The sequence below is a fragment of the Tursiops truncatus genome, chromosome 2 (genome assembly GCF_011762595.2).
Source record: "Tursiops truncatus isolate mTurTru1 chromosome 2, mTurTru1.mat.Y, whole genome shotgun sequence".
In the NCBI taxonomy this organism is placed as follows: domain Eukaryota; kingdom Metazoa; phylum Chordata; class Mammalia; order Artiodactyla; family Delphinidae; genus Tursiops; species Tursiops truncatus.
This window is the reverse complement of record NC_047035.1, coordinates 26374351-26516688: the sequence shown is the minus strand read 5'-3', so window position 1 is coordinate 26516688 and position 142338 is coordinate 26374351. Positions and strand designations below refer to the sequence as shown.

General features: G+C 50.3%; 1 protein-coding gene across 4 annotated transcripts; it reads left to right on the top strand.

Moving 5' to 3' along the window:
- The first annotated feature begins 35461 nt into the window (after positions 1 to 35461).
- ESRRB (estrogen related receptor beta) lies at positions 35462 to 141174 on the top strand. 4 transcript variants are annotated; one of them, XM_033852564.1, is made up of 7 exons: positions 35462 to 35511; positions 89495 to 89904; positions 109112 to 109228; positions 125772 to 125882; positions 126709 to 126870; positions 135039 to 135308; positions 140889 to 141174. In XM_033852564.1, exons 1-7 carry the CDS (start codon positions 35462 to 35464, stop codon positions 141131 to 141133), a joined length of 1365 nt encoding a protein of 454 aa, XP_033708455.1. In that variant the 3' UTR covers positions 141134 to 141174. The 4 variants fall into 4 exon arrangements, with proteins under 4 accessions (XP_033708455.1, XP_033708458.1, XP_033708457.1 ...); XM_033852567.1 differs by lacking the exon at positions 35462 to 35511 and having other exon boundaries at positions 89499 to 89904; positions 126679 to 126870; XM_073799919.1 differs by lacking the exon at positions 35462 to 35511 and having other exon boundaries at positions 89742 to 89904; positions 125772 to 125841; positions 126647 to 126870.
- Positions 141175 to 142338: the final 1164 nt, after the last annotated feature.

Here is a 142338-nt window from a genome sequence, read left to right as displayed (position 1 = left end):
AGGAGCATTTCCTGGGGTCCTTTATATCTCTCTCCCTCGCCACCATGATGAAGAGGCTGAGTGCACAGAGGAGGGGAGAGGCCGGCACACATCCATCCGGGTGGGCTTTCTTCATCTTATCAATCAGGACTTTAATTAGACACGTCCGAGAGGGCAGTTCCGTCTTGGGGCAGGCGGCAATCTTTATCAAGCATGCCACATCTCTAATTACCGTGTACTGACAGATAACAAGTCGGGGGTAGGGTGGGGAGCCCAGGAGGCAGGGAAAGGACAGCAGGGCCTGGTGAGCAGCCGTTCACCCAAGGAGAGCGTCCTTTCCAAGCAACCTGGAGGGAGTCGCTCTGGCCCTGATACCCAGGGGCAGGGGATGTGGCCTCAGATAACAGCCCTCAGAGTGATTGCAGGGATGGGGCCTGGGGAATGGCCAGGCCAGGAGATGGACGGGTGTAAGGATCCCCATCTCCAGCCCCTGAACTCCGGATACTGGCTCCTTTCTTTTCTATAGCTCTGAATTCCACGTTGGCTCCGTGTTTTCAATGACGTAGAAAGGGCAAGGAAATTCTAAGTTTGAATCCTAGGGCTGGGCTACTTGGCTCCATGTCAGTCTGTTTCTGTGACCTCAGACAAGTAGCTTATCCTCTCTGGGCTCACTGCGAACCGGGGATGGTCGCACCACTCGTGGGATTGCTGTGGCCGTGAACTGAAATATGTCCAGGGATGTGTGTGTTTCCCTCCTCGCCTGCCTTTCCGTCCTTCCCGTCCATGTGGTGGGAGTGGGGACAGCTGACATCATCAAAGGCTAAAGACAAAGCCTCCTGCCATTCCGGGGTGAGTCTGTTGCTCAGCAGTGTTGAAAATCATCAGGGATGGTGGAGCTGGGGCTGGAAAATGAGGTACAGAGCAGCAGGCTGGTGAGCTCCGCCTCGGGTGAGGTCCGCTGCCTCCGAGGTGACAGGAACACACGTGGGGTCAGGGACCTGAACTGGGATGCTTGCGCTCTTATGAGTGTGTTCAATTGTTTATTATCTCTAAGCCTCAGTTTCCTCACGAGAACGGTGTAATCACCCCTCCCTCCAGGGCTGGGAGGTTGGCCCATGAAGTACGCAGACTCGGCCCAGCCCTGCACCCAGGTAGCGGCTTGGTGGGTTCATTGAGATTGAGGTTGCCCGACCCCGCTCTAATCCACACATGCCTGGTGCTTTCTGAGACCTGCCGTTTCTCAGAAGAGCGGGCTGCATGGTGCTCACTTGTCTAGACATCATCCCAGCTCCTTGTTCACTGGTTCTCAGGCTGGGGGCCTCCTGTCCTGATGGCCCCTACCCTCATACCACATTCGGGCCTCTTTCGCAGATACCTCAAAGGCACACCCTTGGCCAGGCCTCCAGTAACCAGCTCCTGTGGTCGCTCCCTGTGGCCTCCTGTCCCACAAGGCCTCCCAGCTCTCCTGACACCATGGAAGCCTTGTCCCCAGACCCCAGCGGCCAGCGCTTCTCTCAAGAGACTTGGCTTTAAAGCTTTCACACGCTTCCGGCCTCTGGGGTCTCAGGCCAAGTCCCAGGAAGGTACCCTGGGGTTCCCAGGGTAGAGTGGGGAACAGAGGCTCAACGCTAGCTCTTTACGAAGTATTTAATTGATCAAAACAGCCTTTCTAGACCGAGATCTTAATCCCTGCTCGGATAGGTGAATAAACTCACCCACTGTCTCTCAGAGCCAGAATTTGAACCTAGTTCTGGAGGTCAAGTTGATCTTCTTCAAACTACTCAGACAGGCAAGTGAGAACGTTCAAAACTGGATGAGACCGGGCACCACAGGCTCGGGGATACTCTGAGAATGTCCCTAGGTGATAATTCTTGTGAGATGCTTTTAACAAGCCAAGACTCACCTTTCCCTAAACGGACAGCCCCAGGTCTGTTGGAGAATGGCATAGAAGGTGGCGCACTCAGAGGCAGGGTTTATGGCCCCTGAGAGCGCCCCGTGAGGCCATCGGCCTGGTTGACGCTGGGCATGGGCTGACGGGGACCCCACGGTGGAGTTCCAGAATGCCAGGCTGGTTGGGACATGAGAGGACAGGTGGTGGAGGTGGCCATGAGGGTGAACAGAAGGGCAAAGCTCAGCCTCGTCTTAGAGACATCAGGACGTATGTGTGGGGGAGGAGCTAACACACGGACCCCCCAGGGAACAGCAGAGGGCTCACTGGACGGCAGAATGGGCATTCACAGGAAGGAGCGGGCCCCTCTGCTTCTGCAGATCACACATCTTTCAGAAGAGGTGGCATCCTAGCAGGGAAGAATGAACATGGTGAGCAAAGGTGGGGGATCGGGGAAAACTTGGCAAGAGCCCTAAGCAGGCCTGCAAGCAAAGCCCACCGAGCTCCAGGCCTTTCCAAGACCAGGAAAGCACTGCCGATCACAGAAATGGCATCCCTCCCCCCGACACATAACACGTTACACGTACCTCCACCTGCATTCTTCCCCAGTCACCGGCTACCCTGGGAGGTAGGTGATAGGATCATCCCCATTAATCCAGATGAGGAAACAGGTGCTTAGGAGCATGGTCTATGGTTTGAATTCGGTCCACCTGAGCTTTGATTTTCTCATCTGTAAAATGGGAAGAGTAACATTCATGCCACAGAGTTGTTAGACAGCTGTTACTTAGCATATTTTCCGGCTCAGAGTAAGAACTCTGTAAATAGTAACTGCCTGGATTCTTCATTCATTCGTTCATTCATTCGTCCATCAAGAAAATACTTGTCAAGTTCCTACTCCATGCCAGGCACGGTACCAGGTCCTGGGATCACAGCAGCAAACTTGACAGCCAAGTTTCTACTCTTTTTTTTCTTTTATAAATTTATTTATTTATTATTATTTTAATTTTTGGCTGCGTTGGGTCTTCGTTGCTGCATGTGGGCTTTCTCTAGCGTGGTGAGCAGGGGCTACTCTTTGTTGCAGTGCACGGGCTCTAGGCGCATCGGCTTCAGTAGTTGTGGCACGCGGGCTCAGTAGTTGTGGCATGTGGGCTTCGCTGCTCCGTGGCATGTGGGATATTCCCGGACCAGGGCTTGAACCCATGTCTCCTGCATTGGCAGGCAGATTCTTAACCACTGTGCCACAGGGGAAGTCCCCCAAATTTCTGCTCTTGAGGGACTTGTGTTCTAGTGGGGAGGTGGGAAGTGACCAAGTAAACATAGAGTGAGATCCCTGCGAAGTGGAATAATCGGTGAGGAAGGAATTAAACAGGGTGGTGGGGAGATAGTGGCTGGAGAGACGGAGAGATCGTCTAGATCCCAGGGTATGCAAAGAAGGCAGCTCAGGACTTCTTGACATTAGCGGGAAGTGTGAGAATGACCCAGTCATGCCAAGAGCAGCCCAGGTAGAGGGAACAGCACGTGCCAAGACCTGGGGTCCTGAGAACAGAAATGTGTGGAGCACAGTGAGGCAGAGGGTGGTCCAAGAAGAAGTTGGACAGATGGACCCACAGGGCCTCGTAGGTCATGGTTAGGAGATGGTGGTTTATTCTAAGCACAGTGTGAACTCCTGGAGTGGTTTTAAGGACGGGAGAGGTGGTGTGATGCAGTGCTCGAGAGCATGGAATCTGAAGCCAGGCTATCTGGATCCGAGTCCTGTGTAACCAACCCCTCCCAAAACTTATTGTTTTAAATCAATAAAAATCATTAATTTTGCTCACAAACCTGAAACGTGGGCAAGGCATGGGGAGAATGGTTTGTGGCTGACCTGTGTACATCAAACTGGGCTGGAGCTAGAGGAGATGGCTCACCCACGTATCTAGCAAGTGGTGCCGGCTACTGGCTAGACTGTCAGCTGGGGGCCTCAAGCCCTCCCCACGTGAGCCTCTGCTGCTTGGGCTTCCTCACAGCATGGCGCTTGGGTTCCAAGAGCAAATATTCCAAGCTGACTGGCTGCTTCTGATCTGGCTTTAGGAATCATGCGTCATCACTTTTGCCCCATTTTATTGACTAAGCTAGCCACTGGGGCCAGCCCAAACTCAAGGGGACAGGAATCAGACTCCATTTCAAAATAGGAATTTAACCTTGTACCAGAGAGTACCATGTACCAGGGAGTTTGGAGAGGTAGGTTAGGGCAGAGATAGATCAGGCAAAACCTTGTCAGTCATGGTAAGGAGTTTTTATCTTATTCTAGGTGTGATGTGAAGTCATTGGGTGATTTTAAATGGGCTGACTGCAAATGTGGTGGGTGATAGCATGCATTCTTGGAATTAGGCTGCCTGGATTTCAGTGCCTGTACTAATTAGCTGTGTTACTTTGAATATGTTTCGTAACTTCTCTGGGCTCAGTTTCCTCACCTATGAAATGGGATTAGTAACGGTACCTACCTCAGAGGGTTGTTGTGAGGATGAAATCAATGTAACTGTTGCTTGTAAAGGACTAGAACAGTGCGTGGCACATATGATGTGCTCAAAACCTCCTCTGTTACCATTAGAGATATGCTTTTGAACACTTGCTCTGGCTGCCATGCAGGGAAGGCATTGCAGTGTGACTTGAGTAGGATCAGGGAGGCTCAGTTACGTGGTGGAGCCAATATTTGAATTTAGACCTTTCAGGTGCTCTGCACACATGCGTCTCCTTAGGTATTTACTGTGTGCAGGTTACTGTCTGTGTTTGTTTCCTAGGGCTGCTGTAACAAAGTACCACAAACTGGGTGGAACAGCAGACATTTATTCTCTCACAATTCTGGAGGCTGGAAGTCCAAAATCAAGGTGTCTGGCAGGGCCACGCTCCCTCCACAGGCTCTAAGGAAGGATCTGTTCCATGTGTCTCTCCTAGCTTCTGGTGGTTGCCAGAATCCTTGGAGTTCTTGGCTTCTAGATGCGTTACTCCCATCTCTGCCTCTGTCCGACATGGTCTTCTCTGTGTGTCTGTGTTCCCGTGTCCAAATTTCCCTCTTCTTATGAGGACTTTAGGGCCCACTCTAATCCAGCATGACCTCCCCTTAAGTTGATGACATCTGCAGGGACCCTGTTTCTAAATAAGGTCACATTCACAGGTGGACATGCATTTTAGTGGTACAGCAGTCATTACACTGTCAGGGCTGTTTTCGGGGCTAAAATGATAGAATAGCTGCAGATCCTGCTTGAAAGATGAAGGAAACCTGCTACATGGATAACTGTCACACCTGGTAGGGAACTGCTATATGGCCTAAGGGGGAAGTTAACAGCCCCGCTGAGACCCTAGAACCTGGCGTTTCTCAGTACCTCCAAGGCCAGACCCTGAAATGACTCCACCAGCCAGGACAAAACACTGGGTCTCCTGGGTTCTAAACCAGGAGGCGGAGAGGATAGGAGCTTTGTGTCTGCCGGAGGGACTCCTCTGGGGCCAGGCCAGGGCGCTAGGTGCTCGGTGAGCTGGCAGGGAAAGCCGGCCACCAGGCCAGCCCTTCCCATGTCCCAGCAGCCGGCTCTGCTGCCTCTGGGGCCTGGGGTCCACCTGGCCAGGCCCTGGGGGCGTCTTCCCGGCCCCTCCTACAGGCTGTCCCCGACCAGGCTGAGCCAGGCCCTGCACAGTCTGAGGAATGTGCCCGGGATCAACCGGGATTCAGTAATTGGACCGTTGTTCTTTCATTTTGCCACGTCGTAGCATGCGGATTACAGACACCACACGCTATAGATTTCCTGTCAGACCTCATGAATCAGGCCCCACTGTCTTATTTACCACTGGCCAGCGGCTATGAATATCATCGCCCTCAACACTCGCTCACAGGCCCGTGCTAGTGCACCACTGCCCACAGAGACGGCCTGTTCTGGGTCTCCAGCCACCTCGACTGGGGAGGTAGCAGGAGGGAGCCTTTCCCCTTCTGCCTCCCTGCCCCTGCCCCGTTCCCCTTGGAACAAGCTAGAGGCCTGGTCGCCCAGGCAGCAGCCTTGCTCTGGAAGGAGATGGTTTCGTTCAGACTTTATTTTTTCTCATCCAACTTGGGCTTATTGTCTGTGGACTTAGGGACGGGTCCAGCCTCTAGACTAGCCTGCAGTCAGTCTATGCCCGTCCATGCAGGCAGTGAGAGAAGATGAATATTGTGCCCAGGCCCTGGGGCCAGAGAGATGGGGCTTAAATCCCAGTGAGGTCCCTCACCACTTATGCAACCCTGCCCTGGTTACATGTTCCCTGAGTCCTAGTTTCCTCATCTGTAAAATGAAGTAATAATAGCACTCATTCATGAATGTGTGTGTGTGTGTGTGTGTGTGTGTGTGTGTGTGTGTGTGTGAGAGAGAGAGAGAGAGAGAGAGAGAGAGAGAGGGAGAGAGAGAGAGGAAGAAGGAGAGGAGAGTAGGGTGGGGTAGGGCGAGGGGTAACTAAGAATTCGTGTGAAGCACGTAGCACAGTAGCAGGATAGATGCTATTAGCTATTATTATGGATGCTTAATGCTACTGCAGGCATGTCATAGATCCCGAGCCAGCTCACTAATCTGCCCAGCGGCTCTTCTAGGTGGGCATGGCTCCATTTTGCATATAAAGAACTCAAGCCTCGGAGGGGCTAAGTAATTTGTCCAAAGTTGCATGGCTAAAAAACCAAACAAACAAAAAATTAAGGGCTTCCCTGGTGGCGCAGTGGTTGAGAGTCCGCCTGCCGATGCAGGGTACACGGGTTCGTGCCCCGGTCTGGGAAGATCCCACATGCCGCGGAGCGGCTGGGACCGTGAGCCATGGCCGCTGAGCCTGCGCGTCCGGAGCCTGTGCTCCGCAACGGGAGAGGCCACAGCAGTGAGAGGCCCGCGTACCGCAAAAAAACCAAAAACAAAGTTGCATAGCTATTAAATGATGGAGCCCGGACTCAAAGCCAGCTCCATCTGGCCCTACGTGCCAGGGTATCTCCGTTAGGCCCACTTTGAAGTCAAGGACTCCAAGAAAACAGTTCAGAAGCAGCCTCTTTGCCCCACTGAGTCACCACCCACTCAATTGCCAAAGCAGCGGCTCCTTCCCTCCCCTCTCCTGCCCATGCAGGGGCTGTTCAGATGGACGCTTCTCCTCCTGTGGAGCTTAAACCCTGATCTTGTTGCTCAAGGCTAGTGGGGGGTCAGGGGTGGAGCTTATTAGATTTTTGCTTTTTTTGTACGGAGTGTCTATACGACTTATAGCACGTGCATCAGACTGTGAGCTTCAGAGATTATGCACTACGTGTGTCTAGTTCACCGATCTCCCTACCCCTGAAAACTCGGCAGGAAGTACCTGGGTGGTCGGATGGATGGATGGATATGTCCCTACTAGCTTCATAAGAAAAGCGTCTGGGTGCTTTTTAAACTAAATATGTGCCACATTTCCCATTGGATCTTTCTTGTCCGATATCCTTAATAACAGCCACTTCAAGGTGGCACATACCTGGAAAAATCATCATTAAAATGCAAATTTCTGTGCTTCAATTTATCTTTCTTTCTTTCTGGCTGCATTTGGTCTTGGCCGCTGCGCGTGGGATTGTTCTCTAGTTGCGGCGAGCGGGGGTTACTTTTTGTTGCGGTGCGCGGGCTTCTCATTGCAGCGGCTTCTCTTGTTGCGGAGCACGGGCTCTAGAGCGCAGGCTCAGTAGTTGCGGCACACGGGCTTAGTTGCTCCGCGGCATGTGGAATCTTCCCGGAGCAGGGCTTGAACCTGTGTCCCCTGCACTGGCAGGTGAATTCTTAACCACTGTACCACCAGGGAAGTCCCCTCTGCTTCAATTTAAACAGAGATGCTGGCTCCCGGCAAAGAAAACACCAATGACCTTCTCCGACCCCTCCTCCCTGGCCCGAGTGCAGGGCTGGACTGGCCTCCGGGTAGGGTCTGGCTTGCTGGCCCCCAGAGACTTGCAGGGGGCTGGACTTGGAAGACAACAGGAGTCCTCCCAGCAGAACACTGTTCCATCACATCCCCACAGACTGATTTCTCACTTTTCTCTCCTCGTGTCTTCAACACACAAGTCAGGAAAGGGGACTAAGGCTTCCATTTTTTCTGGGCTTGTCCCCAGTCACCTGTGCTAGACCCCAGAATCATCTTTAGCTAACTTCATTTTTAAAGGCGGTGCGGTTCCTGAGAAAGCAGGTCACTTGGTCTCTCCGAGCCTTGATTTCCTGATCCATAAAATGGGACTAAAAATATCTGTCTCACGGGGACGTTACGGAGCTTGGAGTCCTGATGCTTCCCCAAGTCTAGGATAAAGGATCATATTCCATGTCTTTTGTGTCTTCCCAGGCACATAGAGTGTATTAAATAAATACGGGTGATTGATTACGGAGCTGTTAGTTGCCACCTGGAGCTTCGGGAATTCTAAGCATAGGTGCTTTGGCTGGGGCCTGGATATGACCCCGTCAATGTGTGTATTAGGCCCCTTTTGTCTGGGAAGGTAGACACATTCCTTCCTTCCCCCGAGAAGAGAAACTTCCATGGAGTGATAAGGTTGGCCTGGCAGATAATGTTTGAGTGAGATGCATCCTCACCTCAAGGCCTGTTTGGTGAGTCATCTCCAAACAGGCCCCCTCCCCGCTCCCCCACAAAAGCTTGTTCTGTGCCCAGAGGAAACGCTTCATCCTCAAATGTAATTGTGTCTGAGGAGGTGTCCTCCGCGACCAGGCAGGTCACGGAGCCCACAAGTGAGTCAGCCCATCCGGGCGGAGTTAATTAAAGCGGGGAGGGCTGGCGGGGGCCGCCAGAGGGGTCTGCTGTGGCAGGAGATGACTCCCAGCAGGCATGCGGCCCAGTGCAGCTGGGCTTTTGGCTGTGGTCTGCTGGGCTCCAAAGGGTGCAAGGGGGCCATGGTCACAATGGGGGTGATCCAAGTCTAGGCGGGGAGATGAATCCAGGGGGCGATGGAGGCCTCCTTGGCTCTCCAAACTAGCTCAACAGTTTGGCTTAATATTGGGTGTTTCCACTGTCCTTTGGATTCTGTACACAATATTCACAAATAATCAAGAATTCCCTGTGCGTTCTCTGTGCCCAGAGAGATGGACTGGTCTGGCGGGGAGTGGGTAATTCTCTTCAACTGCTATTCACCCACGGAGGTGTGGCCTCCTGACAGATGCCCAAGATGTCCAGGGCCTAGAATGGTACCCGCACATTGTAGACACTTACTTGACAGCTTTGAATGAATGAATGAGGTTTAGGCTCTCCAGTTGGGGTTTATCTTGGCTGCCAATAGCTGGGTAGGTTGTAAGAGAGGAATGAAAGAAATGAGTTGTTAAGAGGCAAAGAGAGAGATGCATCCTCTAGAATGTAAATTCCACAAAGGCAGGATGTTTTCTCTGTTTTCTCACCACTGGGTCCCTTAGCACCTAGAACAATACCTGGTTCAGAGTAGAACTCCTTAAAGGTTTGTTAAGTGATGAGTGAACAGAGAAGGAAGGAAGGGAGGGAGGGAGGAAAGAAGGGAAGGAGGGAGGGAGGGAGGGACGGAGGGAAGGAGGGAGGGAGGGGGGGGAAATCCATGCAACAGGGTAGGCCTAATGAGAAGTGGCAAGCTTGGTGAGAGCAGTACCATTCTTCCTCTATACCATCCTTCCATCCTCACCCCATTCCTCGGGCACCTGTTCATGGGGAAGACAAGTGTTCTCTTAGCAAATGATGTGGCGGTTTCTTATCTGCCTCCTTACCCTTGCTGCCACCCACCAACCTGCTCTGATTTCTGAAATATCCACCCCAGGGGAGGTTCCAGCCAAGAGCTGTCCCCAGTCCCAGGCGGGACACGTAAATGGAATCTCTGCCCCTTTCCTTCCCACGTAAGCTGGGCGGGACAATTCGGAAGGACCCTCTACTCCTCCCTCAAGCATGTCCTCCCTCAAGCCAGCTGGGGCTGCGGGCAGGGCGGGCCACGCGCCCAGCTTCCGTTGACTGAGGAAGGCATTGTTCTAGACCAGCCCCGCCCTGCGAAGTTAACTGTCTCCTGGAGCTGCATCTGAAAACCTGTCTGCCCAGAAGGGTTTCGCTGAGCTGCAGGGCTGCAGGGAGATTCAGAGCGAGCGCTGCCGGGGCCCCAGCCTCCCAGGATAGCAGAAGCCGCTAGGCCCATGTGTATCGGCAGCTTCACAGTGGGGGACTGGGTGGGGGACGGGGTCCCTCGTAGTTTTCAGATCTGGCACTTCATGTGTTTCCAAACCAGAATATTCTAAGCCAAGAGAGTCAATATTCTGCCTCCCCAAACCTGGAGCTCTCAGGTGAACCAGGCACAATGACGGCCGTCTGAAGGCACTTTGTAGGGCGGCTGCTGAGTGAGAGGGTCTGGGCCACGTGTGACTCCCCATGAGGCTCGGGCCCTCTGTCTGCCACTGTCGTGGGCCACCTGGACGCAGCTGGATGGACTGGCATGATGCCGCCTCTCCCTCTGCCCCTCCCCTCTCCAGGAGTCGACGAGCGGTACAGCAGTAACTCGGGGCTTTGGCGATGCTGAGTGAGGCTGGCAGAGCTGGGGCTGGCAGATGAGGTGCGAGCTCCCAGGCACACCTGCCTGCTATCTGCCCTGCTCTCTGCCAACTGGAGGCACCTTTGCCATCCTGGTGGGAGCCGTGGGCTAGTTCAGACAGGTAGAGGACAGCAACGCTGAGACCACAGGCTTGGGATTGATGCCATCGTGGCCAGTGAGCTCTATACCAGGAATACCCTGACCCTGATAGTTGTGAGGGTGGAGTGAGGCAAACAGTGGGTGGATAAGCCAGGTTTAACCCCATTAATGAAAAAAAAAAAAGAGTTAATACTATTATAGTAGTTCCCTAGGGCAGTAACAACGTACCACACACTGGGTGGCTTCAAACAGCAGAAGTTTATTGTCTCACAGTTCTGGAAGCTAGAAGTCTGAAATCAAGGTCTCAGCAGGGCCATGCTCTCTCTGAACCCTAGAGGGGAGAATCTTCCTTGCCTCTTCCTAGCTTCTGGCGATGGCCTGCAATCCTTGGAGTTCCCTGGTTTATAGCTGTAGCGCTTCAGCCTGTGCCCCCCCCGTCACATGGCATTGCCCCCTCATGTGTGTGAATGTGTGTGTCTGTCTCCTCTCTCCTTATAGGGACACGAGTCATATTGGATGAGGGCCCATCCTACTCCACTATGACCTCATCTTAAGTTGATTACATCTGCAAAGGCCATATTTCCAAATGAGGTCACATTCACGATACCGGGGGTTAGACTTTCATATATCATTTTTGGGGACACCATTCTACCCATAATAACCATCCATGCCCTTCCTTCCAGGTGAAGGTCAGGAATATTATCTCATATATGGCACCCTATGCAAAAAGCTTGATTTCCTTGCTGTTCAGTCCACATGGCCTCTTCTTATAAGGCATCTAGAAACAAGAACTAAGTTAATGTCACTGGGGACTCCTATAGCTGATGAGGAATGTCAGCTCCAAGAAAGAAAGACTCTATCTGTCCTGTTGACTATTGAGTCCCCAGCACTTAAACAGTGCCTGGCACAAAGTAGGTGCTCAATAAATGTTTTCTGAATGAATGAATGAATATGGTGGTGGGAAATCCAGAGGCTGTCAGGTTTTAACTGTGTGACCCCACGAAAGTCACTTACCTCCCTGAGTCACATGTAAAATGGAAATAAGAATGAGGACACACAATTCACACATTATTGGGAGTATTGTATGGAACCGATGTAAAGGCATTAATTTGGTTCCTGGCACGTAGTAAGTGTTCAATAAATGCTAATTAAAGCAGAATCTGTTGGAGGCCATGGTGTGGTCTTTGAGTTTTACAGCTGGAGTGATGCCAACCTGCTGAGTGGAAATGTAGCTACACACTTCTTTTCCACAGGGAAGGGTTGAGCTGCTTTAACCAGTGCCCTGCTAGTGAGAAAGTGATTAACCCTCAGGTGGAAGGAGGAGAATGGATTGCTAGGGAGATAATGTGATCGAGTGACCCATTAGGGCACAGGCTCTGTCTGTGGCTGCCCCTGGAGGTTCAAATCCCAGCTTTGGCCTTTGCCAGCTGTGCTGAGACTCAGTCTCTCCAACTCCAATGTGGGGAGGTAATAGCATCTATCTCCTGGGGTTCTAGTGAGGATTGAATTGCAGTGACTGTGGCACACAGTGAGAAGTATGTACAGTTAGTATTATTAGTATCACTTTTGTAAGTACTCTGCCCTGATTGCTCGCGGCTAGATCCTTGGAAAACCTGACCCTCGAGTTCCGGGCTGACTTCTGGGGACACGGGCTGTCTTTCTGCTTTTCCTCACCCAAAGCGCGCGCACGGCATGCACCTGCCCACCCGCGCCAGCGCCCACTCGCGCCTGACATCTCCGCGCACTGTGAGATCCAGTGCGCCCTCTGGTGGCGCTCGGCGGCCGCGCTGAGAGTCATCTGTGGGCACGTTCAGGGCTCTGACGCTTCCTGTTCTCTGAGATGCCCTTGACCATGGCTTTCGGCCCAGCGGGGGGTCTGTAGGAAAAGCTATGTCTCTCTGCGGCCGCTTTCGCGCACTTGCAGCTGTTCTGGAGGGTCCAGGAGCCGAACCGGCCTGGAGAGCGCGGAGGGGGCGGACAGAGGGCACCCTCCTCATCCAGAGAGCAGAGCTGAGGGGCTCTTTCACACTCCCCCATCGCACTACTTTTTTCCTTAGTATGATGTTGAAACTGACTGGACAGCTAAAAGGGCCTGATATCTATAAATTTGCCCCTTTGGGGGTTCACCCCATATATCTTGGAATATCCAGCCATCTTCAGCCCCTAAGACTAGGGGATTAGAGTTCCTGCCCTGTCTGTTATGTGGACCTATTTTGGCATCCCAGCCTCAGGATTTCATTGTCATCATCTCTAACGTTATTTGGCACTAAGCCCATGCCAGGTGGGGTTCTAAGTGCTTTATGTGCATAACTCCTTTTTTTTTTTTTTTGCGGTACGCAGGCCTCTCACTGCTGTGGCCTCTCCCGTTGCGGAGCACAGGCTCCGGACGCGCAGGCTCAGCGGCCATGGCTCACGGGCCCAGCCGCTCCGCGGCATGTGAGATCTTCCCGGACCGGGGCACGAACCCGTGTCCCCCGCATCGGCAGGCGGACTCCCAACCACTGCGCCACCAGGGAAGCCCATATGTACATAACTCCTTTTATCCTGCAAAGAGTCGGACCTAGAGGGACAGTAGCACCTAGGAGGAAACAGGCTCAGAGAGGTTAGTGATTTGTGGAAGATCAAACAGAACAAGGATTTGGATCCTGACAGTCTGGCTCCAAGCTGATGTCACCACCAACCGGTCCTACTGACCCCCTGATGAATTCTGTGTTGTGGTGCTGCACCCCTACCCTTGTATATGTACGCCCCGACCCCTCTATCTAGAATTCCCCTCCTCATCTCCAGGATGCCCACTTGGCAAACTCTCCTGTGAGTTCTTCCCTGCCTCTCTGTGGGTCCCCTGGACCCCCACTCCCAGCCCCATCTCTCCATATGCCTGTCACCTGTGTTACTTGTTTGCCTCTGCTACTGGGCTCTGGAGTTGCTGACAGCTGGGACTATTTGCCGTTTGTCTTTGCTCTGTCAGCGCCAGGCACACGGCAGGTGCTCATTAGATGAAGCGAGGCTCAACGAGCAGCTGCCTTCTTCCAGGGACACATCTCACCATTGCCTCTGAAGTGGGGAGGAAAGGTACATTAGTCCCATTTCAGAGATGGAAATGCTGAGAGGGTAAGGGACTCAGCCAACTGCACAGAGTGAAGCAAACAGGAGATGTTCTTACATAGTCCCTTGTTCTGTGCTCAACTTCTCAGGCCAGAGACGAGTGAGAGACAAGGAAAAGGTGAGGGCCTGATGGAGAGTGGAGGTGTTCGTGTGGGGAGGTCCTGGGCTTTATCTGCCTAGGCCAGGGAGGAGAGACTTTAAAATTAGCACTTGTCTTATTCTCCAGGGTCTCCCCTTGAAAGATCTTATCCTTTGGGTCCATCCTCCTCCCTGGCATGTCTCCTTTCCATGTAGACTTCTGTGCAGGCTGAAGCAGGGGCCATGTGACCAAGGCAGTGGGGACCCAAGTAGAGGCTGGAGGAGTTGAGAACCCAGGGCAGCTGGGGGCTGGGATGCTGGGCCCTGGCATGTCTCACTCACTCACTCCCTGTTTAATGACTGCAGTGCTTGCCTCACTCTCCTTTCCCCGCGTCCAAGCCTCACCATGTCTCTCTTGGCCACATTACTGTTTGTCTCCTCTGCTCCACTCCCATCGCACTCCACTGAGCCATGTCACTGAGCACTGAGCTTGTGTCCGTGTGGATCACGTCAGGGATTTCTGGGCTAGTCTTGTTTCTCCTGTGCCAGTGGATGCTTCTTAAAGAGAAGAACCAGGTCTTCTGTCCTCTTTGCCTCCCTTCAGTGGCCAGCACAATGCTGAGCACTAGTAGATGCTTAAGAGAAAGCAAGTTGCTTAACTTATCTGAGCCTCAGTTTCCTCCTCTGTAAAATGGGGATAATATATCCATATGTGTGAGACTGAGTATGTCAGTGTACCTAGTACAGGGCCCAGCACACAGGAGGCAAACATTCAATGTCAGTTTCCCATCTTCCCTGTCAAATCAGGCTGGATCAGCCCCCGGCTTCCTGCTCTGACTGGGGGTGAGTAGCACCTTCCACCTTGGGCCCTGGTGGCTGGTGTTCAGAGGTTCAAATGCCTTCTCCTTTGTAGTCTTCTTTGCAACCTTGGGGACTAGAAGGGAAGGGCTGGGGACTCCCTGGCCCCAGCAAAGTGGAGGTTGGGTCTCGGTTGTCACCCCAGCATCCAGCTGGAGCACTGCGGAGCTCAAGGTGGAAGTTGCCAGTGTGACTGTCATTGAGTTGACCTGCTTCAGAGCCCCATCCCGCCTCCACCAGAAATGGCCTAATGAATGAATGGGTGGGGGGAGACGGGGATGGGCTTGGATTTCTCGCTGGGTTCGTGAGTGATGGCGCGAAGGGCATGACAGACACGTCTTACCCTTCTCCACTGGCTGTGTCTTTAAGCCAAAGCATAGGCTCCCATGGTGTGGACAGGTTTATTGGATGTGTCTGAGTGTTTCCTCACATTAACTCATTTCATCCTCACCATAACCCTGTGAGCTGGGTACTATATTTCTCACATGTTACAGATAAGGAAACTAAGAGAATCTACCTCTGGAAACCGTGCTCTCTACCACTGTTGTACTGTCTCCGGGTTGACAGAATGAACATTTTAATTTAAACCCCGCAGCCTGATTTCTTCTAGTGCCAGCCCACCTTTTTGGCTCATGGCCTGGTACCAGGGCCTGCCAGTGTCTCATGGCCCCAGGTGAGTGCTCTCTGCTCAAACCTCCCAGCTCTAAGCTCCCTTGAGACTCATCCTACCCTCCTGGCACTGCCCAGCTCTCAAGGGGAAGAGGAGAGTCCCCAGGGGATGAGAATAGCAGCTCATGAATATGTAACACTCCTGTCCCGCCCCATCCCCCCCCCCCCCCCCCCCCCCCCCGCCGCCCCCGCACAGCCCTGCGATCGCTCTAGGTGGCTGGACACTCTCTGTGGGTTTAACTTGGCCTTATTCTTTTGTCCAACTTTATGCTGCCTCACTGTACCGCCTCCACCATGATTTCTGTCTCTCCTGAGGAGAGGAAAGGGCTTTTTTTGGACCTCTGATGGCCACTAAAAGCTTCCTGTGGGGATCCCCAGGGAAGGCTTCCGCTATCCTTGAAACCCCCCTCCTCCCCACATGCACCCCGGGGGGAGGGTTGTCCGGGCTCCTGCCTGGTGTCGCTGCCCAGCTGCAGAGCCTCTAATGGGGCCGGGGCGGGGGCGGGGGGGGGGGGCACAGCGGACGGTAATTTACTAGCACTCACCACTCCTCTCCAAGGTTACCAAAAGTATTCTTCTGAGTTCACAGGAGGATGGGAGAGAAGGATCTCTATCCAGAAATGTAAGATTCTGGGAGGAGCTCAGAAATGTGCAAAAGTATTACCCAAAATGAAATGGAGTTTGTATTTAAAAAACAGTACAAATAATAAAGAGCCCTAGTAAAACATTCAGGGCCTTTGACTCAGTAATTTCACTTCTGAGAGCTGATTCTAAGGAAATCATTCAGAGAAGAAGGAAACATGAGGCCTAAAGGGGTTCATTACAGAAGTGAAAAATTAGAAACAACCTAAATATGGGAGAATGGTGAAATAAATGGAGACTTTGATGTGATGGTATCATGTGAGATCCTTTTAAATGATGCTTATGAAGAATATGTAACAACTGGGAACATGTGTACAATACATTGTAACTACATAAAATACAAAACTACATAAAATGTATGTGCAGAAGGGAATGAGCAAACCTGTAATAATTTCGGTGTAAGTGAAGTGATTAGGGTGGTAACTTCCTTTAAAATAATTTTCCTTGCTGGAAATACTCCTACAATTAAAAAGAAAAAGAAAGAAATGAACGACGCAGGGGTAGTGATTGGAAGGGGGACATCTGGGGTGCCGACAGCGTTCGATGTCTCGATCTAGGTGCTGGGTACACAGATGTGTTCATTTTATGAACATTTTGTGAACTGTACACTTGGGATATGTGAACATTTCTGTATGTGTGTTACTTCAATGAAAAGTTGAAAATAAAAGAAAAAAATGAGATTTTAAAAACAGAAATGGTGACTACCTCATGTTTTATTGGATACACTCTGAACTGTAGCCTACACAGTTAGTAAGGGTTTTCTTTTTTCCCTAAAAGGCCCTCTTATTAAAAATTAGTAATGACTGTTTTAAAACAATTTTTTTATTTTGGAGTATAGTTGATTAACACTGTGTTAGCAAAGTGATTCATTTACACATATATCTATTCTTTTTCAAATTATTTTCCTATTTAGGTTATTACAGAGTGTTCAGCAGAGTTCCCTGTACTATATACAGTAGGTCTTTGCTGGTTACCTATTTTAAATATAGCAGTGTGTACATGTCAATCCCAGACTCCCAGTCTTGTCCTCTCCCCCATACTTCCCCCCAACCCCCGGTAACCATAAATTTGTTCTGTAAGTCTGTGAGTCTTTCTGTTTTGTAAATAAGTTCATTTGTATCATTTGTTTTAGATTCTGCATATAAGTGATATCATATGATATTTGTCTTTCTCTGTCTAACTTACTTCACTTAGTATGATAATCTCCAGGTCCATTCCATCCATGTTGCTGCAAATGGCATTATTTCCTTCTTTTTAATGGCTGAAGAATATTCCATTTTATATATATATATATATATATATATATATATATATATATATATATCACATCTTCTTTATCCATTCATCTGTTGACGGACATTTACGTTGCTTCCATGTCTTGGCTATTGTAAACAGTACTGCAATGAACATTGGGGTGGATGTATCCTTTTGAGCCATGTTTTTCTCTGGATATATGCCCAGGAGTGGGATTGCCAGATCATGTGGTAGCACTCTTTTTAGTTTATTAAGGAATGACTGTTTTTAAAAGTCCTTTTCTCTGGGATTGTTTGAAGCTGGGTAGCAAGAAGATAGGCTTAACAACCTACATGCCCATCGACAGACGAATGGATAAAGAAGATGTGGTACATATATACAATGGAATATTACTCAGCCATAAAATGGAACAAAATTGGGTCATTTGTTGAGACGTGGATGGATCTAGAGACTGTCATACAGAGTGAGGTAAGTCAGAAATAGAGAAACAAATATCGTGTATTAACGCATGTATGTGGAAACTAGAAAAATGGTACAGGTGAACCGGTTTGCAGAGCAGAAGTTGAGACACAGATGTAGAGAACAAACGTGTGGACACCAAGGGGGGAAAGTCGCGGGGGGGTGGGGGTGGTGGTGTGATGAATTGGGCGATTGAGATTGACATGTATACACTGATGTGTATAAAATTGATGACTAATAAGAACCTATGTATAAAAAAATAAATAAAATAAAATTCAAAACAACAACAAAAAAGAAGCTGGGCTTAAGAACTTATAGTGCCTAATCTCTGTGAAACCTCAGTTTCGTGGTTTCCAAACCAGAGCATGCATCGGAACCTTCTGGATGGCTTGACTGCTTGTTAAAACATAGATTGTTAGGTCCACCTAGGTCTGGGGTGGGGTCTGAGAATTTGCATTTCTAACAAGTTCCCAGGTTATGCTGCTGGTTTGTGGAACCCACTTTGAGAATCACTGCCCTAAAATAACCATCTGGAATCCCAAGCTTAGTAGTAGAGGAGGGCTAAGACATAGTCTTTTTTTTTTAATTTTATTAAATTTTATTTTTTTTATACAGCAGGTTCTTATTAGTTATCTATTTGATACATATCAGTGTATACATGTCAAACCCAATCTCCCAATTCATCCCACCACCACCACCGCCTCCACTTTCCCCCTTGGTGTCCGTACATTTGTTCTCTACATCTGTGTCTCTATTTCTGTCTTGCAAACCGGTTCATCTGTACCATTTTTCTAGATTCCACATATATGCGTTAATATACGATAGTTTTCTCTTTCTGACTTACTTCACTCTGCATAACAGTCTCTTCATCCATCCACATCTCTACAAATGACCCTACTTCATTCCTTTTCATGGCTGAATAATATTCCATTGTATATATGTACCACATCTTCTTTATCCCTTCATCTGTGGATGGGCATTTAGGTTGATTCCATGACCTGGCTATTGTAAATAGTGCTGTAGTGAACATTGGGGTGCCTGTGTCTTTTTGAATTATGGTTTTCTCTGGGTATGTGCCCAGTAGTGGGATTGCTGGGTCATCTGGTAATTCTATTTTTAGTTTCTTAAGGGACCTCCGTACTGTTCTCCATAGTGGCTGTATCAATTTACATTCCCACCAACAGTGCAAGACGGTTCGCTTTTCTCCACACCCTCTCCAGCAATTGTTGTTTGTAGATTTTCTGATGATGCCCATTCTAACCGGTGTGAGGTGATACCTCATTGTAGTTTTGACTTGGATTTCTCTAATAATTAGTGATGTTGAGCAGCTTTTCACGTGCCTCTTGGCCATCTGTATGTCTTCTTTGGAGAAATGTTTATTTAGGTCTTCTGCCCATTTTTTAATTGGGTTGTTTGTTTTTTTAATATTGAGCTACATGAGCTGTTTATATATTTTGGAGATTAATCCTTTGTCCATTGATTCGTTCGCAAATATTTTCTCCCATTCTGAGGGCTGTAAGACATAGGCTTGAATGTCAAGACATAGTCTTCCTTCTGCAAAACCAAAGCTAGTGTTAGGTCTTGATGATCATGATTCTACCACCCCGAAAGATGTCAGTGCCTCTGGTCATCGGTGCTCTGCTCTGTGTGGAAGGAATTGATTTTGATGGGCCTTACAGATGCTTTCCAAAAATTCTAGCCAAGGCTGGTATTGGTGTGAAAGGGACATAGAGTCAAAATCATTCAAGAATGGGGAACAGGGCTTCCCTGGTGGCGCAGTGGTTGAGAGTCCGCCTGCCGATGCAGGGGACACGGGTTCGTGCCCCGGTCCGGGAAGATCCCACATGCCGCGGAGCGGCTGGGCCCGTGAGCCATGGCCGCTGAGCCTGTGCGTCCGGAGCCTGTGCTCCGCAACGGGAGAGGCCGCAACAGTGAGAGGCCCGCGTACCACACACACACACAAAAAAGAATGGGGAACATACAAATTAGAATGCCTGGCATTGTATCTTTAAACTCAAATGAGTGCCTTTTTAGGAGGTGAAAAAACAGTCAACATTTTTTACTGTTATTTTTACTGTTATTTTTACTGTTACATTTTTTACTGAGCAATTACCCTAGGCCAGGCACTATGCCGAGAGCTTTATGTTCTGTGTCTCAGTGCATTCTCAGAACCACCCTCCGAGGTCAGTACAATCATTGCCCCCATGGGCAGCCCAAAACTGTGGTGTATACATAGATGTGTGGATGGAAGCCCAGGTGCAGAGCGTGTGGCCATGCGCGGGGAGAGCCGGTGGGCACCCAGTCACTCCCCCTTGGAACCACCTGCAGCGGTGGCCAGGGAGGAGGGATGCCCGGCAGCCTGCACGGGCAGATCAGGGAAAGGATGGGTTTCATAGGAAGGGGTGGTGGAAGAGGTAGGCTCTGGGGAAGGCTGGCCTGAGAAGGCGGGGAGGAGGAGGATACATTGTGCAGGGAAAGATCCAGGAAGCAAGGCACCATGGGCTGGATTTGCTGGGATTTGGGGATGAAAGAAATGCAAATCAGAGAAGCAGAAGCCCCAAAGGCTCACTTATCTGCAGATCCTGCCCTCAGGGGTGGCTGGATCCACCAGGGCTACCAGGACTCCACCTCTCCTTAATTTCTGACTTTTCTACAAGGGACATAATAGAAAAAGAAAAAAGGAGTGGCTAAGGTCAGGTGGCCAGGGATCTAGTTTTAGTGGCCTGAAGGTGCTGCTGAAGTGCTTTGAGGCATCCTGGTGGGGAGCCCTTCCAGAAGCTGCTCTTCCCCCCTCCCCTGGGTGAGCGTGGCGGGCTGAGTGTGCCCTGCTGGCACCCCTGTCGCACTGTCGTGTTGCTCTGCTCTGGATGCAACCTGGTGTGTGAGGGGGGCGAGCCCGCCCTGTGCAGCCACTCCCGATGCTTGCGTGACTCTGTAGGGCTCTTGTTGGTACCCAGATTTTCCCCCGTAGGTGCTTGTTCTTCACGCCTGCTCCCTGCTGCCTCCCCATGGACCCAAGACATCTGGGTCTCTGCAGCAGACCCTGGCCTTCTCACTTGCAGGCATAGGGAGGGGGCTGAAGGTCTCCCTTTCTCTCTCTCTCCTTTTTTAAAAAATAAATTTATTTATTTAGTTAGTTTTGCCTGCGTTGGGTCTTCGTCGCTGCATGCGAGCTTTCTCTAGTTGCGGCGAGCAGGGGCTACTCTGGGTTGTGGCGCGCGGGCTTCTCATTGCGGTGGCTTCTCTTGTTGCGGAGCATGGGCTCTAGGTGCGTGGGCTTCAGTAGTTGTGGTTCGTGGGCTCTAGAGCGCAGGCTCCATAGTTGTGGCGCACGGGCTTAGTTCTCCGCGGCATGTGATCTCCTGGGCCAGGGATCGAACCTATGTCCCCTGCATTGGCAGGCGGGTTCTTAACCACTTCACCACTGGGGAAGTCTCTCCCTTTCTCTTTAGTGTACAGCGTTCTATGAGTTGAGGCACCTCACCAAGTCTACTGCTTTGCAGACTGCTTTATCATGAAGCTCTGTCGTGTTGGCTGGCATTTTGTATAACAAGACTTAATAGATGATCAAGACTCACTATTGCTCTGTCTCCCTGGTCTCAGATCTGATAGCACCTGCCTGCCTCTCTGGGTTGTTCTATCCTGAACTGTAAGGACATGCTATTCATCTTTAATATCTGTTCATTCCACAATCCACCCACCCCCACACTGGGAAGGGACCCAGGAGTGTCACCCAGAGGGTGGATTGACTTTATTTATTTCCCCCTCACCAGATGGAAGGTACTGTTCTGCCTCTGATCATGAGCTAACGAGAGCCACGAGACAGTGTCCAGGAGGGGTTTTGAGATGGCAAGGCATCTCTCTCTCTCTCTCTCTCTCTCTTACTCTGTCTCTCTCTCTCTCTCTCTCTCTCTCTCTCTCACACACACACACACACACATAGCTTCCACCCTACTTGGAGGGGCTGCTACCTGGCCCTCCTGCAGTCTCTCTCACATTATTGGTCATGGTATCATGAAAGGACACATTTGAGAAGCTATTCCAATATTTTCATTACACTGAGACCATCCTTCATTGGAGATGGTCCCAACATATCCCAGATGACTTGGCTACCCAGGACCAGATAGGTAGGATCAGGGTCTCACACACTTCTCTGCCTGGGCTGCTATCTGAGGCCATTCAGGGTGGCTGCACTGAGAGTTACCTTGAGATGGGAGGCTGAGGTGTGAGGGGGACCTCAAAGTACTCAGCTTCTTCTCCGCCACACAGTGAGGTGAAGTGAGTCCAGCCGTGGGAGACTAAGTAATCCTTGTCTCTTCATTACCTCCAAAAGGTCCTTTAGAGAAGAAATAGCCAGTATTTGGATTTTTACATATTGATAACTCTTCCTCCAAGATTAAGAGATGGGAGTAATATATACATTTCTGAGGGTTGCCTGGGCAACACCCAATGGTATCAACGGGTATGTAGGAGGATTTCCAAGCATGGAGTAAGCCTCAGAGGCTACAGGAGTGGCAGTTCCTTTTACCCTTGTTGAAAGACTCAGATCCCAGTGGAATGTTAGGTCAGCATGAAATTCCATGTTTGAATCACAACAAAGACTCAAAGCAGACCCAAGGGCGTCTCTAATGGGTAGTCCTAACTGTGTGGCCATGACCCTGATATTGCATGAGAGTCTGCAGCTTACCATGATGGACCAGGCATTCAACACTTAGGTTACGTGGTTGGGAAGCTCATGGTGAGGTGGGCAGAGGGTGGCCAGGCTACGAAGAGCTATGCTCCCATCACAGCTGGGGGCTCTGGAGCAGCGATAGAGCAGAGAGGGAAGCTGTCAACAGGACTCTCAGCGAATAAGTTTAGCCACTGGCTAACCTTAGCTTCAGCGGTCCTCTTCTCCAGAGGGCTGAACGTAATGTGGACAGTGGATGTGTTATGCAGAAGATCACTGTGAGAGTGGAGCCAGTGTCTGTTGAACATAGATTCTGTGCCAGCTACTGTGCAAAGAGCTCTACCCACACTACCATGCAACAAACCAGTTTAAAGACTGAGGAAACACGGACAAGGAGGTTACATGCTGCCCCAGGATCATAGAGCTAATGAAGGGCAGAGGGAGGGTCTGCGCTCAGGTCTGCCAGCCTCCAAAGACAGACCCTTTACTGTGCTTCTTAACTGCTTCCCCCAGACACAGACGGCAGGAGACTTTTACCTGGAGACTGTCTCCCGACAGCATCCGAGTGTTCCTTGTAATTCACAAAGCATTAGCTGTATCTTGATTCACCCCTTTTGCTCCCACTCAAAAAAAGCACATCCATGCAAGTGAATGAAAGTGATATTATTAAATACCATTTGATAGTACTAAGTACTAAATGAGAAAGAATATTGTGCTTGCAAATTTGGGTACTTTACCAATATTAACATTCCTAGTAACTGACTTCATACCATACCCGATTTGAAATCCACCTGTACATCATGACACTGTTTGAGAATCACCCAGCTGTACTACCCATGATGATGAGTTTGGTCCTCGCTCACATATGTTGCAAGGCCAGCCACCTAAATGGGGCTGGTCTCATCCTGAGTGGCAAAGGACATCGATACAAAAAGCAAGGGTGTTTAGGCAGGTTGCTACCTTTCAACAAAGTCCTCCTCTAACATGGCCCCGGGGTCTCCAAAGGGGCTGCCGTTCTAGGCCTGGGTCTGATTTGTAGTAGTGACACTTCTTATTTTATTTATTTATTTACTGGTTGATTGATTGATTCGATGATGTTTAGAGAACACTGATGTTAGAGATACTGTTTTGATTTTCAGAGCATGCTCCAGTGGGGCTTAGAGGTTCCATAGATATGGTTCATGGACTTCTTGGAGGTGTTGGTGAAGGACCTAGACTGGGAACGACTTACCAAAGAGAACAGCTACTTTTTTGCACTTTATATGACAGAGTTCTACGTACAGTTCCACCTGAAGAAAGGCTTTTGGGGGATCTTTTTAAAAGTTCGAAAGCCACTGCTTTAAAATGATGCTTTTGCAATCCCATAGGCAATATCATTCCTGCTTATGGGCGAGTCCCTCTCCTGTGAACCCACTTACCGGCTGGCAGGGAAGAGTTGCTCAGGCACTAAATCTATGTAAAGACCCATCCTCTGGCCTATGCTTTGATAATGGGGCAAGAAGTGAGTCTCCCTTGTGGAGTGGCTGGGCTAGCTAGGATCCAAGGAACAAAAGGAAATGTGCATTGGTGGATGTTGGAAGAAACAGGAAAATAAAACCACCTATTCGGTCTCCTGGTGGCCTTTCAGACTGGAAGGGGAAGGAATATGGGGTAAGGAGCCCTCCTTGTTTTATTAGGGAATTTATTCTACCTCCAGAGGGGGCCTCCTAATTTCTCGGGTGTTTGCAGAAACCATGCGCGTGCATCCAGGCTGTTTCAGAATTGCTGCGCATTTGAACCTGCTCCAACCAAGCAAATTGACCCTAATGGGGAAATTTTCCTTGGCAGTAGATCGTCTTCCTTTTCACCACCCCCTCTGTCTTCTTCCGGCTGCCCTTCGTCTTTTCCAAGTCATAGAAAGTTAAAATTCACCCTTTGGCATCATTCCATAAAGTCAGTTGGTTTCTTCCCCAGTGTTATTCTTTCTCTCATTTTCTCCCTTCAGTGCTGAGCACACACCTCCTTCTGATTTGAAAGACCTTCTCTATTATGGATGAACGTGTCTTGCTAAATACATGTACAGTGGAAGTAGGTCTGACCCATATTGACTTCCCAGGGGCTATGTCCCTAAAGTACTTTTGTAAATTGGTTGACTGGACCTAAGCACACATTTTCCCATCCAGCCATTGGCCCTGGGTTCCCAGGCCTGCCCACAGAAGCCTCTTCTCTAGCCATGGGAGGCAGCGCTGGTGTGGACTCTCTCAAGGTGACGTGGTGGAATGGACAGAGAACCCAGGTTTGGGGATGAGCTAGAATTGGGTTCAAATCTCAGATTATCTTCTGCCTTTGAGCCACTTACCCTTAGAGCTACAATTTCCTCCTCAGTAGATAAAATGAGAGTGCTGACACCCACCTCAGATGTAAAGTAGGCTTGATTGCCTTGAGTTAGGGCTAACTAGCAGAACAGTGCTGAGTGCCCAGCACAGAGTGGGCACTGTCACCCTGTCACCCTGTCACCCTGTCACCCTGTCACCCCTCTCTACCCCCATCATGGAGTCTGAAGAGTCGTACTAGAGTTGGTATTCTTCAATGAACAATGAAAAAAGAGGAGAAAATGAAAATGCTACAATATTAGTGAGGCACCAAAACAGGGAATCGATCATATCATGAATAAGAAACAGAGTTTCTGTCTCTATTGCTGGTATTAGGTAACAGGCAGAATTATTCAACTGGAGGAAGATGGAGTAGATGGAGACAAGATGAAGACGCTGAGAGGCTGTCTGGACAGTTTCTGGGCTCAGGGATGGTTACTGCTGACCTGTTTGGAGATGAATTCCCTTAAAAATATCCTAGGGGAATGTGGTCAGTTGTCTTTCTCTGTTTCTCAGGACTGCCAGTCCAGCTGGGGGTAGGAAGAGACAGAACAGCTGGGCAAGAGGAGGGATGGTGGACAGACCCTGAATATTTGATGCCTGGACCCACCCTCCTCTATGACAAATTTCTACCTAGTAATAATCATGTAATGATTAATAGTAATCATTATTTTCCTGATTGTTGATTAATTTAAAAATAAACACTTTGAGGGCTTCCCTGGTGGCGCAGTGGTTGAGAGTGGCCTGCCGATGCAGGAAATGCGGGTTCGTGCCCCGGTCCGGGAAGATCCCACGTGCTGCGGAGCGGCTGGGCCCGTGAGCCATGGCCGCTGAGCCTGCACGTCCGGAGCCTGTGCTCCGCAACGGGAGAGGCCACAACAGTGAGAGGCCCGCATACCGCAAAAAATAAATAAATAAATAAATAAACACTTTGAAACCATGAACAAATTTCAATGTTAAAGATATTATTCAAATTCAGTAAAATTTGTCATGTAGGAAGTAATATTTGAGCTTACAAATATCCCATCTCACAGTTCTGCTCTGTTTCACTGTTTTAAATTTTAAATGCAAATAAAAATTTCACATAGAATAACAAGATTGAAGTAAGCTGAGTTCTTTCTCTGTCTCTAGGACACCGTGCTATCATTGTTTACTTTGAACCTACCGTTTGAACACAGGGATATGTTTAGTAAGTACCACAGTGACCAAGACACAAACGGGCCATAAGTGAGCTTGAACAATTCTGCATTTTAAGAATGGAATTTTTTTTTTTTTGAGAGTTATGTTTTATTCGGCAGGAATTTTTAGGACTTCAAGCCTGGGAGGCAGCACCTCAAGTAACGCTGAGAGAACTGCTCCAGGGAGGCCAGGCTGGGCGTCAGGTTATATAGAAGTTTTGCAACAAAAGGGCAGGTCGCCTGACCTTCAAAAGATTATTGTTAATTAAAAAAAAAACAACAGATATCTCAAGTTAAGAAATTTAGCGCTTTTCTATGCATGGGAAGATGCAAGAGTCTGGGCTCACTGAAATCATCCCTTTGATAGGCACCTCAGCTATCTGGGGCCAGTATCCTGTGTTTTCACATCCTGAGTTTCCTCAGGGCTACCCGTAGGGAGTAGATGGCAGGTAAAGTATGGACTCTTGAAACACCCAGGGAGCTAAGGGGAGCTAAGTTTGTGTGTGTTTGGCTGACTTCATAACCTCCAGGTGGAATGTGATTTTTATTAAAGAACAGGTAATAAGAACATGCTAATTTGAAGCTTACGTATATTATTAAAACTCAACAGCAACTACAGCAGTCGTTTAGAACTTAGACCAATGAGAGGTTTTCTTGGGGAGGGGTATTCTATCACTGACATTGTTTCGACTTTCTAGAGCAAGACGAGAAAAAAAAGTAGCCTGACTTAGAGTCAGTTTTATTATTGTTTTTACATCCCTACAGACGATGAACCTCTTCTTGTTCACATCCCATCGGTGGCCTATGGCCACGGCCCTGCCAACGGTAAGGCCCAGGTGTGGCAGGCACTGTTTAGTGCTCACCCACCAGCCATTCCTACTTCCTCCTCTAACAGGAGTCCATCTTGTTTGTCACTGAACGTTAAAAAGTGAGCCTCTCCCCCAGCTTCAGGGAGTAAACATATTTTAAACCAATCATGGCAATCCATTTCTCCTCTGACAGTGATTGCTTTGGGGTCAGTATGTTTCTGGATTCTGGCCAAGAAGATGTGAGGATAAGTCTGCTGGAGTGGGAATGGGGAACTTCTGGGAAAGATTGTCCTCCGGAATCATATCAAATCAAAACAAACAAACACTGAAAAACAAACTAGAGACATAAGAGGTGACATTTTTCCCAGCATAAACACACATATGCATACATCCCCTTCCTGGCTTTGGACACACTGGGTGAGGAAGTGGTGCTTAGGCCACAAGACGCAACCTTCATCCCTGGGGGAACAAGGCGAAGGCGACAGCCAGTATGCTAAGGACGGCCCACCAAAAAGATGAAACCACCTGCCCCTGGAGTCTTTGCCATGTGAGATCATAGACTCCTATCCCTGAAGCCACTGGACTCTCCTGGTGCTTGAAGCCAAAACCAGCACAGAGTTATCGTTGAGTGGGTGTGCGTGTGGGGAAAGACGGTCACCCAAGGAAGTGGCACAGCTCAGTATGGAGAAAAGCAGCGAGAAGGGAGAGCATAGTGTGTACTGGGCCTCCCGTGGTATGGAGAAGGAAAAGAGGGGAGTGGAGAAGAGACATGGGGCCAGGGGCTTCTGATCTTGGCTTCGGATGATACCACTGACCTGAACGTCTTGGCAACTGAACCAGAACCAAGGTGTCTGAGTGGATGAGCTGGGGGATGGATGGGGCAGCGTCCACATGGGCATTTGTGAGCCAGGGAGGCTGTTACTAGTGCAGTGACCACCCATGTAATCCATCAATCATTGCACTCACTATGCTTCTCCTTCCCAAACGAGGAAGGCATAGTAAACAATAAAATAGTGTGAGCTGAGAGAAAGTCAGTGGCCCTGAGCCATTTGCTGATTCAGTCTTTATCCTAGCCTTGGTCCCCTACAAAACAGAGCCTGAGGCCAGCTTTGAAATGCTGATACTTCACTGGAGAGGTACAAGGCCAGGGAATGGAGGGTGATGTAAAGGGGAGGTGGGGGGAAGGACAGATGCCAAGCAACAGGACATGATGTGTACTGTGCTGGCCACCGCGTCTCATCTGGCCTCAAAGAGACCTAGCAGGTTGCTTGGGGTGCATGTCTCTTCTGGAAGGTTTATAAAGAGAAATCACACCATGAAACAGGGCACAGAGGGCAGAAAAAAAAGGGAAGAACTCAGGGAGCTACCCTCCTGAACTTCTGGGGTGCATCGTCCGGCCCCTCAGTAAACCAAACCTCATGCACCAGACGTGGAGGTGAGACTCAGCCTGAGTGGGTGCTGAGCAAGAGAGAGAAAAATGGAGACAGTCGAGGGAACCTGCAATGACACCTACAGTGTGCACGTGTGGCTCGGGCTCTGGACCCAGGTAATGTCCTTCAGTGTGCAGGGGCAACCCATCCCACCTTGTCCCACAGTTGTCCCTCTCCTTGTGGGGCTCAGACACCCTTCAGGAGGCCTTGACACGTTCTCCACCACTCTTCCATTCCTTTCCTCATCACCCTTCCAGTCTGCTTTCGAAGCAAGTCCCTCAGGGCTGAGCATAAAATTCCATCAGTGCCTTTAGTAAGGGAGAGTAAAGAGGAATTATGGCTGTTCTCTGCTCGGCTGGGTTTTGTAGAATTACCCCAAAGCAGTGTTTATCATGCCATTGAGCTGGAGGAACCATGCTTAATGTGCTATCTGTCCTGACCCCAGATGTCTCTCTGCATCGCTGCTCTTCCACCAGCTCTCCTACAGTCTGGCTCATTCTAGGGTCATTGCTGACAAGTGTATTACCCATGTTTATCCATATTAAATCTTGTATCGTTGACTGCCCTTTACCCATTTCTGTAAACTCTCTTTGGTCCTCCTGCAGTTTCCCTTCCTGCCTTGCCGTGTCCTTCTTGGAAAGGCAAACCCTTCTAAGTCAGGAGTTCTAGTGAGGCTTGTTTCTAATTGTTTACGAAGGATAAAGCTGTTAGAGGTGGCCCTGCTACAAGGCTGGAGACTTCACCTGGAATTGGTACTGACCCATTCATAATTACATCATTCAGAGCAGTGGGGACTTCACCCATGGAACTGGTTTCATTACAATAATATACATTTGGGAAGCTAACGATTGGCCAGCACTTTTCTCATGTAAAAACACAGCCGAAAGCTATCGTCTTAATCATGTTTTACATAGCTAGAGCATTTGACAGTTTATAAAACACTTGTGTTTGACTTTTTCTAAAACCTAAAAGCATTTGCTATTTTTCCCTCTCCATAAAACATTTTACTAGAACAAAAATAAAATGCATTTTATTCTGAAAAATAATGAAATAAGTTTTACCTTAACTGAGCCATTAGGAAATGAAAACAGTTCAGTGTTCCCAGGGTTGACTTTTATGTCATTAATGCTAGGGACACAGGCTCAGCCAACACGTTTCTTTGTTCCCAGTAAATAACAACACCTTACATGTGTTTGGTAGTTTAGAATTAATTTGCCCAAAGTTTCATGTATTTCATGATTTCTTTAAGATAATGATCCCTGAGAAGAGAAATGAACTAGGAGGCGTAATCTGTGAGTTTGCAAAGCAAATTCTTCACTCTTTCTGTGGCTAGTGTTGACCGTGAGATTTTGGCAGTTAAAACTATCATCAAAGAAAAAGTTTGCCTTCTACCAATGATGAGGCCCTAGAAACAAATTGTCTGCTTGGTATTTGAAATCAACTATGTTTTATGCTTAAATTGATGCAAAAGTCACAAGAAATTAGATGATAAATTAATATGTGACAAATGAAAATAAGGTCAAATCTCTTTGTTATTAGTTACGAAAAAACCCACAGTCCAGGGCTTCCCTGGTGGCGCAGTGGTTGAGAGTCCGCCTGCCGATGCAGGGGACACGGGTTCGTGCCCCGGTCCGGGAAGATGTCACATGCCACGGAGCGGCTGGGCCCGTGAGCCGTGGCCGCTGGGCCTGCGCATCCGGAGCCTGTGCTCCGCAGCGGGAGAGGCCACAACAGTGAGAGGCCCGCAAACTGAAAAAACAAACAAAGAAAAACCCCCACAATCCACTGTAATGGAAAATATTTCATTAGATCATTCATTCAGTTAATCGCTGGTTGTTTAATGCCTCCTAGGTAGCAGGTGCTATCAAGGCACATTCTCCTCCCCCCTCCCCCTCCCCACATCCTTCTCCTCCTTCTCTGCCTCTCTTCCTCTCTTTGTACTCCTTCTCTGGATCATCTTTCTTTCCCCCCAAATTTGGCAGGTGACAAAGCTCTTAGAGTCATGATGTGTTCTTATTCTCCTGGTGATGAGGAAGGAAAACGATCTTTGTTTCTATGGAGACACATGTCTCACCCTCCTGACCCCACAGCTGGCCCACTCACTGCAGTCCCCATCTTGCACAGGGCAAGGAATCTTTTTGGCCAGCAGAGAACTTCAATATGCCATTCAGCTGTGTTGGTGAGAATGGGATCTTGAGGCTCAGGGAAAAAAAAAAAATGGAGCTTTGAAATATCTGGAAGTTATTCCAAGACCCCTGGTAAGGATTTCAGATGATGAAACGGCTGATGGTGGTGGGAGGGAACCCAAGCATTTATCCACTCAAGACGTCATCCCCTTCACATTTTATCTTTGGTGTCATGGCGGCAGCACTAATAGGACACGAGCCTTCTTGCCCCAATAATGGCCCATTACAGCTTCAGGAAAAGCCATCATGTTTCCGCAGCATTTATCTGTCAGCAGGAGACTATTATGGGAGCACAAACTCGCATTGTATTAGCGTTATCAGTTCATTATGATTCTTGGGACGCGTGCCAGCCAGTGGGCTGCCAGTCTGCTGACCAGCACTCGGGAATATAACTCCACACCCCAAATTCAAGCACTGAGAAGAGAGTGGGCCCACAGGGGTGTGTGGTTGGGACATTGTCTCTGGCCAGGAGTCCATGGAGCCCTGGCCTGATCAGCACGGTATCCAGAGATGTCCAGGTTAGGCTCACTCTCCTGGCTGGGCCCACCTTAGTCCTCATGGACCGTCAACGGTTGTGCTTCCCCGACTCACCTCCCCCAGCGCTTACCCTGGGGTGGAACAGAAACAGGCTTGGACTGTGATTCAGTTTCACGGAGGCATCCTCTCCTTCCTGGGCTGGTGGTAAGAATTAACTATACACCTTGTGTTTCTCAAGGCATCATTCTCACCTGGAAACTTGGTTCGGGGAACATGGATAAGGTTGAGGGACAGGGACGCTGTAACCAAACAATCAGTGTCCCGCATTCACCAGGCTTAGGGAGCACGTGGTGGAATTGCCAGAAATTCTCGTTGCTCTTGTCTTTTAGTGATGAAGCCATTAGGTCCTCCTGCTAGGTTGCCTGGCTTGAAAGCTGAGAAAAGCGTCCCCATGGTTGAGCTGGAAGCAGCCCGTCCAGGGAGGGGATTCAAGAACCCGAGAGACACCGCTTACTGCTGCCTTGCATGTGCAGAAATGAGCGGTGTCAGGGGCAGGGGGGCACCTCAAGACAGGGACATACACACCAAGGCCAGTGCAAGGTGGCGATCTTCACCACACTTGTGGCAAGGGGTGCTGCACTGGGGTCAGCCGCGTAGATCATGGCAAGACAGCTTGAGTGGCCCTCGAGATCCAGGTGCAGGCATTCGGACAGCCCATTCTAAGGACTTAGCCAGGCTGGGATGGGAAAGAGTGGGTGGCTAGCGTGGACCTGGGTTCAGCTATGCGTGAGATACCTGGTGCTTTTTGTACCCAGAGGAACATAGATTTGGGGGACAGAACACTCCGAGCTGTGTCTGGGTATGTTTTCCTACTTATCTACCTCCCGGACCCCACCCCAAGGAGACCACTTGGGGAAGGGTGTGGACACAGAAGGCTGGGTCCCCACCATCTCCCAGGTGATGTGTGTGTGGAGTGTTGTTGCCAAGGGCATGGTTCTGGTTTGTCTTCATATTCCTTAGGAAAGAGCTTGAACTTGGGCAAGCAGGGAGGAGGGAAAGTAAAGAGACTTGTATACAGAGAGTTAGGAGTTGAATAAGTAGAAACCCGTGCTTTGCCAGTTGTTCGCCATGTGACCTTGGGGAGGTCCCTTCACCACACAGGGCCATTTACGCATTTCCGTATTTATAAAGTCTGCTGATGGTTCCAAATGATTCCCTGAACCCTCCCCACCCCCACTCCCCAGCCGTAAGGTCCTGTGAATGTAATAAATATCTATTTAAAGGAATTTGTCACAAGAGAAAGTCAGCTGCTGTCCCCTTCTACCCTCCACAATTACTGTGTCTAATACATTTTGTTCCATTCCCTTTGGGCTGACTTGCCCACCTAGGCGTGCCAGTACCGGGACACGGGACAGTGAAGGGGTGGCTTAGAGTTTTTTGCTGGGGTGGATTACCAATAGCCCCTGCTCCAGGGGAGCAGTGGAAGATTGAGATGATGATTGGCTGAATGAATTTCAAGCTTGAAGGAGCACAAGAGCCTTGCCCACCCCATTCTACCCCCTTTGTTTTCTGGAGAAGAGATGACATCAGCAAGGCCACGCGGAGTGGTTAGGACCAGATCCCGGAGTCCTCTGCACGCTCCCACACTACCGCTTCTCCAGCTACAGGCGTGGAACCCACTCTAGCTTCAGGAAGGAAATCCATCCCCCCATGAGCTGGCTGAGGACAGAGAGGGAGAAAAGCTGGTACCATGAATAGTGTGTGTCCTGGCCATGTTTGCCTGGAAAAACCACAGGAGAAGCCTGGGTCTGCCAGGCTGAATCAGGTCACCAGGATGTCTCTGCTGGTGGGTCCTCTTCTCCCCTGCAGTGGAGTCCACAGGCTCACACTTGCCAGGGAGGGAAAGGAGGAAGAACTCTGCCCCAGGGCCATGTGCAAGGGGACTGGACAGGCACCGCGGAGGAAGACGGTCAGAAGAGGACCAGATCTTAGGGACCTCATTCTCGCCCTGGAGGACAATCTGCTTGTGCCCAGGGATGAGGCCCTCAGTTCCTGCATCCCTGTGCCTTGGATGCAGACAGTAGTTGTGTGGGCGTTAGCCTAGCTTTTTTTTTTTTAATTAATTTTTATTAGAGTATAGCTGAGTTACAGTGTTGTGTTAATTTCCGCTGTACAGCAAAGTGAATCAGTTATACATATACATATATCCACTCTTTTGTAGATTCTATTCCCGTACAGGTCATTACTGAGTAGAGTTGCCTGTGCTGTACGTATTCTTATTAATTATCTACTTTATATAATATATAGTAGCGTGTGTGTGTTTTGAGCCTGTTTTCCCTCATTCGCCCCCAGTGGCTTTGCACCCACTGCTCCGGGCCGTGAAGTTGTCTTTCTTTTCATGCTCCATCGACTGTGCTCTGTCTCCAGTTTAAAAAAAGGTGCACCCACCCAAAGCAAGGAGCCAACAGCTCTCATACAACCTGTCAGGGACTAAGCCCCTCGAGGGTAGCCAGCCTGTCCCCTCAGCAGGCTTTGCCCACTCCCACCCTCCAAACTGCTGTGGTCTAACATTTCATTCAACAAAGTCTTTATCAAGCAACTGCTGTGTGCTAGGCACCGGTAAGCACCGGGGATTCTCCAGTGAGCAGAGACAGACAAGGTCCCCGCCCTTATGGAGCTTACAATCTAGTGTGTGTGTGCCGGGGTAGAGGGTATTATTCATACCAATATGCGTATAATTGCAAACTAATAAATTACCTGAAGCAAGGCAAATAGCAGAAGGTTCTGGCGTGATCTGGAAGGTGGGGCGTTCTAGGTGGCAGGGGCAGAGCCTGAGGGGGACACGGCATGGGCTGAGGAGAGGTGGGGAGACAACAGGAGCCTGTCATCTGGGGCTTGCCTTGTAGACCACAGGGAAGGACTGGGGCCTTTTTCCTGATTGCAACAAATTGCAAAGGAGACTTTGGGTGTGCATCTTACAGTGCACTCCCTGGCTGCTGTGGCTTGGAGAGTGGATTTCCAGGGGCCAGAAAGGATACAGAGAAACCAGTCACTGAGGTCTTGGCAAGAGATGGTGGTTGTGTCTCTGCACCTCTCTTTCCGTCTCCAACGTAACCAAGTACCTATGTGATTAAAACAATCCGGGCTGCCAGGGGTTCTGCTGACAGAGTCGACATCTTCATCCATCTCTCTGTGAGATATCTGCCAGCGCCCCGAGCCTGGAGAATCCCATGCGTTCCTCCACTTCAGCACATAGGAAAAACCTCAGCTTTGTTTCCCAGCCTGCGCAAGCTTCCATTTATCCAAGTCAAGTATCATCTGCTGTCTTGCTGCCCATTCCCCAGCCCCTTCTGAGTGGCCAGCCCCTCTGGGGTTGCTCACAACCCTCCTGCTTTTATCCCTGAAGTGCTTGGACACTGCCTGCAGTTACACTCCATTTAGACATTATTTTGGTGATAAAATGAAATTTCCCCCCTTGGGCTCATTGTCTTTTGCAGAATATAGGAGAATAAGGTGGTGGTCTCTCCTGAGGGCTTTTCCCCCTCTTTAAATAATTCTATACCTATCCTCTCCCCACACTCATTTGAATCATCAAATTGATTATCCCTGTGGCTGTCACATCTCAAAAGATGACAAGCCCCAGAAGAAGGATTGGGGCTCGACGTAAAGCTGGTTTTGGTACAGTGGCAGCCCATAACATTCGGGTTCATGGAGGGAGCAGCAGGCAGGGATTGCAGGTGTGTTTGTAGCTGGGGATTCAGGTGTGTATGTTGAAGTGTCTACTTGTGCCTCGAAGTGGATGTGGCAGGTAAGTCGGTTGTTTTAACCACAACTCTAAGCAGACAGGAATTTATTTGCTCGTGTCTGTGTCCTGGGTACGTTTCTGAGAGTTGCCAGTGAGCATGGTTTTATGCATCTAGAGAGCGTCTTATAGAAGCGTGCCCTGCGTCTCGCCATATGAGAGCCTTTCAGAACCCACTGGCCCAGGTGATGAGAGCTGGGAAGGGAATCAGTTTCTATCCTGTTCTCTCTTGCTGGGCCTCACCTGCTGGCCTGACCCTTTGCACTTCTGTGCACCAAACACCAGGTTTGAGGCTATGAATTTCTAAGGCGCTGGCCTCTTCTCCTTGATATGAGGGAGGAGAAATGTGACTCATTTTTAATTTGTAAAACAGACCCCTTCCGAAAGGCTGAGAGGTGAGTTTGCTAAACCTGCCAGTTAAAAGATAGGATGGGGGTGAGAAGATATACAAGGGGCATCTCTTTCAACCCCCCAAACCCACCAGCCAGTTGGACAATTTTTTTTTTTTCTTTAATGGCGAGAGGACAGGCCTTGCAGCTCTACAGCACAATCCTACTCCTCAGGAGGTGGGGACCTCGCGCGAGCGTCTGATTCCATTGAAGTCTCTCTGGCTCACCCCCCTCCCCCCACCCCAGCTCGATTCTGTCACTTTAAGTCCAGCCCCTGAGAGATAGCCAATAGGAGCCAAACCATACATCAGTCTCCCAGCCTTAAAGCTACAGTAGGGTTAGTGGGCTCCAAGTCTCTGGTGCCCGAGCCTCCTCCACGGCTCCCCATCCCCTCTGCCCGCTCGGAGTGTGTGCATCAGTGGCAGCGCTGGGCTGGGCGCGCAAGGCTCTCTGCCTCCCTCTCGCCCCACCACGGTGCTTCCTTCCACTCTGCCTTCTCCCGCTCACCGTGCCCCTGCCCGGACTCGCACCTCGCCGGTGCCCTTCACTCGCTCTTCCGCGTGATTTCCCCGCCGCCTTTCTCTACCAACTGGGAATGCTAAAAGGGGACTGATGGACGTGTCAGAACTCTGCATCCCGGACCCCCTCGGCTACCACAACCAGTAGGTCCTCTGCTTCTCCGTCTGTGTCTGTCCTTCCGTCTGGGTGTCGCAGTTCTTCTTCTAGGCATTCTTGAAGTGGCAGGGACCCCGGGGGCACTTGGGGGGGTGGGGAGGTTGGAAAGGGAAAACCACCCACTTCCTGGGTTTCCTTCTGGGGATAAACCCGACTCTAACTTTTCCCTCACCCCCTTTTACAAACCCTCACTTTTAGGTAAGAGCGGAGCTTTCTCATTCACTCTTTCTCTCAGACCTTCCCCGCGGGGAGAAAATCTTTGCGTTTCTGTGGGTTGGGGAGGAGCAAGCCTAGAACAGGTGCGGGAGTGTCGCAAGGATACCGGGTCCCATCCGGGAAAGCCTCCCTGCGAGCCCTTTGACTTTAATGTTTATTTCCATACTGGGGACCAAAAACGATCCCGGCAAGGGGACGAAATCGAACATGCCGCGCAGGTTTGGAAACTGTGGGCGGCCAGCGCCGTCTCGCACCGCAGTCCCAGTGGGGCGCCCCGAGGGCACGCACGCGGCGCGGTGGACTCAAGCCACCCCAGGGGTGCGGGCGGCGCGGCCCGGGCAGACTGCGCCCCGCACGCCCTGCGAGGGGAGCCCGCATCCCGCTGGGAGCGGGGACAGTCGGCTCAGCACAGCGGCGGAGGCAAAGTTGGTTCGCGGCTTTAGGAGAGGCTGCGCCCTGCGAAGCAGACTGGCGTGATTTCCGTGCCCCGGGGCGGCTTAGCGCTCGCCTCCCTGGAACCCGGGGTTGTCTGAGCGGCGTGCGCGTGGGTGACGGCGGGGACTGCAGGAAGCGACTCGCAGTAACCGCGGGTCCCCGAGCTTGGGCAGCGTGCCGAGCGCGCAGAGTGAGGAAGCGGAGAACTGATTCCCTGAACGGTGGGAGGCTGCCCCGCGCGGCCAGCCTGGGCTCTCCGGGGTCCTGCCCCGGCCACCCGCGGTTTCCCTCCCAGGGCCCTCCGCGGTTGTCGTCCCACCTGCCCGGGTACCTGCCCTGGTCTCCCCGCGGGCTCTACGCGTGCCGCCGCGCTCCGGGCTGGTGTCCCGGCGTCGGGGTGTGGGAGCGTGCAAAGTGGTCCCTCGGAAGGCTTCAAACAATAATACAATGAAAACTCTAGGTTCTCGCGGAACTGTTTAACTTCTTCCTCTTCTTCCTCCCCCTTTTTTTTTTCCTGAAGCAAACAGAACTACCAAAGTCAGTTCTCGTACCGCCATCCTTTCATTTTTGTACCACCCCTTCCTCCCAAGAACCGCGACATCCCTACAACAATACTCTGGATAACGTGGGGTCCCAGGAAGTGTGATTACCTCCCCCTCGCTGCACAGAATACCTCCACCCCAGGTGGACCACGCGTGAGAGAGGAGGCAACTTCACAGCAGCATCTCCTGGGGGTGACCGGACTGTCCAGCCTCCACGCTGACCTTTTTGCTTGTAGTTTTGGGGGTTCCCTCGACAGAGGGTCCTTTAGATGCCGCCGGAATTTAGACAGAGTGTCAGAAGGCGGCGATTGCGTTGGGAGATGAGGGGAATCTTTAATTATAATGGATTCAGATTTCCATCAGTTTGAAAAGTGGCTTTTCATTCTCTTTAAAGGTTACACTGATCCCAGCTTGCGTGGCTGGTGGGGGTGGAGTGAGGGGTAGTTTCACACGGTGGTGCTCCTTCCGTAAGAGAGTGGGAGCCCCCAAAGGAACCTCCGGCGTGGGCGAAGCTGTGAACAATGTAGGATGTTCGTGGGGGCATTTCCTCACGTAAAACTACCAAGTACGACAAATATTGGATATTTAAATTATTTAGGTCACTCTCTCCAGAGGTGCCTTCTTTAGTTGAGCTTGAAATATCTATGTATTTGTCCCTGGCTCAAGTCACAGTCAATAAATATGAAATTTCCTATGGGGAAGTACATCTTTTGATTATGTTGACCAAGAAAGCAAGGAGAGATGGGGGACTTAGCAGTTGGGTAATTCATCGAGTTGACGGCAACCCTGGCTTGAGTTTGAGGAGAAATATGGGCAAAAAAGGAATGTCGGGGAAGCGGCAAAGGGGAGAGAGGGAGCTGAGGTCCTGGGTGTCTGGGAAAGGTTTGAAGTGGAAATCAGTTATAAAGTAAGCCTGAGAGTGGTTTGGACCCCCTAGCCTTCTTGGTTTCTTTGCAAGGAATTAGCTTCTCACTCCATGGGACAGAGGAAAAGCCAGAAACATGCCTGCTTTTTCTACGGAGGAGCTAAGCATCCCTGTGAGATGCTGTTTCTCAGAGCCCAGGACCTGCTGGGCAACCGCCGAAGCATTAGTGAGCTGGCCCCGTATACAGGTGTGTGCCTCCTGGCGAGGGTTTACCTCTGCTGTAGTCACAGGGGTCCAGAATTTCCAAGGACGAGCTTGTGGAGGTCAGAGGCTGCTTTGGGGGGAGGCATCTTTCTGACCTCAGCCCCGGTGCTTCACAAGCAGCTTTAGAGCCACTGGTAGCAAAGTAACGAGACAGAGGACTGCATTCTTTGGTCTGTTGGAAGGACCATAGAATGAATCCATCCATTACGGTGCCGATGTTTCTTGGGGAGCATATACAAGAGTGGGTTCGAGTGCTCTGTACACACAATTTCTACCTCTTTGGCTTAGTTGATATCCCTGGACTGGAAAAAACCCAAGGGTGCAGGGACCACAGTCCAGTGAGAAAGAACTTCCCATATTTCCTTCTCACCTGCTGATACACGGAGAGCATTTTTTTAATGCTTTAGTGTTATTTTCACTTTCCAGGTGAGAAATTAACACACACACACACACACACACACACACACACACACACAGAGATATACCCGGACCTTCATACCTTTCTCTCCTTCATTTTCATTTTCCTGTAGCCAATCCTGTAGGTGACTCCATTACCAGTTCTAATCAATATTTTATGTACATATATAATCAGCTAGAGTGGGAGTGAGTGTGCTGGCCTGTGTGGGCTTGTGTACAAATGCGTCGGGGACGGACCTGATGGAGACCCTCGGCATAAAATCCAGGGAGCAGGGGGCGCTGCGTCACCCAGCGTCCGATGACCACTTTGCTGATGTTAAAGAAACAGAGAACAAACTGTCCTGAAGGTAAAATATGTGGGTTCACACGTAGGAAAAATGCCACATGGTAATTCAGAATCAGTGACCCAGAGAAAAACAAAGGGGGAAATTAATTTTTAATGGTACATGTAAAAATAAATCAGAGTGAGGACATTAGTCTTGGTTTTCTGAGGGAGGGGCTCTAGGAAAGAAACTTTTACGTGCCTGCCACACTTCCGGAGGTGTGGGCTGCCGTGGAAGAGGGTGGGCTCGTTCAGGCCTGAGGGTGATAAACTAGGAGAAAACAGTGGGTCAGCGCAGAGGGCCCCAGTCCCTGGTAAGGCCCTTTCCAGCCCAGTGAGGTCTTGACATCAACTGGAAATTTCCTCTCAGAGCTTATTTCCCCAACTCCATTTTACAAACAGTCCTCGATTTTACCAATAATTGGGACATATAAAAATACGTTTCTTTAAAAAATATATATGAAGAAACAAACTGACCCACCAAACAAGAACATTTTCATTCTATTGATTTGGAGTAATCAATACCTATTCCATTTAGTCTAAGAGAGGAGGGACAGAGGGGACTTTCGGGGAAAGCTCTGTGAGGGAAGTGGTTGTGATAGAGATTTCATGTCACAACCCTGCCTTCTCAGAGTGCCCCCCCCACCCCGGCCCTAGCCCAGGGGGCCTTCGTGACCTTGTCCTGTGTGCTTGATCCGTATTCCTGATAATGGGACATTTTGCCAAATGGTTTTTATTTAAGATAATCCATGCTCATTGAAAGTTTGTCACCTTCCTCAGTGCTCTGCAAAATGCCTAGTTTCTTTTGAGCAGTTGGAACTGGGAAGCTCTGTACAAGTCTGGCAGCCCCCAAAAAGAGGGGTGGGTTGTGAGACAGACATTGTGAGCGTGTTTGCCTGGCGGGTGGGCGATGGAGCTGGCTGTGTGAGGATTCAAAAGGAAATCAAGTTCAGTTCGGAAGACAGCCGAACAGTTAGATAAGAGGCGGATGCTCTTGACGCGGTTCTGCAGCGCTGTTCCCTAGAACTTGTCTTCGCGGATGCGTTAAGTGGTTTCCTCAATATGATTAAGATTATTCGAGGTTCTAATTTAAGGGGAAGGAATAGCAGATACTTAGACCGTAATCCACTCCTTCAAAGTAAAGTCCAGCCCACACCCTGAACACCCCAGGCTGGTGCCTTTCCACACCTACCAGCCATCATCTGGCTCTGTCCCTTTTCTCTCTGCAAGCAAGGCCCTCCCAGTCTCTTCCAGCTTGACCAGGAGGTCTGCCCAGAATTAGTCAGGACTCCTCACAGCTCTTGCTGGGAGCTTCTTTCTTGGTATCGGGCGGCTTTTGGCTGAATGATCCCATGCGGGACCCCAGCATGGCTTGAGGGCTGAGCCTCTGATGTCCTCCGCAGTGGCCGTGGTTCCCAGAGGGTGCGTGGGCCCAGGAGGGGGCTGCTAGTAGGGGGTCCACAGACCGTGCCAGGAATCCTGGAAAGGCTCAACTTGGGGATGCTGGGACCAGACAAGTCTGAGCCCACCTCCTGCCCTTGAGGCCATTTGCTGATTTCTAGGGATAAATCAAAGGTCTTTTTAGCGCTGTTAAGTGCTGCTGACCCCTGACTGGGTTTCATCTCTGGTGAGCATCCCCTTTCTCAGTCCCATCAGCCTCAGACCTCCGGGGAAGGGTCACATGCATGGTCATTCCTCGGAGGAGGGGCCCATAGGCTTCTGCTGGCCCCGGTGTCCCGCATGGCTGGGGTGGCCTGCGGCAGGATCACATCCCGGTTGTCCCATCGGCTGGTATGGCCAGGTCCCTGCGCAGGGAGGTTGCGGTGTTTATAATTGCAAATGTAATTAGCAGACCAGCTCTGGGGGGACTGGGAAGCTCAACTTCTCTGCACATCACAGTGACCCCTGTGCTGGCTGGCCGGCAGATTAACCCTCCCCGGGCCAGCCTGCCCCCCGCCTCTGGTGAGGCCGCTGACCTTTCACTGATAATGGCAGGGCTGTCCCGGGGGAGGGATGGCAGGGCCAGACCCCTTCCTCGGAGAGGTTGTCAGGGCAATGCCTGGGAGAGGTCAGTCGCTGAGGGTGTAGTTTTTCCCTAGGCCACTGAGCACGTGACCCTTACCACTAGCGACAGTGTGACCCCACGTGGCAGGCTGCCCTGGGGCATTTCCTCGTGCACTTCCTGGGCCACGCTGGAAGCAGGTCACCAGAAGACTTTGGGTGCGTGCTGGTCTGTGGCTCTGGGCGCCTTGTTGGGGAAAGCAGGGCTCTGGAGGGGGCGTCCTGTGGCTTCGGAGGACTGCTCCTGGGGCTCAGCGGGCAGAGGGGAGTGAATGCCTGCTGGCTCCCAGGTTCTGCGGAGCTGCCCCCACTCCGGATGTGGCACGGGGAGGCACGCCATAGGACAGCGTGGGCTCAATTTGTCCCTAGGAGCAGAGACCGCCAAGCAACCATCCAGCAAAAGACACTGACAGGGCTTCCCTGGTGGCGCAGTGGTTGAGAGTCTGCCTGCCGATGCAGGGGACACGGGTTCGTGCCCCGGTCCGGGAAGATCCCACATGCCGCGGAGCAGCTAGGCCCGTGAGCCATGGCCGCTGAGCCTGTGCGTCCGGAGCCTGTGCTCCGCAACGGGAGAGGCCACAACAGTGAGAGGCCCACGTACTGCAAAAAAAAAAAAAAAAAAAGACACTGACAAACGAGATGAGTGGGAAACTTGGAGCCGCCTGGTCCCTAGCCCCAGCCCCTCCTGTGAGTGTACTGGTCTCTGCCCACTTAGAGGGCCTTTCTGTACCGATCAGCATTAGAACAGAAAGGATTTTTAATAGCACCTTTAGTTGTAAGCATTGGCTTAAGGGAGTGTCAAGACCTTTCTTGTTGCCGTCAACACCCTTGATATAGAGGATATCTCTGAACCCCGAAACATCAAGAGCCACATCTGTTCCTAGGAGAGTGTCTGTGTGTGTACGCGTGTGAGAGCGTGCTATGGTGGCGCTCCCCTTTCAGATGGGCGTCACGGGGGCGACGGGCTCTGCTGTTTAAACACAGCCCCGGCCACCCTGCCTTCTACCCCTTGCCTAGACTGAGGTCAGGCTGTGGCCACATTTCCATGAGGGGCTGCTGAGCCTTGGGGTTTTTCCGTGGTGTGAGAGGGAGCGCAGAGAGACTCAAGGGCTGGCTGTCCCTGCTGCCAGAGGAGTTCAGTCTTTCTTTAGAGGCTCTCTCGAGTTTTCTGGGCCTGGGTAAGGCTGGCAGACCCCAGAGAGGGTGAGCAGGCCGTACTGCCCTTCTCCAGCAGAACAGATGGCCACGCTCAGAGGAGCACTGGGATTTCTGCCCCAGGTCCCCGACTAACCCTTCTCTCCCTGGATAGGGCCACTGACAGTCTATCGCTAAAAAGGTCAAACGTGTTCTTAAGGAAAACCAGCCTGGTTTTAATCTGCCCATGGGACGTTCAGTATGGAATTGGACAAGATGGGGGAAAAATCTATTGGCAAAATATCTTAAATTCAGAGTTGTGTGTGCTTGGGTTAAAATAAGCCCCAAGCAAAAGTTTTCCTGGGGGTTACAGACATAAGTTTTTTCATCTTCATTTTGCCATGCTTTTTAACCTATACACATTGTAGTCCCAAAGAAGTTTTTTTCCCCTTCTTTTCCTCTCTCTCTCCCTTCCCCCCTCTCTCTCCCTCTCTCTCTCTTTAAATTTCTGTCCTCTGTTCCTTAGGACTTTAAAATATTCTATTCAATATTGTCATTTGGTATCCCCGGGATTGAGCCTTTTCTGGAAATGGTTTTCTGGATAATGTTATTTTGTTTCTCAATGTCATTTCATCCAGAGGTCAAAAGACAGTTAAACAAACTCCAACAAGCTTTTGTTTTTATCTTCTTGTTTCAAATGTGATCAATTTTCATTTAAAACTGTATCAGAATCCTCTCCTGCCAATTACAGCAGCAGTCAGCCTCATGCCTCATCGGTGTTTACTGAAACATTACATTAAAATTGCACAGATGTGAAGTGCCCAATTAGAGTCAAGCTTTTCTATCTAGGAAGCCATGAGTTTCAAAACCCCAAATGCTAAGTGTTACTTTAACGTGGCTCTTTATTTTTTTTAATTGCTTGAATTAACTTGAATTCATAAATTTGGGTTTTTTCCTTCTTACTGTTATAAAATTCTTAAAGTATTATATTTACTTAGATTGATGCTTTCGGTTTTTTCACCTGGCTTGTATGTTTAAAAAGATACCCGGCAAAAGGTTTTTGATCATCACTGGTCTTTTCGTGTGTTCTTGGTTTCCAAAGGGCAAAGAACAAGGAAATACAGTCGTAAGAAAATGCTCTAGGGGAGGGTGGAGGATGTGAAGGGTGGTGGTTCGGATGAAATTCTCTCATGTCTTCTACAATTTAACATTTTCCTTTGTCTTATTTTTTTCCCTCTATTTTCATCCCAACTTGCTCTAGCTTGCCTTTGTCCTTTCATCCCTCTTCGGTTTTCTATGTTTTGGAGGAAGGAGTGTAGGGTGGTGCGTCTGTGTGTGTGTCTACCTGAGCGTGTGTGCATGTGTGTGTGTCTGAGTGTGAGGGTGTGTTGGAGCCGTTTTGAGCTGCTGCGCGCGATTAGCCGAGACAAGTCCCAAAGCAGAATGGCTGTCGTGGGCCACCCTGTTCCGATACAGCCATCAAGGCCTTGACCCACTGTCAATGGCCTGCTCGCATGTGGTGGGGACACCAAAGAGGGTAAAAACCGCACGTTCCAGGTTGGTTGTCTGTTACCTGAGGAGGTGCAGGTGAGGGGTGTCAGGACGCACCGAACTTTATTCGAAGTCTATTTTTCCATCTGTCTGCTCTCTTATCTCACTTCCTAGCACGTTGAGCTCTAGTTTGGGATCCTGGTGTTGCTGAGTGAATGAGCTAGCGTATGCTTTTGTTTTTGCTTTCCTAATCGATCGGCAGAAAACATTCCCTTTTGATGGTGAGACATGTCTTCAGCACGCAATGCAGAGTGCAGTATTTATCCTTTTCCTTTTAGCCTCACTCTTTGTCATTTGTCCCTTGGGTGTGTTGACATTGTCTACCTAAGCAGTCAGGCTAACAAGCTTTGGCAGAAAGAACACCGCTTTCACAGAAATAATAGCAAGAATGGGATGGTTGTAATAATTATAACAGTAATAACAGCTTGCAGCTTTTTCTTCCCCAAAAGCGCAAAGCAATTCTCATAACCAGTTTCCTCGTAGTGACTGGGTGAGGGTTGCTGTGTCTTGCCTCTGAACATAAATGTTTTTCTGCAAACATAACTTGCACAGGCTTCAGGTTTGCATGTCTAAATTCATCCAAGAGCAAAAAATGCCTGGTGTTTGCAATTTGAACAGACTGGTGAAGGAGAATATGGTGTCAGCCACACGGTCCCCCTCAGAAATGCTAGGTGTGTTGCCTTTGAACTGGGAAGGGAGAAATGTTTCTTGTAAAGGACACTGGGTCGGGTCTGACCCTCCTGTCACAAGCATCTGAGGTCCATGCCAGGCTCTGCCTCTCCATTGCCCCCAACGTTCCTTGGTTCCTCTGGCTGCAATCTCAGGAGAAGTTTGCAGACCAAAGGCACACAGAGGACAAGAGGGGTTATGACTTGGCACATGTGAATAGCTGGGAAAAGAACTGGGTGAAGAGAGAGGCAAAGTCACCTCACCACCCTTGATCACCTTCTTGGCCATTCAGCGTCTCCCAGGGCTGCTGTCCCTGTTCCTGGGTACCTCAACCTGTTCTCTGGAGGCAGAAATTAGAGGGAGGGCACCAGGGAGCCGCCCCCTCTGGATCCCTGAGACCCCTCTTGTGACTTTTCATGCCGAGTCCCAGGCCTGGACCTGCTCACCTGCAAACTGCTCATCTGCGCATTACTTTTGAAATTGGTGCTGCCTTTGTTATTTCCTCTCTCACCACCACCCCCTATTTTTGTATGTGCGACTTGGAAATAGGAGACAGCCTAATATACCAGCCTAACATAACAGGAGACACCTAATATACCAAGGTCCCATGACTGTATTTTTTTTCTACTTCAGTATTCTTACTCGTGTTCTTACTCAATTTTTCCCCCAAAAATACCCAACAACCTAAATTTTTGGGTTATTAATTGATTATTATCTGATTTAACAAACAAAACATCCTACCCCACAAGGAATCCCAGCAAGGATCTGGCTGTGTTGCTGAGGCTGAGATCTGCTTCTTTCCCCCTCAGTCGGTGAGAAACGTTATAGCTTCAATTCCCTTGCTGGACCCTGAGTAAAAAATTAATTCATGAATAATAAAAACCAATCAGTCTTGTTGAGTTAAGAAGGATTAGGAGAAAGGGTGTTTTTTCTTACAGAGAACATTTGGAATCTGCGTGTCATTGTCACCGAGTGTTCGGGGTGGCTTGAGCGTGCCTTTATTCACAGCAAATGAGCTGTTTATTATCCCGAAGTGTAACACATCTTCCTCAGTTGTAAGGCCAACTTACTGAAGATCGTTACGGGTTTCCCACCCAGTTCTCTCCCAGGATCCCATACCGCAAGTCAGTGATCATTCATTGAAATTAAGACAGTTTCCTGTGTAAGTGGCACATAACCAAAGAGCAACAGACCCGGCATTGCATTATGAATAAGCCAGTTTGTTGATGGAATGGAGTCTGCCTCTCGATTTCCCTCCCCTTTCTTTCCCTGGGAAGTAATTGACTAGAAATTTACATGCCTTTGCAAGAAGTAGAGAAATTAGACTTGTAGATACTCTTTTTAGTTTCCAGAATACTATCTTCCTCCCAGGTTTATTGTGAAGATTAAACAGAGGTAATTCACAAGTGTCAGGCACATAGTGGGTGTACATTAAATGTTTGATGTTCTTGTTAATTTTTTGATGCTATCTTATTGGAAGTTACTTTTCATTCCTTTGATATAACCTCACAATGAAAGTCCTTCCTACTCAGCAGTGAGATTGGGGTGCTTGAACTGATTACTTTGTTTAATGCGATCAATGTGGCTTGGGTTTCCATATGTAACACAAGGGAATTACAGAGGGAATTACGATTTGGGGCCGAGGTGATGAATAGGAAATTTCCTCTGAATGAATCCCTATATCCTTGGACCATGGGTAGAGTTGCCCAGTAAAATACAGGACACTCAGTTACATTTGGATTTTAGATAAGCAACAAATAATTTTTTAGTATAAGTATGTCCCATGTGATATTTGGTAAATCTGGCAACCCTACCATGGGTGTTTTTCTTAAATTGGTCTGATTAAAAAACACATTTCCCTTATCTTTTCTACTTTCGACAAAACCCCAAAGAACAATTATGTGTAGTTTTTTCAAAGTGTTTTTTAAATGACTATCTTTAACTTTTTGCCAATATTAACTTGTTAGGTTGGCCATGTCCTTAGAAGTTAGTGCGTAGAAGTGATTTCTGTCATCCAGATATATTGATAGAGTTGCAATCAGGTAAACAGATCCTGCCGAATGAGGTCTCCTAGCGTAGCACCCGGAGCTACTGAATTTTGCCTTACGGAGAAACAGGGTAAGCAGTCTTCTCGGGAACCTGCCTCTGCGTGATGTTTCCCTGACAAGCAGGTTGAGGGGCTGGATTGTTAGAACCTGACATCCCAGCAATTGGAAGCTACCCTTGCTGCACCTGGGAGGCCAAAGCAGCGGCCTCTCCCTGCCTTCCCACACAAGGACAAGAGGCTGACCTTTTGGAGGCATCCCCTAGGGGGCTGTGAGGGAAACGGCCCAAAGTAGTGTTAGGTGGTGGAGTAGGAAGGCCAAGGGGCTGAACCTGATACAGTCAGTTGGGGGCATGGATGAACTGGGACATACGAGGGACCAGCAAACCCCAGCTTCTCTTCACTCACCTCCCAGAGCAGCATAGTTGCTCAGCCCGGTAAACACAACCCATTGTTTTAAGCGTGGTACCCTCGCAGCCCAGAATATGGGAAATGGAAGAGCTCTAGAGCCCCCTGCAGGCCATCAGTGGCACTGCACCTCGTGGGCGACTCCCACTTACAGAGCCTTATGAGGGTGGGAAGGAATGTGGAGGATCCCAGCAGGTGAGCCTGCAGCAACACAGGATCCTGGAGGAGTGGGTTAGGGTTAGGATCCCGGCTTCAGAAAGTAGCTCTGGTTTTGGAATCGCCTTTCGGAGCCATGCTCCATGCTTTTTAGCACTGCAGTTGCCTCCTTGTGTGGTATGCCAATGCCCTCCCCCCACGCACACATACACACGCAGGACTCTCTGCCTCCGTGGCTTGCCCTGACCTCCCGACAGGCTGAGCAGTGCTCAGGCCTCACTCAGCTTAAGGAATGCCCTCCAGGCGTCACCGCAGCCAGTGCTATTTTCAGAGCCCAATTGACACTTGTGTCCAGACTGTCTTCTCCAAGACGCCTAACTCCCTGGGGATCATTTAGGGTTTGCTGGAAGAAAAATTTGGGGGAAGACAAGAGAGCTGAAAATAAACTGCAGGGTCAGAGGTGGACAATTGTAATACTACTAATAATAACAGTCGTTAACATTTATCGAGCACTTACTGGGTGCCGGGCTTTGTCCTAAGAACATTTCATGTATTAACTCACTGCTTTCTCACAATAACCCTATTGGGGTTAATTAGAAAATAGGAACTAGGTCCAATTACTATCCCCATTTTACAGGTAAGGAAACTAAGGCACAGAGATGCTAGGTCACTTGCCCAAGGTCACACAGCTGACAAAGCTGGGATTTGCTCAGGAGCAATCTGGCTGTGTGCCTGCAGTCCAGCCAGTGCTATATGTGTTGTGTGTCACTCAGTGAGTCTAGAATTCTAGCTTTCTAACTCCAGCTTTTACACCACCCCTTCTTAGCTGTGTGGGTCGAACACATACGTAAAATTTGGGGTGGAGGTGGAAGGGGGAAATTGAGCCTCATGTCTTGTTCCTAGAAAAGCAGAAGGAAGAATGGCCACAGCGGGTTGGGCCCTGTTCCCCCCTTAGCCTGTGTCATGGGCAGAAGGGAAGGCTGGAGAAAGGAACTTTTAGTCTTCCTGACCTCATCCTCCAAGAGCCCATGGCCAACCTCCAAGGGCACCCGCTTCGTGCCTCCCTCTGAGACTGTCGTCAATGTATGTTGAAGCTGTAATTTTCTCCCATCTCATGCCTTCCCCTTGTTTTCTCATCACCGGCTCTCCAACAGCTCCTAAGTCTGAATCTCAGGGTTGGACTCTGGTGTCCAGCTTGGGCTCCTGGCTGGACCTCACGCCAGCACGTGCAAAAGAGAATTGCAGCATCGCCCTCCAAACTGCTTCTCCCCTTGTCTCCCTGTCTCGCCCTCCCTTGATGCAGGGGCCCCCAGCTAGGATATGGAGCGTCTATCTAAATATACACCTCAGATCTATTTCCTATTCGTGCTGTTATATACCCGCAACCCCCAGTCTGCCTGGCAAACTTCTATTTAGCCTTTATTTATTTTTTTAACTTTAATTTTGTAAGTTTTATTCAACTTTTTGAAATTTTTATTTATTTATTTATTTTATTTATTTATTTATTTTGGCCGCACCACGCAGCATGCAGGATCTTAGTTCCCTGACCAGGGATCAAACCCGAGACCCCTGCAGTGGAAGTGTAGAATCATAACCACTGGACCACCAGGGAAGTCCCCTCTATTTATCCTTTAAACCCTGCTCATGTGTCCCCCTCTGAGTGAAGCCATCCCTGACGCCTCCCAGGGGGAAGTAATCTCTCTCTTTTTGCAGCTACAGTCTGGCCCATGCCCTTGACTGGGTTGTAACCTGTTGGATTTGAATATATGCTTATCTTTTCCCACAACTTCATGAGCCCCTAGAGTACAAGCTCATCTCTGTCCCCACCGCCTAGAACAGCACCTGGTATGGAGAAGGTGCTTAATGCATGTTGGTGGGGCTCACCTAGGGAGATCAGATATGGGTAAAGGGGAATTCTGGAGGCATAAGAGGGAGGTAGAAGGCCATGGAAACAGTGGCCAGGAGGGGCCTGGCTCTGCAGGATCTATTGCCTTGTTGACCAATGAGGGCAGATCTGGCTGGCTAGGTGGCCTCCATGCCCTTCTTGGGGGCAGTATAATGTAATGGTTAGGGGGGAAAGCGCTGGCTCCAGAATGACTGAGTCTAAATCCTGGCCCCAGTGGTGTGGTGGAACCAGCTCAAACTGGCTCAGGAGAACCGACCATTACATTTTCAGGAATTTTGTAGCTGATTGTTAAACACAATCATCATTAAAAATGAAATTATATAAACTTACTAGTAAATACATTGTCTTAAAAACAAAGGTAGGGCTTCCCTTGTGGCACAGTGGTTGGGAATCCACCTGCCAGTTCAGGGGACACGGGTTTGGGCCCTGGTCCGGGAGGATCCCACATGACGCGGAGTGGCTAAGCCCTTGTGCCACAACTGCTGAGACCACGTGCCGCAGCTGCTGAACCCCGCGCACCCTAGAACCCGTGCTCCAAAACGGGAGAGGCCACCGCAGTGAGAAGCCCACGCACCGTGACGGAGAGTGGCCCCTGCTCGCCGCAACTAGAGAAAAGCCCGCATGCAGCAGCAAAGACCCAACACAGCCAAAAATAAAAACAAATAAATAAATTTTTTAAAAAAGCTAAGTAGAAAATAATTGTTCTTACAAAAACAAAACAAAAAAAACCAAAGGTAATAAATACTCAAAACTCACTACTTTAATATTTTATTACCTTTATGTTCTTGAACTAAATTTGCATCTAGTATGTCTGCATGGTAGGAATACTATGATGGATTGTTAACTGCCCATCTCTTCACAGTAACACGGCATCAGTGATGTCACATTGGTAGCTTGAAGCTGGCCACGATGGTATTTACACTATGGAAGCAGGCAAATCATTCCCCTTCTTCCATCCAGTTCTTAAACATTTACTGTCACACCACTGCCTGGCTGTGTGACATCCCAGCTCTGTGACCCCGGATAAGTTACTTAATCTCTCTGTGCCTCCGATTCCTCATTATCAGTGACGACCTTCATTTCTGTAAAGATTAAAAATTGATCAATATAAGGTACTTAAAGCAGAGACTGGTACACAGTAAGTGCTCCAGAAATTTTGACTCTTTTTAGTGTTTCTTCCTCACGGTTCCAAGCATGTCCCTATTGAAATTCTATCAAAACTAATGACTTTCCCAGATAGCAGAGTGTGAGTTTTATCCTTAGAGTGTAAGGTTATCGTTTTTCCCTGCTGAACCCTTGCCCATGGGGTTTAACTGTGGTAGCCAAGAGCAGGAAGCAGAAAGCACTAATCTTCCAGGGGGAAAGGCTCCTGTGGAGAGGCACACTCAAGCCTCCGGGCCGAGAGAGGAACTGGGACCACAGCAGCCACCAATGTGGCTGAGCAGGTGAGGTGGGCACAGGTGAAGTCAGGAGAGAAACAGAGCAGATGCAAAGAATAGCCAAGCGCCAGGGTGAAGGGAGGCTGTGCAGTGGCTGCAATGGGTCCCTTAGATCACATGAGGGGGCAGATCGTCTCCCAGGAAATGCTGGGCAGTGCAGCCATGCCTGCGGAGGCAAGGGCTCCCCTGGTTTGGGAGTTGAAGGAATATTGCAAACCATCCCCAGGTTAGCACACATGCTGTAATCAGCTTGAGCTGGAGTTGCATGGGCCGTGCTGCAGTTGCTGGGGAAGCCGCAGGAAAATCCACAGCTCCCAGCACAGCAGAGGCCCAGGAGAGGCCAGAGTGCGCTAGGCTCTCCTGGACTCTTCCTCGGCTGGATTCTCGGGCCGCAGTCAACTCTGGCCCCAGAGGAGGTCTCTGCACTGGCAGTTCCCTGGAAATTGCTTCTGGCTGAGACCTTTGGCATCAGGAGGTTCAGCTCAATGACTCAGTCACACACAGCCCCCAGGCCAGGCCAGCCCGCTTTCAGTGTTGAGTGGCCTGCAGGCCTGCAGACATGGGTAACAGCTAGATCTGCACAGCTTTCCGGGCCAGGGGTGCATCTCATCGCTGGGGGCTCACTTCGTTCTCTGAATCCCTGTTCTGTAGAGAAATGCCCTTAGAAGTGGCCTTGTCAAGGAAGAGGCAGCCTTGAGAATCAAACCCTCTTTCCCACATCTCCATGAGTGTTGCCCCATCACCCTGAGCCCCTTAAAGGCCTGGGTCCAATTTATTTGTGAATCTGCAGTGCAGGGCCAGGCATGGAGGAGCCTTCAGTAAATATGAGGTGAAAGCTTGGATACAACTTGAGAAAATTTGTGTACTGAGTTGAGCTGCTGATGGGCCACCTGTACAGTTGTACAGGTTGTTCACTGACCAAGAGTTCCTGGTTGAGGGTGTGGGTGAGGTCTGAACCTAGTTGTTCTAATTAACCCCAAGATACACATGGCAGGGAGGAGAGGCGGTGAGTATTCAAGTTCAGGGCCTAGAGGGGCTGAGGAGTCTCAGGCTCTGACACACAATGGGAACAATCCCCCTAACTAACATATGCCGTGGTTGTCTAAAAGCCGCTGTGTTTCTGTCTGCTCAGCACCACCCTTGCAGCCTGAATTTAGAGCCTGATAAGGTCTTCAGAAAGCTTTCTGTTTTGTCTAACTGCAGTTCTTAGTGGGCCCCCAGAGCTCTCCATAGGCAAGACCAGGAAGGGTCACCCAGGCCCTGTTCTGTTGCTGCCCAACACATTGGGCCCCTGTGTTCCCAGACTCAAGGGGCCGGGTGGTGTGTGGGTGTGAGCAGGCGGGGGCCCTGGCTGGCAGGGCATGTTAGAGGGAGAGTCTCACATGGTCCCTGGGCTCCAAGGGCCTCGGTGAGTAGATTTTGGGGAGCGCTGGAGCTTAGTAGCTTGAAAGGGAAGGGAACTGCTGTGTTAGCGTTTGATCGGGTGCTCGCAGGCACGATCTCTTTAAATTTACAGTAACACCTCAGTAAAGTAGGGGGTCCTATCCGCCTTTATGGGACGAGGAGCTGGAGGTCCAGAGAGATTGAGTGACTTGCCCAAGGTGACACGTGGGTCCACTTTAAAGGTCCAGGCTGCGAATCCAAGCCTGCCTGAATAGTGCAGCGGTCCAGACCAGCCCTCCTGACACTTCCCTTGTCACGATAACGTGGTCCCGAGCTGCCCCTGGGCTCAGGAACGGGGAGCAGAGCCCCTGAGGAGGGCATGTGGCTCTCGAGCTGCCCGGGACACCTGAGCAGAGGGTCAGGGCATCCGGAAGTGTGGATGTAGGTGCCTGTGGATGTCTGTGCTGGGCTGAGGGAAGTGCCTCTTCTCGCCAAAAAGGGAAGAGGAGGAATGAAGTACCCCCCCCTCCCCCCGCTGCTTCCAGGTCAGCTGCCTTGGAGCTGCTGAGAGCAGTCAGCCTGCTCGAGCTGGAACTCAGGCCTGTGGCTGCTGCCTCCAGGGGCCTCCATGCAGGTCTGTGGGGGAGGGGATGTGCCAGAGGCCAGGGTCCTGCGTGTAGCCTTTAGGGCACAGTGGAGAGGGAGCCTGCATTGGCTTGTTTGTGCTGTGGCCAGTGTTTAGCAGGCCTGGGTTTGGGTTTGAGGTTTTCTCTCTCCTGTATATCCAACCTCCCCATCGCCGCAGCTCCACCCCGACCAGCAGAGCAGTCCCAGGATTGACTTGGGGCAACAGTAGGGGACCCACCCTGCCCTCCCTGGGGACAGGCACCCCTCAGCAAAAAGGCTCTCATCGCCTTGGGAAGGGCCCCAGCTTGGCCCAACTAGACACCCGCACGTGTGCTCATGGCTGTCAGCCTTGCCCACCCCTCCTCCACCCCTGCAACCTCCTAAGTCTTTACTCTGCCAGGTACTTTCCCCCGGTAATAGTAAAAAATATAGTTACAGTGGTCCGCAATGGATCTTTTTTTATTTGGTCTGTAAATATATTTATCTAAAAACTGTTACATGTTGTGACATCTAGATATTGCATGAAATACCTTTATGGCAGAGGTTAAAGTAACCTGAGATCAGAGCAGTCCCAGAAAATAGGGACCCCTGGCAGCCAAGCCAGGCCCACAGGGAGTGCAGAGGTCAGGACGGGAGGCAGGGGTCCTGGCAGTGCCAGGTCGTCATCGTGGGTGTGGCCGGTGTGGGCCGCTGCTCATGGGTCGGTGGGTCTGCAGTGTTGCCGAGCAGGGGCCCAGCCAGCAGCCAGTGGCCATGTGCAGCGGATACCTGCAGGATCTGCATCAGAGGCCTCTCCACGGGCATGCAGGAGGACCGAGGGGTGTAGAGGTGGGGACTCGGGCGAGGGACGCCATAGCCGCAGTCTTCTCGGGGAGGTCACTGGATTCTGGTTTATTCAGTAATCACAGCTCCTGGCCATGCAGGTGAGGCCAGAGATGGTGCCCATGACCGGGAGACCCAGCCACTCCAGGCTAAACCACTTTCTCTCCACGTCTGCAGCTCTTTTCTGTTTCTCCATCATACTTGCCTCCCAGCCCTGTAGTCCTGCCTCTGTTATCCTAGGCTTGTTTCACTGTATTTTTCTCTTCTTGCTGCTCATGGCCACAGTCATCATCACTAACATCTGCTGAATGCCTACTATGAGTGAGGCACCGTGCAAAGTGCTTCCTGTGGACACTCGCATCTTTTCCGTCCTCTCTTTCCAGACCTTCTGTTCTAAAGACTCAGCCCTGGGAGCCCCTGAGCACCATACATGGGTGGCGTGTGGGACTCCCTACTTCCCAAAGGGAGAAGGCAGAATCTGGGGGCTGGGGAAGACCCAGGAGGCTCATGGGCGCCTCAGCCCTCATTTGACAGATGGGAAACTGAGGCCCTGAGCGGATGAGGGTCTTGTCTGCAGTCCTGCAGCTCATGTGCAGAATCCAGCCCAGGCCCCACCCAGCACCTGGTCGTGCACTGCCTATCTTTCTGGATGGAAATCCTCTTTGCCCTCAGCTTCAGGGAGGGCCTCCAGGACCCGAACTGTGAGCCTCAGGGCCGAGCAGTGCTCGTCACCATCTCTCTCTTCCACTGTTACCCTGTGCGCCCACCCTAGCCGGGCCGTGTCAGGCAACAGCAGGAGCCGGCGGGAGCCAGACAGAGAATCATAGGGGTGCTGGACAGATTGACATGAACAATTCCAATCATTTTAAAACATCGAAGGATTGAGAGAGTTTCAATAGTTGGAAACTGGCAGGAAGAGAGATGAGCTGGTGGTCCTGGGCAAGGAGGCCCCCCACTCCTCGTGGTTCCCCTGCCATCCGTCCCCGATGCACGCCTGTGAGCTCCTTCATGTTGCCCTCCCAGGGCATCTCTTAGACTGGGCTCTGCTCTCGGTGACCAAGGTGGAGACAGCAAGGATCTCCCCATGTGGAGGAGAAGGTGGGAGATTTGAGCCACGTGACAGTAATGACCACGTGCTCTGTCTGGCTCACGCTGGCCTTCCTGGTGCCTCACCCCATGGCTGGCACCAAAAAAGAACACATTGCCCTGCTGCCAACCCTGTGGGCACTTTCAGGCAGCATCCAAGCTGCTGCAGCCTACGTCCAAGGTCAGCACCTAACTGGCCATCCCTGATCCGAGGTCAGCGTCAGGGTCTGTAATACTCCCGGGTACATAAATGCACCCGGCTGGGCTGGCGAGGCTAGAGAAGGGCCCCTTGGAGGAAGGAGAGGGTACCCTTTCCTGACATCTGACTCACACTAGCGGCCATGCAGGAATAGACCAGCCCTGTGTGATGTGCTGGAGAGGGTGGAAACTTTGATGTCAGACTGGTCTGAATTCACCTGGTAATTCTGGCTCCCCTTGCTGTGCAGCCTGGAGAGAGTCACCTAACCTCCCTGTGCCACGCTGGCCTCATCTGAAAAATAGAAATAATAACCCTTCTGGGACTTCCCTGACAGTCTAGTGGTTAAGACTCTGCGCTTCCACTGCAGGGGGCACGGGTTCGATCCCTGGTCGGGGAACTAAGATCCCACATGCCACGCGGTGCGGCTAAAAAAAAAAAAAAGAAATAATAAGCCTTCCCTTAAGGGTTGTGAGAAGCTTTAATACAATAATGCTTGTAAAATGTTCATACAGGACCTCATAATGTCCATTATGCCCCAAGCATTCTCTGTAAACATTCTGTGGTCATTGAAAGGAAACGTGCAAATTCATTTTAAAGTATGACTGAATTGTGAATTTATTATGTATTTTTCCAACTGATGAAGAATAAAGGTACCAAGATTATGATACAGGAGAATCAGGAAATGTTTTGATATGAAAAAGCCCTCCTAGGTCCATATGGACTGATGCAGAAATATAGACAGCATAGAGTTAAGTGAAAAAGCAGAAGGCTGAGCAGAATATATAGCAAAATTACATTTGTGGCTTTTTAAGTTCCAAATGCTGGGCATATGCTTTGGGAATTTTGGGAAGGAGACACAAAAAGCTGTCATTTGAGTTACCTCTGGGGAGTCTGCTTGGGAATCCTGGAATTGGGAAAGATTTTTCTTTTGACCTTACCCTTTTGGTCATATGTGAGTATGGGTTCTATATGAAAACAATTGTAATTTAAAAGTTAAGGAAACCGACTTAAGCAAGTACATTGGCAAATGCTCCCAAGAAAAACATCAAAATAAAAAAGGGTCCTCTACAAGCTTGGAAGCCAGCGCTCTGGACAGACAGACTTCCAGAAACGGGGCTCTGTCCTTGCCGGGCTCCCTGCCCCCCTGCTCCCTCTTGGCCCCTGCAGTGCACGCCTCACCACGCAGGGGTGGGTACCTCTGCCCGCAGCAGCCGCAGAGACGAACCTGGGTGCAGGTCCGCCCGCAGGCTGGGCTCGCAGGCGTGGTGCTGACAGGGGATGAGGCAGCCGGGCTCTCCCGGGTTGGCAAGGGCTGGCCTCCTCACCACAGCCTTTCTCCGCTTCACGCCTCGCAGAGCCAGCCCGGGGGAGTCGCTGGAGGATCTTGGCTGGATGAGTGGGCGGCTGCCCCCCTGCCTCAGAAGCCATTAATCTTGTGTCTCCTCGGCCTCCCACCCCCGCTGCCCTGGCACAGACGGACTCGGGAAAGGACATGAAAGGGGCCCTGGGCTTCTCTCTGTGGTGGACCGTGACCCTGGAACACACCATCTGGCTTTTCTGTGTGTCTTCTGACACGAATTCCCCAGGTCGGGACACATCAAATAGAGCTGTGTCTGGTGACATTTCTCATTGTTATTCCTTTGGCGGGGCCTTCTGATTCAAGGTCACAGGTAGGTGCAGCCTCCAGAGGCTGCCTGCGGGGGCCGGGGGCCTCCCGTCCTGTGGATGCCTCAGGAGGGGGCTTGCACAGGGAGGCCCAGGACCGCAGAGAGGGCAAGACCCTACTCACCGCCCCAGGCAGGCCAGTCCCACGGGCCAGGCCTGGCCCCAGAACTTCCTGGTGCTACCAGCTCTGGGCTTCCTTCCCTGCAGTCTGACTCTTCCCACACAAAATAGCCAAAGTGCCAGGTACCCAGTCTGGGGTGTCAGCAAATGTGTGTAGTTTGACCTTGGCCCTGGGAATATCGGCTTTAGTCTCAGGTCCGTATTTGCTTTAGGAAGGCAGAGGTTGCTGGCTTTAGAGTAATTCCAAAACAGAGTGATTTGGGGTAAAGTAATTTTGTGCAAAGGAGAGGGTCTTTTTTTTTTTTGGCTGCGTTGGGTCTTCGTTGCTGTGCGCGGGCTCTCTCTAGTTGCGGCGAGCGGGGGCTACTCTTCGTTGTGGTGCGCGGGCTTCTCATTGCGGTGGCTTCTCTTGTTGCGGAGCACGGGCTCCAGGCGCGCGGGCTTCAGTAGCTGCATCACGTAGGCTCAGTAGTTGCCGCACTCGGGCTCTAGGGTCTGCGGGCTGTAGAGCGTAGGCTCAGTAGTTGTGGCACACGGGCTTAGTTGCTCCACGGCATGTGGGATCTTCCCGGACCAGGGGTCAAACTCGTGTCCCCTGCATTGGCAGGCAGACTCTTAACCACTGCACCACCAGGGAAGTCCCAAAGGAGAGGGTCTTTGGTTAACCTAGATGTTTGGTACTCAAAGTTGGACTATCTTCTGAGCAGTGAGTTCTCCATCACTAGGGGCATGTAAGTGGAAAGGGGACCTGTTTGGATTGAGCTTGCTGTTGTACACTTTGCTCTTTAGAAAAACCCCCTTCGTTTCATATTGGTGGGGAGGAGATGGTGCACCTGCACAGGGCCACATTGGACAGCATCTCACTTTTTTACTTCTGATCTTTCCAGCATGGGGCAGCGCCTCCTGAGCTACCTTGCACTTATTGGAAAGTTGGTTCAATAACCCTAATAGCTAACACATATCTATGTGTTTAACTATGTGCCAGGCTCAGCACTGCATGCTTTTATCTACTTTTCATCTTTGAATCTCAACAGTACTGCAAGGTAGGCACATATATTTTTCTCATTTGACAGATGAGAAGGCTGGGGCTCAGAGAGGTTGAGTAGCATCCCCAAAGTCACAGAGCTAATAAAAGGCAAAGCCAGGATTTGAACCCAGATCCACCTCTGAGTCCACTCTGCTGGACACACTTGTGGATGACAAATGGCTCCCTCTGTATTCTTTGCTCCCCGTTGGAAGTTGTTTGGTTCTCCTTTTTGTCACTGTTTACGCTATCAGAGTTTAAAGGCAGTCAAGAAACTGGGTGGTCTCTGCTTTGCTGCTTCCTGCCTTGGCAGGCCTAATGGCTGGGAGGAGGGCAGGGCTACAGGGGAGGGGGTCCGAGAAGAGGACTCTCTGGGCAGCACTCTTGCCACATGAGGGCATTCACCTGGGGTAGGGGGTGCTTAGCGTCGGGCATCTCATTCAGGGTCAGCCTTCCCAGGCCCCAGATACACACGCTCATCCAGTCGTTGCAATAACGCAGTGGAGCAGAAGCTCTCCTGTGCCTCGCTGCACGGACACTGAGACTGATGCCCAGATTGGCTGCGTGGTTGATCAGCTAGTGGACAGTGGAGTCAGATTCAGATCAGATCAGGATCTACCTGATTCCTAACTCAGTCTCTCCACCGCCATCCTGCATATTATAGAGATCAGTCTCTGCTCTCTTGTTGAGGGGATATATGGGGAAACAGAAGAGATGCAGTTCCTTAGGTGAGTGAGGGATTATTCTAATCCTCCTTTTCCAGATCAAGACCGTGAGGCCCCAGAGTGTCTTGTTGAAGTCAGAGGTTGGGGACCAAAGTTACCACCAGGCCCCTCCTTGTCCCCTGTCTCCGGTCTGTTCTCTTTGCAGAGGGGTCCAAACAGTAGATGCTGATAATTTGAAGGAAATGGTCACATGGCTGTGTGCAAGGGGAGGAAACTGGATGATGTGTTGGCTGGCTGGTTGTTTTTTGCTTGTTTTTAAATCAGTACTCACATCCTGATTTGAACAGGTGGAATGCTTTGGCCAGTCCAACAGGAAGTTCCCTGTGGTGGAGTCTGAGGCCCTGGCTCAGCCCCTTTGGTAGATCTGTCATCTTAACTAGTCAGCCTCTGAGCCTCCATTTTCGCATCTGTATAATGCCGATAATATCAGCCCAGCTCACTGGGTACATGTGAGGGTTAGGTGAAATCAAGTCTCCAACAACGGTGAGATGCGACTCCCTGGGAGGCACAGCCTAGCAGTGCCTCCATCCCCACCCCTCCTTGGTGGGCCCCACAGTCTGCATCATCTTCTCTGAATTTGCCCGCTGGTGGCGAGTCTTCTTCCTACGGGGGTGATTTCATTTTTAATGTAGCCAAGGTCATATGGAGGCAAGTGTACGGAATTAACTGGGTGACAAAGCGATTCTTGATTACAAGGAAAAGTGAAGATGTGACTCTCTCTCAGGTAATCTAGCTCTCAAGGCAGTTCCCAAGAGGAGTTTTAAAAAGGCTTTGACCAAAGACAGCCTCGCTGGGAACTGGGAAGGGATGCCCAAGGTGACCACGTGGAAGGGGACAGCACTCTCCAGGTGTATAAATATCGGTTGGTCACAATTGGTCTCCTGACTTCACAGTCACACTCCGTTGCTCCTGACGAGCTGCCCCCGTTGGCAGAGCAGACTTGGGGCGGGGCGGGGGAGGGACGGGGGGCTCATGCTGGCATCCAGGGGAACTTGGGTAATTGTGGCAGCCACGCGTCAGTCTCAGTCCCTGCTCCATGCAGAATAAGTAATGGCCCAGCAAGATGCCTATAACTTTCTCGTTTTACCAGCCAAGCCTGCAAATTACGCAGCAGAACCCATGCTGCTTCGGCCAGGAAGGCCAAATGAGCCGGAGCTTTGGAGAGTCTAGCGGGAGGCAAAAGGGAAAAAGGACACTCAGCCCCTCCCGACCCCCAGGACATCATTTGCTCTTGAGAATTAGCCTGGCAGTGGGAGCCCTAAAAATGGGCACTTCATTCCCCTTTGCTGGTACTGCCATCCCCTGGCATTTTGCTTCTGGGAAAACTTCCAGAGAAACCGTTCTGGGAGACGTAGAAATTCGGAAGTTTTGAATAAGAAGATAGCAAGCCAAGAACATAACTTGGGGAGAAAGGCAGAGTACGGGGGCAGAGAACCCTGAATAGTGGCAGGTGGACCTCAAATGCTGGTCTGAAGACCGTTAGAGATCAGAACAGAATGGGAAAGGAGCAGTACCACGAACCTCCCAAAAGCGTTCACTTCAAGGGCAAGATTGTCCTTATTGTGAGATTTTTATTTTTAAATGGCTCTTCTTTTATGAAATGATGGTCATACTAGGTTCTTTTTTTTTTTTTTCATTAACATTCTTACCTGACAAAATAGTTAACCTTGTACTGATTCCCAAATTTGGTGGTAGTGGGGTAGAGTGAGGTTCATTCTGTGAGACTGAAAGATGGGGACCCACTGGCCTAGAACACAGAACCCAGACACCAGCTGTCCTCAGGCTGGACCACGGGCTCTGCAGGGAACCTGGGGCAGCAAGTGCAGACACGGGGAACTAGTGCTCGCACCTGATGTTTTTCAAGGGGAGGCTCCTACGAGATGGGGCTCCGTCCACCCAGGAATCTTCTTCCCCCTTGAAGCTCTGCCCTTTGTGCTGTTCAAAGGGCAGCTGACTAGAAGTCACAGAGAGAGGAGAGTTCTTCTTGGCTTTGGCCAAGTGCTGCTGAGAACGCTGTCTTCACCCTCCCTGGATTCCGCCCGAAGGTCTGGCCTCCTGCGAGGCATCGGCAGCTGCGTGTCTGAGAAGAAAGGCTCCTGTTACCCTTTGTGGTAATGGCAGTTCAGGGCCAGGCCACTGTTGAGGCCAGCATAGCCCCAGATATTCACGTGGGAGGATCGAGAGGAGAAAAGCAAGCAACTCCTTGCGTCAAAGGAGAAGGGAACAATGAAGGAAAATCTGAAACAGACTGGGAATTGTCATCCATGAAAGAGCATGTCTTCTTAATCCCCACTCCAGCCTTTCCAGCCTGGAAGACTTCAGATTAAAGGGCCATGATGAATAGTGACCACAGTGACACATTACTTCAGAGAGCACCCCAGGATTTAGGTTGGGGTTGGCTCCACTTTCTGGGCAGTGGGTGGGAGCAGATCCTACAGCGCTCTTCGATTCTGACCCTCAGCTACAGCGCTCCTTGAAGCATTCGTGGAACTTAGGGACGGCAAGATGCTCTCGGGGGGAAAAAAAGGTTTCTGTGGCTGTATTAGTCAGGGTTCTCCAGAGAATCAGAACAAATAGGGAGGGTGTGTGTGTGTGTGTGTGTGTGTATCACACGTATAGATACACATACACACACACATATATATATGTATAGAGAGAGAGATTTTAAGGAATTGGCTCATGCAATTACAGACGCTGGCAAATCCCAGGACCTGCGGGTCAGTCAGCTAGTCCAAAGGCCTGAGAACCAGGAGAGCTGATGGTGTCGTTCCAGTCCAAATGCCGACAGACTGGACACCCAGGAAGAGCTGCTGTTTCAGTTTGAGTTTAAAGGCAGGCAAAAGCTGATGTCCCAGTTTGAAAGCAGTCAGGCAGGAAGAGTTCTCTCGTACTTGGGAGAGGCCCTTTTTGTTCTATGCAGACCTTCAACTGATTGGGCGAGGCCCACCCACATAAGGGAGGACAATCTGCTTTACTCAGTGTCCTAATTCAAATGTTAATCTCATCCAGAAACGCCCTCACAGAAACAGCCAGAAAAATGTTTGACCAAATATCTGAGCACCTTGTTGTCCAGTAAAGTTGACACATAAAATTAACCATCATGTGGTCAGATGAACTTGGGATACTCTGTGTACTATAGCTGTGTCTCACACCTTCCAGTGTGTGTTAGTATATTAAAGGTTCTGAGAAGTTCTGCAGTTAAAAAAACCTATTTGACTTGTTCACCCAAGTGTTTTGCTTATCTATTTGACAATGATTTTTTTCTTTCTTTTATTTTTGTGGAGGTGGTGTGGGGAACAGACAAGATACCTGTTAAAATCTCAGGTAACTAGATTCTGTGGACCAGGCAGTGGGAAACACTGCCCTGGAGACATTAGCTGAGACATCACTGGTCCTCAGAACTTCCTCTGCCATAAGTGCCTCCCTGCAAGTATTTGATTTGGCTTCTTGGGCTTCTCTTCCCTGCTCTCCCCCGTGCTGAGCTGGCACAAAGGTGGCCTGTCCATGATTGGGGCTATTGTGCATGTAGAAGACTTCATGCACTATCATGGTCAAACTGCAACCAAAAGTAAAACGACTTAGGAGAGAACTTTCTGAGAGTTCTTATTTAGGTGGCTTTTCTTAGGTACTTAGTGCTGGCTTGGTGCTAAGTGCCTTATTTATATGCATGATCTCATTTAATTGTTCCAACCACCCTTTGAGTTAGGAACTGGTATCTCATTTTACAGATAAAGAAATAGGCACGGTGGGAATTCCCTGGCAGTCCAGTGGTTAGGGCTCCGCACTTCCACTGCAGGGGGCACGGGTTCAGTCCCTGGTTGGAGAACTAAGATCCCGTATGCCACGTGGCGCAGACAAAAAAGAGAGAGAAATAGGCACAGAGTTTCCATTACTTTCTAGCAAATGGGAAGTCAGTATTTGAACATGGGTTCTGGAGCCCATGTGCTCCAGAACCATGCCCTTTACCACCGTGCTACCCTGATTTGCAATGTGTGACTGGGAAACCTTTAGGAACAAAGGAAGCAAAGTTCTCACAGGCATGTAGTTTGAAATCGGTCTATTGATGGCAAAAGAGAAAATTGGAGCGATTAGGGAAGGGGAGGAAGATAATGCCAGTTAGGGAAGAGAGACTGTGTTTGTAAAATGTGCTCATGTTCCAGAGGGAAAGGCAGAAGAGCATCAGCTTAGGATGTCACCCTTGCTGGTGACAGACAGACCCTGCTCAGCTGTGTGTTTCACTTGGTGCAGGAACGGCCTGGTGCCCTTGGAGATGATCCCTGAGAGCGCCAGTGGGCTGAGGTGGTAACAGGCAGCAAGGTCCTGCTAACCGGGAGCACGACGTCTGGTCCAATCATAGGCCTGGCTTGGACACTCTGGGTGCTCCCAAATACCTGGCGTGCTGTCTGCCTGTCTGCTAAGTGAGCAAGGCAGCTGCATCCGATTTGGCACAAGGGTATTCCACAGAGGAGGGGCGGTGTGTGTGCGTGCGTGTGTGACCATGTCTGTCTGCAGCAGTCGGTGCCCATCAGGGAGGGGCTGGCTCCTGCCACAGAGGTGCCCACAGGAGTGTGTCTGCATACTGTGTACACACCACACATAAATGCGTTCCTGCATCACACAGTACTTTTAAGTTATTTCAATTATATTATAAGTACGTATTATATTGTATTATATCCTTGTTAATCATCTGTCCCTCCCAAGAGAATAAAAGCTGCCTGAGGTCACAGACCTTATTTTCACTGCCAGGGAGTGTCCAGAGCACTGAAGTACCCAATAAATATTATGAATGAATGAATGGATGAATGGACAGACCACTAGGTATAATCTTTTAGTAAATTGTCCTGAAATTTACACCTTCATGTGAACTGCACCCCTTCAGCAGAGCCCTTCGGAAACTTCAGTTAGCTCTTTCAGCCTTCTTCCCCTTCCCCTCTCCTCTCCCCTCCCCACCCCTCCCCTCCCCTCTCCTATCCTCCCTTCTTCCCTTCTCTCTCCCCCCCACCCTCTCCCTCCCTTCCTCCTCCTCCCCTTCCCCTCCTTCTCCCTCCCCTTCCTCCTTCCCTTCCAGTTCTCCCTTCTTCCCCTCCCTCTACCCTTCCCTCTCACCCTCCCCTTCTCCTCTCTTCTGTGCCCCCTCCCTCTCCCTCCTCCTATCCCCCACCTCCTCCTCTCCTCTCCTCCCCTGCCACTCCCCCTCCTTTCTCTGTCCCCTCCCTCCCTTCCCCCTCCTTTCCCCCTCCCCTCCCCCTCCTTCCCTCCCTTCCCCCTCCTTTTCCCCCTCCCCTCCCCCTCCTTTTCCCCCTCCCCTCCCCCTCCTTTTCCCCCTCCCCTCCCCCTCCTTTTCCCCCTCCCCTCCCCCTCCTTTTCCCCCTCCCCTCCCCTCATCTCCCCTTCCCTACCCCCACCTTTTCCCCCTCCCCTTCCCCTCCTTCCCTTCCCTCCCCCTCCTTTTCCCCCTCCCCTCCCCCTCATCTCCCCTTCCCTTCCCCCTCCTTTTCCCCCTCCCCTTCCCCTCCTTCCCTCCCTTCCCCCTCCTTTTCCCCCTCCCCTCCCCCTCATCTCCCCTTCTCTTCCCCCTCCTTTTCCCCCTCCCCTTCCCCTCCTTCCCTCCCTTCCCCCTCCTTTTCCCCCTCCCCTCCCCCTCATCTCCCCTTCCCTCCCCCTACTCCTCCTCCCCCTCCCTCGTCTCCTCTTCCCCCTCCCTCTTGCTCAGTTTCCCCTCCAGGTCCCTGGTGCTCAGAGTCATCTCTGGCTTCAGCCCAGCCTCTTGAATATCCTTAATGACGATTTTTACCTTTTTTTCTAAGAGACAAAAGTCATTTGGAACCAAGCATATGAGCTGGTTTGTTGGCCAAGTTGGTCACTAACCCAGAGATGATAAATGAGTGTAGTAGTAATCAGACTAATATTTTTTTGAATATTAATACCTTTTGGAAGACGGCCCAGCGCCCAGAGGGTGGGATGAACTGCCTTCTAAGTTTCCTTTTGAGGTGGTTTGGGAGCTTGGATGCTGAGTTTATGGGCATGATCAGAAGAGGGTAGAGTCTTCTCGGCAGTTTTTCCTAGTGAACCTGGGGGTGAGGCTCTGTGAACTTCAGCAAACAGATCCCAGAGGGGAGAGGGAAGTGGACAAAGCCCAGAATCTCCAAGGGCCTGCTTTGGTCAGGTTGGTAAACCAAGGTTAATTCAGCTCTTCTTCTCTGCCAAGCCTTCCCTCCGCCTTTGACGTGGGACCTCGGCAGCGACTCCTCCCACTCTGATTTCCTCTCTCCTGGGCTTGCATCTTATTCCACCCTGTGCTCACTACCTGCCTGGGAGAGCAGCTGCCCAGGAAGCCAGGCCCTTCTCCTGTGATGGATGGACCCCCGCAGAGGCAGAGGTTGGCCCTGCTACCCCTGGGCGTAGTTAGGGTGGGACAGAACGGCTGTGCCCTGCCTCACAGACTACCTCTTGCTGGGCAGGCCCTTCATTCTGTCTACAGCGCTGGCCCTTGGGCTGCATTGCCACTTTCTGCCCAAGCTCCGGGAGCCCTGATCCTGGGGCACTGGGCACTCAGCCTGGTTTGGAGCCATTGCCCCTGCTGCAGCTCTCACAGCTTAGCACAGAGCCTTGCACGCTCCCAGCCAAGGCTGTTTGAGATCTTCACAAATCCATATGAAAGCATCCATGTTAAATGCCTCATTAATATAATTTTTATTGTAAAAATTACTTGGAAAGGTTGAAAAACATTTGGAATTTCAGGGATGCAAATAACTCATTGAATTTACAATAGACTCTGATTTCTTGGAAATCATTAAGCCAACTCAGATATTCTTACTAAAAAAAAAACAATCTAACCTACCGATTATTTTCAGATGTGATGAAATGTTTATGAATAAATCATTAACGAGGCAAGTTGACATCATGTTATGCTTTGTGGACATTTAATTAAACATTAAAAATTTTTTGATTTTGCATTTTTTTCCTTTTCATATTTGGGGATTAATAATATTTTGCATATTTCAAACATATGAAGGTCTTTGAAAAAATTCACAGGCCAGAGGCTCTGTGTATATAGAGCTGAGTGGACAAACCGACCCTGTTCCACCCTTGGGAGTTACAGGGTAGGGAAGGGGCAGGAGTGGGAGGTGGGGAAGGGGAAGGTGATGGCTGGAGAAGCCCAGGGTCTCTGAGAGCCAACTGGGGTGGAGCTAGGGCTAAGAGTCAGGGCTGTGTTCTGGAGTCTTCTCTGATTGTTAGTTGATCTCATCTGTAAAAAGGCATTGAAGCCTTGTTCTGTTGCCTGGGGTGCTTCTCCTCCAAGCTTCCAGACAGCCATTTAACTCCCTCCCTCTCTTCAGTCAAGACCCTACTCAAATGTCATCTTAGTTAAAATGGTACCTCATCCTTCTCCAATATATGATGCAGTGTTAAGAAGCCATTAATACTATGAAGACAGATAAATCAGGACAAGGAAGTAGGGAGTGTCCACTGTCGTGCATTAGTTTATTTAATTGCGTGTGGTCTGTCTGGACCCTTTTCCTGAGTGGGACTGTGTTTTGTTCATGGCGGCGTCTCCAGCTCCTTGGACAGTGTCTGGCACCTAGTAACTCCACGTGGTAAATGCTTGTTGGCTCCATAAATGAGCGAACGAATGATCTTTGTCTGCCTGCCTCCAGTGGCTGTTAGGAGAATCAGGTAAGAAGAGATGCACTCTTCAAATGATAAACTGTGCCAGGGGCCCCAGGATTCAGAGCACATTTTCTGTTTGCAGAGGGCTTTCCAGGTGTTCACTACGTGGCTCACAGGACAGCAGTTCTCAAACTTCCATCTTGGTAACAGTCGCTTGGAGAACGTGTTGAAGTGCAGGTTGACGCCTCACACCCAAAGATTCTGATTCCATGGGTCTGGGGCAGAGCCCTGGCATCTGAATTGAACAAACTTTCTGGGTGATACTGATGCTGCTGGTCACCAGACCACACTGCGAGAAGCCCTCACCGAGCACTAGTTGTAACTTTCGCTTCATTTCGCAGATCAAGACAAGATCCCAGAGCCCCTGGGCTGTCTCAAGCTGGAATGCAGTGTGACCCCAGAGCCCATGGTTCCAAAGTTGGTGGCAGGCGGGAATGGGGCTGCCCCTCTGAAGGTCCCAGGAGCCTGCACTGAGAACCGTGACTCTGGCTTGGTACCCCTGGGTGCTGGAGTTCTGGTTTGCCTATTTCTTCTTTTTAGACCAGAGGATTTGGGAGCTGCCAACCACACAGGCAGCTCAGGGCGCACACCAGGTCCTGCGGGGCCAGCCAGGCCACTGAACATTGATAGGGGCTGAACTGTCTTGGAGGAGCAGGTCTGGGTGCCCCCAGGAGGTCAGAGGTAACCGGTTACTGCCTGAAGCCCTTGGCACGAGGCACAGAATTGCTGGCATTGGAAGCTGAACGGCCCACAGCTAATGAGCCCAGTGTGGATGGAGACAGCTGATTGGCTGCTTCTCTGAAGCAGGACAGATCCTCCCAGCCTGATCTGCCTGTGCAAAGCGCCCGTGAATTCCTCTGGTGCAGCCCCTGGCTGGGTGACTATTGCCACTGGACTGGGGGTCCTGGCTGCCCAGCCCTCTGACAGACACCAGGCAGCACATGGTGTGCAGGTCACAGATGCACCAGTAATCTTCGAGGACAGGGTATCTGGCCACAGTTACTCACATCTGCAGAGCAGACTTGGGACCCCCGAGTCATGAGGCCGGTTTGAGGGGCCATCGGGACTTGGCCCAAAAAGAGTGCAGGTGGCCGTTGCCAGAACTCTGGCCTCACTCATTGATTCGTTCTTTTTTTTATATATATAAATTTATTTATTTATATTTATTTTTGGCTGCATTGTGTCTTTGTTACTGTGTGCATGGGCTTTCTCTAGTTGTGGCGAGCGGGGGCTACTCTTCGTTGCGGTGCGCGGGCTTCTCATTGCGGTGGTTTCTCTTGTTGTGGAGCATGGGCTCTAGGCACGCGGGCTCAGTAGTTGTGGCATGCGGGCTCAGTAGTTGTGGCACACGGGCTTAGCTGCTCTGCGACATGTGGGATCTTCCCAGACCAGGGCTTGAACCCATGTCCCCTGCATTGGCAGGCGGATTCTTAACCACTGCGCCACCAAGGAAGCCCCACTGACTCATTCTTTTGTTCATTCCACAAAAATGTATTAGGCACCTTCTATGAGGACACCAAGATGAATAAGACAGTCCCTGTCCTCAAGGAACTTAACCAATAAATGATGGCCCAAGGCACAAGCACTTACAGAGCAGCAAGCAGCCATTGAATGCACGGTGCTACACGCAGCAGACACCCAGTAAATCTCTGCTGAAGAGAGAGGTGCAGGGGGACGTTGAGGAGGGAGTGAGAATGGCGCAAGGGAAGGCTTCTCCTCGAAGGACAAGGGAAAAGGCATTCCAGACAAAGGTGTGAGAGTCATAAAATATTCGGGGAGTGCCAAGAAATTTGGTGTGAGTGGCAGTGTAGAGGAGAGAATAACTTTTATTAAACACTGAGTCCCAACCAGGCAGTGTTCTTACACATGCTCTTAACCCTCAGGCGATGCCAATGTATAATGGGAGTGAGAGCAATCTCTTTAACCCTTGGAGATTGCTATCACTCCCATTATACAGTTGCATAGCCCGAGGCCCAGAGAGGTTAAGTTAATGCTCCAGGCCATGCAGGTAGTAAGTGGTAGAGCCAGGTGTTAAACCACTCACCAACTGGTACTTAATCAGTCTGAGCCTCGGTTTCTCCATCTGTAAAATGGGATACCCAGGCTTCTCTTGCAGGTTTCCTGGAGGGATTAAGAAAGCTATGCATGAATGCACATGGAAAATCTGTGAAAAGATACAAGATTCACAAAAAAGCTTGGTAGCAGGGGTTACTGTGGGGAGGCTGTTAGGGGACCAAGAATTAGGAGACGGGAAATAACATAGTAATCTCTGGATCACTTGTTGGGCTCTAGTGCGTAAAGGTTAAGTGAAAAGGAACCTTAAGGGGAAGGAGTTGGGGTGAGGGTTCAGTCTGGGAGGAGAAAGAGAGTTGAGGCTGGTATCCTTAGAGCAGGGATGGCATTTGTCTGCAGCGGACAGTCCCCCTGCACCCCTGCCCCTCTCTTTGAGGGGCGGGACACTGTGGCGACAGGCCTTCTCCTTCGTACAGTGTGTAATTTTATCTCTGCAGACTTCTTGCAGACTTGGTTTAAAGATCTCAGCTCAATACCATTAGTGTATATCTGCAGAGGGCCCTTTGTAAAATTGATTAGAAAGTGGCCTTTTGCATGTGGGGTGGGAGTGGGGGGGACCTAATCGGATTTGAACACTAGATGGTATCTAATTCCCTGCATCTAGCAACTGGCTTGGGGACCTCCCTGGGAGCCAGGGCCCCTAATTTGGTTTGCGAATACATTAGCCAAACAAGCTGAGGGGCCTCCTTTGGGGAGAGGGTTTGGGGGGGACGAGGCAGGGAGATGGTGGGAAGGCTGAGGAGATGAAAGAGGTGCTTTCTGTGCAGGTCCTGGGTGTAGCTGTACCCAGCATTGCCAAGGGTGTGCATTTTTGATGGTTTTAGCCAGTCCAGGAGAATGAAGCAAACTTTTAAAGGGACTTGCATTGCTTGCCAAGTTATTAAGCCCCTATATGTGTCTTTTTTTCATTTTACAATTTTTTTAAAGTAATATTCACATGTATAACCAAAAAAGTCAAAGAGTTTGAGAGTATAGGCAATGACTGGTAAGTTATTCTTTCTCCCATAATCCTTGGTTCCACAGACAGCCTTCCCAAAGTAACCATTGTTACCAGGTTTTCTATGAATCTTATGTTTTCTCAGATTTTCCGTGGGCGGACAGAGCTTTCTTAATGCCTCCAGCAAACCTGCAAGGGAGCCTGGGTGTCTCATTTCACAGATGGAGAAATTGAGGCTCAGATTGGTAAAATGCCAGTTGGTGAGTGGCAGGGCCAGGATCCAAATTGTCAATGGTCTGGCTTTAAATCCTGGAGCCTTTTCATGGAATCATGTGTCAGTCCTGAAAAGAGAGGGGACTGCTTAAAGCTAAACCCTTGGATTTTTATTTCTCCAGCTCTTCTCTTGAGTCCACTCATGTGCTGTCATTTGGTCCACTTTTACTCAAGAATCTTCAAAACAGGATGGAAACTTGCAAGGGCATCTTGGTGGGAGACTCCTTCAATTCGACAGCCCTCATGAGACGGCCTGGAGTGAATCCTTGTCTGTTTTATCAGGATATGGTGGGCGGCCTCCTTCTGTCCCCTTCCCTACCAGGCACTTGTATGTGTGTGGAGGAGGGAAGAAATGTGTGCAAGTGGCAGTGTGGGCTGTAAAGTAAGTGTGGCTTCAGAACCCAGGGTCAGCGCCCAGCTTATTCCAGATGGTACTGGTGCCAACCTCATAAGGTTCTTGGGAGGTCTGAATGGTATGATGGCATGGCACCTGGCCCATGGTAACGTCTCAATAAATATTAGCAATTATTAGTAATACTACCTAGGTAAACTTTCATATATTACTCATCTACTCTGTACAAGTTACCCCAACCAAAATATAAGAATAGTACTGTTCTTATATTATTATACTGTTATTTACTATTACTTAATAGCTAATATTATTTAAGTTATAATTCTGTTTCCATAATAGAGCTTTTAAAGAACAGAATTAGTGTAATGATAGGCATACAAGAAACGCTCAATAAATGTGATTTTGCATTTTTTTCCCTTCCCTTTACCAGCTTTAAATCGAGATCTTGGTTCTCTTTTATCTCCATTCTGAATCTAATTTCTCTAGGGGAGAATGAGAACAGGGGAGTCAGTCGCAGTCCAAGCTGTTTGGGGGGGACTGGGAAGTGCATGGGGTAAAGGGCTAGGCTCCCTCTCCCCACATTCTGTAGGGACCAGAAGACCTCAGCCCTGATGCTGAAGTGTAAACCCAGAATTATGTAACAGCTGGATTACGGGGCGATTATTAGCTTTGCTTAAAGATTTTCTGCTTACACAAGGATTAGCTGCGGGGTTCCTTTAAATAGCTGGCTTTGCTAATGCATTTGTACTGCAGAGAAAGGGGGTGGGAGAAAAAAGGGGACAGGACTGTGAGGCAGAAGGTCTTCGTTCTACGCCTGCCGCGTGACGGGCATTTTACCTCGTGGAGCCTCAGTTTCCTTGACGGAAATGAGAAGCGTCTGCCCTGAGGTGCCGGCAGGAGGACCGCCAACCGCTGTGTCAAGGCTGCGCTGCACAGCTAAGGCGCCCAGCTCGAACCGCAGCGGGGGGACAGACCCGCCTCATGCGCTGTGGGTGTGATGCACCAGCCCAGCAGATGCTCCAGAGCCCCGCAGCCGCCCCGCAAAAGCTCAGAGGTCCAGACGCCCTAACGTAGCCCCCAGGGATTTTCTGGAACGAGCCCCTGCCCACCTCTCCATCCAGATCTGTCGTGCCCTCATTTGCCCCTGTCCTAGACTTTCCAGATTCCGATTCCTCGATGTATACTGCTGTTTCCCATCTGTGACTTGCACGTGGTGGTCCCGTTACCCAGAGGCCATTCCACACCCGCTTTCCTTATTGGCCTAGCGAACACCTTACTTGTCCTTCAAGACAGCCTAGAGGACACCGCCTCCAGGAAGGCTTCCCTGACCCCCTTTCCCCTGAGGAAGGTTAGACACCCTTCCTCTCTGCTTCAGGAGTCCCCGTGCATAGGCATGTGTGACTCTATCAGAACGCTACTGGACACTTTACTGTCAGCGTTCACTTGTTTGTAGCTGCTACGAGCTGCTGAGATTAGGGGCAGGGTCCTTGTGTTTGACTCAGTAAACTTGTAGTAAATGAAATTTTTTTTATGTGAGGTAAAGGTGCTTCATCCCCAGGCACCACATCCCCCAGGAAGCATACAGCATGTCCTTAAGAACCAAACCCTGGTGTTAGACCATGGGAGTCGAAATTAATCCTGGCTCTACACCAGCTCTGTGACCAAATTACTTTGCCTCTCAGGTTCCCCACCCTTCCTATGGGACTGTAATGGTTCAGACCTCTTAGGGCTGCTGCTAAGATGAAGTAAGTGCTGCACTTAGAACAGGGCCTGGATATCGTTCTGTGTCGGGCGGTGGACTTCATTCCGGAGGGCTCTGGAATCCTGCCCCTGCGGATCCTCCCAGCCCACCCTCACCCCCTCCCACGCCCCCAAGTTGCTGAGCTTGCCATTCCTCTCTCTCCCCTCGCTCCGGTGAACTTTCTCACTTCCCTCCCCACCACAACCAGTCAGCACGGAAGTAATCCAATTTTACTTGATTATTAGTCATTACTTTCTGCTGCTGTTTTTATTACTTTTTTAAAGCCTTCGAGATTTAATTGAGTTGATTGATTAGCACAATCACTGATTGGAAGGAGATACTCTGTAACCCTCTCCGCCCCCAGCCTGTACCTTTGCCCAGAGAGTACCTGGGCTGGTTGTTAGGGTCCAGGGCTCCTGCCCTAGGGACGCAGTGGCATGGCTTGGTGGGCTGGGAGCCAGGCACCTGACCCTACCTGGCTGAGTGACCTGCGGTGAGTTCCTTACCCTCTCTGAGCCTGAATTTCTTCCTCTGTAAAAAGGGAATTGAACTCAGCAAGCCTTCTGATCCTTTCCTGCCCAAAAATGCTATAAAGACTCTACATCTAAGTACCACCATCCCCCACCCCTGCCCCCGCTCCCGCCTTGGGCTGTGAATCATTCATTCGTTCAGCGTCACTGAGACCCTGTGCCCAGCACTCAGCCAGGTGTGGTGGGATCCAGATGTGAGTGAGCCCAGGGCCCTGCCTTCCAGGAGCTGGGGTGGGGATAGCCTGACCAGCAGCAGATTCCAGCATTTATAACTTACCTGTGTTCTAGGTTCAACAGGGTTTTGAGGGGAGTCCCTAACTCTGGAAAGCATAGAGGGGGTGACCTCAGTGCAAAGCGAAACAAAACAGACTGTGATGGGGGGCAGTGACCTTTATGGAGGTCACCCCTCTGTGCCAAGTACTGTGCTTAAGCCCTTTCTTCTCATTTCCTCTGTAATCCTCACAGCAAGCCTGTGACTAGGGGAATGCAATAGCAGTTTTACAGACGGGACACTTGAAACTTGGCAGGGCTAAATGGCTTGCCTAAAGCTACACAGCAAGTAAATGAGGTGTGAACGATATGAAAGCATGTCCTCTTTATATAGTTTTCTACCATGTACAGTGTGCAGTAGTTTGAGAAAGGGTTTTAAAATGTTCAGCTAATTTCCCCAAATATCACTTCTCTTTTCATTTTTTGTACATTATCTTCCACGCATACCCTTTTTATGTTGTGATTATATACATCTCTCCAGTGCAAAGGCCCTGAGGTGGTGATGCCCTTGGCGTGTTTGGGGACGAGAAAGGAGGCCAGGATGGCTGCAACATGGGGAGAAGGGTGGAAGGTGAAGTTGGAAAGGCAGCCAGGGCTAGGGCATGAGGGCTTTGTAGACCTTGGTAGGGGCTGGCTTTTATTCCCTACAGGTTTTGCCATTGTCTTCCAGTTCCTGTTGTTTCAAAAGTCAACCCAGTGGATGTGACCTTATTTACCAACACTGAGGTTGTTTCCAGGGGGCAGTGAGTGTGCAGTGTGTGTGTGTGCACTCATGTGTGTCTGAAGTGAACACTACAGGTTGCATTTCAGGCATATGGCTTTTGGCTTCTGGTGAACTTTCTTCGTCTAAAGCAGTAGGCGTTGAGGTGACCGGTTTGGTGATCGATCGTTTGTGTGACTAGACCAGCACGGCCAGGCTGTGACTTGTGGTGGAGAGAGGGGAAGGCACTGCAGCCAGCGGATGTGTGAGTGCCAAGGCGCAGAGCCAAGGAAGAGTAAGGCTTGTCCGGAGGCCTCTGGCCCTGAAGGAGCGGTGGGCGATGGGAAGGCAGATGCCACCTAAGGGCAGTCAGCACGCGTGGCTCTTCACCTTCTCTTCAAGAGGCAAAGTTGGAGCTTTTACATTTTTTCCAGTTTTTTTAAAAAAGTAATTAATTAATTTATTCATTTTTGGCTGCGTTGGGTCTTCGTTGCTGCACGCAGGCTTTCTCTAGTTGCGGCGAGCGGGGGCTACTCTTCGTGGCGGTGCGCAGGCTCCTCATTACGGTGGCATCTCTTGTTGCGGAGCACAGGCTCTAGGTGTGCGAGCTTCAGTAGTTGTGGCTCGCGGGCTCTAGAGTGCCAGCTCAGTAGCTGTAGCACACGGGCTTAGTTGCTCTGTAGCATGTGGGATCTTCCCGGACCAGGGCTCGAACCCACGTGCCCTGCATTGGCAGGCAGATTCTTAACCACTACGCCACCAGGGAAGTCCCCATTTTTTTTCCAGTTTTTTAAAAAACTTTTTATTAGGATAGTTTTGCTTTTGCAGAAAAATTGCAAAGATAGTGTAGACAGTTCCTGTATACCCCTGTCCAGCTTTCCCTGTCACTAACTTCTTACAACGTTATCATGGTACGTTTGTCACAATGATGAAAATGACATGGGGACACTACTATTAACTAAACACTGAACTTTGTCCAGATTTCATTCATTTCCCACTGCTGTCCCTTTTCTCTTCCAGGACCCAGCTCACCACCCCACCCTGCATCCTTGTCATGTCTCCTTAATATCCTCTGGTCTGTGACAGCTTCTCTGACTTTTCTTAGTTTTCATGACCTTAACAGCTTTGAGGCTTGCTGGCTAGGTATTTTGCTTTTGCATTTTTAAACTTTCTATTTCCATCTGAAATCGTGACGTTGGGAACGCAGGAGCTGGAAGGGCCTGGGTTCAAATCCTGACTGTGCCCCCAACCCAGGAGGCGACTGAGGAACCCTTCTATCCTCCGTTCCTCCCCCCTTACAGTGGCGTAAGTTGCCTCCCGCTGGGACCTGGTGAGGGTTCACTGGATGGTTGCTTAAGTGCTCAGAAATTCAGGTTTCATTTTCATTTTCATTTCGATGGACACCTGCTGGGACTGATTGCCCTGAAGACCTTGTTCACTTCCTCTCCAGGAGGCAGGGTTGTGAAATGCCAGAGCGAGCAGGATGGCCGGGAAGGTGTGACAACTTTGTCGGAAGCTGACACTTTGCAAAGCTTTTGAAACTAAGATCCTAACTTGATCCCCACAGTAACTCCATGAGGTAGCAAGATGGGTTAACCCTGTTTTATTTTATTTATTTATTTTTAAATTATTTATTTATTTATTTGTCTGTGTTGGGTTTTCGTTGCGGTGCGCAGGCTTCTTGTTGCGGTGGCTTCTCTTGTTGCAGAGCACGGGCTCTAAGCACGCGAGCTTCAGTAGTTGTGGCGCACAGGCTTAGCTGCTCCATGGCATGTGGAATCTTCCCAGACCAGGGCTCGAACCCATGTTCCCTGTATTAGCAGGCGGATTCTTAACCACTGCACCACCAGGGAAGCCCCAGGGAATGTTTTCATTTTGTAATGTGGGTTTTTTTTTTTTTTCTTTAAGTGATTTCATTTTTAACCCTTGAATTACCTGTGAAACTGGGATGAGCCAAAAGCTTGTGACTGGGGCCTGCTTCCTGGGGCAATCTTGGGACCAGTGGCTCCAGCTCCCCCCCAGAGGGCCCACTGTGCTACCTCCTGTGTCATGTGTCTTCAGGCCTCTCCTGCAGATGGCTAGGCTGTCTCCATTTTGCAGAAAGGGAAATGGAGTGACTGAGATCAGACAGGGCAAATGACTGTCTCAAGAACACACAGCCTTGGAGCTGGGGCAGAAGCCTTATTAGTCACTGGGCTTTTTCTACCTGGCATAATAAGAGCTCAGAAGACCCTTGTGCTGTTTACTATTTCTTTAAAAACCTGAAATGTAAACTACAAAATGGCAATTCCACCCTTGAAAAGGGAGCTGGAGGGCATGTGTGTGTGTGTGTGTGTGTGTGTGTGTGTGTGTGTGTGTGTGTGTGTGTGTGTGTGTGTGTGTGCACACTATGAGGACAGAGAACAAAGCAATTTTGGCATTTAAGCCTGACAGCCAAAATGTACCCTCTATTCCACCAAGGCACACAGAGGGTGGAGGGGTGGGCAGTCCTTTCTGAAAGGACCTCTGGGGCCTGTGGCTGCCATTCCCTTGATAGTTGAGGTTCCCATTCCATCCTCTTTGAACTTTCTACATTCGGGGCTCACAGGCTGCCCCCAGCCCCTCGTAGCTCTGCACAAGGATGACGTGGCCCTGGCAATTCTTCTGGTTCTAAGTGACATCTCCTCTGCGTGTCCACCATCACCAAGGTGTGCCCAGGTTTTCAGATCTCTGAGAAGCTTAGCGTCTCACGGAGCGGGCTGAGTGTTCGCCCGCTCCCTCCTCCTCTTGGCCCTGGTGGTTGGCCTTGGGACATGGGTCACCGTACCTGGGTTATCCAGAGAAGAGTTTCTGCTCAGACCTGCTGTCTTAGTCTGTTTGTGATTCAATAACAAAATACCGTAGACTGGGTGGCTTATGAACAACAGAAATTTATGTCTTACAGCTCTGGAGGCTGGCAAGTCCCAGATCAAGGTGCTGGCAGATTCGGTGGCTGGTGAGGGGCCACTTCGTGGTTCATAGAGAGCTGTCTTTTCCCTATGGCCTCACGTGGTGCAAGGGGTAGGGGAGAGAGCTCTCTGTGGTCTCTCTTTTTTTTTTTTTTTTTTGCGGTTCGCGGGCCTCTCACAGTTGTGGCCTCTCCTGTTGCGGAGCATAGGCTCCGGATGCGCAGGCTCAGCAGCCATGGCTCACGGGCCCAGCCGCTCCGCGGCATGTGGGATCTTCCCGGACTGGGGCACGAACCCGTGTCCCCTGCATCGGCAGGCGGACTCTCAACCACTGCGCCACCAGGGAAGCCCTGTGGTCTCTTTTATAGGAGCACTGATCCCACTTATGAGGGCTCCTCCCTTATGACCCAGTCACCTCCCATAGGCCCCCCTAATACCATCACAATGGCGGTTAGTTTTCCACGTATGAATGTTGGGCTGAGGACATACACATTGGGTCTATGACACCTGCTGTCTTCTTTCTGGCTGTCAGTAGCCTCTGCCCCTCTTACCAGCCAGACCCACTAGGAGGAGGAAAGAGTTTCTCTTCTGCCACCTTTAAAGACCAGACTGGCCAAGAAAGGGAAAAAGTAACTGTTTGGAGTCATCACACTTCTCCAGAGATAGTCCTTGATCTTTGGAAGGGGGCAGGTTGGGCAGAGGGGCTGAACCCCTCACTGTGGGTGTCAGGTTGGATTAACATACAACCTTCAGTGAACCATAGAAGCTGTGTGGCCCGTGAGGCCCATCGGTGCCCCCATAGACTTTCCCGTTTTCCCAGTAAAACAGGACTAAAAATCCAGAATTATTGGGAGGATTAAATAAGCTTGTATGCGCAAAACGCTTCGCACATAGTAAATGCCTGCTAAACAAGATAGGAAATTTAGTATAATTACTGCGTTAAATAATACAGCGGCATTAATTTTTTTTTTTCCTTTAAAGGGCTTCCACGTCTAGTTTCTTACTGAGTCTTTACAACCACCCAGGAAAGTAGGGTGGTTTTTCTTGAATCCAGTTTACCAGTGCAGTACCTGAGATGCAGGGAGTATAGTGACTTGTCCAAGGCCACTCAACAAGGCAGTGGAGGCACTGAGGCCTGACCCTGAGGTCCCTAGGGGTATCCCAGTCTGGCATACCTGCAGCCCCAAGGGCCTTTCCTGTCCGGAATGACAGCAGCCCCTGCCCCTCCGGGGCTCCCCTCATGAAGGAAAAGGACAATTTCCTGTCATCCTCCTGTCTTGCCTTCCTGGAGCAGCTGTCTTCCCCACCCCGGCTGTGACTTCCCAGGGAGAAGGGCCCTAATCCTTGCTTAGTACTGGCAGGGGGTGGCTCCACCTCTCAAGCCAGTGGCAGCGCTGGTGTCATTGCCAGCAGCATCTTGGCGGGATGAAGGTTGCATTAGTGAGCAGTAATTGGAATGCAAAATAACATTTTGATCGAGCCAGCAGGCTGTTTATTTATCAGATCAATAGTCAAAATGCCCCATCTGGAGAAGTCCGCGTGATAAGTGACAGCATTTCCAAGGGCAAGCCTGGTGAATCCAGCCCCTCACTCCCAAAGGTTTAGATTAAGGAGAGCCAAGGAGCCTGGGAGTGACCCACCACTGCTTCCCCCTTTCCTCATTTTCTTCTTATATCCAGTTTATAGAGGAGACGACTGAGAGCCAAATTGTCAGACCATACCTGCCATGGCTGGAAGGACCTGCATCCCAGAGGCCTGAGTAACATAGAGGCCATAGTAACAGCTCACATTTATTGAGCACTTACTATGTGCAGGCGCTGGTGTCAGTGCTTCCCATTTATTGTGTCATTTAATCCTCAGAGCACTTCTCGGAGGTAGGTATCTTTATATTACCCATTTTGCAGATGAAGGAACTGAGGCATGGAGAGGTAAAGCAACCAGTTGTACAGCCTGTAGGTGACAAAGCCAGGATTCGAACCCAGGTGATCTGGGCCCAGAACCCTTGTGCCTGGGCCTGGTTCTGTCCCCTCTAGAGGGCAGGGAGAGGCAGTGGCTATTTTTTCACTTATACAGATTCGGGGTCCTGGCTCTGAAGTCAAGGCGAGCTTTTTCCAACCTCACTTCCCACAGGTTTTCATTAATTACTTTGCCTTTTGTGTTAAAATATCTTCTTTAACGTTTCAAAACTAGATTTCTTGATAAGTGGGTCTGAGATGCTAGCTTCTCTAAGTTCCTTCCAAACACATGACAGGCATTCGGGTGCTTAAAAAAATAAATAAATAAAAGTAAGAAAAATCCATACATCATAAGCAAAGCCTTTTCCACCAGGATGAGTGGAATTTGATGGGAACTGGGGGCAGGTTTCAGTGGGACTGTCGGCTGGGCCTCTGCTCTTGAGGTGCTGGCTGACTCCCTTGCCCTGACTCTGGCCCTATCTTGTTTGTGGCTCAGGCCTGTGACTGTCACAGCCCGAGGGGGGGCAGGCCTTGGGGACTCGTATCCCACCCAAATCTCAGACCTCCTGCATCATTTGTTCATTCAACAAATCTTTTCTGAGCATCTGTTGTGTCCGGTAGCGTCCTAGACAGTGGAGAGCAACAGAGGAGAAAGCAGAGGCAGCCTCTGCCCTCCTGTGCGGGGGGCAGAGGCCCCGAGGTGGAAGCATGCGGTCTGGTCCAGAAACAGCTGGAGTGGCCCCGTGGGGGAGTGGGCAGCTGTGGAAAGGACCTTTGCTTTCCTGGGGGCGTGATGGGAAGTCCCTGGCTGTCTGGAGCAGGGGAGTGTTGTGACTTACTCCCCTTTGCGTTGTAACTCACTCCAGCACTTTCTGGCAGTGAGACCCCTGCCAAGATATTTAGCCCCTCTGGCCTCTGTTTCTTCATCTGCAAAATGACGACAGGTTGTTGAAAGGAATCGCTGACCTCGTGCGTAGTTTCGTGCCCAGTGCAGAGTGAGCCCTCTGTCGTCACCATTATGGAGCTCAGAAGCAGGTTCCCAGTTGGCTGCAGTGTCAGGTCCCCACCTGTTCACCCGAGTTAGGATGTATCTTTGTCATCTGCCCAGGCTGCCCATTGGCACAAAGACTGAAAAACTGGGTCAGGAAGAGAAATGGATACTGGGAGCCCCAAGCTTCCTGTGTCATCCCTGCTGTGCATAAGGCCACATGGAAAGGGCCACTGCTGTGACCAGGTGATATATGGAAGTGTGGTCCCTCTCACTGGGTTTGCACACTGCCCTGCAGGAACGCACATAAGAAGGGGGTGGTGACACCCAGGAACAGCACACATGAAAGAGACTCAGGTGCGTGATTGCATAAGGAGCAGAGGGGAAGTTAGCAGTGTGAACCAAGGGCCTTAAACGCTGATCCCATCTAGGGTTGCATCAACAGAGGTATAGTATCAAAAAAAAAATTTTTTTTTTTAAAACAAACTTAGCTTTAGAGGATTAAAAAACCCCCAGAAGTATAGTATCTAGGACGAGAGAGGTGTCAGAACTGCTCTGCACTGGTCAGAACTCACCTGGAAGGCTGTGCTGTATTCTGATGCTCCTTTCTGTGAGGAGTAAACAGAGCAGATGGACTGTTCTCAAAGGAGGGCAAAATGTGTGCAGGAGTGATTCTAGGTCCAGGAGATGTGCTCCTGGTGAAGACGGGGCTCAGCAGGGAGCAGGAAGCTGCCTTCAGCAATCTAGAGGGCTGTCAGATGGAAGTGGGGGGTTAGACTTGTTCTGTAGGTCCTGAGGGAGAGAGCTGTATAAACTATAACTGAAAGCTCCAGAAAGAAGAAATATTTTGGCTCTTGACAGAGAACTTAAAAAAAAAAAAAAAAGGGCTTCACTGGTGGCGCAGTGGTTGAGAGTCCGCCTGCCGATGCAGGGGACGCGGGTTCGTGCCCCGGTCCGGGAGGATCCCACATGCCGCGGAGTGGCTGGGCCCGTGAGCCGCGGCCGCTGAGCCTGCGAGTCCGGAGCCTGTGCTCCGCAACGGGAGAGGCCACAACAGTGAGAGGCCCACGTACCGCAAAAAAAAAAAAAAAAAAAAAAAAAAAAACCTAAGTTGTCCAAAGATGGAAACAGCTGCTGCCTGAACTAGTGATCTCCTTATCACTGGGGTCTTTAGCAAAGGCAGGCAGCCTATGGGACAGACCAGGAGCCCTTTGAGGTCCTGGCCTGGTCCAAGTGCCCCTGGCTGGGACAGGGCCCTGCCTGCCTACCTCTCCCTATCTCTCTGCTATTCCTTCAACACGGAGCTCTCCCTGCATGCCTCCTTATCTGTTTTTCCTCGGGCTTCTGCTTAAATGTCACCCTTTCAGAGAAGCCTTCTCTGGCCACTGTGTCTGGACACTCCTCCACTCTGCCATCTGTCCTCAGCCCTGCTCTTTCTTCATAGCGCTCATCACTAACTGAAGTTATACTATTTGGTTGTTTACTTATTTATTAGTTAGAGTGGGTCACACTAGCTATCGTTAAATACAACCTCAGTTTTTCAGTGGCTTAGGATGACAGGTTACATCTTGCTCACATAACATTTTGGTGAAGGTACTTGGCAGATCATCTTTCATGAGGTTTTTCATGGGCCCAGGCTCCTTCCAACTTGTGGCTCTGCCATCCCCCAGGGCCTTGGAGTCCCCTCCTGGAGCCTCTGCATGGATCTTGTGTGGCCTGCAGATGGGGGAGGACAGAGAGAGGGAGGAAGTGGGGGCGGGGAGGGCCATGGGAGATTTTTATGGGCCGGAGGGAGGAGTGCCTTACATCCTTTTGCCCACATTCCATTGGTCAGGACCCGGTTGATGCGCACAGCTAACTGCAAGGGAGACTGGGAAATGTGGTCTTCCTGGGTCTAGAAAGAACATGAAACTGCTTTTGATGACCTCGTGGCAGTCTCCGCTCTACTCATTATCATATTTCATTGAATCTTTGACATCATAGACACCATTATTTTTGGAACCACTAATTAAATTAAACTATGGCAAGCCATCCACTCAAGATGCATTCTGATTGCCAAGATGTTAAAAAGTGAAAAAAGGGTGTAGTTTAGAGTCAATGAAATATGGTGCTGTCACTCCTTGAGGAAAGGAACACGTCCACCTTGGGCACCAACCATCCCCAGGGCTAGAACGGTATCTGGCACACCGAGGGTACTCAAGGAATAGCAATGGGATGAATGAGGGAGGGAAGGAGCGAGTGGGTGAACGAATGAGACGGTGTGTCAGTTGGTTAGCTGTCAGAACCCCCTTGTGTGAGCTGCCACACCGGGGAGTCAGGCCTCGTCGCTCACCTGAGCAGAGGTGCTGCCGCGCTGCCAACTAAGGCTTCCGGGCCCCTGCCCCTGGCTGGCACCCTTCTCTGCTGCCAGCTTCCGTATTCTTCTTTCTCGCTGCACGTTGGTGTGAAGTATGACCTCGCTCACACTTGAGCTGTCCGTCTTACTGCCTCTGTCCCTGGAGAGGCAGCCACGACACAGGGTCTCATGGGAGAGACTCACTGCCCAGCCTGGGTCAGTTGCGCAGCCCTGGGTGACTCTGCTGGGTAGCAGGTGGAGATGCATGCGAATGTGGCGATTCCTGTGGGAGCTTGGCGTGCACACAGGAATTAGAGAGAAAGGAGGCTGGAGTCGGTTGTCAGCTCCTAGAAGAGAGGCTAGTTAGTTCTACTAGTTGGTTCTAGTAGTGCCTGAATAAGGAACCCCTTTGTCTGAAAAGGGACTTCCTCCGTGGAAGTTCCCGCATGCAGAGAGGCCCACAAATGCATGACTAAGTGGTGGATGGACGGATGCATGGATGGATGGGTGATGGGAAGGAGAGAGGGAGCAAGACGGTCTTGCTTGCTGTGGGAATGGACTTTTTAGAGACTGAATGGAAGCCATCTCCTCATTACTAAAAAGGGTGCGAGTAACAACTGCTAACGTATTTATTGAGCACTTTCGCCAGGCACAGTTCTAAGCTCTTTTCTGTATTAACTCGCTAACCCTCAAGACCACCCTATAAGATGAATACAATAATTATTATCATCCCTATTGTACAGATGAGGAAACTGAGGCTCAGAAAGGTTAAATAACTTGTAAGAGACAGAACTGGAATTCGGACTCAGGCAGTCCAGCTCCAACCACTGAGCTCTACGGCCCAGCATCTCAGCTCCTCCAGGACCGAATGCCATCTGGAAACTGCTGAATTTGTTCAGTGACAGTAGGTGGGATGTTTATGCTGTATCACTGCTTGATATGGGGTAAAAATAAAACAGATTCAAGTAGAGTGAAGATAAATTCACAGATGTCAGATCTCCAAGAGATATTGAAAGGAAGATCGCTAGAGGTGTGTTTGGGGGCATCTTCTGAAATTGTGAGCTGTCCTTCCTCCAGACACATCCCTTTGTGGTGTCAGAGGCTAGAGTTGGCCATATGGGCTAAAGTCAGAGCCATCAGGTACCTTTGGCTCCTGCATGAGGACACTCCCTTGAGAGGACCGAGGTGAGGGCTGAAATTTCGAATTGGTCTCCCCAGAGGGGGCCCCTCTTTCTAATCCACACACAGCCACAGAATGAGCCAGCAGCGGCTGCCCATTGTGGACCAGAGCTTTGCCGGGGGACTGGGCCCTCCCAGCTGTCCCTTGGCAGCCACTTTGCTTCCAGTGGCCTCCTCCTGCTTTGGCGAGCCTCTCACTTCTCATGATGATGGATGCAGCCTGGGACATCATGGATAAAAAGCCCCGATTGAAAGGCACTAATTACCCATCATTATTTTCCATGCCGTAATTTGTATGGAACGAGATTTCAATCAGTTGTCTGGGATCAACCTGGTTTTGACTAATCTTTCTAACGACAAGATGCTTAATTACAGATTTTTGCCTGAGTTCTGGCGTACAGGGGGAGGCAGCTCTCACTGAAGCCAGTTTGCTATCAGGTCATTTTGTAGTCTTAAGTCCCAGAGGGTCCCCTAGGGGACAGAGAGAAAGAAAGAATGAGGAAAGTATTCCTGAGGAGACCAGACAAAATCGAACCAGCACAGGACCGGTGCTGTGGTAGTGACGTGGTGATGGAGGGTAGCAGGTGGGCTGAGTCAACCTGCTCCCCTGCGCAGGTCACCTACCCACCGTGTCTCTACACCCCTAGCCAGCCCCCAGCCAGCCCCCAGCCAGCCTGGCTCTCTAGTTAGTGTCTCTCAGTGAGTCATGACTTCTAGGGCCTTCAGCTCCTCATCTGAAAGCCATCCAGGCCAGGCAGGAGAATCTCTGAGCACTTACGATTCACTGACTCCCTCTGTGCTCTGTCTGTCCAGAAAAATAGATCCACTGATGAAAGATACTCATTGCAGGATTTCACAAGGAGTGATAAAAACACTGTTTATTAAAACAGGTGATTCAGACCACTCCGAGGGAAGGTCAATTTGAATTAAAGAAATATCTGAGTTTAAGGAAAGAATATATAACAAATAGATGCATGGAATTGGATTAATTATAATCCTTGGTTAGTAATACTTTTCATCACTGGCTTCCCATTCCCACTCCTTCCTTCCCCCTCCCTTCCCTTCCTCCTTCCCTCCTCTCTTCCCTCCCTCCCGTGTAATAAGTACCGGTGGATCCGTGTCCCAACAGGAATACCGGGACCTTGTCAATTTAGCCATATGGTCCCCCCCCCCATCCTATACGTCCATTAAAGGCCCATTGTGCATTGTCTAATAATATTTTTAAAGGAAGTTTAGCTCTGTTACTTTCAGGTGCCTGAGGGGCTGATTCATAACAAAGCCTTGCTGGAGGGTCTGAAGGTCTGCTTTAATGAATAGCTCAGTGGCCCCTGGTTAGCAAACTAATCATGGAAATGTACCTAAGAGTTTCTCAAGTGTACGGAACCATTTTTCTTCGGTAGAGTGGATTCCCATTTCAGGCTTATTTATCCTCTTAATTCACCTAACCTGCTACTTTCTTTCCTGGTAAATGGCAGGTTCCTTGTGGAATTATTATACTTGGCCGAGCGAAGAGCTTTGCTAGGTTTAACCACAGGCTGCCGCCAGCTGCTGGATTTTCTGGAAGGGGCTTCCTGGGAGAATCACAACAGCAGCCACTGTCCCCTGAGAGCTTGCTGGGCTCTAGCACGTTCTAAACGTTTTGCCTGCATTAGCCCCTGCTCGCCCAGAACAACCCTAGGAAGGAGGTGCTGTGGTGGAGCCCATTTTACAGATGAGGACCCTGAGGCCCAGAGAGGGTGACCTGTTTAACGCAAAGTCAGCAGCTACTGTGAACTGCGGTGCTCATCTGACGTCAGAGTGATGGCTCTTAACCATTAAGTGACTCAGTGGCTTGTTTCTGCTGTTACAGGGGCAACCCCAGCACAGAGCCAAAAGGCGGCTGTGAGGGCGGCCCCTCGGCATGTGATCCGGCTTCTGGCGTGTTGTAGGGTGGACTCTACTCAGTAGATGACAACAAGCCAGGCCCTAATCAGACCATCACATCCCTCTTCCCTCCAGGAGCCTCTGTTCCTCCAGAAGCTTCTCTTCTGCTGCCTGCCCACCAGTAGGTAGCCTTGAGGGGGGTAGGTCCCTGGGATTCCAGCTCAGATTTTTATTTTTAAAATTTTTTATTTTTATTTCTTTTTATTAAAAAAAATGTATTGCAGTATAGTTGTTCCAACCTAAAGATTTATGACTGTCTCTTGCTGATATCCTGGAGTTTCTCTTCCTCTAGAGGTCCGTGGCTAAATAGCTGAAGAGTTTGGGTTTCCTTCAGAACTTCCAAGATTCTGTTGTATTTGGAAAAACTTCAACCCACTTCACTGTCCAGCAAGGTGATGTCCAGCAGAGGCAGAGAGTCCCCAGTAAGCTCAGGCGTCCCTGGAGGTCAGGCCGCTCTGGGGTAAGGGTCCCACACTGGACACTAAGAGGGGCAGGCCTAGGTGGGGGAGGGGACCCACATTAATCAGATGGTGGTGACATTGAGGCCAGGGCAGCTCTGGCTGTGCTCCTGTTACGAGATGGATCAGAGGGAAAATGATGCCTCGAGGGGCTTCGACCACTGACTACTGCTCTTTCACAGGCGGCTCAGATGGGGCAGCGGTCCCCTCCTGTAAAGTCAATAGTCATCGACCAGTTGGGAACTGGGACCCAGCCAACCACAGATGATGGACTCGACATGACCCTCTCCTCCCCAGAGCGCAAGTGTTAGCCACCTCCCCTTCACCCCTAGGCTGTGCTTTCCCTGCTGCCCATCCTAGCCACCTACCCAGTGGCCACATCCTCCTGGGCCTTGGCATCCAGGCTCCACCTCTGAGATCTTCCCTGACCCAATCTCCCATCCTTGCAGCTGTCCTGCTCCTTCCTCCTGCCGTACCTCAGCCTCCCCCGCCTGGAAACCCCCATGCTCTCGGGCGCTCCGTTTTCTCCCAATTCCTCTCTTTGTGACATCACTCTAGCCCCAAACTACACCATGTGCCCACGCTTCAGCTCCTGGGCCCTGTGCCTACCCCTTTCCCGCCAACGTCCAAGTCAGTGGTTCTCAACTGGCGGCGATTTTGCCCCCCGGGGAGCATCTGGCAGTGTCTGGAGAAGGTTTGGCTTGTCATATCTGGGGCTGGGGGTGCTACTGGCTTCTAGTGGGTAAAGGGCGGGGGTGCTGCTAAACGTCCTGCAGCGCACAGGATGGCCCACAGTGAAGAATCACTGGCCCCAAATGTCAGCAGTGCCCGGGCTGAGAAACGCAGATCAAAGCTCCCCTGTGTTGCTGGCCCTGCAGAGTGAGTTAAGGGGCCTGGTAAAGCTTTATGCCCCTGATTTGTATTCTCTCCTCCTCCCACAGTTGCTGTTGCAAACGTTCTTCCTTTTCCTGGATCTCCTGACCTCACCTCCCATTTCACAGAATGAGGAGAGGCCACGTGGGGGGCAAGGGAGGCCACCTCCAAACTTCCCCTCTGCACAGCCAACCCTCCCTCCCCCTCTTACTGCTTTGGCTCGTTTCTCTTCTCTTCCAGGGCATCCAGATACCTTGCAAACTCCCACCAGGTCCCCTGACTGCATGTGTTATTCCTGTAGGATTCAAACTTGACTCCCCTAAGATTCACATCTGGGGTGCTGAAAGCAAAGCAATAAGCAAAACCAAAAATGCAGGGGCTTCCCTGGTGGCGCAGTGGTTAAGAATCCGCCTGCCAATGCAGGGGACACGGGTTCAAGCCCTGGTCCGGGAAGATCCCCCAGGCCGTGGAGCAACTAAGCCTGTGCGCCACAACTACTGAGCCTGCACTCTAGAGCTCACAAGCCACAACTACTGAAGCCCACGCGCCTAGAGCCCGTGCTCCTCAACAAGAGAAGCCACCGCAATGAGAAGCCCATGCACAGCAATGAAGACCCAACACAGCCTAAAATAAATAAATTAAAAAGATTTTTTTAAATGCAGATTTCTGGGCCCCTCCTGCAGGGCTGAGTGTCCAGAATATGACTGGGGTGAGGTTGGGTCCAGGAAGCTACCTGTTCAACCAGCACGTTTGCTGACTCTGATGAAGATTGGACTGGAATTTGAGAAAAATCTTTTGTGATTGCAATCTTTCCATCTTGATTCGCTCTTTACCATTAGCATGTAACATGGAGTCACCATAGAATTCATTGCCTCCTCTGGGGAGTAATGGGGAGCGATGGATAATTATACGGGGTCAGTAGGTGGGATCACGATTGCCCAGGGCAAACTGGAAAGTAATTTTTAAATTCCTTACATTCTTGACACACCCCCTCCTCATCAAAGAGGCTGATAAATTACGGACAATAACAACAAAAACATTCCTTCCCTGCCGCCACCGCCCCTAAGTTCAAGGGGATGGTGCTGCCTACAGGTGAGCAAGGAGGACGCCACCCCTACTCCCTCCTCTGCCCGGCTCGGCCAGACATGGCCAAACTCCCTGAAAGGATTGTCTGCTGTTCAATGCCTCCTGCAGACCCGGCCCTGTGGCTCCCATCCCCCCATGCGTGATACTGCTCTGACCAGCCACATCCTGACTGTTCACTGCAGGGGACACTGCACTCCTGACTTCACCTGACTTTGTGGCTGCACGTGACGTGCCGCCACCTCCCTCGCGATGGCTCTCCTCACTGCATGTCCACGGCTCTCTCTCGTCTCCTCCAGCTCCTCTGGCCACTTCTTCTCTGCCCTCTTCTTGGACTTCTTTCCCTCTGTCCTTCCTTTAAATTTTGCTTTTGAGTAAAGGAACAATGTCCAGGAGGTCAAGGATGGGTGGAGGGAGGGGTAGGTTTCCTGGAGGGGAAATGAAGGCAAATATGAATAAATGAGTGAATGAATGAAGTCAGACCAAAGGGGCATGGCGGGGGGGCGGAGGGAGCCCTGTCGGTGTCGTGTTCCACACCCCCAGCCCCTGCCTTGCTGGCGCTCTGCACACGTGTGTTTCTTTTGTGTCCGTTCTTCCGGGTGAGAGGATGAGCTTCTTGACATCATGGGCTGCGCTGGTCACGTCCTGCTGTCTGGCCAGCACTTGGCACATGGTAGGTGCCCGAAGTACTTGTTGACTCACCCTGGAAAAGACATTCTAGGGGCCAAAATAATGGTCACAGAAGTGAGACACCTGCAGGGATGAAATCATCAGACCCTCCTCAGCTGGGGCTCAGGCACTAAACCAGTAGGTGGATTTCTGTGCCAACGCTGAGGCCAGGGTCAAGTTTACTTCCTTCTCAGTCCTAGAGTCTCTGACCAGGGCCTGGGGGCAGCGGTCACTAAAGAAGGCTTTGAACCAATAAGGAGAGAGGCAGGAGGGGAGACCTGTGGCTTAGGGTATGAAACCACTGCCTGCCCTGAGTGTCCTTCAGGGCTGGCTGAGCCGTGAGTCTGGGGAAGACAGCTGGGGAAACTGTGTCCTGCTGTCCACCAGGCATGGCTGTAGGTCTCCCCAGCTGCGTCTCTCAGGGCACAAGCTTCTCATCCGTCCAAGGGACAGATCTGAAGCGGGTGGCATATAACACGTGCTCACTAAATAGCAGATGCTATCATTACTGCTTACATCAAGTGTATCTCCTGAAATCTCAGGGGCACTCACAGCCTGGGAGAGGAGTGGGATGGGGGGCTTGGGTCTGGGAGCTGCCTTGTCCTGCAGTGTTTGTCACAGTGGGCCTGGGATGTTCCTGGGCACTGCAGAGCCTAAAGCAGCAGGAGGAGGGGATTACAAATGTAAGAGCACCTGGTCTGCTCTCCCTGCAGGCCCAGCACAAGGCACTGTGGGGAGTTAACCCACAGGTGCATTTGTGTTTCTCAGGCCAATGGCATTTCCTGAGAACACACCAGGGAGCCTCTGGTGGATGGAGGGGGTGGCAGGTAGCCTTGTGGAGGCTGGGGACATGACAGGGCACCAGCCAGAGATGTAAAAAAAAAAAAAACCACCAGAGAAGACTTTCAGTGTGGTACCCTCTGCCAATGTAAGGGATGGGCTAGTAGGAGAGGTATCTCAGAAGACTCAGGAATATTCAGTTTGGAACAGAACAGACCTGGGAGCCTCTATCTTCAAACACTACATTCCAGTAGATAATAAACTTCTTGACAGTAGGATCCTTATAGGTATCTTCTATCTTTTTATCAGAAGCAGCTCCCAGCTTCTGATTAGAACTGTCTGCGGGGCAATGTGTTCCCTGCCTCCGGACATGTTCAAGTGTAGATGGATGGGACAGTGCCCTGGGAGGGGTATTGACTATGAAATCACTGGTGGGACCAGGGACAGTGGAGGCCCCTCCCCATCATAAGATTGCTTTTGGCGGTGCAAGTGTGTGGCCAAGGTTTTCTTGGGAGGGTGGGCTTTGTGGGTGTGGTAAGACAGGCCTTTCCCCACATGGTGAATAATCCTTTCCCCAGTGATCTGCTCAGAAAACAGGGGCTACCTCTGAGCATCGTTGGACTGTGGCTGCTTCCCCAGTGGGCCCTCCAGCACTGGGACACTCCCTCCCTCCCCACTGGGGCCATCTTTCGATGAATGGGGCTGCACTGCCACCCTCTCCAGCCCTTTTCGTTCTCCAGGACACTTCCCTCTCTTTTTTTTTTTTTTTTAAAGAATCAATTTTATTTATTTATTTATTTTTGGTTGTGTTGGGTCTTCGTTGCTGCACGCGGGCTTTCTCTAGTTGTGGCAAGTGGGGGCTACTCTTCGTTGCGGTGCGCGGGCTTCTCATCGCGGTGGCTTCTCGTTGCAGAGCACGGGCTCTAGCCGCGTGGGCTTCAGTAGTTGCGGCACGCAGGCTCAGTAGTTGTGGCTCCCAGACTCTAGAGCGCAGGCTCAGTAGTTGCGGCGCACGGGCTTAGTTGCTCCGCAGCATGTGGGATCTTCCCAGACCAGGGATCGAACCTTTGCAGGACCCTTCCCTATTAACTTTCACCTGCTCCTTAGGCATCCGCCTTGGCCTCCTCTTTACCTCCACCCAGCCAGGCCAGGACATGGACAGATGAACCCTGACCCAGCCTCCCGACTCCAGGGCCTGGCTGGCCCAGAGCTCTTGGGCATGGACTGCAGCTGGGCTTTCCTGAATGCATTTCCCGGCCCTTCCCTCTCCTTGCTCACGTGGGAGAGAAGCCCCTCCCCTCATCCTGGGAGCTAGGATGTGTGAGGGTCGCACTTTGCCTTCTTACCCTCTCAGCATGGTTCTGGGAGGAGGGCTTTTCGTTTTGGGAACTGTCTTATGACCCTTCCTCGTGATCCTGCCTCACTGTTAACGCTCCCTTGACTCTACAGTGAGGCAGGGACCTTAGAGGTTGAAGTTTGAGTTAAGAAACAGCTGGGGGATGCGCGGAGTTGGGGTTGGAAGGCCTCCTCATGCTGCATGATTGAGGCACAGTCTCTTGAGGGGGAGGCCAGCCTGATCAGGGCTATGAAGAGGAATGAAAGAGGGGGCCTGGGGGCCACCCACCAGATGTGCCCTGGGCCAGAGGCAAAACCCGGAGGGCAGCCAGTTGGGCGGACGCCTTGGCCACAAGCCCTGCCTCTTGCCCTGGCCAGGTGGCTTGGCGTCTCTGGTCCCAATCTCAGTGATGGTGGCATTTGTGGGAAGCTCCAAGCTCGGGCTTACCTGCTGCCCCCGGGGCTCAGGTGAAGTGGGTCATCAGGTCATTGTAATAATTCATCAGGCTGAATTATTACCACTTTTGTCACCCTCAGACCAGCAATTTGCAAAGGACTGGGGGGCCTCATCTGAAGTTTATTGATCGATCAAAATGTAGTTTTTGTTTGGAGGACTCAGAAGGTTCTGGTGGGTAATGCCAGAAACTTGCTCTGGGCTGTGCCGTTTTTCAGCCCAATTGACCTTCTCGGCCAGCATTTTATCTCACCGATGCCTTAATGTAGGGCCCCTCCCAGCCACCCCGCCCACCCGGTGCCCGGAGCCCAAAGCTAATTCCTGGGGACAGCGTCACACCCACCGCACCCTCTCCGAGCTGACTCCTGCGCTCTGTGTCCCCAGGCTGCTGAACAGGATGTCCGCAGACGACCGGCACCTGGTCTCCAGCTGCGGCTCCTTCATCAAGACCGAGCCATCCAGCCCGTCCTCGGGCATCGATGCCCTCAGCCACCACAGCCCCAGCGGCTCGTCCGACGCCAGCGGCGGCTTCGGCCTGGCCCTGGGCGCCCACGCCAACGGTCTGGACTCGCCGCCCATGTTCGCGGGCGCCGGGCTGGGAGGCACCCCCTGCCGCAAGGGCTACGAGGACTGTGCCGGCGGCATCATGGAGGATTCGGCCATCAAGTGCGAGTACATGCTCAACGCCATCCCCAAGCGCCTGTGCCTCGTGTGCGGGGACATCGCCTCCGGCTACCACTACGGTGTGGCCTCCTGCGAGGCCTGCAAGGCTTTCTTCAAGAGGACCATCCAAGGTGCGTGGCAGCAGGGTGGGCCCAGGCGGGGTGCGGGCCCGGCAGGGAACCGCGAGCTGCCAGCTTGGGTCTGGGAGCCACTGGAGCCCAGGTTCTGGAGGCTCCCTTCTCTGTATCCCAGGTTTTCTCATTTTGGGATTCTGGACAAGGGTTCTAAGTCCCAGGCTTTTGTTGAAATGGCATGCACCCCCATAGGGAGCCCCAGAAGACCCAAAGAAAATCCACACAAATGCCTTAGCACAGGTGTCTCTCTCGCTAGGATGGGGAACGCTGTCAAATGAGTGTCCCTAGAAAGCTGAATGTTTTGGAGAAAAAGCCCTCTTTGCCCTGCAACTCCAGACCTCTTGAACTGTAATGGGTCTCTCCTTTTGGTTTTATCTTTTTTAATTGCACAAATGGAATGTGACTATTTTCTTCATCGTGAAACGGTCAGGGCCACAGAGCAAGGGAAATCTCCCCCTGACTACTCATCCTGTCCCATCCCCGTGGGGCCGCTCTTTGAGGGCATGTGCATATCAGCTGAGTCATGTTCCAAAGGCCATGCGGTGGCTGTCTCTCTCGGTGGGTACTCACTCTGAGGAAGTCAGTCCTGCGCAAATTGGGGATAACAATGGGTCCGCCCTCACAGGGCTGTTATGAAGGTCATGGCACAGGGTGCAGCGCAGAGGAATGGCTGGGCATGCCAGCCAAGATTCTTTCTACAGTAGGTCACGCGTGGGGCACTTGCTTCATGCGTTCCCTCCCGTCCAGCCTGACGCTAGGATAGACCAAAAGCCCTGCTCGTGGAGGTCACTGAGATGAGCAGATGCCGACCCCTGGGGACAGAAACTGCAAACCAGACTGGAGGAAACCCAGGGGTGCCAATCCTGTCCCCGTCCTGCCCGGCGATCCGAGGGTGTCCTCCCTTCCGCCACTCCCCTATTTCACTTTTGGAAGAGGCAGGCTGAGCTTCCCTGGGGTGATTCTTGGCCTGTTCATTCAGCGAATATTTGTTTCAATTTCTTGTGACGAGTTATTTACTAAACTAATTGAGGGCGCTAGGATTGGCTATGTTTCCAGTTCTATGTATTAGTTGAGATGGTGTGGTGTCCTGGCCAACCGCCAGGCGGGCTCCTGGGTCACACAGCTCCATCCCTTACCTTATAGCTCAATGCCTTTGGGGCCTGCCTCAGTTTCTCTCTCTGCTTCAGTTTGCTCTTGGGTAAGGTGGGATGATGTCATGCCTACCTCACATAGAGCTGCTAAAACAGGCTTAAGTGCATTAATGGCTATAAAGCACTCATACTTTTGTTTTGTGTGTGTGTGGTACGCGGGCCTCTCACTGTTGTGGCCTCTCCCGTTGCGGAGCACAGGCTCCGGACGCGCAGGCTCAGCAGCCATGGCTTACAGGCCTAGCCGCTCCGCGGCATGTGGGATCTTCCCGGACCGGGGCACGAACCCACATCCCCTGCATCGGCAGGCGGACTCTCAACCACTGCGCCACCAGGGAAGCCCTAAAGCACTCATACTTTTGCCTGGCACTTAGTAAGCGCTAAATAAATGTTTGCAATTATTATTTTCACTTTCGCAATATCACTTAGGACATATTAAGACAACAGACCAAGTTTGTTTTATCTTCCAGAGCAGGCCTTTGTAATTAACGTACATTTAAATGAAACAGTACGATCACTATTTTGACTTAACAGGATTTAAACTATTTTAGCTACTTTAGTTATAGATAAATTTATTCATTAAGTGAACACTTTAAAAAAATATAAACATGGTAAAAATTCAAACAGTACGAAGGAATAAGACAGTAAAGAGTAAGTTTTCCTAAAACCCTAGGCCCCAGTTCCCTAGACCTTTCCCCAAAGGAGTCATGATACCAACTTCTCTCAGCAAATATTGATTGAGCACTTTTGTATCAGGCACCGTGCTAGCCTTCAGCACAGTGAACGGATGCATCCTGGTCCCTGCCAGCTTCACATTCTCCAGTCTGGGAGGAGGCCCTGGAATCTCTAGATGTCAAAAGCACTGCATTAATTCTCAGTATCCTGCCTCAACCAGGGTTGAAAACCTCCAGTCCAATATCCAATCAGTATCATTGGATATTTGACAAATAAACATGAGATGTTTAAACCAATTTAAGCTACTGAAATAACAGTGTTTTTCTTTACAAATTGGGAAGTGATCTTGGTAAGATTGCCACCATTTTAGACTCTCGGAGGGCGGTTTTTGAAAAATTGCATTTTAAGAGACAGTTACATTTTCTTCTGTCCATATTCTTAAATGTGCTGGAGAGTTCTGGATTAAATTTTCTGAAAGCAGAGCCTGGTGTAGACTTAGGAACCTTACTACACCCTCAACAGCGGCCTGGGTGCTGACAACATCCTCTGCAAGTCAAGAGCCCACAGGAAGGGACTTCCCTTGCAGCGCAGTGGTTAAGAGTCCGCCTGCCAATGCAGGGGACACGGGTTCGAGCCCTGGTCTGGGAAGATCCCACATGCCGTGGAGCAACTAAGCCCGTGCGTCACAGCTACTGAGCCTGCACTCTAGAGCCCGCGAGCCACAACTACTGAGCCCACATGCCACAACTACTGAAGCCCGCGTGCCTAGAGCCCGTGCTCCGCAACAAGAGAAGCCACCGCAATGAGACGCCCACGCACCGCAACCAAGAGTAGCCCCCGCTCGCCGCAGCTCGAGAAAGCCCGCGCACAGCAACAAAGATCCAACACAGCCAAAAAAAATTTTTTTAAATAAATAAATAAAGAGCCCAGAGGAAGGATTTGTAAATAGTCTTAGTTATTTGCTACCACGTAAAGGATAAAGATCTCTTCCTAGAAGTCCAAAGACAAACAGCAGGCTTTATTGCGATCAGAACTGAAGTACTCTCGTTTCTTTGTCACAAGAAGAGTTACTCATTTCCAACCAGAAAGGTCTCTATCTGAAACAGGGACCAGTGAACTCTAAGGCTGACGGATTGCTCTGGTTATCTTATCAATTCTTTGGTTTTCTTCTAACAAAGATTTTGATTTTGTTGTTTCTGAGCATAATAGTTGTAGGAAATTTGGAAAAATGGGGAAAATATAAAGAGGAAACAAATGATCTACAATTGGACAACCCCAGAGTCAGTTTAGTACCAAGAGAGAATTAATTTAGTCCCTGCCCTGAGTAAGGTGCTTCAGGGAGAGAAAGAGACAGGGTACCTGCCCTCAAGAAGCTGGAATCTGAGGCTTAGAGCACACGAGGCTGCAGGCAGAGCCTTAGCCCAGCCAGGGCAGTCTTCTAAGCACCTCCCCAATTAAGGAGGGTACGGAGGCCATCTTTAAAAAGGCCTTTAGTCACAGAATGATCCATTCGCAAAGTAAACGCCTGGACAGCTCTGAAAATCATGCTAGCTCACAACCCCCCCTTCCCTCCTTAGATCCCTTCCATCTGCCCAATTCGGTGGTTACGTCAACATGGGAAGAAATTTATGGAAACAAAGAAGTCACGATAGACTTAGGGAGAAAGCCCTCAGACCGCCATTCCTTGCCTACAAATATTTATCGAGCACTCAGTGTGTGCTTGTCTGTGCCGGGGGCTAGCGCTGTGTGGATGGGGGAGGGGATGGGAGTGGTGGGCAAAGTACAGTTTGCCGGCGGCTTCTTGCTTTTGTAAATCAAGTTGTATTAGAACAGGGCCACACCTATTTGTTTACATATTGTCTGTTTTGGTGCTTTGGTGGAGTAGTTGTCAGAGACCTGGCCACACGCAGAAAGCATTGACACTTTCTGGCTTTTTACAGTAAAAACTTGTAACCCCCGCCCTGCACTTCAGCACTGAACAGGTAGATGCAGCCCACTAGCCCTCAATGCCTAGTAATGCATGTTAAGTGTTCATTACACTTTGCCCATTTCTATGCCGTCAGTGCTGGGGCTTATGTCACTCACCCAGAGTAGATGAGCTCGGAGATAGACAAAAAGGCACAGTCCTGAAGGGACAGAAAGGCTCCATGGCAAAGGAACCACCCTCAACCTGATTGAATTTACTAGCATATCTATGGAAAAAAAAGAGGATGGATCAGCCCTGGAGGCACAGAAAAAGAAAGCTGACTTTGGCAAAGTCCCCGCCCGAGGTAAAGGGAGTCAGCCTGGGACAGCCTATTGTGATTAAACATTCAATGGATTTGATTAACATCTTTCTGATTACAATCTGGGTACCCTGTTGGTCTTCTGCTTGGAGCCACCTTGCTGGTTAGGCAGGATGCTGGCTGGGTAGATCAATTTCTTATCATACTTGAGTGTGGAGGCATCCCGGGCTTATACATCTGGTCCCTGAATTGGGGCAATGGGAGTCAGCCCCTGAGAGATGGAGCCCTTTTCTGTGGCTGACACAGTCAGGCTTCTGGATCATAGGGCTAAGCGCCAGCTTCTGGACTGGGACGCTGACCCACAGTAATGAAAACCTTTGTCATGAGTACCGCAGTGACGAGGGGGCCTTTCGGGGAGGCACCTGGGGGATCTTTGCTAAGCTATACCCCCAAACTCTGACCCTCTCTCAGCAGCCACCCTGCCTCCTCTCCTGTCCCATGGGGAAAGTGGAGGCCCTCAGATGGGCACTCCCTCAGCTTGTTGCCACCAGCCCTGCCCACTCTCGGCAGCATCTCTCATTCACTGATGGTACACGTCTTCATTGCTACCCACTCGTGCGGGGAGAGGTGGCTCCCACCCCAGGCTCAGCTTTTCTCAGGCTTGGAATCCATCTCCTGACCACTTCCCAGAGACCTTCCTACCCATTATCTCCTCTCTTTCATCATCTCACTCCCTATGGGCTCCTTTCCATCAGCATTTAAATACTGTTAGTATCTCCAGTCTTAAAAGAAAGTCCCTTCTGGGACTTCCCTGGAGGTCCTGTGGTTAAGACTCTGTGCTTCCACTGCAGGGGCCATGGGTTTGATCCCTGTTTGGGGAACTAAGATCCTGCAAGCTGCGTGGCCAAAAACAAAACAAAACCCACAACAATATGCCCTTTTGTTAAACTTGCATATTTTCAGTCATATTATGTAAGACCATGTATTTTTTTTTTTTTTTTTTACAATATGTGGGCCTCTCACTTTTGTGGCCTCTCCCGTTGCGGAGCACAGGCTCTGGACGCGCAGGCTCAGCGGCCATGGCCCACGGGCCCAGCCACTCCGCGGCATGTGGGATCTTCCCGGACCGGGGCACGAACCCGCATCCCCTGCATCGGCAGGCGGACTCTCAACCACTGCGCCACCAGGGAAGCCCCATGTATTATTTTTTGAAAAACTTTTTCTTAACATTTTGGAAGGCAAGGTTTATCAAATGTTTCACATGACTCTTTGATGAAAGTGTCTTTGCCACTTTCCGCATCATTTGGTGCAGTGTTTCAGAGCACACCCCCTTCACTTCATCTTGGTTATGGGAGATAATATGAGCATGTATGTGCTGCTGTCCCTCAGATTTTTATTTTGAGCACTAAGTACATTTCCTAGACCATTAGGATAGTTCTTTTTTAGTTGTGTCAGTATTTTTTAATTGAAGTTTGATTAATTTACAGTGTCGTGTTAGTTTCAAGTGTACAGCAAAGTGATTCGGTTATACATACGTATGTGTGTGTGTATATATATATATTCTTTTTCAGATTCTTTTTCTTTATAGGTTATTACAAGATATTGAGTATAGTTCCCTGTGCTACACAGTAGATCTTTGTTGTTCACCTATTTTATATAGTTGGGTCAATTTATAGTCATGGTTTCCACAATATATCAGGTACCATACTGCTGCTTTTTTTTTTTTGCAGTACGCGGGCCTCTCACTGTTGTGGCCTCTCCCGTTGCGGAGCACAGGCTCCGGACGCGCAGGCTCACCGGCCATGGCTCATGGGCCCAGCCGCTCCGCGGCATGTGGGATCCTCCCGGACCGGGGCACGAACCCGTGTCCCCTGCATCAGCAGGCGGACTCTCAACCACTGCACCACCAGGGAAGCCCCTATACTGCTTTTGACTCTCAGTGTTTGTTAATTATGGTTCATATCCCCAGCAATAACTAAATTTGGGCTAAATTTCTTTCTGCCTTTGTTACTGATTCAGTCCGGTGACGAGCCTTGATTGGGGTCTTCTCAGGGCACTGAGTCTCCCCAAAAGGCAGTTGTTCAATATGAAGGGACTGACACAGCACCTCTGATAAGAGACTTCACAAAGACGCAGATATTAAGCAACTTCCTCTTCCTTCTTTCTTTTTTTTAAAATTAATTAATTCATTCATTTTTGGCTGCGTTGGGTCTTCGTTGCTGTGCGCAGGCTTTCTCTAGTTGTGGCGAGCGGGGCTACTCTTCGTTGCAGTGCGCGGGCTTCTCATTGCGGTGGCTTCTCTTGTTGTGGAGCACGGGCTCTAGATGCGCAGGCTTCAGTAGTTGTGGCTCACAGGTTTAGTTGCTCCACGGCATGTGGGATCTTCCCAGACCAGGGCTCGAACCCGTGTCCCCTGCATTGGCAGGCAGATTCTTAACTGTGCCACCAGGGAAGCACTTCCTCTTTTCTAAAGGACAGTGTTGGGGGAAAACTCCTGCCTTACATCTGAGCTTAGGAAGCACTTGTTCAGTTCTTTGGTGATACTTTACTGAGTCCCACCCATTGTGCTGGGAGCTGAAGACAGAACAATGGGCCCTACTCTGTGGTCTTATATTCTCGGGGGTAAGGCAGACAGTATATACGGTAACAAAGAGGCATAATGACAGACCCAGGTGAGTACTGTGAAAGAGAAAAACCAGTGATGGGAGCAAAGGTGGCTGAGAGAGGGGGTCTAATTTAGTCTGAGGATTAGGTAAGGCCGTGCTAAGAAGGCGACTTTCAAGGTAAGGGGAAGTTCAGGCGTTCCAGGCAGGGGAAACAGCGGATCTGTTTCAGGACCAGAAGGAGGACCATTGTGGCTGTTATGAGTGAGTAAAGGCCAAGTGGAAGGAGACGGGGCTGAGAGGCTGATAAAACTCAGGCCGTGGTGAGTGCAGCACTTGGATTTTCTTCTAGGTGGGATGGAAGCTGTTGACAACACATGCTGCGTGGCCATGAGGGGCTGTGCAGAGGGTAAAACTGCTCCGTCCCCTTCCCTGTGTTCCCAGGGCAAGTGGCCAACTTTGCAGGTCACCAGGAGGCCCCTTGAGTAGCTCCTTAAGATGAGGAGGAACAAGCAAGAACGAGGCCCTGGCACCAAACTCCCTCTGTTCACATGGGGCCCCGATGCAGGCTTGGAAGGAAACTCCCCAGGGAGAGGGGCGGGGGGATGATTGATGGCTTATCCTGCCTTGGACCACCTCCAGGCCTTTTGTCCTGGTGAATGAGGCCTGGGATCCCAGGGGACAGAGACTATGACAGGGATGCAGAGACAAGCCAGGAGTAAGTGGGAGCCTGGAGTGGAGTGCTGTCCCAGCCCTGCCACTCGCCAGCCAGCTGACCTTGAGCAGGGCCTAGGATCCTCTGGCCTCAGTTTCCTCATCTGTACAAATGCATAAAAAGAGTCAATTAAACCCACAAAACATTGCTGTCTGCCGGGCACTGAGGCAATGAGAGGAAGAACAAATCACAGTTCCTCTTTTCAGAGGCACAGCCAGGGTGAAAGTCAGGTGAGACACAGCCAGACAGAGCAGGGAAGGCTTCCCAGAGGAAGGGACATTTAAGCTGGAGTGGAAAGTGAACATTCTTGGTAGAAAGAACAGCAGGAAGAGGCCCACAGGAGTTGAGTGTGCTCTGCTCAGCAAGAGGGGACCAGTGGTAGGTGAGGGGCTGGAACAGAAGCTGGGACCAGATGTCAAAGGTTTTCACAGGCCCTTGGTAGGAAAAGTATAGAGTAATATTTCTGCTTGGGCTGCTTCACCTGGCTTAGGATCCCAACTCTACAATTTCGTAGTTGTGTCAAGTTGGGCAAGTTACTTCGTTTCTCTGGTCCTTAATTTCCTTGTCAGTAAAAGGGGACTGATGGGGCTAATAAATAGTTCCCGCTCCCAGGATATTCTTGCAGAAATTAAATGAGACGTGAATGTAGAGTGTTTAGCTTAGTGCCTGGCCTATGATAACCATTAGATAAATAGGATTTGTTATTTGTTATTTATACTTGGCAACGAGAAGCCATTGAAGATTTTTGAGCAGGGAATTAATCACATCTCCTTTTAGCAAGATAATTCCGGCAGTGATAGGGAAGATGGGCTGGAAATGGGAGAGTCTAGGGGCCAGCAGACTAGGCGGCGATTTTAACAGTCTAGTTCAGAGATCTAGTTAACAGTCCACTTAGAAGTATCCAAACCCCAACAGTGGCAGAAGGGTTAAAAGGAGAGGTTAGGATTTTGAAAGTGATTTCAGTATAAAAAAATAGTAACTGGATTGTGAGACTGGCTCTTAGATGTCTAATTTAGGCTACTAGAGGATGGTCAGGCCATTGGCGGGGGAGAAACCTAGAAAGAATAATTTTGCTGGTGGAAGGGGGGTGGGCAGGGAGGAGAGGTTGGGATAATGGATGAAGTCTGAGGCATGTTGAGTTTGATCAGTTCACAGGCCTTAACCTGGGCAGTGGGAAATGCAGGGCTAGACCCCAAGAGTAAAATCCGAGTGGGCTTTTGGGTCTAATGAGATCCTCTAGGGCAGGGGTTCTCAAAGTATGGTCCCCACACCTCAGCACAGGCTTCACTAGGGGGCCGGTTAGAAATGCAGATTTCAGGCCTGCAGAATCTGAGGCTCTGAGTTAACAGGCCCTCTGGGAGAGCTTGTTCTAGGGAAAGCTGCTCTGAAGGAGAGGGTCAAGGGATAAGGCGCCAGGAGGAGGGACGCTGGTGAAAGGAAGGGGTCAGAGCCTTGAAAGGAGACTGAGAAATACCATATTTTGTCAGTTCTAAGATTCACATTTCCCCCGTGTAACATCTCTGAATTGGGCCGATTACTGTCTGCTAGGTGACAGATGTATGTGGTTGTCACTGCCCTCACAAGCACATTAAAACTTGCAGAAAGGGGCCAGTGACCTGGAAGGAAACCCCTATGAGAACAAGGGACATTCAAGAAGCACAGCGTCCTCAGCTCCTTTGTCAGCAAAGAGGACCGATCTGTGGAAAAACACAAAGACAATGACTTTGATCAAAAAGGATTAAGAAGAGTCACACTCTGAGAAATTTTAGCAATATCTTCAATTTATTTTTCTTATGTTTTCCCTTTCATGTATCCACAAGAATGCTGTATGATCAAATCTGTATCTATCAATAAGTCTCAAAGAGCTCTTTTAATAAGAAAAAAAAAAGAGAAAATGCTAGTGGCGAGGAAGCACAAGCCGTACTTTGATTGGCAGATGTTTTTCCTCTCTTTCTTGGTGGTATATAAAATAATGGTGCAATCTTACCATCAAAAGCATCTTAGATTCTATGCAATAAATATAGAAGCGATCAGAGACGTTACAAGAGTCCCTGGAGAGAAGGGAGATGAAATCTAACAGAGTGGGTTTTAAGAGGTGTGATGGGTGTCTGTTGCTTCCGGAAGGACCAGGATGGGGAAGGCCCAAGGGAGGGGATTGCACTTGACAACTGGAAGGTCATTGTTGAATTCTAGGTTTCTCTGGGTGGGCACTCTTGCTTTCAACTTATTTGCCTTGATCAACGGGTGCTTCAGGGGGCAGACACTGTACTTGAGATACAGAAATGAAAGACCTAACAATCTCTATCCCCAGTAAGCACGCAGTTCAGAAGGGAGGACAGCATGCAAAATCCTGATTATGAAACATTAAGCTAGTTGCTTTCAGTGTGTGTATGTGTGTGGCAGGCGGGGTGATGGATGAGGCCTCTGGGGGCAAACAGGAAGGGGCATGTAAGCCTACCTGGGACGGAAGGGAAGAGGGCGTCACTGAAAAGGCCACATGCGCGCCGAGGCTCCGAGGATGTGGAAGAGTTTGCCAGGAGGGGTTTCAGCTAGAGGGAGGCATGAGAGGGCCCAGAGGCGCCATGTGGTTTTCTGGAGCCTACAAACCGGGGGCCTAGGTGGAGGGAGATTACAGTGGACTGGTCAGAGGTGGCCAGATCGTAAAGGGCCCGATGTGCTTTTCCCTGGAGGTTAGATTTCATCTTTACACAATGAGCAAATTAATTTTAAATTAATTTTTAACTTTTACCAAAATAATGTATGCACATAGTTTAAAAAGACCCAAAGTATAACTCTTATAATGAAAAATAAGCGTCCCTGACCCTATCCATTCTCTCCCTCCGTGATCTAGAGTTAGCCATTTAAGAAAATCTTTCTTCTAGCCCTTTGTCTTCTTAATTACTACTATGATTTTACAGCTATACTTACTGACAGCAATTTTACATTATTTCTTGACTTCCTGTTATGGAAGATGAAGAGTTAGTTCCCATTATACAAACCATCCCAACACACATACATTTCCCGTCTTCCCATTGTCTGAATATGGTTATATCACAATTTTTGGTTAAATCTCTTTGTCTATTGCCAATTCCTCCTGGATATCCCCTTGACTTTTCTCCTGGTAGGATCCTCTGTCCTCTTCCTCTTTTTGGTCTTTCCCTTTGGGGTCAGGCGTGGAGGAGAAGCTCATGCTAGAAAGGCACAGGAGAGGTAAAATTGTTGACATCTTGGATGTGTGGAAATGTCTTTACTCAATCCTTCAACCCATACATTAGATGCTAGTTGAAAATAATTTCTCCCGAGAATTTGGACACCATTGCTGCTTTGTCTTCTAGCTTCTAGTGCTGCTGTCCAGAAGTTTAATTCATTCACTTAGAAAATGTATACTGAGGCCTAACTCTTTCCCAGACATGGTTCTAGGTGTTGGAAAACAGCAATGAACAAAGCAGATAATAAACAAGCTAAATAAACAAAAGTCAGGTGATGAGTGCTAAGAAGAAAAAAGAGTGGTGAGTATGTGCACTAGTTTTGTGTATCTGTGTGTGTACAGAGAGGGTTTTTTCCCTTATGGTTTGAGATATGGTGGCCAATCTTATTCTTGATCCTTTGTATTTGACTTTTTTTTTTTTTTTTTGCGGTACGTGGGCCTCTCACCGCTGCGGCCTCTCCAGCTGCGGAGCACAGGCTCCGGACGCTCAGGCTCAGCGGCCATGGCTCACGGGCCTAGCCGCTCCGTGGCACGCAGGATCCTCCCAGACCAGGGCATGAACCCACGCCCCCCGCATCAGCAGGCGGACCCCCAACCACTGCGCCACCAGGGAAGCCCTTGACTTGTTTTTAACACTCTTGCTGAAAGTTTTTAGGATCTTTTTTTGGTCTTCCATGATAAAAAACCTATGTTGTGTGTATAGGTCTTTATATTATTATTATTTTTTTTAGTACCTTCAGATACTTTTAAAAAAATTTATGTATTTTATTTATTTTTGGCTGCATTGGGTCTTCGTTGTTGCGCGTGAGCTTTCTCTAGTTGCGGTAAGCGGGGGCTACTCTTTATTGCAGCGGGCGGGCTTCTCATTGTGGTGGCTTCTCTTGTTGCAGAGCACAGGCCCTAGAGCACGCAGGCTTCAGTAGTTGTTGTGCACGGGCTTAGTTGCCCTGTAGCATGTGGGATCTTCCTGGACCAGGGCTCGAACTGTGTCCCCTGCATTGGCAGGCAGATTCTTAACCACTGCGCCACCAGGGAAGGCCCTATATTATTATTATTATTATATTTTTGTTTTGAGGTAATTGTAGATTCCCATGCAGTTATAAGAAATATTACAGAGAGATTCCATGTACATAGATCCCATACATTTCACCCAGCTTCCTTCAGTGGTAACATCTTACATAACAATGTAGCATATATAATATATGTAGCTATATGACATAACATATATGGGCTATATAACATGAGTATATATAGCAAGATACCACAACCAGGAAAATGGCATTGATATCCATCAGCCTTACTCAGATTTTACTAGTTGTACACTCTCATCTGTGTGTGTGTGTGTGTGTGTGTGTGTGTGTGTGTGTTAAGTTCTGTGCAGTTTTATCACTGCAAATTCCTGTGAGCACCACCACAGTCAAGATATAGAACGATTCCATCACACAGGATTCCTGGTGCTACCCTTTTACAGCCACACCACCTCCCTGTCTCTTCCCTCCCTGACCCTGGCAGCCACTGATCTGTTCTCCACCTCTATAATGCTGTCCAGGTCATTTTCATTCATTCTTCTGGACTCTCAGCAGGCCTTTTGACCTGGAAACTCATATTCTTCTGGTCTTAGACATCTTCGTCCCTCCCCTCTTCTCGCCTTCCCTTTCTCCCTTGGTGATAACTTCCTCTCCACTGTTTTCTCTTTCAAAAACTCCTCAGGGTTGGATATTGAGTTTCCAGGACCAATCTTCTAGTTCTTACCTCTTTTCTGGCTTATTGTCCATCTCTTTGATTTTTTGTTCTATTTTAGAGTAGCTGCTTAGTTGATTCTTTGGAATTTTTTTGTATTTTTAATTTCTATGAGCTCCATTAAAAAAATAATAAATTTATTTATTTATTTTTGGCTGCATTGGTCTTTGCTGCACACGGGCTTTCTCTAGTTGTGGTGAGCGGGGGCTACTCTTGGTTGAGGTGTGCGGGCTTCTCATTGCGGTGGCTTCTCTTGCTATGGAGCACGGGCTCTAGGTGCACGGGCTTCAGCAGTTGTGGCGTGCAGGCTTCAGTAGTTGTGGCTCGCAGGCTCTAGAGCACAGGCTCAGTAGTTGTGGCGCACGGGTTTATTTGCTCTGTGGCATGTGGGATCTTCCCGGACCGGGTCTCAAACCCATGTCTCCTGCATTGGCAGGTGGATTCTTAACCACTGCACCACCAGGGAAGTCCCTGAGCTCCATTTTATACTTTATTTTTATTGCATGCTGTTCTTGTTTCATGAATGCAGTATTTTTATCTTCTCAAGTCAACAGTATACTGAGTATTGCTTGTGGAGGTTCATTTCTCCTTCTTGCTTTGTCCTGGTTTCTTCCCACATAATGTTCCCCCTGTTTATCTTGGTTAGTTTTTATATTGAAGCTTTTCACAGATGTAGTGATAATCCTTGGCTGTCTTAAATGCAAACAGGGATAAAAAGCATAGAAAGAGCTTTCCTTTGGCTTATTTTTTATCTGCTGATTTTTTTTTTTTTAACATCTTTACTGGAGTATAACTGCTTTACAATGGTGTGTTAGCTTTTGCTTTATAACAAAGTGAATCAGCTATACATATACATACATCCCCATATCTCCTCCCTCTTGCGTCTCCCTCCCTCCCACCCTCCCTATCCCACCCCTCTAGGTGGTCACAAAGCACCGAGCTGATCTCCCTGTGCTACACGGCTGCTTCCCACTAGCTATCTATTTTACATTTGGTAGTATATATATGTCCATGCCACTCTCTCACTTCGTCCCAGCTTACCCTTCCCCCTCCCCCGTGTCATCAAGTCCATTCTCTACGTCTGTGTCTTTATTCCTGTCCTGCCCCTATACCTGCTGGTCTTTTCTCTGATGCCATTTGTTTTTCCAGAGAAGATTGCTACAAATTCCCATCTTCAGGCTAGGGGAGTAGGGAGTGGAGGGTGGGAGTGAGGGTGTGGAGTAGATGTCTGCCTGCTAGAATTTTGGGGGTGAGCTTGGGGAGTGGAGCTGGGCGGTCTCACTCTTTGGTGTGCAGTATTCGGAAACTTCAGCTTCCCGTCTGCCCTCAGCTAAGCCTGGGGCCCCTGAGTCCGGATTCACTTGCTTAGACTCTCCAGAGATGAAGTTGGCTTCTCTTGTGCAGGCTGTGGGGAGATCCTTGGAGGCCACCCGTAGTGGCAGCTAAGTACTCCTTAAATACAGACTTCCAGCAAATTCCCATTTTTACTCCCATACCTCACTCCATCTTCCACTGTGTCTTCAACACCTGAGGCTTTTTGAGGTTCTGCGGTACAAGGGCTTATTTCTTATCCGGAATCCCCTCCGGTTACTTTGGTTTTGACTTCCTTCATTCTTCCGTGACTGTTCTCACTCCCTTACTGCCCTTTGGCGGGCTCCTGGGAAGGCATGCAGACAGAAGTGGGTGATCCATCGAGGCACTTTACACAGGAGTTATTCACGTCTCTCCAGGGGCGGTGTGGAGGGTAGACTGATTGGAAAGGGCAATGGTGACAAGAGGAAGCAAGTGCGTTAGAGGAGAGGGAAGAGACGATGGGCGTGGGAACTAGCTGTGGCAGGAGGGGAAGGAGGGTGGAAATATCAGGCAGGTGGGATGAAAAGGACCTTAGAAGTAAAGGAGAGGCATGAATCTACGATGCCACCTCAGTTTCTGACCCAGGTGGCAGGTGGCTTAGTGATGGCTTTGCTGAGACAAGGAACACAGTAAGAGAAAGTCTGGGTGAGGATGGGTTCAGGTGGAGGAAGTATGAAGAACCCAAGGGAATTCCAGGTGGAAGTAGCCAGCAGGCAGATGGATATAAGGGTTTGAAGCACAGACAGTGCCTCTTGCTGCCCGTCCTTGCCAATTACATAAGCTGAAGCCAGTGGCATGAATGAGATCATCAGCTGGAGGGTAAGGAGGAGGGAAGGGTGGAGAGCTGAGGACAGCGGACCGTGCAGAGATGAAAGGGAGAGTCTCTCTCCTCCAGGAGTGAGATAAATAAGGGAGTGGAACCAAGTGCCTCCCAGCCCAGCCCTATCACTCCAGAGCTAAAAATGGTGGCCATTCAGAATGTTAGCCAGCAGCCCCTGAGCCCATAAATTCCTCACGAGCTGTTTATCTAAGCTCTGCAGCCCCCATCCCTGAGCCCCAGGGAGGGGACTGCCCACTTTCCTGCAGCTGTTTCAGGACAGCTGATGGGGATGCCCCTGGGCTTTCCTTCTCCTGGGGCACAGGATTGAAGAGAGTTGATGGTGGGGATTTCCCTGTGCCTTGAGGTCACACTGAAATCCAGATCATTCCTGACTCCCTCTCCCTCCCACAGGCAGCATGAGCTCTGAGGTCTATCTATGGGAGGCCTGGTCCTAATGTTCTTAAATGGCAGAATGGGTGGCTGGCCTCAGGTCTGACACCTGGAAAGGACTTACCCTGGGGTCTTCTGGCTATATGTACCCTGGCAGCCCTGATGCATGTAAAAATAAGCATGTTCACTTTGCTTGCCACCCAGTGCATGCACTTCACTAAGCCCTTTATGTGCTGAATCCGCAGGACTGTATAGTTGGGAACATATTGTGCCCATTTTACAGATGAGGAAGCTGGGGCCCAGAGAAGTTAGGTGATTTGCCTGAGGTAGAGTCTGCATATGTCTATACTGGGCACACTCCCAGGTTAGAACTCTGAATTTATGCTAGATGTTGGCTGTGTCCTTGTCCTGTGAGAGCCCATCCCCAACCCTGCCACCCCTCAGCCCCTGGTGAGTGAGTGAGTGAGTGAGTGAGTGAGTGAGTGTGTGTGTGTGTGTGTGTGTGTGTATACACGCCCCTCCCTGCTCCTGTGCTCTCCTAGACTGCCCTCCAGAGACCACAGGAATTCTGATGAATTAATCTCATCACTTTATCAAGGAGGCACTTACAGAAATTACAAGGCAGGGCCACCAGCCTGGCTTTGCTGGCAGTCAGCCGCTGGGGCCATAAAACAAATTGAAAGGAACAAAAATAAATAAATAAAATTAGATCTCTCTCCCTCTCACACACACACACAGCCACACCCACAGAGTCAAGAACATCCCTAGGTTCTTGTTAATGCTCAGTCTCTTGTCCTGGGAGAGCAGCAGTGCCAAATCAACAGATACTTATGGACCCCTTGCTGGAGTGACAACCTAAGATCTGCCCTTCAAGGGATTGACAGGCTGGCTGGGGGGCTGAGACCAGTGAACGTGAAGAGTTAGCTACCTGCAAGTGGCATCCCAAGGCGACCCGAGTCCCCAGGCCCCAGGCCCTGTAAACTCACCGCCCAGGGGAGCAGAGCAGAGCCAGACCCCCTGGTTTCAAGTCCTTGCTCTGCCTCGTCCTGGACTCTGCTTACCTTTCTCATCTGTAAGATGGAGAGGAAGATGTTTACCTCCAGTGTTGTTGGGAAAATTAAAGATTCAACATAAGAAAAGTTGAACCGCAGCTGCTTCATAACAAGCTCTCGTCGGTGTCAGCTCTCAGTGTGTATTGAGCACCTACTGTGTGCCAGGCACTGGGACTACAGAGAAAAGCTGATTTGGGAGGAGGAGACACACAGTGGCGACCGGGTGATGGAGAGAAGGGTCACCTTCCCAAGGGGGACCAGGAGGTGTGGGCAGGCCAGGCCAGGAGGCGGAGGGAGCAGAGTGGCCTTGTCCTAAGCAGCAAAGGCCTGGGAGCCTAGGAGGTCATTGAGTTCCAGGAACTGAGTTATGCAGAGCAATGGGGAAGGTGAGGCTGGAGAGAGAGGAGGGGAGTGGGGTGGAGGCCGGGGCCAAATTCTACAGAACCTTCTAAGCCGGGATAGACCTGGATGAACTAGCTTACGTATGGGATTTCCTCCTTTCTGTTTCTCTCTCTCTCTCTCTCTCTTTCTTTACAATGTTGTGTTAGTTTCTGGTGTACAGCAAAGTGATTCAGTTATACATATATATCTATTCTTTTTCAAATTCTTTTCTATAATAGGTTATTATAGGGTATTGAATATAGTCCCCTGTGCTATACATAGGTCCTCGTTGTTTATGTTTTTTTTTTTTTTTTTTTTTTGTACGCGGGCCTCTCGCTGTTGCAGCCTCTGCCGCTGCGGAGCACAGGCTCCGGATGCGCAGGCCCAGCGGCCATGGCTCACGGGCCCAGCCGCTCCGCGGCATGTGGGATCTTCCCGGACCGGGGCACAAACCCGTGTTCCCTGCATCGGCAGGCGGACTCTCAAGCACTGCACCACCAGGGAAGGCCCTGTTTTTCTATTTTATATATAATAGTGTTTATTTGTACATCCCAAGCTCCTAATTTATCCCTCCCCTGTTTCTCTTTTTAATTTTACCATGCTTATGTGAATATTGAAATTATTTCCCAAGAAGTCACAAAGAGAGTGACCTAAGAAATGCTTAGGGTCAGGTAATAGGAGGGAGGGGCACACGGAATCTTTATTCCTCCCCTTTCCTCTTACCTCCCATCCTCCAGCACAGAGGATGGCTTCTGGCCCCCCTCCCCACAGAAGGATGGTGCCGGCTGGACTTGAGAGAGAGAGAGAGAGAGATCTGTAAGGTGCTCCGGCCAAATCGACCTCTGTGAGCCTCAGTTTTCTCACCTGTACAAAATGAGGATCGGAATGCTCACTGGGACGTTGTGAGTACTCAGTGTAATTAGGCATCGTGTAATTGGGGCTCAATAATTTCAGTACTTCAAAACACTTTTGTCAGTGGTGGAACCTGGTTCATGCTTGTTCTCAGAAAATCCAAATGCTACCTGGGGAGGCTGAGGCACAGGGTCACCTGAGGACAGCCCCTCTCCCCTTCCTCTAGACCACCTCAGTAGCTGGGTTAGCATAGGGGCCTGTCTGAAGTCCCCAAGCTTCTAGTGGGGTGCAGGTGTGGCACAGCGGCTCTGTGTGGCCTCGGGTAACTCACTTCAGCTCCCTGACTCTCAGTTTCTTGGTCTGTAAAATGGGGCACTGGTGGGTCCCAGAGGGTTGCCGTGAGGATGGAGGGGTCTGAGGCAGGTCACGCTCCTAGCAGGTGCACAATGAAGGTGGCTCTTATTGCTGCTAAAGTGGATGGGTTATGTGTGTGTGTGTTGGGGGGGGCGGGGTTCTGGGCACAGGCAGGCCTGGAGCTGCCCTTTCTAGCACGGTGCAGGGCTGGGCGTGGCCTTTTGGAGGCTGCTCCGTGCCAGGCAGTGTCCTTGTTGGGTGAGCTGGGCCCGGGAGGGGAATCTGGACAAGCGGCTTGCTGGGCATCACTTGTCCCTGCTCCCTGAGAAGGTGGCAGCTGGATGGGTGTTGGGATGAAAGGTTTGCAGTAGTTCAGAGTCTGTTCTCTGAAAACCACAGACTCAAGCAGACTGCACTGACTGGGACGGGGGCCGAGGAGACCTGATAAAATCCAAAACGGCACAGTGGTCCGCTGTCCTGCACTTGTATCTTTCTATTGCCTGTCTCTCCGCCCACCCCCAACAATTCCAGTCCCTTTCCCCCTCCCATTGCCTTTCCTTTGGCCTCCAGGCTTGTTATAGCTGCACAGTGCACATTTGTGACATGAGTGCAGACACGTAAGAGCACTCAGGGCAGATGCTGTGCCCCTACGTTAGAAAGGCAGCTGCAGCCTCTCCCGACCGTGCTGTCAGCCCTCCCAGGAAGAGGCCCTGCAAAGGGACAATGGCCTCCCCAGAGCATTCGAAGATCAGCTCATCCCGAATAAGACTGTAAACCACTCTGTAAACCTCAGGTTTCTCATCTGTAAAATGGGGATGGTATCAGTACCTACTTCATGGAGTTGCTATGAGGATTCGGTAGATTTTTTATTCAGCAGGCTGGTCTTGCACGCCTTCTGTGCAGCAGGGGTTGATCTCAGTGCAATAGAGATGACGTGATGAACAGCACACCTCTTGCCTTCGTGGTGCTCACAGCCTACTAGGAGCATGGGGTCAGGTTCACGGAAGCCATTATTATCACCCAGTTAAGGGGTGACATGGAAAATTAATCACAGTTTCCCTCTGCAGCAATGAACTGTGCTTATAAATTCACCAGCTCACTTCAAGTCGTGCTTTACAATTTTTAAAGCAATCTTATATACCTGATCTTGCTTAATCCTTCATCTAGCAAATATCACACTATTTTGCAGATGAGGAAACTGCAACTCAGTGAGAGGAAAGTGATTTTCTCAAAGTCAGCCAAGCTGGGTGGCCTGGGCCTCTGCCGTGGGATGTGGGATGCAGGCCCTGGTCCCTGCGGGCTCAGAGCTGCTGAGAGGTTTTTCCCATGAGTTGGGGCCCAGGCTGAGGGCATAGGGCCGGTGGGCCACACTGACGTTTTGGTCAGCAGTGGGATAAAATTTCTCTGCTTGGGATAAAATGTCAGCTCAGTGAGTTTTGATGTCCCAGTTCAGTGGTGGCTTCAAAGCTGTGGCTGCCTGGCCGACCTGACCTCTGGCACTGGGAACTCTGTATTTAAGAGAGGAGGAAACACCCTGACATGTGTCTCGGAGCACCTCCTACTTTGAGAACCACTGCCCTGTGGGAACCTCGGGGCTGGAGAGTAGTGATTTGGTCGGTGAATCCCCATGCAGCCTGTGGCTGGCAGATGGGGGCAGTACCTGGCAACCCTTCTGTGTCTGCTTACAGGGAACATTGAGTACAGCTGCCCGGCCACCAACGAGTGTGAGATCACGAAACGGAGGCGCAAGTCCTGCCAGGCCTGTCGCTTCATGAAATGCCTCAAAGTGGGGATGCTGAAGGAAGGTAAGAGGCCCCGCTTGGCCATGCAAGGCGGAACCGAAGCCTGGGTCCTGGGCAAGCTCTTCTTCCCACGGGAAGCCTCAGACCCCCGGGAAATGCCAGCAAGCTCAGGACCTTCTCCCTGAGCGGCGCAAGGGAACAGGTCTCTCCCTGTAGCCCGGGTGAAGGCCCTGCCCCCCGGGCTGCCTGTCTCACACAGCCTGCAGGCAGGTGTGCAGCCTCCAGTCCCCGTGGGCAGCTAAAGCTCTCTGCGCTCTCGGGACGCTGCTGGGCAACAGGAGTTGGAAGTTCTCCATTAAAGATCCTTTGGGGAATCATGACCCCACTTGGGCCTTAGAAAAGCTGGCTTGGCGCTCTGGGGAAGGCCCTCGTCGGGGCCAAGAACCCTCTCCACCCTGGGAAGGAAGCCTTGGGATGCTTTATCACCTCTCAGTGGCCCATGGAGTGTGGGCATGCGGAGAGCAGAGACGTTGAGGCCCAGAATGACACATCATGTACCCTTCACCTGCCAAGGTCAACCTCTGTTTTCCAGCAGGTGCACAGGACATGGCTGTCCCCTGGCCAGTGTTTTCCTCCTCCTGTCCCCTGCCCCCACCCCATCCTCTCTCTTCCCTTTCCTTTCTCTACCTTTTGCCTCTCTTTCTCCTCTAGAGCCTGCCATCCAACACGGCAGCGTGAGCCACGTCTTCTAAGTGTAAATTACACACCAGATTTTGAAGACTTACTAGGATGATAAAAAGGAGTGTAAAATATTGTGGTGATAATTTTTTAAATGATTACATGTTGAGATGATGATATTCTGGACATATTGGATTAAACAAAACGTATTATGACGTTGATATCACAGCTTCTTTTTACCTTCTTTAGCGTGGCTACTAGAGAATTGTAAGTGACCTGTGGCTCTCGTTATTAGGACAGCACAGCTCTCGGTCTCCCGCACCGCCTTCCCTGTTGATCTGCTCAGGCTGATGAACCTCGTTTAGTGCCATTTTTGGAGACGGGTAGTGTGTGTGTGTGTGTGTGTGTGTGTGTGTGTGTGTGTGTGTGTGTGTGTTTCTCCCCTTCCCCTGCTTTCAAGGGGAGCCAGTGGCCATTTCTACAGATCTGCTTTTATGATTCTGGGCCCTGGGATCCTTCCAGAAATGAGAGGAGTCAGGAAAAGAGGTGTGTGCTGGTGATCAGATTATCGGATCCAGAGGGGCTGGGAGAGGAGAGGAAGGGGCAGGACTGGAATGCAGGCCCTCAGTGGGAGGGGCTTCTGGAGCCCAGCCCAGCCTTTAAGAGCCCAAGGCCCTCCTCCCATCCTGGCTTCCAGGCGCCCTCTGGGAAGAGGGCCCGAATCTAAGGTGCTTTGTTAGTAGGACGACTTGGACGTTGTTGTGATGTGGAAATCGGGGACTCCGTCCGTTTTCCATTCCGGGTGCCCCCTTCACCTCCGCCGAGCCCGGTTCCTCCACCGCCCCTGTGTCAGCATGGCACATTGACCCTTAAACTGCGTTTCTTACTAGTTGTTTCATGCAACCCTTTTGACATGGAGGAGGCCCCTCAGCTCTTATTCACATGCCAGCTGCTCCACCGGGGGAACCAACTGAAGAAACAGCTCTCTTTCTAGATTAGAAACAGGCTGCGCTGGACCTGCTGAAAGACTGTGTCTGTTCATTTTGATTCTCCCCAATTTTGGTCTACCCCCGTGTAGGGTGTGACCCCAGCTAGTGGCTGAACCAGGTCCTCTGTCTTCTGTACCGGGTCCTTTCTGCTGCTCCAGAGCATCCTGGGGTGCACAGATGAGGAAACTGAGGCACAGAGGCCCTCAGAAGCGTGCCTCAGCACTGGTCTCCTGATCCCCCCTCTGCACGCTGCTGAGAAGCAGCCGAAGGCTTTGTCAGCCTTGGAGAGACTCTGCTCTTAAGTGTGTAAGGATGTTCTGGGAAGCCAGGTGTGAGGGCCCTGACCCGGGCAGGGGCCAGCTGTCCAACAGCGTTTCCTGGTTGGAGCGTGTAGCCTTCCTGGCTTACTTCACAGCGTCTGAGGAGCTTGGAACAGAAGCAGCTGATTGCTATCAATATACTCCTGAATTTGAAGGCAGACAAAATTGAGTCCTGCAGCGACGCACGCTGGTTTGAGGGGAGCTGGTCCCAGAGCCTGGAGCTTCTCCCTGCTGTGCTGTGTCTGCTCCGCATGGCCCAGGTCAGGGGTGGGGAGGCTTCTAATCCCAGGCCACCTCGCCCTCCCCCCAGGATTATGAGCAGGGAGGGAGAGAGAAGGAAAAAGTGGGGACCGCCACTTGAAATCCCTGGACCACCTTGCAGCCTTTGAGCAGAGTCTCTTGAGGGGTTACCCAGTGCTGGGAAGAGAGCAGGGGTACTTCCCAGTGGCGCCCCAGAAAGGCAGAATGATGAGGGGATCCACAGAGGCAGGGAAGCAGGTGGCCAGGGGCACAGTCCATCGGCAACAGCAGGCCAGGCGCCCCGCCAGCTACTTAAAAGGAGCGAGATGAACGCTGTGTGGCCCAGGATGATGGTGTGGGCTGCTGGGGGAACGAGAGCCTCAGGTGGGGAGCACACGTGTGGTGGGCGTCTGAGGCTGTTGGCGGGAGCCGGGCAGGTGTGCTGAGGTGAACTTCCCGGGGGCTCAGCCCTCAGGAGCTCTGCCCCAGGAGAAGGGCAGTCCCCAGAACGCTCCCTCCCGCCGCTCTGCCCTGCCCCCGCTGCTGACGGGGGAAGATGACACAAAGGCTCCTTCGCTTAGCTCTTCCCGGCAGTACAGAGCCTTGGCAAGGTCCCGGGCTCTGAAGCTCCGCGGGGACGGCCCCTTCAGAGGAGCGCGCCTCCTTGAGAAGCCTGTGTCCCTGCCAGGGAGCTGCCCTGGCTTCTGCTTTTGTTTAGGTGCCCGTCCCCCCACCCCCATCATGTGCAGGCACGCAGCCTCCCTCTGTCTCCCTCAGACTCTGACCTGACTCTGAAATGCAGACCCCAGCCTTCCCCAGGTGCCCCCCGCACCCCATCTTCAAGGCTCCTCGACATCGGGGAGCCAGGGGCTGGGGTCCTGGGTCTTCTGGGGGAGGGAGATGGAGAAGGGGAGAATGGAAGGCCAGCCTCCCCTCCTCCGCATCTCACCTGCTTCCCTCTTCTGTCCAGCAGCTCTGGATCCTTATTTGGTCTTTCCTTTCTTAAGTAAAATAACCTGAGAGAGCGCCACGCGATTTGGGGGCCCAGCAACTGCCAGGGAAAAGGTCAGAAGTGGGGCTTTCTTTGGCTCAGCCTCTGCCTCGAGGCTGCTGTCAGTTCTGGAAGCGTCAGCTGTGGAGCACAGGTGATGTCCAAGGGTCTGTCTTGCTTCAAGCAAATCCCGTGTATGAAAATCTGTATTTTCAGAGAAAAGAGTGACGATTCTCTTTATAGGAAACTGCATACAAAATCTGCTCCGGGCTGGGCGTCAGTGCCTGTGTCCCCTCCTGGCTCTTAGGTATCCTTGCTTTGTCTATGATTTCTCACTTACGAGCCTGGGCCTGCATTTCTTCACCTGTGGAGCAGGGGTGTTGAAACCTGCTCTCTATCACTAGGTCAAGGTGAGGACCAGATGGGACGACTCCTTGGTAAGATCTGCTGTGGGACCGCTTTAAAATGTCAGCTTCCTGGGCGTGTTAAAGTAGTATTGGATTCAAAGATGCTCTCGTTTGCGCCCATTGTGTTAGGTGGGGCCTACTAGTGTCCAGCTGCCTTGAGTTTCCTCCTGGATTGGCTGGTGGGAGACCTAGAGGTGGCATCGCCTTAGGCTGACCCCGTCTGGGGTCTAAAATGAGGATGAGAGGGTCCCTTGGGAGGACCATGGAGAAGCCCTCCCCAGATAGGTGAGGGTGTGGCCTGATGGCCTCTAAGCCAGGAGAACCTGGAGAACCATTTGCTGCGTGTCACAGGGGGCACCCGTACATCCGGGAATTCTGCAGATCTTCCTGCACAGACTGTCCGCGCAAACTTCTTCTGCTCACCTCACTTTACCTCCCTCAGGCCACCAGCCTCCCGGGCCCGCTTCATTTCCTCCTCCCCTCAGCCCCTGGTCTGCCTTTCCCCAAGTGTTTTCGAAAAGATATTTGATTTCAGTGAAAGCTGGGCTGACATCCATGCGATACGCTCTCAATCTCTTTGTGCTTGTTGGGAAGGCGGAGGGCTCCTCCGGGGATTCTGGGTAATTGGGTTAGTGGCCAGCTCATGTCAGGAAATTAAAAGGAGGCCCTGATCAGGTTCCCGCTGCATGGGATTTAATGGCTTTGTATTTATAGAGTATCCCGCCTCTAGCCCATGCCAGAAATACCACTTTTCTGGCCCTGTGAATGAAGAAAGAGGATGAGAGATGACTTGCCTTTAAAAATTCTTTTTCTTTTCCAAAATACATTAGTGTTCTGAAACAAAACAACTCTCGAGCACTTCAAAGAATAGTTTTGAACTAGAGCCCAAGAACTCTGATGGCTGTTTGTATCCCCCGAACCACCTTCCACCCTACACACACACATGCTCACGCACACACATCTGACGCCTCACAAGATCTTCCCACGTGGCCTCGCACCTTGGGCCACTCAGGCACGATGACCTGATGACCTCTGGTTGGGGAAGTGTTAATTGAATGAAGTCACAGAAGATGGTCTCGTCTGTGCTGAGCCCTTATTACTGTCCATTCAGGGCTTCTGGCTCATCAGACGTTGGGTAACAGGTTCAGTGGTCACACAGACCCGATAAAACCCCAGCGGCACCACGTATACGCTCCTTGGGTGATTTACTAACTTCTTGAAGCCTCCCTTTCCTCCTCTGTAAAATGGGAATGATAGTAGTTAGTTGCTGTTTCATCTTGCTCCTGATTCACCAGGGAAACTCCTGGAGTTGTACCACAGAGTAAAATGTTAGTCACCGATTTAAGATACTCTGCATCATGTTACATCACTGGTTTCTTCTGTGTTTCAGAAGGCAGTTGTGACTCTCCTGTAGCCTCTTTCCCTGCTCCTTGGCCGATGACCTTGCTTCATATTTGCTTGAGAAAATAGAAACAGTCAAGTGGGGAATTTCTAAACCTCCTGCTGTTGAATCCACAAACCTACCTACTTGTTTTCTGTCTTCACTCTTGTTAGAGGAATTTCTGTTCCTATCAAAAGCCAGGCTCCCCATCTCTGCACTGAATCGCATTCCTCTTTCTTTATTAGGGACTTCACTCCTATAGTATCATGTCTGCTTCCAACCCCATCAAACCCTTCCTCACTGCTGGATCATTTTCATCAGCACCCAAACAGAATTGAATTTAAAACACCCACAAGTGTATTTTGATCCAAACTTTATCTCTGTTCAGCTGCTGTTACCTTACCCTGCTCCCTTTCTCAACAAAACTTTCCTGAAGGGTTGACAGCACTTACTATAATCTATCCACTTTAAAAATAAAAATGAAAACAAACAAAACACTTCCTTAAAAAGTAAGCATTGAGGGACTTCCCTGGTGGTCCAGTCGGTGGGATTTCATGCTCCCAATGCGGGGGGCCCAGGTTCAATCCCTGGTCAGAGAACTAGATCCCACATGCGTGCCACAACTAAGAGCCCGCATGCCGCAACTAAGAGATCCTGCGTGCCACAACTAAGACCCAGCGCAGCCAAAATAAATAAATAAATTTTTTTTTAAAGTAAGCATCAAGTAGATCCAGAAAAATATTTATAGTTTGTTATATTAGTTAGGGTAAGGCTAAACTTCTGTACAAAGAGACTCCCTCCCTCAAAGCAAAAAACTCAAACCTAAGCAAGATAGAACTTTAATTCTCTCTCATCTCTCATATAACAGTCCAATATGTCTAAGGTGATCCAGGACTGGTTGGCGGCTTTGCCATCCTTAGCAAGTGGTTTCCACTTGTGGACCCATCTCCGAGACAGCCAAAAGGAAGAAAAGCCTGTATGCGATCCCTCGAAGGGCAGGACCCAGAGTAGTACAAGTTCCTTCCATTCACAGCCCATTGGTGGAATCTAGTCACTCGGCCACACGTCTTTGCAAGGATGTCTGGGAATTGTAGTCTTTAGCTGGGATGCCATGTGCCCAGCTAAAACTATGTTGGGATGGGAAAAGAATAACATATTTTAAAGGACAGGCATTGTCATTTGCCAAAAACATATGTGAAGTAGGAAGAATATTGATAACGTTCCACCCAGTCTAAGAAAAACAAATTTTACCCTTACTTTTGAGCTTCCCTCTGTGCCTGAGCCGCATTCATTACTCTCAGGGGCAGCTGCCATCCTGATTCCACATTATTTCCCCTTGCCGTTCTTTATGGTTTTATCATACATTTGTATCTCAAATCATATCATGTTTTTCCGTTTTAAATGAAATTATACTATACATATTCTTCTGCATCTTAATTATTTTAATCAGTATTTCCGAGATGAATGCTTCCTGTTGCATGGTGCTATCATTCATTTATTTTCACTTCTGTATTACAGGAGTCAGCCGGATATGTATTTTAGGCTTTGTGGGCCAAAAGTGAAAATACTTTTAACTAGTTAAAGTTAAAGTTAAAATACTTTTAAAGTATTTTAAAGTAAAGTATTTTAAAGTATTTAAAAGTATTAAAATACTTTTAAAGTATTTTAAAGTAAAGTTAAAATACTTTAAAGTTAAAATACTTTTAACTATACTTTTGAAGTTAAAATGCTTTTAACTATTTAAATCTGCTGTTGTAATGTGAAAGTGGCCACAGACAGTACGTAGAGGAGTAAACAGAGCTGTATTCTGTGAGGTACTTGTCTGAGCCTTTCCTCAGATTTTCTACTTCATTTAGAAATCTTTATATGTTCTGGTCATTTTTATGAGTCATGTTTTCAGTAGCTGGTGGTGTAAAAATCTCATTTGTAGCTCTCTTCTCTTTATGGCATCCTTTGATGAACAGAAGTTAGTAATTCTAATAAATTGAATGTATCAGTCTTTTCCTTTATGGTTTGCACTTCTGTGTCATTAAAATATATATTATTTATCTACTTAACCTGCTACTGTAAAGATGCTTTCCTAATCTGCCTTACCCATGTTGGTCTCGGATCCTGCTGGACTTGACTTTTGAGTACAATGAGCTGGCTCCAGGATGGCAAATTGCTTTCAGCTGGACTGTCAACTGTAGGGTGGGGAGCAGCTGCCTAGAATGCATGATTGGAAGGCTTCTTAGGCAGTGCCTGGGATCAGTAGGCAAGAGTGCTGTGACTGATTAGCAATGTCTGCCACAGACTAGGAAATGGAGGGTGGTGGCACAGCTGACAGCTTTTTGCCATGACTGATCTAGTGCAACTGAGTTTAAGTGATTCGCCCAAGGCCACGCAGCTAGTAAATAACAGAGCTGGGTGGAATCTAGTCTCCCTGGTTATACAAGAATTCCTTCTAAGAAGCCCAATCCAACTCATTGAGATGCCTTGGCCAGTAGCAAAGGCTGTAGCCCTTCCTCAAAGTGGGAAAAAGAGGAAGGGAGTGGAAAGGGAGGCTGAGCTGAAGTAGTCTTTCCTGGTGAGGTGTTCAGTTTTAGAGACTTTATGGCAGCTGGGAATGCAAGGATAGCACAGCCCTACTGAAATGTCCTTGGGGACACGGTGCCCTGGGTGAGAAGGGTCCAGAGGAGAGAGCAGCAGGAGAGCGGACACTTCCTTAATAAGCCGAAGGCCAGGGTCTCATCACCCAGTACCATCTTACCCATCCTGGAGCAGCTGGCACAAGTCTGGAATATTAGGTGGCATGTGTGTTTACCCGCCCGCAAGACTCTCTCGGCTTATAGTGAGTCAGGAGTGAGGCACTCTTCACCATTATGATATAGCACCAGGGTAAGGGGCAGCCCGAGATAGCTGTCCTGTCGGAGGCAGCAAGGTGAGCTCACCTGTCACCCAGGACCTCCTGCCCGACAGGGTGGCTGAAGGGAGCTCAGATCTTATGGGGGGTGTAGGTGAGTGTTTAGGAGGGCATTCTGCTGGGCTGGGGTGTCCATCAGTGTGTCCACGTGACCCACAGCCCCTGGGCCCTCAGGAGCCCAGAGTACTCCTCTCACCTTTTGTGTGATTTGTTCCTCTTTCTGGAGATGGGTCAGCTATAGTTTGGTAGAACTTATAGGTAGAGAGTCAACACCTAAGTCTCCTGGAAGGAACACTGGTTAGACAAAAGGACTGCATAAAATAGGTTTAGTGCATGCTCCCCAGACCTGGTAGATAGTAAGAATCATTAGAGGAGCATTGCAAAATTATCCATTCCTGTACATCTCCCCTATTGACTTAGAACCTCGAAGTGGGTAAGTCCTTAAGGTCTGTGTAGTTCAAAGGCTTTCGGGGCATTCTGACGATCATACAGGGTAGGTGGTCTCAAGTTCAGGGCAAAGGAGATAAGACTTAGAGATTAAGGTTTAGATCCTCCCTCAGACCTTTCCTGGCTGAGGAAGTGGCCCTGAGAAAGTCACCTGCCCTTTCTGAGCCTCAGTTTTCACATGGGAATAATAGTAATCATCATGTGTTCTCCCTCCCTCAATTCTGGTACACAGATCAAATGACATATGGAAATAGCTTTGTAAACTGTAAAGCATTGCACACATCCTTAATAAACCAAGGACATTAAATTGTGTGTGGGGGGGCGGGTTTCTAGGTAAGGGGAAGAGAAGAGTCTTGACCATGACAGCTTTGCAGTGTCAGGACGGCAGCTCTGCAGAGGAGGCAGGAGAAGGACACAGGCTCAGAACCTCTCCCTCTCTGCCTTGTCTGAGCCTTTCCTGTGGGAAGAGAAATGTGATGGGGCAGCACCTGGGACAGGCTGGGGGCCAGGTGCAGGGCCAGGCTTTTCTGAGCTTTAACCGGTTATTTTTAGTGCCTGGGATAAAAGAAAGAAACTTAAAACTGCCCCCACGCTGCTGCCGCCCCTGCACACTCTGCTATTTTTACTTCGGAAAGGCTGGGATCTCATCCAGCTTAGTGGTGGTGGTGGGGGACCAAGGGGAAAGGGGGGAGTTGGAGGGAAGCAGGAATTATTTTACTTCCATTAAGAAAAAAGTCAGAAGCCTCATCTTCTCAAGTCAGCAAGTGGACATGTGATCCAGGACACGGCAGCCGCAGGCTCTGACTGCTCTGACGTGCCTGCAGTGTGGATAGGTCAGTAGATGGGGCAGGGGCTTGGGGGAGCCCCACTCCCCTCCCCGCAGGCAGTTTCTTCCTCAGAGCAGCCCAGCAGCTTCTTTGCTCTTTCCTGTGCCCTGAGCTGGGAAGTGGGATTGGACACTGTAGATAGAGGGCCACCAGCCTAGTGATGAGACCGCTGGGGGTTGGGGACTATATGGCTACAGCCGAGCATATTCAAGAGAGTACCTGTGTTGGTGCTGTGTGCCCCTGGGCACAATATCCAACCTCTCTGAACCTTAGTTTCTTGAGAGTTTTGTTTAACACATCTGACCTACGGTAGTTATAACTAAAGGGGTGTGTTTCTCTCTCTTCCCATGAAGAAAGCTAGCAGTTTAAGGCAGACACTACCGCTTTCATAGGCAGATGAGAGGAAAGAGATGACTATTGAGGGCCTACTGTGTACTAAGCACATCACTATGTTTCATACATTTTATGTTATTTAATTCCACTAATCAGAGAAAAGTGAAGTATTTTTAAAAATCTTTTAATAGCTTTATTGAGATATAATTCACCCATTTAAACTGTACAATTCAGTGGTTTTAGGTATATTACATTGTTTTTTTAATTGTGGCAAAACATATTCAACAATATTCACCTTTTAAAAACTTTTTATTTTTCCCGGCCGAGCTGTGTGACTGTGGGATCCTAGCTCCCCAACCAGGGATTGAACCTGGGCCATGGCAGTGAAAGTGCTGAGTCCTAATCACTGGACCACCAGGGAATTCCCTAAAAATCATTTTTAAGTGCACAGAAAATTCAGTGGCATTAAGCACGTTCAGTGTTTTGCAACCATCACCACTACCTGTTTCCAACACTTCTTCATCATCCCAAACAGAAACTATACTATAACTCCCATTTCTCCCCCACCCCCTGCCCCTGGGATCCTCCAATCTACTTTCTGTCTATTCGAGTTATTTCTTATAAATGAAATCCTACAACATCTCTCCTTTTGTGTCTGGCTTATTTCACTTAGCATAATGTTTTCAAGGTTCATCCATGCCATAGCATGTATCAGAACTTCATTCTCTTTTCATGACTGAGTAATATTCCATTGTGTGTATAATTCCACATTGTGTGTCGATGGATACTTAGGTTGGGGAATTCCCTGGCGGTCCAGTGGTTAGGACTTGGCACTTTCACTGCCAGGGCCTGGGTTCGATCCCTGGTCGGGAAACTAAGATCCCACAAGCCACACAGCTCAGCCAAAAAAAAAACTTAAAATTAAAAAAATTCTAAAACGACCTTTGAAAAAAAAAGAAAGGATACTTGTGTTGCTTCTACCTTTTGGCTATTGTGAATAATACTGCCATGAGCATTTGCAGATGAGTATCTGTTCGAGGTCCTGATTTCAATTCTTTCGAGTATAGACCTAGGAGTGGAATCGCTGGGTTACGTTTCCACAAGTAGTTAAACAAATTTTTAATTAACCTTTTAAATTTTGATATAATTGTAGATTCATATGCAGTTGTAAGAAATAATACAGAGACATCTCATGTACCCTTTACCCAGTTACTCCCAATGGTAACATCTTGCTAAGCTATAGTACAATATCACAGCCAGAATATTTGCTTTGATACAGTCAAGATACGGAACAGTTTCAAGGGTGAAGTATTGATATTTTTAATAATAATTACATTGGCTAACATTTATTGAGCACTCACTACGTATTCATGACACACTTACGAATACTTAAATTTTGGCCTGCCCATGTTAAAAGGTGACACAGTGTTGAACTGTAGTTAAAACAAAGGATAAGTATTTATTATAGTATTTGGAGCTCTGGTATACTTTACATGAGAATATTATTGATGCTTTTTTAAATTCAGAAAGTATCAATAGGATGATATAATCTAATAATCCTGGACAGCAATTTTAAGTTAATTAGTATTTTAATTAGTATTTTAATATGCTCCCCGAGCCTACTTTGTTAGATATTTCACTAACATAAGAACACAAACAATAAGGCAACTCTTATTTCAGGTTCAAGTCCCCGCCTTTATTTTTTTCCATTTGCTGTTTGTAAGACTTAAGCATCCTAATTTAAAAAGTAATTGCCCATTTTATCAGTGAAAATTGCTTTCTGCTGCAAGTTACAGAGAACTTGACTGCTAGTGGCTTAAGCATCGATAAATGAGATTGATTGCCCCACCTAAGAAGACCAGAAATGGCCAGTTGCACAGGCTTCTCAGCCACAGCATCAAGGGCTCAGGCTCTGCCTTTCTTCTCTGGTATCCTCACATGGCTGCCTCATTGTTACAAGGTGGTTGCCACAGCTCTAGGCTTCATCTTCCAGGTCAGGGCAGTAGAAGGGCAAAAAGAGCTGCACCAACTATGTCTGTCTCTCTTTTTTTTTTTATGTCTGTCTCTTTTATCAGAAAAACAAAACCATTCCCAGAAGCCCCCACCATGGACTTCACCTTACATCCCATTGGCCAGAACCAGGTCATATGACCAGCCTTGGTTACCAGGGAAACTGGGAAAGTGGGCAACAGGAATGCTGGGACTGGCTAGGGCTCTCTATGAAGAAAGCCCTATGTGCCTATGAAGAAAATCCAGTCTCTGTTAGCATGGAAGAGGGGGAATGGAATGAAATTGGGTGGGAGACTAATAATGTCTGCCAGATCCAACTGTTAGTATTTGGTGATGCACTTCTAAAGGATTCATGATACAACGTCTTGCTGTATTACCTCTTGGGGAGGGGCTGTTTCTTTCTTTCTTTTTTTTTTATAAATTTATTTATTTATTTTTGGCTGCTTTAGGTCTTCATTGCTGCGCACTGGCTTTCTCTAGTTGAACAAGCGGGGGCTACTCTTTGCTGCGGTGCGCGGGCTTCTCATTGCGGTGGCTTCTCTTGTTGTGGAGCACGGGCTCTAGGCTCACAGGCTTCAGTAGCTGTGGCACGCAGGCTCAGTAGTTGTGGCTCGTGGGCTCTAGAGCAGAGGCTCAGTTGTTGTGGCGCACGAGATTGGTTGTTCCGTGGCATGTGGGATCTTCCCGGACCAGGGCTCGAACCCGTGTCCCCTGCATTGGCAGGCGGATTCTTTACCACTGTGCCACCAGGGAAGTCCCCCCAAAAACACACATTGGCAGATAATAAGTATAAACATAGACCAATGTCTGTTTAGGCAGAGTGCAAAGGAATTCAGACCTCTGTCCACTGCCTCTGCCCTTGAGGGGCTGACCTTTCTCGCATCAGGTCGCATCAGTACAGACAAATGTGTGGAAGGCGAGGAGGTGGCTGGCCTAAAACACTGTACAAATGTAGAACATAAAGGGTACTTGAGCATAGAAGGTGGATGCCCAAGGATGTTCAAGTCCATAAAGGGTTGTCTTATGGAAGGGAGGTGGCCTTGTTGGATGGGATGCAGGGTAAGGAGTGATCTGGAGAAAGAATTTAGCTCAATACAAGGAGAAAGTTTCATGAAGAATAGGCTGCCTTGAGAGAATGAATTTCTGGAGGCTGGAGAGACAAATGGAAGCTGGGGCAAGGATCAGACCCTGAGATTCTTTCGTTTCTTAACTCTGAAGAGCTTCATTTTAACTGGGCGCGTCATTTTACTCAGACACTTGGTTACTGACCGCAGGCTGTGTGCTGAGCTTGGGCTGCAACGATAAATGAAAGTCCTTGTCCAGAAGTTGCCCACAGTCCGCCAGGGAGATGGGCACATAGTGCATGATGGTGAAGAGTTGTTTTGACCTTGGTTGCTGTATAGAGAAAGAACAAAGGGAGCCCAAGAATGGCGTGGCCAGCTCTGCCAGGGGAGTCTGGAAAGGTTTCCCGGTAGAGATAATAGTTGAACGGGACCTTCAAGGTTCCCTCTGATGGTATGGGCAGGTCACTTAGGTGGGGGCCCATCTGCCCAACCCCAGCCTGGGTCTATGCCCCAGGACCCCTCTACCCTAAATGGTCTTTGATAAACCCTGACTGTGGGGCAGTGTAGGGGGGGAAGGGAGAACTCAGAAAATGGGGCAGACCTGGGCCCTGTCCTCCAAGAGCCCACTGAATTGGAGGTGGCATGTGGAGTACCAGGTGGGTGTCAGAGCACAGAGCCATGGGAGTGATGGCCTCACCTGGCTACTGAAGCCAATTCCCAATTTACCAATAATTTTCCCACTATGATGTCATTTGTCACAACAGCCACATGCGGTGAGCAGAGTTGTTACTACCACTGCCCCCTCCGCTGTATCCCAGACCAAGGCCACGAGCGCCAGCTTGGCTAAGGCCACACAACTCATAAGGGACCTTGATCACTGGATCCCGTGGGCTTGAGTGCCTTGGGTTTGTGTTCAGAGTAGGACTTGGAAAGCAGACAGGTAGCAAGGAGGACAAACACACCTCATACCAGGTATCAATTTGTGCATAATCAAACGCAACAGGCTACTCTTTTTTTTAAACAGAATAACCTGTTAATTGGTACACTTATTGATTGGCGCTATTGACCATTGTGCTATAAAGGTCTGGTGGAGAAAATTTAGAGAGTTTATACCTGTTGTGCCCTGGGAGGTCATACCCTGGAATGGCAAAGAGCTTGGATATTGGCTCATTTATTGGGCAACTTGCTAAATCTCTGTGAGTCTCAGTTTTTCTCGTTTGTAAAATGGGGATAATAGCACCTGCTTTATATGCTGTGGCTTAAATAGGGCGACGCATACAGAAAGTCCTCCGTAAGTTAGGCTGTTCTCATTGTCATTATCAATGTGACTTACCAGAGGGTTGTACGCAGCACAGGGGAAGAGCAATAATAATGATGACAGCGACGATCATAGTAACAGCTCACATTTTCTAAGCAAACACGTGGCACGTCGGGTGCCACGACAGTCCCTGGAGTAGCACGGTGAGCAGCCTCTGGCTGTAAGGGGCGCCTAGTTGTGAGGGGAAGCCCGATGTGTTATTGGAGCCCAGGAAGAAGCACCCAGCCTGGGTGGAGGCATATCCCTTCCTGTATGTGTCAAGACTTTCTTGAACACCCACGAAGAGCCAGGCCCTGTATCAGGACAGAGAGTATTTCACATGGATGCCGCGACAGAGGTGGCATCCGCCCATCTTCTCGCCTTGCTGAGGGATGGGCGCCTCTTTTTACTTTTGTGGAGCAGTTCACTCTCCTGCTGACATCTGTCTGGGATCAGGCAGCCTGGGTGGGAGGGGGAAGCTCATGAGACTGGCATCTAGCAGACAAAGTCAGTGAAGCGGGGAAGGGGTTCATCTTGGACTCCAAGTCAGACCCTGGCACATAGTAGGTGCTCAGGAAAATGGGGTCCTCACGGCCCTTTATGCCTGACGCTTGGCATTTTCACTCTTGGTCTTGCCAGCTTTCCAGGGGGAGAAGCTTGGTGGAGGGTTTGACTCGCCTCGGGTGTAGTAGGCAGGTCTGAGCTGCTTTGTGGCTGTGTCACGGGATGGGGTCAAGAAGACTCTTGCAAACAGGGCACTTCTCCCCAAAAACCTTTTCCCCAAAGGGAGGAACTGTCCTCCTTCCTGCCCTTATGTGCCTGCTCCTTCTGCCCTCACAGAAGGGGCCGGGAGGGGTGAGCCAGAGTCCCATCAGCACATGAGTGTGGTCTTGTGCTGGATGGGATTCCGCTGCCCCTTCAAGGTCCGAGGTACTGATGGACGTGGATTATACAGCCACATCCGCTAGGAAGCTGTGGTCGTTATTGACTTTCTTCCTGAGAACGCCTCCAGAATAAACGTGCCTACATTCATGTCCTTATCGCAGTGTCTTGTCCCAGAGAACCCACTGTAGAGGTGGTCAGTTGCAACCCATTCTGACTCTCGAAGCAGAAGGGGAGTTCATTGCACACCCGTCAGGAGGCTCAAGGACCACACTTAGCCAGACAAGGACCAAGGGAAGCCCCTGAGAGCCCAGGCACGGGAGATGCAGTCATCAGGAGAGTCTGGCCCAGGGCTGCCCACACCCCTGCGGCTGACAGCACTACTGCTACCCTCCCCAGTAAGATGACTCACAACAGGGGAATTGCCTTGAAATAGGAAGCAGGGGTGGGATGCTGGGTAGACCCTTGCCTGGGGAAAAGAGTTCACTACAGCCATGTTCAGCATCAAACACAAAAGTGCCAGGTTGTGGGGGTAAAAAGGATACTGCTGGTGAAAGGGCGAGCACTGATTGGCCCCCAAAAGACAGTCCCCTCAGGCAGTCTGGCTGGGTGTGCTTACAGCATCCTCCTGGCCCTCCGAGCACCCCTGTGAGCTAGGAAGATGGAAGAAGGTAGGACCGGCAGGAGGAAGTGCCGGGGAAAGACAGGGCCCCGAAGATCACCTGACTGGGGCTCTGTGCCCGTGACGCTCTTGACCTTTGGGGAAAGGAGGAGGAGTTGAAGCCACCGAGCTTGCTCCCTCTGGGGACGCTGGCTCTGTCTCTGACTTCTTATGTGTTTTAGTCAAGGTCCATTTCATGGTAAGGAAAGGAGAGCCGCTCTGCTTTCTGTGTTCGTTCTCACTTGGAGCTCAGTCGATGTGTCCCATCCATCTTTTCATGTCAGGTCACATAGGTTGGTGGCCACACACAGGCTTGTGTAGCCTTGGGTGAGGAGCCCCCTGGAGGTCCTGTCCGCCCTGCCTGCTGGTGGGGCTGTCAAATGGTACCAACAGCTCTGTCCAGACAGCAGGAGCTGTGGGTGGGCAGCACTCTTGAAGGTGGTATGGACCCAGTGACGATAAGGGGTCTGTCTCCCTAGGATAGGGCCTCACTCCTGGAAAGGGACGTCAGGGTGGAATGGCCACAGCTGCTTTCGTACCTGCTGTTGAGAGCCTTCCGGGCACCGGTGTTCCTGGTGTGGCCAGGACAAACAGCATGCTCATCCCGTGGGGCGTTCGTATAGACAGACAGAACTGAATCCTAGAATCTCTGAGGGAGGGATCCAGAAACTGACATCTGTAACGAGTGCCCATCTAGATGCTTTTTATGTGAGCAGTTTGCAAGTCTTTGTTATAGCTCTTTGGAGGGGCCGCGCATGGCAGGGATTCCTTTCCTCTCTTGGTGAAGCTAACTCAGTCCTGCCTGGATTCACGGCAGATCTAAAATGATGTGTCTTCTTTCCCCAGCCGTTGGAGGAGTGTGTTTGTTGTGCTTTGTCTTTTGGAGACAGAAAGACTCAAGAGCTGAAGGTTGCTTGGGATGGATTTCAGGAGGATGTTGACTCCAGAGAGGCAGGACCAGGCCTAGGGCAACCCGGATGGGCCATTATTACTGTGAAGACAATTATCTTAGGATTGTCCAATCACCTGGCCTGAGGCTGGCCATGTGGCAGCTGTAAAAAAAGGCCATCGGCGCGTAGCCCTGAAGATTTAGCCGTTGCTGAAATTCCAAAGTCAGCGCTAACACCCCTGGTGATGTTGAACAACTCTGAGACCTTCTCCCTTTCCTCCCCAAAAGGTGTGCGCCTTGATCGAGTGCGTGGAGGCCGCCAGAAATACAAGCGACGGCTGGACTCAGAGAGCAGCCCGTACCTGAGCTTACAGATTTCTCCTCCTGCTAAAAAGCCATGTGAGTGCAGGGCATCCCTGCCCCTCTTGCCAGCATCTGTTCCTGGAACATCTGGCGTCCCTCTGGGGAAATGCCATCTTCACCCTGCTGGGTTATGGGGCACTGAGGGTCACGGGGAGGGGCCTCAGTGTCTGGCATTGGTATCGGGTACTTCAGGCTTCATTCAGAAGACCTTTCCTGTGGCATTTACAGAATGTAGCTCCAAATGCAGCATGATCCTAAGAGGGCACAGGCCCAGCATCCCTCACCTCCCACTCGAATCACGTTCATCTCAGGAGAATTCACCAGGCAACTTCCCTTGTTGGGATATCTCCCAAGAGCCCAAACGATCACTGCCAGCAACTCTGTGGAGTCAGAAAGGGATGGACTGGGAGTTTTGGGTTAGTAGATGCAAACTATTACATATAGAACGGATGGACACCAAGGTCCTACTGTATAGCACAGGGAACTATAGTCAATGTTCTGGGATAAACCATAATGGAAAAGAATATAAAAAAGAATGTATATATGTATAACTGAGTCACTTTGCTATATAGCAGAAATTAAAACATCATAAATCAACTATCACCAATAAAATAGAAGGAAAGAAAGAAAGAAAGAAGAAAGAGAGAGAAAGGAAGAGAAAGAAAGAAAGAGAGAAAGAAAGAGGGAGGGAGGGAGGAAAGGAAGGAAGGGAGGGAGGGAGGAATGGAGGGGGGTTTTTAGCCATGTTTGAGCTTCCTGGGGCTCCTGGGAACCTGACTTTTCTTCCTGAGCCATCTCAGATTCCACCTTGGCCCCTTTCCTCTTTTCCCAGGCATTTACATTCTCCCTTGTGTTGTTGCAGTGACTAAAATCGTCTCCTACCTGCTGGTGGCTGAGCCGGACAAACTCTACGCCATGCCACCCCCTGGCATGCCAGAGGGCGACATCAAGGCTCTGACCACTCTCTGTGACCTGGCAGACAGGGAGCTCGTGGTCATTATTGGCTGGGCCAAGCACATCCCAGGTGAGTCCCAGAGGACTGGGGGAGAGTGTAGTCAGAGGCTCACAGCCGCTCTCTCCGTGGCTCTGGTCCTGATGCATGGGAACCCGTGACCCAGGAGCCCTGTGGAATCTTGGCAAAACTATTTTTCTCTGGCCTCCTTTCTCTCTTTGTGGGATTGGAGGCGAGCCGTTGTTTGGAAGGTCCAGTGATGTTCCTGAACTGCTGGGGGCTCTTCAGAACGGATTATCATTCTAGCAGCGGTATGACTGCTTCTACAATAGGTAATAATCAGAGCAGGTTCTTTGAATCCTTAAAGGCCAAAGAACAGGGTTTTATCCTAAATCTTATTGGCAATATACTGGAAAACAACACAGAAGAGGAATTGACTCTTGTTTCCTACTAGAGGCAGGTGAAGTGGAGTGGTTAAGGACATGCGCTTTGGAATCAGACTGGGATTCAGGTTCTGGGTCTGCAACTTGCTAGCTGTGTAACCCAAGGCAGGTCGCCCGACCTCTCTGCAAACAGGAAATACCAGCAGTACCTCCTTTGTGGGCTTTGACGTGGGGCTGAAATGCGAGCGTGTGTATGATGCTTGGCACATCCCGACGTCAGCTGCGTGCTCACTCTTGCCATTTGCCTGATCTTAAGGGAGGCCTGTCTCTCAGTTGGGATTCTGTGATTTTTAAGATCATTTCTGGCATGAAAAGTACATGTTACGAATGTGTTTTGGGTGATCCGGACTTCTCTTCGTTGCATGTGGCCCCAAACTGCTCTTTCAGTCTTTTTCATTCTGGATGGAGGGAGGGAGCTGATTTTTAATTCGTTTTTGTAGACTCCGATACCCACATATTCTGCACCACACCCTTCTTGGGGGGCTTTCTAAAGTCTGTGCAGTTTATTCCTTTGCGGTCCTAACAGCTTGGCTCATACTGTCGGGGAGACGTCCTGTTCTTCTCTGGCAGTGACCTACCATGGACTCAGATTCTTCCTAGCTTTGTAATGTGGGACAGTTTATCTTCCTGTCTCTACGTCCTTTTTGTGTTTGCCACCGGCTCTGAAAGATGAATACAGCATGCATGGTTATGTAGCAAAGGTGTCCGAAACTTAAGATGCCAAGGCCCACAGTTGATTGGGGCAAGTCAGAAAGTCCTCATATAAGATGTTATGGGCACAGCTTACAGGAAGGAGCCTTCCTGCGGACAACGGCTCAGAGGGGGTGCTGGTGTCACTTAGTTGGCAGGAAGCCTAGAATTCCTTCCACAGGGACTCCCTGACTCACGGGTGGGCTCCCTGGGGATCTGGGCTGGAGCGCCCTTACTAAGGAGCTCAGCCTCTTGGGATTACACACTCAGTAGTTTTTGAATCTGCCCTGCGCTGATTCAGCACCACTGTGGGGTCAGGCCACTGCTTAAGACACCTCAGCCTGGATTGCTCCACTAACCCAGGGCCAGGTTAGGCACAGCTCCCCCTGCACACACCCCCTTCCCATCACGCACTCCTCTTCCAGGCTGAGCAGATACTGCATCGCAGCCACGGCTCAGGAGTGGCTCCTGGCGGGCCCGTGGGTCACTGCCCGCTTCTTCTACCACCTCGTGCCCACAGTAACCCCCAGGGGATAGAGTAGAGCCAGGAGGCAGTGCCTCCCTTGCACCCATTTTCCTTCTCATCTCCCAGCCCCACCTCCCGTCTGTGCCCAACCAAGGGTGCAGTGGCAGAGCAGAATGGTTGCTGAGGGCACAGACTTTGGATTCAGGCAGACCTGGCCTCTCATCCCAGCTCCGTCCTTACTGGCTCTGCGCGAGATGTTTCATTTTTCTGTGCGTCAGGGTCCCCGCCTGTGAGCAGTAGCGCCTCCCTCACTGGGTTGCTGGGAGGACCTGGCTCGCTTAGCCCAGGCCCCGCACAGAGTGGGCACCTGATAAATGGCAGAGACTGTGACCATGGTCGTTGCTAATAGTATTAAAAGCCTCCTTTCACATCATCATTTCTCCTTGTCCAAAGCTGAATTCTTTTTGCTTAAAAAAATAAAATAAACATAGGGGCTCATTTGTCTGTCTCAAATGCTAATTTGCCTATTTTGCATACATTTGCATGCTGAATTATTTGGGCCTGACCTTCTAGTGTTTAAGGTAAAATTAATTAATAGGGTCTCCTGCTACTGCATGTAAACCTCATATTAAGGGTGATGACATAATCCAGTGCCTGATATAGTTAAACTAATTGACTTAATCCCATCTCAGATTAGATGGAAAACTTATCTGAAGACCTGGTCAGAGAATGAGAAAGAGAATGAGAAACAGGGCAGGTTGAGTAGGGAGGATACAAGCCCTGGGACTTTTGTCAGCAACTGTCCATCTTGGTCCCTGGACAGACAGAAGGACTGGCTTGGCTTCTTTAGATGCTCAGGTTAGAGCTCTGGAGAGGAGCCCAAGCCGCTGCCCTGAATTAAGCACAGGATACCACATTTCATGCATCAGTATTGTCTAATCCAGAGCCTGGCACACAGAGGGTGCTTCCTACTTGCTTTTGCATGCATTTATTGAGCACTAACTGTATGTAAACTCTCTTGCTAGGAGTTGTGGCCCATCTAAAGAATTAGATTAATTGCTGCCCTAAGGGTCTCATTTGGGAATAAGTTAGATAATTTAAAAAAACAAAACAAAAACCTTTTTTCATGGAAAATTTCAAACAAAGGTAGACCAAAGAGTATGATGAACCTCCCCATTACCCTGCTTCAACAGTTATCCCCTCAACGGCCAATCTTGTTTCCTCTCTACCCACCCATTTCCCACCTCCTGTATCTCAGACGTGAGAAGGCAGATGCTTAGTTAGAATGCAGCAGGAAGAACCACAGGATGGAGTGCAGAGGCAGGAGGGATGCCGCGGGCTTGCGGGGAGAGAGTAGAACAAGAGTGAGGCCTTCAGGATTGATGGGCAAGTGGCCATGGAAGAAAAGTCCAGAGGGACATTAAGTGCTGTGCACAGAAGCGGACATATTCATGCGGGCACTGAGTGGCCAGCTTAGCCGGAAGGAAGGCTCATTTGAGCACGAACTCATTCCCAGCACTCCCCTCCCTTTTCCCCATATTACTGAACACACAGGATACTTTTGCAAGGGTGAGTTCCGTGGGAAAGCTGGGGCTGCTTGTGATTCCCCCAGAGCAGCAGCCACTCTTTCGTTTGAGTCAGTCTGAAGTTGCCCACCCCAGCACAGGCTTTTCCCTTGAGTTGAATTTTCCAAGTATTGGGCTGCCCAGAGAACAAGCCCAAGTCTTTAGAGTGTCCGCCTCTTATTCCCCATGAGCGAGAGATTAGAACAAGAGGCAACAAACATTCACAGGCAGTGGGTATCTCTTGATGAATCGCAGCCTGCAGATGTTATTAGGTGTTACCCTCCCAGCCCAGGCAGCCCCGAGGGTGCCCCAGCCAGGACAGCCTCCTCCAGCTGGCCCTGCCCAGCCCAGGCTGACACGTGCACGGCCTCTGCAGGGGACACCCCCCAGGGGCCTCCTAGCGGAGGGTCCCTCAGAGACCCTGCTACCAGGAAGCCACTGTCTGGCTCACACTGGGGAGAGAAGAACACCAGCGGCCGATGAAATATGGGCTGACGAGTGACAGCAGCTGTGTCTGGAGTGGCCTCAGATCCTATAATTACATCTCCCTTTATTACCTCTGCTAATGGCCCTCCAGGTCGACAGAAACGATAATAAATTAACAGATTATGAACTCCACTTGCCACAAATTATGTGCTTTTTTTTTTTTTTAAATTCTAGAAGCTCATGCTGTCAAATCACTGGGGGATGGGGGCTTGGGAAGAGCCCGAATGTTATTAGATCAGTTGGTGCAGATAAAGCAACTTTCCGGGGGCAGCAGAGCTCAAGGTGGGAGAGGTGGGAGTAGGCAGCCAGCTGGGAGAGCCCCAGGGGCACTGGCCACACGTAGCCTCTCCCAGCAGCCCCTCTGCCCCAGAATTGCTGATCAGTTGATGGAGGAGACTCAGCCCAGCACAGGAACGCAGAAGTGAAGGGTGCATTGCTGAAGGGCAGGGAGGAGTGCTTCAGCTCCTTTGTTTGGGTTTAATAAAAGAAAGAATATGTGCTTCCAGTAAAGATGTGGCAGAGGGGTGGAAGTGATGTGTTCCAAATACCCATCTTTCTTACGCCTCATTCTGGGAATTTGTGTATGTGTAGAGCCACTGTGTGTGTGTCCCCTCCCTGCCATCGTTCATACTATAACACTGCTTTACACTCTGCTTTTTTCATTTAGTTATATGAAATAGTAGCATTTACTATATGCTAAGCCGTGTTCTAAGCGGTCCACACGTTAGCTCATTTAATCCAAACAACCCAATGAGGTAAGTACTATTATTATTCCCATTTTACAGATGAGGAAACTGGGGCACAGAAGACGTGCCCAGGGTCACAGCCAGTGGTCAGCAGAGCTAGGATTCCAACAGACAGGCTGGCTCTGGCATCTGTGCCCTTCATAGTTAACATCTCTCTTGGGCAGTGAGTATCTTTCTACATCCACATTCATGGTTCTTCCTTATTCTCTCTAGTGGCTTCTACTGTTCCATTCACCCAGCTAATAATTACATTTTATTACATTTATATAATAAGTACATATAGTAATTGGTTACATTCAGGTGGTCGCCTGCTTTGGGTCGTTACAAACAGATCTAACAAACAGCCTTTTCACATTTATCTTTTTATGTTTATGCATACTTTTCTTTCTAGGAGAAATTCCTAGCGGTGAGATTGCTAGGTTGAGGGAGAATGCCTTTTGTGTCATGCTTGATTCAATGTCACTTCTTCAACACGGACACGTTCAAAAGCCAAAACTAGACAAAAACGCGTAGGCAGAACTCCCACCTCCGTCCCCATCCCCTCCCCCTCCTTTCTCCTAGAGATAATTTTTATTTCTCATTTTTCCTTCTTGTGTTCCTTTTGTCAAACATTAGAAAATATTTGAGCTATTTCAAATATTAGAAAATATCCAATATTTCCCCCCGACCTTGCACAAAACCAAGCAGCCTCTATCCGCTGTGCAGCACTTTGGGGTGTGCACCTGGATTTTCAAAGCTATTTCTAGATCCTTCTGAAGAAGCTCAAGGAAGAAGAGAAGAGTCAGGGGCTGAGTCACTCCTCAAACCAGCCTAGCAAGGGGTGTGCACACAGGCCTCAGGACACCCTCAGGTGGTGGTCCCACATCCCCAAGTTGCTCCATCCCCCCCTTCACCGCACCCTCTGCCACCGACCTGCCCTGTAGGCCTGCCTCTGACTCAGGCATGATAAGCAAAGGCAGCTAAATCTGGACTCATGTGTAGAGGACTAAGAGGGTCCATCTATGTTCTTCTGGCCCATCTTCTCGTCACCCAGGAGTCGAGGCCCGGTGGCATCTGTCCATTCTTGCCTCTGTGCCAGGAATGTTTGTGGGGCCCCTTTGCACCAGGCTGGGCACTTGGCAGTGGGGCTCGGAAGGTGAGCGGCTTGGTGCCCGTGCTCCCGGGAGCCCGGGACACAGGAGTGACTGCGGTCCGTGCAGACACACCCCTTCAGGGCTCCACCTCGCCCCTCAGAGCTCAGCCCCAAAGTCTCCTCTTCTGCAGAGTCCCCAGGACTCTCTCATTTGGGCCACATTCCCCCATTGCATGTTCTCAGCCCTTCATCTCACTGGAGCTCTTCTTACAGCTGTAACCTCATGGGGACACGCCGTAACTTGGGGTGTGGCTTTCCCTCTTGACTGAGCTCTGGAAGGCAGGGATCGGCTCTGGTTCCAGCTGGCCATTCTGTCCCTGGTGCCTGGCACAGGGCCTGGCACTTAGTAGGTGCTCAGAAAGTATGTGGGGCGTGAACGAGGGGGCAGAGCGTGTTGCCCATGTTCTCCTAGCCCTGAGCCTCTCGTGAATCTTTTGTCTTTCGTTTCCAGAAGCCTAGCTCCTACCCCACCCTCCCTCTCTGCCACCTTCCAGTTCAATTGTCTATTAATTTTGCCCCGTCCACCTCCTACATCTTCCCTCCCAGTCTGTCTGCCTTCAGACCCGCACCCCCAGTGCAGTCCCACACGTCCCTACGTACACACACCCCCCGTGCTGGCTGATTGCTATCTGTTAATTAATGTCGCCCCAGGCCTCTCCTGCTCAGAGGCCCGATAAGGGAAATTGGATGTCCATTTCTATCTATCTTTCATTACCACCCGGCTCTCCCCGCCACCACGGGCAGCCCACACCCGCTCCCACTCTGGAATCTGGACGACAACACACGAGCACCTGACCCCTCTGTGCCACAGCCTCTCCCCCGAGAAGACGCATCAATCCACGCTCACCCCGTGTCGGCAGTGTAATCGCTCCAGCTCTGTGGGCGATCACCGGGGATGCCAGCAGCCGGGTGGTGATCCCAGGTCCGGGTGGTACAGATCGGCCTGCGAACTGTGATAGTCAGACTAAAAAGGGTGTTTACTGGGAAAGGGGTACCTGCTGAGCGAAGGGGGGCTTCCTCCCCTGGATGCCCCTTACAGTTGGACACTGGTCGTTGCGCTGGTTGGAAAACAGGGAGGGACAGTGGCTTTTAGAGACAGAGGACAGCAGATGAGGGTGGAATAGACTCCAAGAAAACGCAGAGGGATGGGCCAATCCAGAGGCTTGGGACCGCCCCGGGCCTCCAGTCTGGGGGCGGGGGAGAAGAGTCACGTCAATAGCGTGCTAACAACAACAACAACAACAGTAATAGTACCTACCTTCCTCGTTCACGTGTACTGAGCACCAGTTGTGTGCAGGGGGAGGTGTTGGGTGCTTCCCGCGGCCATCTCTTTTCATCCTCACCGCACCCTGAGTCAGAACACTGCATCTAAGTGGGGTTAGGTTCTAGGTCAGCAAGTAAAGAGTCCTACATAAGCAGAATTACCCGTGGAGCTCCCTTCATTTCAGCTGTCCGTGACGGGTGCATAGTGCAATGGCTTTGTGGATACCTTTCCTTTTTGGCACATCGGGTGTGGTCAGTCGTGGCACCCATCACTGAGTTTCTGGTTGAAGTTACTGCCTTGTGTTTAGTGACCAAGATATTTGAAAATCAACTCTCCTCCTCCCTCCCTGCTTCCCTCGCTCTCCCTTCCTTCCTTCCTTTTCTTTTTTCTTTCTCTTAAATCAAGATGTTCATTGACTTTACCTAAGTTAAGTGCATATATAATACAGTTCCAGTGTGTCATTCTCATTTTGCAGATGAAGACTTTCTTCTCATCATTAATAATAATAGTAAGAGCTCAGTAAATGTACGTTTTGTAATCATGGTCTCATTTAGACCTCACAGTGACTCTCTGAAGCAGGCACTACTGTTATACCCATTTCATAGATGGGGAAGCTGAGGTTTGGGGAAGTAGCACAGCTCTTACAAGGTCAGCCCACAGGTAGTAAATGTAGAGTCGGGATTCAAGCCCAGGCAATCTTCAGAGCACACTGAACAAGACAGTGTCATAACTCTGGAGCCGCCCCTGCCCCCATCCTTCTTTCATTCTGAACTCAGCCTCCTTGCTAGGAGGGAGGGGGAAACGCCCATGATCCAAGCTCACAGAATACAGGACTGCTTGGGTCATTGTTAGGTGGAGAGTGATGGCCAGGCCAGTGGGGGTCTGACCTCTGGGAGGACAGGCTGCCTGTGAGAAAGTGCCCCCTGACCCTGGGCGCTCTTGAGCTCTTAGCAGCCCCAGGCTGTGGTCACTGGCCGGGAACAGCTGATTCCTCCTCCTTGCTGGTTGGGCCCCTGGGTCTCGGCACAGCTGAGACTCTGCGTTGAGGTCAGGCGTCACTCGAAAGCACTACAGCCTCCCCTGCACTGAGCAGAGAGGGGGATATGGAAACTCTTCTGAGTGGAAGGCACCCTATACTGCCACCTCCTGATTCTACGATGAATTCAGTAACTCCTTAAATTACAAATGCATTTCATTCATCAAAAAGCCTCTCTGCACATTCGAAAAATGCCATAGAACTAACAATAATAATGATAATAACAACCGTCAACATTGACTGAGCTCTTGCTTTGTTAAGTCTTTTCCATGAATTCCATGTCTGACTCATTCACCAAGGGAAGGACAATGAGACCAGCAGGTAAAAGGGAGGGGCAGGGTCCAGAGGTTCCCCACCAGCGCCAGGGAGGCCCCCTGACCTCCGCTGCCCTGCTTGCGCCCTCTTCCTGCAGGCTTCTCCAGCCTCTCTCTGGGGGACCAGATGAGTCTGCTGCAGAGTGCCTGGATGGAGATCCTCATCCTGGGCATCGTGTACCGCTCGCTGCCCTACGACGACAAGCTGGTGTACGCTGAGGACTACATCATGGACGAGGAGCGCTCCCGCCTCGCGGGCCTGCTGGAGCTCTACCGGGCCATCCTACAGCTGGTGCGCAGGTACAAGAAGCTCAAGGTGGAGAAGGAGGAGTTTGTGACGCTCAAGGCCCTGGCCCTGGCCAACTCAGGTACGGGCGGGTGTGGGGCGTCCAGGGGGAGCTCCAGGAGGTCTTCTGGGCCTGAGGAGCACAGCTCTGGGGCCTGTGAGCAGGACCTCTGTAAGGGGCAGGAATGGTGTGAGGACGCCAGAGCTTCTTGTCACCAAAGATTGTGCAAGGGGTGGCCTGGAGTCGAAGAGATGGTGATGGAGGCTGGCATTGGCTGAGTATTTCCTAAGGCCTTGATTTGCAGGGCATCCTGCTGGGCCCTTGCCATGAAGGTCAGCACAGGGTTAAGGGCACAGATTTTAGAGGCAGGTTGCTAAGAGTCAAGTCCTGCTCCTGCCACTTGGGCAAGTCTGTGCCGCACTTCACTCTGTGCCTCAGTTTCTTCATCAGTAAAATGGGAACAACAAACAGTCCAGAAGACTATGGAAGGGATTTATTTATATATAGTTATGCTTACACTATGCTTGGCATATAATAAGTACTCAGTCTGTTAAATCAATTAGCCATGAACTGATTTCATCTTACAGTCAACCCTATGAGCAAAGTTATTATTTTAACCCCATTTTACAGATGGGGAAACTGGGGCTTGGAAAGGTGAAGCAAATTGCCCAGGGTCACACAGTTAAAGAGTGTCAGACAGAGCTAGGACCCAAACCAAGGTCCTCTGATTCCAAAGTCAACTCCAAGCTTATACACACTCCTCGAATCTCCCACTCAAACTGCTCAGGTCCAAGAGAGAAAACTTTCCTGGCATTAAAAAGGAGGCTTCACTCCATTTCTTTTAGCGCTCACCAACTTCTAGCTAGACTATCTGGGGAGGGGGACCGGGCATTGGTAACTCAGGTGAGTGAGCTTCAATGTAACCTGTGTCCACACTCTGCAGGTACCAGGCCAGGTGCAGGGGTTGTGGTGGGGATTGCAGAAGAAGGAGAAAGGCAGGGTCCCTGTCCTAAAGAGAGAGTGTCAGGCACGCAGACACATAATTCTGCTGCTGGGCGCATGCAGTAGTCAATTGCTCAGATCTCAGTCAAGTTCAAAGTGGACCCCAGTTCAAATTCTAGCTCTGATACTTCGTAGCAGTGTGACCTTGGGCAAGTTGGCAACCTTCCGTAGCTCTGTCCTGTGTGTAAAGTTGGGATGTCCCCATCCCTCCTCCAAGCACTTTTTTAAATGATTGACTGAAGATAACACGCTTAGCCCAGTGCCTGGCCTAGAGGAAATGTTCAATAAATATTAATTATTATCATTATTTTTAATATTAGAGAAAACAAGTGTTATCAGTGTATGGAAGAGAGAGAGCTGGTTCCAGATGGAGACAGTACAAATAGGGGAACCAGCCAGTTTGCTTAATGCTGTCACACTTTCACTGGAAGGTCCATGTCCTGGGAAACCTCAATCCCTGTAAAACTGAGACAGTTGGTCCCCTAACAAATGGCTTCACAGAGAATACGGGGGATGCTGTCACTGCCCCACTCAGACCCCCTTTACTGGGTTAGTGCATCCGTACCCCAGCTGCTGAATTTTGCTGCTGATAGCACACAACTGCCCCCTTCGCCAGAGACCTACCCTCACCTGCCTTGCTTGGAGGGTTACATATCCAACCCCTGACCCCCTTCTCACCTTCAGCCAAAAGCGGACCCACACAGGGGAACCAAAGGCTGGACTCCCGGAGTGGGATCAGGCGCAAGCCAGGCTGCGTGCATCCTTACCGTGCTTGCCCCGCCCTCACCCTATCCCGCCTCCTCACCTTCCTTTCTCCTGAAAGCACACTCGCCACAAATCCCACGCACCCGAACCCCCATCTCAGGCTCTGCTTCCAGGGAATATGACCTAATAGACAGAAGGAAGCTTTTTTTTTTAGTTCAAATCCCTTTTATTAAAAAACTAATGCAAAAAAAGAGTTAAACATTTTACATACTTCTGTAGAGACCATTTACACACACCTTGATTCCAAAATCGTAATGTAGTCTGTTAGAGAATGCTAACGCTGTTGGTTTCTTTCTGGTACAGTTTCAGATTGACAGAATAACTGAGCAGATAGTATATAGAGTTCCATACACCATCCCACCTTCATTCCCCAGCCCCTGTACACAATTCCCATTAACATCTTGCGTTAGTCTGGTAATTTGTTGCAATTAATGAGCCAATTTTTTTTTTTAATCTGACGGCTTTTTTTTTTTTTTTAGTTTCGTTTATTTATTTATTTATTCTTGGCTGCATTGGGTCTTCGTTGCTGCGCGCAGGCTTTCTCTAGTTGCAGCGAGCGGAGGCTGCTCTTTGTTGTGGCGCGTGGGCTTCTCACTGCAGTGGCTTCTCTTGTTGCGGAGCATGGGCTCTAGGTGCGCGGGCTTCAGTAGTTGTGGCGCACGGGCTTAGTTGCTCCGCGGCATGTGCGATCTTCCTAGACCAAGGCTCGAACCCATGTCCCCTGCATCGGCAGGCAGATTCTTAACCACTGAGCCAGCATGGAAGCCCAATGAGCCAATACTGATACATTATTATTAACAAAAGTCCACAGTTGCCTTCAGAGCTTACTCTTTGTGTTGTCTGGTTCTATCAGTTTTGACAAATGCACAACGACAAATCCCCATCATCACATATCATGCAGAAGAGTTTCACACCGTCACAGTTCCCTGCGCTCTCCTATTCCAAGGGAAGCATTGTCATCAGCGGTTGTAGAGGGGCTGGGGGTTTGGGTGGGCCGAGGAGGAGAGGGAACCAGTGAAATCAGAGGACACAGGGCAAGCACAGCGAGATGCAGCAAGGCTGCCCAGACCCTGGAGGGCACCTCCTGGATGTTGGACTCTCCTGACTCTTCTCACAAGACCCGGAACTCACGCTTGCCCAGGCCAGGACAGGAACGTGAGGAGGTAGGAGGCCACTCAGCTGTCGCCTCCACCCACTCCTCAACGCCAAGCTTTCAGAGGACTCTTTAGCTCTGCCAGCTGCTCTGGCCTTAGATCTCAATACATACAGACATGCACGCATGCACATGCGCACACACAGACATACACACATACAAATATAAAACACCTGAGGACCGACGGAGCCCGGCAGGAGCTGCCGCTAGCATCAAGCTTTGCCGAGGTAGGTGCTTTGCCATGAGAGACAAAGTGCCGGGAACCTGGACTTCTTGCCCCAGTGGCATTTACCAGGCCATCCTGCAGCTCTGTGCGGGTTCAAGAGCTCCAAGTGGAAAAAGAGGAGTTTGTGATGCCTCAGGCCTTGGCTGTGTCATGGAGCGATCAGATGCAGGCAGGAAACAGAGAAAGAACAGGCCTGTTTGGAGGTTAGGCTAGAAGAGCTGTTGGTGTCAGAGCAGAGGCTCCAGGACTCTGAAGGGAGTGGGGTGGAATAGGGTCGGTATAGGGAGCCGTGAAAGGTTGTGGAGGAGCGACCTGTCCCCAGCAGCGAGGTAGGACAGTCACCCAGGCAGACGGCGTGTTAGCTGGAGGAGAGACGGGCTAGATCACTGGAGTGGTGCTGGTGGCAGCCCCGAGGGCCACCACGGGTGCCACTGCGGAGGCTGAGTGGGCGGTAGCAGGTCAGAGGCTTTGGCCCCGAACCACGCCCCCTCGGAGCCTGCTGGCTGTCTTTCACCCCACCTCCCGGCCTCTCCAAGGCTCCCTGACAGCAGAAAAAATTCATAGCCATTGATTTTGTAATTAACAGTTTATCAATGCCATCGATACAGACTCGCTGATGGATTGCAAAGGAATTAATCTTCCAATGTTATTTTATTTCAGTTTTGGTCGAAGGCAGCTGCCAGTTTTGGCCTCCTTGGGGAGCGTGGGGTGGTGGGGAGAGGAAACCGGCAGGAAGGAAAGGAATCTGGACGGCCAGGTCCCAGCCTTACAGGGACTAGTGCATCTTGGCTGCACGCTCTGGAATCAGCCAAGAGTGTAGGAATGGAGCCACGCTTCATCCCCAGCTGGCAAAGGAAGAGTCCTCACCGCCTTGGTAACAAGGAGCAGGAAAATGTGGAGGAGTCTTAGGTATGGGGCCGGCCCTGCAAGAGCACTCTCCTGCAGTCTGAGTTTTCACAGTAATGATAATAACAACATTTATTAGTGCCTGATGACGTGCTAGTTCATTTAACCCTCACCACTACCCTGTGAGGTAGGCACTCTCATTTGCTCCATTTCACAGACAGGAAACAATCTCAGAGAGCCTAAGTAACTTGGCCAAAGTCACACAGCGTCTGAGACGCCAGAGTCTTACCCACCTCATTCTACTGCTATTCTCCTAAGAAAAAGAGACAGGACCCTTGGAGGCATGGGCTGAGTACGGATCCAAAATGTCAGAGGGAATTACTGGGCTTAGCCAGTTGGTACAACTGCCCTTGGCAGTCTGGTATCTAAACCAACCCAGCATGCAAAGGAATTGCCCTGCTTTTTTTTTTGAAGAATTCAGGAAACTTGCCCAGTCTTCCTTGACAACCCACCCAGAGCTTCAAGTTCCCTTGATTCACATGCACCCACCCCCTCCCACCTTTGGCAGGCCCTGGGGGCTGCAGTTCAGGGTGGTGGCTCGATATCTTCAGGCACATCAGCAGAGGGCTGGTTATTTTCCCCGAGGCCATGAAGTGGGTTCTACTTTGCTTCTGCTCAGACCCAGCCGTCAGCAGGCACCTCCCTGCCCCTCTGGGATTTAGGTAAATTTCATTTGAAGTTCATGGCCTGAGCCCGAAGGCTTCCCCAGGATTCTGTAGAACTCCCAAGAGCATCTTCCATCACTGTGCCCCATGTGTCCAGCCATGCTATCTTAGTCCCCCCATATCCCCCACCACATGGCACGCAGACACAGAGCTCAGCCCCTTTATCGGTGTATGTATACTGTAACAGCTATTTTGTAAGGTTAGTGAATGCGCTGAAGACTTGAGCTGGTGCCTAGTGGCAGCAGTAACAATAATAATCATGATGAAGGTCGTCACAGTCATGACGGTTATGTTGGTGGCGCTGGCGATGATGATGAAGGTGATGGTGGTGGTGGTATTGATGATGATTGACGGTGATGATGGTGGTGAAAAGATGATGGTGGTGATGGTGTTAATGATGATGCTGCTGGTGGTGGTGGTGGTGATGGTGATGATGATACCACTGGCTGGGCACTTATTTTGTGACAAGTACTGTTTTAAGCCCTCGATCTATATTAACTCACTTAACCTCTTGAGGTGTAGGTATGGCTATTATCTCTTCAAAAATTAGGACAATGAGGTACAGAGAAATTAAATAACTTGTCTAAAGTCACAGAGCTAGCAGGTGAGGGACGCAAGATTACAATTCCACCAGTTTGGGTTCAGAGTCCACCTGGCACCTGCAGGACAATGACAGGTCTGCTCGTGTTTAAGCCCTTCAGGGTCTCCACTGCCACCTCTTGGTGGGTTCTCAAGAAAAGTCCTCCATGGATACAGATCTCTTCTTGGGTGTGAACCACAGCTCCGTCATTGGCCTCTGTGACTTCAGACTGGCACCTTAACCTCTCTGAGCCTGGGTTTCTCTCTCTGGCTCCAAAGCAGAGATCAAGGACCCCGGGGTGGCCCCCACGCCCAGGGCAGTGCTCTCCGGCCACGCCCGCTGATGCTCTGCCTTGTGTCCACAGATTCCATGTACATCGAGGATCTGGAGGCGGTCCAGAAGCTGCAGGACCTGCTGCATGAGGCGCTGCAGGACTACGAGCTGAGCCAGCGCCACGAGGAGCCGCGGAGGACGGGCAAGTTGCTGCTGACGCTGCCCCTGCTTCGACAGACGGCTGCCAAGGCCGTGCAGCACTTCCACAGCCTCAAACTGCAAGGCAAGGTGCCCATGCACAAACTCTTCCTGGAGATGCTGGAGGCCAAGGTCTGATGGCCTGGCCCAAGGACCGAGTCCCACCCAAGGACAGACAAACCGACGGGGAGACCTCCACAGCCACCAGCCTCAACATTCAAGTCCTGTATCATGGCCGCGAGCAGTCCCAGAGGAAGGGGCTCCTGGCCTCCTGGCCGTGTGCAGAGCCCTGGGTGCTGTGGGGTAGGGAACGGGGATGGGAGGGCAGGGCGCGGGGCTCATCTGTAACTGGCTTTTTCTTTGGTATGTTTTTCCTCCGCCACGGGCAACGCTGAGGCCTGGGCCAGGGCTGACTCCCCTGAGGCTGGAGACCACCGAGGAAGTGCCCCCTCTCCCTGCCAAACCACCAAGAGGCAGCACTAGCAGAACACACTTCCTAACCCATGCCTGACCCCTGTCCTCTGTCCATGGCCTGCGTGGGCAGTGCTTAGCGGCCAGCATACTCAAGTGGGGTACCTTCTGGAGGTTTCCCTCTCCCAGAGGGCAGTTAACTTTCTTGCAGGGGTGCTGCCTACTCTGGGCTTCTGTGGGGCCCCTCAAGAGGTCCTACACCTTCCACAGTCTGGACGGCTCCCTGCCTCCATCCTTCCTCTAAGCTCCCAGGCCCGGCTCACCATCAGGAGAGTAGCGCCAGAACTCATGCGTTTCCCTGGTGACCCCACCCCTTGGTGCGCCCCCCGCCCGCCTGTCACCGCGGCCCCAGGGCCTGTCCTCCCCCTCTCTCCCCCAGGAGTCCTGCTGCTACTTCCTGCCCTACCTCAGAGCTCACTCCCACAGTGGGTTCAGCCAGCCAAGACCTCAGGGCCCGTGGGTGGGACTGGTGCTGGCTCGGAGAAGAGCAGGGGCCAGGCAACACTCCCCAGCGCTCCCCCTTCTTCTGGCTTCTCCCACTCCCCGGGGGCAGGTCCGGAGCAGGTAGGCCTTGGGAAGCGAGGGAGATGCAGGGGCCTGACCCCGTCTGAGGGCACCCTGGGCACTTGATGCTGGCAGCCCTGGGAGGACCAGGTCAGGATGATAGGGAGAGGCCCAAACCAATCTTTGCCGAGCACAGAAAGGCCCGGAAGCAGAGATGAGCAGGCGGGGGAACCCTGAAGACAGAGGTTCGGTGGAGGTCACCAGCCCACCTGATCTTTCCTGGTATCCAGGGGCAGTGGACACCGAGGCGCCCTCCCCTGCATCCCAAGGGCTGGGTGAATCAGCGCCACAGGAGGGGTTGCTCCTGC

What these genes read in the sequence shown, in the direction of transcription:
- ESRRB (XM_033852564.1), top strand. Translation starts at nt 35,462, where the DNA reads ATGGACGTGTCAGAACTCTGCATCCCGGACCCCCTCGGCTACCACAAC. An exon ending in TCCTCCTGCTAAAAAGCCAT is followed by an intron (nt 125,883 to 126,708) that starts GTGAGTGCAGGG and finishes GTGTTGTTGCAG; the next exon opens with TGACTAAAATCGTCTCCTAC. An exon ending in CTGGGCCAAGCACATCCCAG is followed by an intron (nt 126,871 to 135,038) that starts GTGAGTCCCAGA and finishes CTCTTCCTGCAG; the next exon opens with GCTTCTCCAGCCTCTCTCTG.